This window comes from Mytilus trossulus, chromosome 9 (assembly GCF_036588685.1).
Source record: "Mytilus trossulus isolate FHL-02 chromosome 9, PNRI_Mtr1.1.1.hap1, whole genome shotgun sequence".
Lineage (NCBI taxonomy): Eukaryota > Metazoa > Mollusca > Bivalvia > Mytilida > Mytilidae > Mytilus > Mytilus trossulus.
The window spans coordinates 18,524,584-18,668,762 of NC_086381.1; the positions used below are offsets into that span (position 1 = coordinate 18,524,584).

The 144,179-nt window shown below is 32.2% G+C and overlaps 8 protein-coding genes across 11 annotated transcripts; 4 read left to right on the forward strand and 4 right to left on the reverse strand.

The window, feature by feature from the left end:
* Positions 1-8,281: 8,281 nt before the first annotated feature.
* On the forward strand, positions 8,282-15,456 carry LOC134685239 (uncharacterized). Its single transcript, XM_063544764.1, has 6 exons — positions 8,282-8,448; positions 10,289-10,413; positions 12,101-12,215; positions 12,899-13,032; positions 13,540-13,616; positions 14,999-15,456. The coding sequence occupies exons 1-6, from the start codon at positions 8,389-8,391 to the stop codon at positions 15,112-15,114; spliced, it is 627 nt and encodes a 208-aa protein (XP_063400834.1). The 5' UTR covers positions 8,282-8,388; the 3' UTR covers positions 15,115-15,456.
* Positions 15,457-20,987: 5,531 nt separating this feature from the next.
* On the reverse strand, positions 20,988-37,193 carry LOC134685240 (transcriptional activator protein Pur-beta-like). 3 transcript variants are annotated; one of them, XM_063544767.1, is made up of 7 exons: positions 37,070-37,193; positions 30,811-30,917; positions 29,739-29,841; positions 29,164-29,267; positions 27,876-28,008; positions 26,252-26,358; positions 20,988-25,863 (listed from the first exon to the last, which is right to left on the reverse strand). In XM_063544767.1, exons 1-7 carry the CDS (start codon positions 37,116-37,118, stop codon positions 25,720-25,722), a joined length of 747 nt encoding a protein of 248 aa, XP_063400837.1. In that variant the 5' UTR covers positions 37,119-37,193; the 3' UTR covers positions 20,988-25,719. The 3 variants fall into 3 exon arrangements, with proteins under 3 accessions (XP_063400837.1, XP_063400836.1, XP_063400835.1); XM_063544766.1 differs by having other exon boundaries at positions 27,888-28,008; positions 29,164-29,282; XM_063544765.1 differs by having other exon boundaries at positions 29,164-29,282.
* Positions 37,194-40,485: 3,292 nt separating this feature from the next.
* Positions 40,486-45,655, forward strand: LOC134683660 (uncharacterized). Its single transcript, XM_063542972.1, has 4 exons — positions 40,486-40,792; positions 42,929-43,332; positions 44,341-44,587; positions 45,293-45,655. Exons 1-4 carry the CDS (start codon positions 40,517-40,519, stop codon positions 45,545-45,547), a joined length of 1,182 nt encoding a protein of 393 aa, XP_063399042.1. The 5' UTR covers positions 40,486-40,516; the 3' UTR covers positions 45,548-45,655.
* Positions 45,656-50,931: 5,276 nt separating this feature from the next.
* Positions 50,932-54,907, forward strand: LOC134685243 (uncharacterized). Its single transcript, XM_063544768.1, has 2 exons — positions 50,932-51,361; positions 53,966-54,907. Exons 1-2 carry the CDS (start codon positions 51,194-51,196, stop codon positions 54,752-54,754), a joined length of 957 nt encoding a protein of 318 aa, XP_063400838.1. The 5' UTR covers positions 50,932-51,193; the 3' UTR covers positions 54,755-54,907.
* A 4,099-nt stretch (positions 54,908-59,006) lies between these two features.
* On the reverse strand, positions 59,007-61,080 carry LOC134683661 (NEDD8-conjugating enzyme Ubc12-like). Its single transcript, XM_063542973.1, has 2 exons — positions 60,853-61,080; positions 59,007-59,508 (listed from the first exon to the last, which is right to left on the reverse strand). The coding sequence occupies exons 1-2, from the start codon at positions 61,018-61,020 to the stop codon at positions 59,092-59,094; spliced, it is 585 nt and encodes a 194-aa protein (XP_063399043.1). The 5' UTR covers positions 61,021-61,080; the 3' UTR covers positions 59,007-59,091.
* Positions 61,081-67,092: 6,012 nt separating this feature from the next.
* On the reverse strand, positions 67,093-79,773 carry LOC134685244 (U1 small nuclear ribonucleoprotein A-like). The gene is made up of 7 exons (XM_063544769.1): positions 79,666-79,773; positions 78,536-78,605; positions 73,455-73,627; positions 72,884-73,014; positions 69,754-69,815; positions 69,086-69,224; positions 67,093-68,283 (listed from the first exon to the last, which is right to left on the reverse strand). The coding sequence occupies exons 2-7, from the start codon at positions 78,597-78,599 to the stop codon at positions 68,124-68,126; spliced, it is 729 nt and encodes a 242-aa protein (XP_063400839.1). The 5' UTR covers positions 78,600-78,605; positions 79,666-79,773; the 3' UTR covers positions 67,093-68,123.
* A 17,147-nt stretch (positions 79,774-96,920) lies between these two features.
* On the forward strand, positions 96,921-121,758 carry LOC134685246 (vacuolar protein sorting-associated protein 26B-like). 2 transcript variants are annotated; one of them, XM_063544771.1, is made up of 9 exons: positions 96,921-97,027; positions 104,407-104,550; positions 104,961-105,036; positions 105,786-105,942; positions 106,971-107,135; positions 107,778-107,884; positions 114,821-114,889; positions 116,473-116,615; positions 116,882-121,758. In XM_063544771.1, exons 1-9 carry the CDS (start codon positions 97,025-97,027, stop codon positions 117,116-117,118), a joined length of 1,101 nt encoding a protein of 366 aa, XP_063400841.1. In that variant the 5' UTR covers positions 96,921-97,024; the 3' UTR covers positions 117,119-121,758. The 2 variants fall into 2 exon arrangements, with proteins under 2 accessions (XP_063400841.1, XP_063400840.1); XM_063544770.1 differs by lacking the exon at positions 107,778-107,884 and adding an exon at positions 109,174-109,280.
* Positions 121,759-128,161: 6,403 nt separating this feature from the next.
* On the reverse strand, positions 128,162-144,090 carry LOC134684356 (uncharacterized). The gene is made up of 6 exons (XM_063543643.1): positions 144,007-144,090; positions 138,123-138,261; positions 135,391-136,514; positions 133,903-134,131; positions 131,761-131,985; positions 128,162-129,268 (listed from the first exon to the last, which is right to left on the reverse strand). Exons 1-6 carry the CDS (start codon positions 144,088-144,090, stop codon positions 129,039-129,041), a joined length of 2,031 nt encoding a protein of 676 aa, XP_063399713.1. The 3' UTR covers positions 128,162-129,038.
* Between the last annotated feature and the right edge of the window lie 89 nt (positions 144,091-144,179).

Sequence of the window (144,179 nt, forward strand, 5' to 3'; positions counted from 1 at the left end):
ATTTAAGACCCTACTTACATCACTCATGGACGAGCATATACCACAGAAAACATGCACCAGTAGATGGAACATCCCCTGGCTCACGAGAGATATTAAGAGAGCAATACGTAGGAAACAACGACTATATAACAGAGCTAAAAAGACCAAGAAAGATAAAGACTGGGCAAAATTCAAAAATATTAGAAGAAACATAAAAAACCTACTAGAAGTTGAACACAAAAATTACTTGTCCAACTTATTAGAAATTAAGGATGAAACCAATACTGAATCGCCTAAGCAGGGAATCACCAAGCAGTTTTGGAGATATGTAAAGTCAAGAAAACAGGAGAGTAGTGGTGTATCAACACTCAATGTAGATGGACAAATTAAGGAGGACAATACATCTAAAGCAGAAGCACTTAACAACCAATTCCAGTCTGTTTTTACAGAGGAAGACATGGCTTCTTTTCCAAACATGGGACCTAGTACCATCAACAAGATTAACGACATCAAAATTGAAGAAAAGGGAATAGCAAAGCTACTAAAACAACTAAATATCAATAAAACTAGTGGTCCAGATAAAATATCTTGCCGAATATTAAAGGAAACAGCTGATGAAATATCACCTTATCTGAAACATATATTTGAAAGACCATTATGTCTAAAACAAGTCCCTCACGATTGGACTACTGCAAACATAACCGCACTTTTCAAAAAAGGAGATAGATCAAAACCAGTAAATTATAGACCGGTATCGCTTACATCAGTACCGTGTAAAGTAATGGAGCACATAATCTTTAAACACATCATGGAACACTTAGAATGTCATAATATCCTTGCAGACTTCCAACATGGATTTCGGCAAAAGAGATCATGTGAAACACAGCTTATAATAACAGTTGAAGAAATAAGCAGGTATCTCGATTCCAAACAACAAACTGACTTATTGATACTCGACTTCAGTAAAGCCTTTGACACCGTACCCCACATCAGACTCCTCCATAAACTAGACCACTATGGAGTCAGAGGAGACATCCATGGGTGGCTGAAGTCTTGGTTAACAACTAGACAGCAGAAAGTACTAGTAGACGGCGATGAATCATCATCTGTAAATGTAAAATCTGGTGTACCACAGGGCACAGTGCTTGGGCCGTTGATGTTCCTCTTGTATATCAACGACATAGGTATTGACATAAAATCATCAATTAGATTATTTGCAGATGACAGCCTAATCTACGTAGCTGTACAATCAATGAACCATTGTCTTCAACTCCAGCAGGACCTGACCACTGTGGTTAACTGGACTAAAAAATGGCAAATGATATTTAATCCAACGAAATGTTTTGTATTGCGTATAACAACAGGACGACAACCGATAATCTACCCATATGAAATGGAGGGACATATCCTTGGAACAGTCAACCACAATCCATACCTAGGAGTGGAACTATCTAGCACTTTATCATGGAATGACCACATCGGAAATATCACTACAAAGGCAAATAAAACTTTAGGTTTTATAAGACGGAATCTTAGTAAATGCCCAATGAATATAAAGCGTCAGGCATACATAACCCTTGTACGCCCAACACTGGAATATGCTAGCAGTGTCTGGGACCCGCATCTCCAAAAACACATACAACAGCTAGAAATGGTCCAAAGGAGAGCAGCCAGATTCATCAGGCATGAGTATTCCCGAGACCCGGGCATAGTCACATCTTTATTAGAGGACCTAAAACTTCCACAATTACAGGAGAGACGAAAAACATCACGTTTACTCCTGTTTCACAAAGTAATACACCAACTTATTGCTATTCCTATTCCAGAATACTTGATGACACCAGCAAGAATGACGCGTCAGTTCCATCAACGACGATTTGTCAGATTAGGATCAAGTTCTGAACAAAGAAAACATAGCTTCTTCGTAAGAACCATCACAAACTGGAATGAACTACCGCCTAGCTTATTGGACATTGATGACTATGAGGCATTCAAAACCAACCTCATAGCACACAGATATCCGTAAATCAGCACACAAATGTTTTTTATCTGCACTGGCACCTGTACATATGATTTTAAAAGAGCACATTTTGGATGACACAACTTTAATTTTAATACATTCGTGTGATGAGTCAACCGACTCTTTACGGATTACCCATGTAGATGTAGATGTAGATGCTGTGCACTGGTCATAAGGAGAACTACTATGATGAGATACTATTCCCGGTTCTATTTTTTACTTTTTTTTAGTTTCCGTATTAATAAACTTAATATCATCATGATCCTTTAATATTAAATCGGCCTCATTACACTCAATGTCTCTTACCATAATTATATCCTACATTGCTCATATTATCAATTTCTTATTGTGTATTACTTATTGTGTTTATATAATCATTCACGGTATTAAAACCGTATTATGATGTTTTTGCATCTTGCCCGACAAGGACCCATGATTGGTTTAATAAAATAATGTCTAATTTCTAATGTCTAATAATGGTCGAGGAAGTATGTAATGGCCCGAGGCAACGCCGAGGGCCATTACAAACATCCAAGGCCATTATTGGCCATTATTACTGATCGAGGACATATAACAGATATAGGAAGATGTGGTGTGAGTGCCAATGAGACAACTCTCCATCCAAATAACAATTTAAAAAGTAAACCATTATAGGTTAAAGTACGGCCTTCAACACGGAGCCTTGGCTCACACCGAACAACAAGCTATAAAGGGCCCCAAAATTACTGGTGTAAAACCATTCAAACGGGAAAAAAACAACGGTCTAATCTATATAAACAAAACGAAATACGAGAAACACGTGTATATTACATAAACAAACGACATCTACTGTACATTAGATTCCTGACTTAGGACAGGTGCAAAAAAACAGGGCCATTATAAACTGAAAACCTATTTCTTAATACATTTATTAAACAACTGAACAAAAGTGTATGTGTTGCTGCCAACTTACCCTCTTACTCTTTTAATGACAGTTTAGTTTGAAGAAAAACAATATTTGAACTTCACCATGACAAAGCTTTTAAATATACCAAATATCCAAGATATTAAGTTGAAAGAAGTTATGTGTTGAAAAAAGAGGATGAACAGTGATCCCTTTATTTGGTTCTTTAATGTTGGTTGCTGGTTACTAAATAAAATAAAACACAAAAAGGTATTATACTCTTTACATCTTAAGGGCATACGATACAGTTTTGATCCTGTATTTACAAGTTCATGAAAATTTGCATATAGGCTATTTTTTACCTGATAAAATCAAATATGTTATAAAAAATATATCTTCATGTGCTACTTTTTGAGTAAAATGAGGTCGAAAATTTGTATATTTGCTAAAAATTCAGATGTGTGGCCGTAATTTCTTTTTCGAAAGAAAGACATAACTTTTTTGTTATAAAAGATAAACACAAATTGTTTTTTGTTGAATAATCGGTAATTTCTGTATTTTATAATATCTTAAAAAATATGCAATTTTTTATTCAGAAATAACTCATATTTATCAAATGTTCATGAATAGAGGAAAACACGTCATTTTTTACTGCATGTTTATCAAAATAAAAAAAAATCCTCTATTTACAGTTTTATAAAATTTGAGTCACATAATCTCCCTGCAAAATGAAACAAAATGCCGTTTTGAAAAATAGGGGTCCATGAACTCGTTTTCAAATTAGATTAGTTTGAATGATAAAAATCAGTCGAAAAATGCATCTTTTCCCGATATGTCACAGTTTCACTGTGCTTAAACGGCCGTGGGTAACTTACCCACAGCCCAAGATGTAGCCGCCTGGCTTCGGTTAGGAAGTTTGCTCCTATATAATTACAATACCATGAATACAAAAGAAATGTTCAGTAATTATAGTTATATAAATCTTTTAGAGAAACTCTGCAATGTAAAACGTGGTTAGTTACTACAAAATAAACAATTACAGCACGATTTGCCAAAACACTTAAGATGTCCGTAACTTCAAAACAACTTGTCCGTAACTTTTTTCTGTATACAAATAGGGATGTCCGTAACTTTAGCATGATGTCAGTAACTTTCAAATAGGTCAATCCTTAGCAGAAATACAGATGAATCAGTCCAACCATCTAAAGAAGATATGTATGATTTGATACCCGATCTTATTGAACCCCTGAGGCCAATGAAACTGTAAGAAGATTTTAAATCTACCTTTATTGCTATAATAAACTGACACATGTTCAACAATATAGCCTACCATCTACTCCTAGATTTTGGCATTTTTTCTCTCACAATCAACAACACATCACACTAGATATAGTAGAGACCATACCTTTTTGGCTAGCAATTCAGAAATTATTTAATGGAAAGAATACCCTTTTTTTCCGCCAAGGACTCATCAGTGAACAAACTATAAAGCTAGAAGAATGTTAATAAATTTCGCCGTACCGTCAGAACCCGTTTTATCCCGGGAATATTTTTTTCAAATTTAACGGAAAATCTGTGACACTCTGGTTTACTTTTTTCTTGTTCAGTTTGAAGCATATCGCTATTGTATAAATCTATGTAATAAGTAAGGGGTTTGATAGTGTTTATTGTCCTTTAACTGTTAAAATGGTTAATCTTACAATTTTGAAAAAAAAAGTTACCCACATCCGAAAATAAAGTTACGGACAGTCTGATTACTTTTAACTTATAAGTTACGGACATCTTATCATTTTTTAAAAGTTGGCCTTGCGCTAAAGTGAAGTCAAAATTAACGAATTTGAAGTGATGGTAGGTGATTTCTTTATTCAAAAATCCTATCAATATTTACATAGATCATTTAAAACGTTGCAAAAAGTATATTTCGTATCAACTGTCATCTCAACGAGTTTAGAGTCCGCCATCTTGGGCTGTGGGTAACTTAAGTTACCCACGGCCGTTTAAGCACAGTGAGTTTGACGTCGTGAAAATAACAAATTACGTTAGCAACGTCATTACCTTCCCTGTAACTGTATCGTATGCCCTTAATTTTATTAACTTTATTAAAAACCCTTACTGGGCTTAATACAGACAAACTAGGCATTAATACAGGGTCATTACAGAAAAAAACAGGGCCATTACACTGAAAAACACACAGGGTCATTTCGGAAAAACAGGGCCATTACAGAAAAACAGGGCTATTACAGAAAATATGTATTTTTTAATAAACAGTAATTTTTGGCTATAATGTACTTAGTTGGTTAATAAATAATAATTAATAGAAATAAACATTGCATAAAATAACTTGTATGTTGTTAATAAACACGCTATAATTAGTCGGAATAATCAATTTGTATAAAAGCTGTTAACGTTAGTTATGATCAGTTAACCGACCGTGCAAGGGCTGTATAGCCAGTCAAGGTCGTTAAAAACTTCCATTTGTATGATCAGTTATAGTAGTCCGACTTGGTACGAAGATATGATAGTCTGACTGGGCTTGGTACATAAAATATTAAGATAATAATGAGAAGTCTGACTTGGTACAAGATATATTAGTAGTTTGAATTGGTAAAACAGGTATTACTAGTCTGACTTAATTCGTACAGAAGATATTTAAACGATAGTCTGACTTGCCTTGAAGATATATCATAGTACATACTTCATAGTCTGACTTGCTACAAAAGATATAAGTAGTGTTTGGTACAATAGATATCAGTAGTGTTTGGTACAATAGATATCAGTAGTGTTTGGTACAATAGATATCAGTAGTGTTTGGTACAATAGATATCAGTAGTGTTTGGTGCAATAGATATCAGTAGTGTTTGGTACAATAGATATCAGTAGTGTTTGGTACAATAGATATCAGTAGTGTTTGGTACAATAGATATCAGTAGTGTTTGGTGCAATAGATATCAGTAGTGTTAGGTGCAATAGATATCAGTAGTGTTTGGTACAATAGATATCAGTAGTGTTTGGTACCAATAGATATCAGTAGTGTTTGGTACAATAGATATTAGTAGTCTGACTTGTCGGTACAGAAAATATTAAAATAATTAGACTCTGACTCCTAACAGTAAACATCAGTAGGTTGACTTGGTACAATATAATTATAGCCTGACTCTGCATTAAAGAAATTCGTCTGACCTGCAGCTGGTACAAGATATATATTTTGGTATATAATTCGGGCCGTTAGTTTTCTCGCTTGATTTCAGTTGTATACATTTGTCATTTCCTTTTTTATATTATTATTATTGCTGACTATTCCGTTTTTTGCTGGCAATATAGTGGCTGATTAGGGGGATGCCCTGTACCCTTTGTTGGGGAAATGTAGTTTGTTACATAGGGAATCACTGAAGCATGAATGGATCGGACCCCTAATAGGCAGCCAGTGCCCCCTAATAAAATGACTAGATTCGCCACTGTATGTAACTTGGTCTCGAAAGGAGAGTTGTCTCATTTGCAATCATACCACATCTTCATATGTTTAGTATATTTGTATTGGGTTTAACTTGGAGGTTGATTGTGAAATTAGAAAATAAGACATTGCTTATCAAATCAATGAAATAATACGTATTTGATGTGTTCATTAGATAGTTGCCTACATACAGATGATCTGCCCAATTCGTACACTTTCATTGTAAGCTTACATATAGGCTACTCTTATGGTTTATAATATTCTAGTTAGTATACTGGTCAAGCATCATGAATCAACATGCCCTTCGGGCATCTTTTATACTACATATTATACTATATTAACAATACAGCTAGAGCCAAAAGTAAAAGGGAACTTTAAAATGATACAATAAAAACATATGGGCCAAACGATTGAAAAGGGCATTTCTTCGTGTCTGTTTATACACATTATCGACCTGATTTGTCAAAAGAGATAAAAAAAAAAACCATAACGTTAATGGAAGAAATTTCAGAGTATTAAAAAAAAATCAGAATCTACAGATTGTTGGGCCATACAACATTTCAAGTTTCTCCATTGCGAGAAAAAGATATGCTGAAATTTTGGCGAGTTGACACAAGCCGCCGACAATATAGAAAATGTGCCATTTAGCCAGCTTTATGATTATAATATCTTAAAGCCGACGTCCCAAAAAAAAAGTATATTTGCGCTTCCGTGAGCCGACAATATGGTTAATTTATTGTCAGTTTGCCGTTTTATATCAACTTTTATATTTACTTTTGAAAGTACTACTATGATGTGCACTGCAATCAACGAATAATCAAACAAGTTAAATTACTCATTTAGTTAAATGAGATTTTAGTAGCAGTATTCAAGACAAACTAAGGTATTCTGAAACTAGTATATATGTAATGCGGGTACCAATTATAATAGTTTAAAAAAACATTAACAAGTCCAATAGAAAACACTATAATGTGTAAATATTGACATGAATTTTTTTTTATATAGAGCAACCATTTCAATTCGTTTGATGTGTTTGAGCTTTTGCATTGTCATTAGATAAAGGACTTTCATAACTTTTAAGTTTTATTTTGGAGTTCGGTATTTTTGTTACATTTTACTTATTTGTAGAGCCGTGGTGTAGTGGTTAGTGCATCGGACTACTAACACAAAGGTTCCTGGTTCGATTCCCGTTTGGGATGAAAATTTTAGGAACTCAATTTTTCGGCTCTCCCTTGACACCATTTGCGAGTATGGTCTTGAAGAAACGATGATAGTCCGTCGGAAGGGGACGATAAATGGCTGACCCGTGTTAAGAGAGAGCCATCCATATCTCTTGCACGTTAAAGACACCCTTGTAGATTTCGAAAAAGAGTAGGCTAATGCCGCTACAAGGCAGCACTCGCACCCGCAAAGTGGAAAGGGATTAATATAAGTTGAAAAACTTGTTTCCCAATCCACTATAAATAAATATGTTTAAACTAACTAATGAAAATTCAAATCATATTCAAACTTAAAAAAATCTTGTTCCGATTTCTTATCTCCATATATTAGTATTGAATATGATATTATATATATCTATTTGTATTTTTTTTTGGTTAAGTTATTTATTATTTGTATGTATGTGTCTGATCCTATTGTCATGGGTTTTGGACATCTACATCGATAGCTTGTTTTCTATATTGGTCTCGGCTTTTATTTCGCCATCGGAAAAATCCAAATGGATATAAAATGTAAAAAAGATATTGTTCAAATATTTATATTTTATTTTAAAAATCTGAAATCGTACAACTGTTATCCCATTTTTTCTTTCACAATCTGAGATTAATATGAGGACTCAGGTATATTTCAAAAATGACCTAAAATTTAACATTTCGACTAGCAAAGAAAAGGGACGAGATGTCTACAGGGACGACGTATATTATTTTTCGTGTCCGTTCCTCAAAATCTTTTAAATTTAGTTCTACTTTCAATTTCGGAACAAGTTAGTGCTTGTCAAAAATGTGTTTCATATAACGTTCCTAAGATCTTGATTATAGATTGTTTATATTACAGAAAATGGCGACAACAAGTTCTAGAGCTGAGGAAATTTTGAATGATGAGGCTTTAGCAGAAGAGGTTTGATTCCTTATAACATGAAAAAGAATTTAGGCCTTATTATTATTATGATAAGTCTGCTCCTTTAATTTCATTTACATTTGTTTGTATAGAATATTCGAGAAGATCTGTGTTTCTAGGGGAAGACCATCATTGTTATGGTCACAGAGATAATAATTATGATTTAACAAATAATTCTTTTATGTTTTCTCTGAACTCATTTTGAAATATCTGTAAAAAAAAAATTAAACTGATTTGATTAGACATTGTAACGGTCAATTTGACAACACAAGCTGTAAATAATTGACAAATATACATGTAAGAGGTTATGAATTCCCTTTTTATGCTTTTATACCGTCAGACATCGAATCCAGGTCTGTTCCGTCAATTCACGTTCTTGCCCACTAATGATCGCCCCTTTTAACTTTCACATCCTACATCTTCGCACCCAAAGTCTGTTAATTGGTTTTGTGTTTAATAACTTTGTAATCAAATTTTGGCAAGTGTTTTCTTAAAGGTATATTTGTTGTCTTTGTCTCAAAATATTTTTTTGTGTTGAATAAATTTTAATCATGTTTTGGATAGTGTATTGTTAAAAAACAAATCTTTCTAAATAAAGTGGGATTCAGTCAAAGTTTTATTTTGTGCAATTCGAGATTACTCTGACGGCTGTTTTGCCAGACAAGCTGGGGCCGTAGGACGTCAGAGCTTGTCTCATATCAAAAAGTGGATATTTGCCCACCCAAAATAGATGCGCTGCTTTGTCGCTTCTGGAGCCAACTGAGACCCATGGAATTATATAAATCGGGCTTTAATCTCTTCATTTTTCGTTTATCTCTTCATTTATGTAAGGTTCACCTACCTGCCAACCTTTATTTTTCTACATTTTAACAGTTTTTACAGAGGCGAGAACGGACCTGATACCTCAGACGCCTGATATTGTTAGCATCAAATTGGGTTAATTTCATCAGGATTTGTCAGAGGTCTCAAACAATTATCCTTGCTGTTAATTTTGGAAATTGTTTGATTTGTCAAAGTCAGTTGATTTTTTATTGTAAAAAGAAAAGTCTACTTTTATCATTATGCACCAAAATAGTCCATTTGCCAATTACCGATTTGATTCTGTTATTGCACACTTTTAAAACAAATTACTTCCCTTTGTCAATCGTAGACTGGTTCCATATCGGACAAAATTGGCTTTTGCCAATGCAAAGTATGATGAATTGATGTACCAGCGGTTTAACTAATTTTTATTAAAAAATAATTTCTGATGTCAAAAGTATTTAGATTAACAACCATGACAACAAATTAATGTAATTAAAAGTTTTGAAAACCTTAAAGATTACTCACATTAGGCACAGGTAAATTTGCTTGTTCTGCTAGCTCTCCATTATAAATGAAAATTAATGTCCCCTATAAGAAAGACAACAGAAAGAGGGATCTCTAAATACAGGGTCAATTACGGGAATTGGCAAATAGCCTACATTGTATTAGGAAACTATAAAATTTTGTATATAATATATGTTATTCTACAGAATATTTTTTTTAAATTATTTATATCAATTTAAACGAAGTTCATATGTACATAGCACACAAGTTCCCAGGAGTCTACTCCATGTTAAAGGTCTGATTTTTCATTAAGGCAATCCTAATGAATAAATTTGATATGTTAAAATTTCATGAGAATTTGTTAAAACAAATTTTGAATTTTGCACTAAGTCTTGAGATTGGCAACATGGGTAATATAGACGGACAGACTATGATATATATACCATAATGTGTACTATTTAATTGGCTTCTACAATTTCTTTGCATGTCCAATTATCGTATGCAGTGAAATAAAGTCTATTGTTTTTTTCAGGAACTGCTGGATGAACTAGAAAATGCAGAAATTCCTGCCTATATAAGAGAAGCACGTCTTGATATGTTGAAAAAACATGCTGTTAATCTTAATGAAATGAAAGAAAAACAACATGGGCAATATACGTAAGGATAATATAACATACAAACCTAAAGGAGTGGGGGTGGGGTGGAGGGTTCCTGATCCCAAAATCCTGGGCTTGAAAACATGAAATCCAGAGGTCCTGGATTGAAAAAAAATATAGTCTGACTTCAAAATTTGAAGAAGAAAAAATCATGAATCCCGAGCTTAAAGCAACTGATTCTGACGTCCCAAAAGAGGTCCTGCCCCCTCTGAAATGAATATGCCTTCAATTAAATTTTATGCGTCAAAAATATTGAACATTTGAATATATATTAAGATATGTTCAGGGTTTTCACTAATTAAAAATCTAATCTGCTTACACAATTTCCACTCATGAAAATAATAAGGATTTTCAATTTTTAACCGGATTTTTGTGACAAAAATGTCGGTGATTGATTTGGGGATGCTCGGCAGGCGGCCGGTCTTACTGACAACTAAATGAAGGTCAAGTTCAATAATGGTGATTTTGACTTTTACCGTTCAGGAGTTATGGTTCTTGAAAGATTGAAAAATGGCGTTTCCAGTCGTGTCCGTGCATTTATGCATGAACTGTTCCACCAAAGCTTCCCAAATTTTAATATGTTGTTACTGGTGACAAAATGGAGGTCAAGTTCAATAATGACAATTTTGACTTTTACCGTTCAAGAGTTATGGTTATTGAAAGATTGAAAAATGGTGTTTCCAGTCATGTCCGTGCAATTTCTCATGAACCATTCAACCAAAGCTTTTTAAATTCTAATATGTTGTTACTGATGACAAAATAGAGGTCAAGTTCAATAATGATAATTTTGACTTTTACCGTTCAGTAGTTATGGTTCTTGAAAGATCGTAAAATGGCGTTTCCAGTCGTGTCCGTGCATTTACGCATAAACTGTTCTACCAAAGCTGGCCAAATTTTAATATGTTGTTACTGATATAGGTCAAGTTCAATAAAGACGATTTTGACTTTTACCGTTCAGGAGTTATGGTTCTTGAAAGATTGAAAAATGGTGTTTCCAGTCGTGTCCGTGCATTTTCTAATGAACCATTCAACCAAAGTTTTTCAAATTTTAATATGTTGTTACTGATGACAAAATAGAGGTCAACTTCAATAATGACGATTTTGACTTTTACCGTTCAGGAGTTATGGTTCTTGAAAGATTGTAAAATGGTGTTTCCATTCATGTTGTTGCAATTACTCACGAACCATTCAATCTAAGCTTTTCAAATTTTAATATGTTGATACTGATGACAAAATAGAGGTCAAATTTGATATTGACGATTTTCACTTTCACCAATCAATGGTTCTTGTGATATTGCCAGGACACAAATAAATGTTAATAAATCTGGTTTGCTGTCGTTGTGACAGCCTCTTGTTTCGGATTTATTCTTGAAAACATCCAATTTCTGACAGTCAGTGTTTCCTTGCAAAGATTGCAAAAGTTATAAGAGTAATACATGTAAAAGTTGATAGATGAGATTTTTAAGTTTAAAAAATATCATTTCAAGTGAAAAGAAATATCAATTTCTAAGTTAGATTGTGAAATACATATATACAGAGTGCAGGCATTTTTAGATTCAGGTATATATATATATATACTTTGTTCCATTGTATACAAATTGTAACAGAATTGTCCTTTTTGCATAAACACATGTATCATGCATATCTGTATTTAAGAAGACCTTGTACCAATATATCTTTTTTTCCAGAGAAATAACAGAAGAGAAGAAGTTTTTAGACCTCACCACAACAGAAAAGAAATGTATCGTTCATTTTTATCATTCAGATTTTAGAAGATGTAACATAATGGATACACACTTAGAAGTATGTTGTAACTTGTAGTTGCTTTAAGTGTGCAAAAACACGACTTCATCTGTGATTAGTAAATTTTCAATTTATTTTTAAAGCCAAGATTGGTAAAAAAAGTAGTACATGTATATCAATAATTATTGCAATGATTTCGTACAAATTATTTTATTTTTTTATTACAATATGACAATGGTACTCATGTCTGAGATCAGTTAAAGTACATGTACATGTGTATGTGTATAGGTTGATTTTATTAAAAAAAAATTATCCTGGATCCAAAACTTTTTAATTGTCCTGTTGACAAGATAGAATCTCTGCTTTTTTTCACAATGATTTTTTTCCCTTTATTCAGGGTGAGAGGTTTGTTCACTAATGAAATTTCAATGTTTTGAGCTGGTAAACACACAATTTTTTTTCATATGTTTGATAAAAAAATATACATAAAAACATATATTGTGAAGTCATTTAACTCATTTTTTAAAACCTTTGATGTGAAAAATATTAATGATATACCTAAATATGAGATGGCATCATAGGTAAACTTTTTCAGAGATGAGTGCCTGTGGATTCTGTCTATTTCTGTTTCTGGAAAAAACCAAAGGGAGGCCACACTCAGTGCTTTCAATAGATGTTACCTTAGTGGGTATATGACAACACTATTGGAATAAACTGTAATATATAACTATCTTCTTTTTCAGGCACTTGCTATCAAACATTTTGAGACAAAGTTTGCCAAGATCAATGTTGATATTTGCAAGTTTTTCGTTGAAAAACTAAAGATTAGAACATTGCCAGCTGTCTTCTGCTTTATAAATGGACAGGTTGTTGACAAGTATGTATAATAATGTTTAAACAGATTTTTTTGTCAATGAAACAAAGACTTTAATATATTTAAGACTTTAATATATTTAAGATTTTCAAATGTGAATAACACATACTGGTATTTTTTGTTTCAAGATATATGCATAAAAGTCAGATAAACTTTTTTGATCTCCTCACTAGAGGAAGAAATCTATTGATATTAAGGTCAATGAGTCAAAGACAAAAGGTCACGTACTAAAAACACAGAAAAATTGTTAAAATTTATTGAACTTTTCTTTGCTTTTTTATTGTTTCAGGATGATTACCACTGAATTGTAACATATTTGTAAAGGGGAAAAATAGTACATGTTTTTTTATTGTACAAGCATTCGCCATTTACAGCAATCACTCAATTAAAATGCATAATATTCACTTAAGAATTAGGCATGATGCATGTATTTTATCAAATTGCATTTGCTTATAATGTTTTTCTAGAATACATTTAGTAAGATAACTTTCAACACATATTTTCCTACAGGATTACAGGTTTTGAAGAGTTGGGCAACACAGATGATTTCCAAACAAGTACACTAGAAGGCCTATTAGGCATATCAGGTAAAATTTCTAATGCAGATTTGAGTCTTCCACTTATTTAGTCTTCCATAAGATATGAATAAAAGGTGGTGACATGTATTATATACATTAATATTAAACAAATGATAAAAATAAAAATCTTAAGGCGATTAACACACAGTAATCCAAGCATCAAAGGTTTGAAAGAGCATTTTTTGGTATGCATAGAAGTATGCACTAATTTTAACTTGTTGTTAGAGGGTAACCCAATTCATTATTACTTTTGCTCATATCTCAATTATTGTATTAGTTTTGTTAATTTTTTTGGAAAAAAACTACCATATTAAAATTGTTTTACATCGCAATAATTATTTGAATGTAGATGAATATTGAAAATGTTAGATTTTTATGTCAGCATATTTAAGTCCCTTTTTTTTCTTTTGAATGTAGTACTTTAAGAGCTAGTTTAAATATGATAGTAAAAGCATGTTTGAAAATTCATTCAGAATTAAAAGAGCATAAAGTTGTTAACATTATAGTGATATGTCTTGCCTATGTAACATGTAAAACATGCTATGATGGTATGATACTAAACCCCTAACGGGAAGGATTGTGCCTGATGTTCATATGATGAAATCATAATCTTTCAGTCAGTTTAATTGAAGTCTGGAGCTGGCATGTCAGTTAACTGCTAGTAGTCTGTTGTTATTTATGTATTATTGTCATTTTGTTTATTTTCTTTGGTTACATCTTTTGACATCAGACTCGGACTTCTCTTGAACTGAATTTTAATGTGCGTATTGTTATGCGTTTATTTTTCTACATTGGTTAGAGGTATAGGGGGAGGGTTGAGATCTCACAAACATGTTTAACCCCGCCGCATTTTTGCGCCTGTTCCAAGTCAGGAGCCTCTGGCCTTTGTTAGAATTGTAATAAATTTTTATTAGTTTCTTGTGTACAATTTGGAAATTAGTATGGCGTTCATTATCACTGAACTAGTATATATTTGTTTAGGGGCCAGCTGAAGGACGCCTCCGGGTGTGGGAATTTCTCGCTACATTGAAGACCTGTTGGTGACCTTCTGCTGTTGTTTTTTATTTGGTCGGGTTGTTGTCTCTTTGACACATTCCCTATTTCCATTCTCAATTTTAAATGCCATTCATTGACCATGGTTTGGGCCTAATATCTCAATGGATTGGTATGCCACAACTGCTTGCTAAATATCTCAATGGATTGGTTTGACTCAACTGCTTGCCAAATATCTCAATGGATTGGTATGACCCAACTGCTTGCCAAATATCAGAGACTTACCATTTGTTTGTCACCTTTAGTTGATCTAAACATTAACTTGAATAATCCTTGTTTTGCAGTGGTGTAGCTTGCATATATGCTCAGATATCATGCATTTATATCTTTATTTTCAGGTGTAATACAGTGTACACAGGAAGATAAAACTAAAAAGACAGTCTTTGGTTTTAAGAAATCCAGTAAAAATGACGACAGTGACAGTTGTGAATCTGATGAAAATGATTGGAATTAAATTATTGTGTTCAAATAGAAATTGTTTTGAAAACTCATTGTTCACCTACTTTATGAAACTGCTTGAACATTGTTTCCTCAATAACTTGAGAATTGATCTGCAAAATTAACAAAAGACAGATTCTGTGAAATCAACATGATCAACATTCAACTACAGTATTCAACCTGAAAAGTTATGCACGTTGAGATTATGCACCTCCCATTGAAATATGGAAGTGTTTTAATTTATTTTCCAATTTTTACATTTTATGTTTTCATCTATTTACATGTTCATTATAGATCATTCAACATTGTTTAAGAAAAATTCTGTGTAACTCAGCCATTTAAAAATTTGATTCATTTATTAGATTTATATTTTCACATATTTTAAATTTAAAGAGAAATGTAATATGATTGCTATAAGACTACCAAATGATGTTGATGTAACTAAAGGTCACTTTATGATCTTCAACAATGATCAAAATGTCATACCATATTATATAAGGCGATTCTGATTTGTTTAAAAGTAACATTCTGTGCCACTTTTCCATAAGAACTAATTATAGTCCACTAACATCCACTTCCTTATACATGCAGCATACACCTGAAGGCTCATCCCGGCTGACCTCAGCATTGATCCCGTTTAAACCATTGACGTCATACAACAATCACTTTTTCATTGTGCTGTCAGATATTTTGTATAATGACATGAAATTTGTACAGAAACTTGTGTGACGTCCAGTAATGGCGAACAAATAGCAATAAGGTGTATTAGTTATGCTCAAAACAGGTGAGCCTTGTCTTGATGCCTAGTTTTAAGTGGTTAGAAACCTGTGTGACGTCCAGTAATTGTGGACAAATAGCAATAAGGTGTATTAGTTATGCTCAAAACAGGTGAGCCTTGTCTTGATGCCAAGTTTTAAGTGGTTAGAAACCTGTGTGATGTCCAGTAATTGTGGACAAATAGCAATAAGGTGTATTAGTTATGCTCAAAACAGGTGAGCGATGTCTTGATGCCTAGTTTTAAGTGGTTAGAAACCTGTGTGACGTCCAGTAATTGTGGACAAATAGCAATAAGGTGTATTAGTTATGCTCAAAACAGGTGAGCCTTGTCTTGATGCCTAGTTTTAAGTTGTTAGAAACCTGTGTGACGTCCAGTAATTGTGGACAAATAGCAATAAGATGTATTAGTTATGCTCAAAACAGGTGAGCCTTGTCTTGATGCCTAGTTTTAAGTGGTTAGAAACTTGTGTGACGTCCAGTAATTGTGGACAAATAGCAATAAGATGTATTAGTTATGCTCAAAACAGGTGAGCCTTGTCTTGATGTCTAGTTTTAAGTAGTTAAAAATGTTGCCATATCTATTATTGAAGAAAAACTTTACGACAAAAGAGATGATTTCAGCTTTCCAATTGTGAATTTTCCATTTCTAAGTAGCAACATTCCAGCAGCACCTGCATATGGGGTATATATCTCCCAATTGATACGATATTCCCGTGCTTGCATTTCCTATCATGATTTTCTTGATAGAGGGTTACTGCTCACAAGGAAGCTATTAAACCAAGAGTTCCTAATGGTAAAGTTAAAATCATCCCTTCGTAACTTTTACGGACGCCATCATGAGTTGGTTGACTGTTATGGAATAACCGTTTCACAAATGATATCAGATATGTTCCTTACGTCGTAACTACAATTAATCCCCTTCCCTTTCATGAAATTGAAATGTGCCGCATGTGGAGCAGGATCTGCTTACCCTTCCAGAGCACCTGAGATCACCCCTAGTTTTTGGTGGGGTTTGTGTTGTTTATTCTTTAGTTTTCTATGTTGTGTCATGTGTACTAGTCTTTTTTCATTTTTAGCCATGGCGTTGTCAGTTTGTTTTAGATTTATGAGTTTGACTGTCCCTTTGGTATCTTTCGTCCCTCTTTTAATGTGTGTTTGTCCTTCAGCTCACTTGAAGCACAGGAATCGGAAGTTCTATCAATAAAATTCTGTAAATAATAAAGTCGGCTATCAATAGAGCTTCGATAGTCAACATGATTATTTACAGAATTTTATTGATAGAACTTCCGATTCCTGTGCTTGAAGATCAATTTGACACTTAAATACACATGTTCCCTATGGACAGTTAACGCATTATTTGATATGTCTGAAAAGATGTGCATGGATAGTTATACTTTGATGTGAGAGCAATTAAAACTTGAATGTGTCCATAGTACACAGATGCTCCTCTCTAATTATTTTCTATGTTCAGTGGACTGTATGGTTTAGCTATAAAACCAAGTTCAATCCACCAGTTTTGAAACAAGAGAAAATTCCTGTTCCAAACCAGGAATATGACAGTTACTATCAATTCGTTTGAGATTTTGATTTTGCCTTTTACTTCATGACTTTCTGTTTAGAATTTTCCGCATAGATCAGTATTTTCGTTATTTTACATTATCAGATGAGTACATCTTTTATTGAAAGTTACCTGTATGGAACTTATTTAGTTGACCTACTTCTCATTGAACTTACCCAACTGGAAACACACAATGTTCATCACTAAGAAAGAGACCAATGCCACGAGTCGTCAAGTTATACAAGAAAACTGTAGTGGACCTATAACCTATCTTCAAATTCAAAGAGAAACATGTTTTAACTCCCAACACAATCTGTACTTGCCAGTCCAAAGTCGTGAGTCAGTAATTCAGTGGTTGTCGTTTGATTCTGTATTGTGTATATATTTATTTTTTGCTTTAATATTAGCCCACTACCGACTTTAGATTTCCACTCAGTTCATCTGTATGTCAAACCATCGGTCTGGTAAATCTGTTTTCAACATATTATCTTTATGTTTGAAGATAGTGATTTGATAATTGGTATAGTTTGATCATGACGAGTTACAGTTCAAAGTTGAATTTTGGTATGGTCTTATGATTTTTGTGCAGTTATGGTCCTTTGACCTTGAAATTTTTTCTCAAATAATCAGTTTTCTGCACTTTTTTTGGTCATGCTTGAAGATATTGATTTGAAAATTGGTGTATAGTTTAATTGTTGACAAGGTACAGATCATTTTGGAATTGTGTTCCCATCTGATGATTTTGTGCAGAGTTATGGTCCTTGGACATAGATAATTCACTTAAATAATCCGTTTTTAACAAATGTTTTTTGTCATGGTTGAAGATATTTACCTGAATATTTGTTATATAGTATACTTCATGACAATTTTTAAATAGATCAAATAAGAATTTTGTTATAATACATTGCATAAACTTTTAATTGGAAGGGGACTATGTACTGCAATGCTCTACTCACAGAATGATTGATTTTTACATAGATCAGGCCTTTAGTTTTCTCCTTTGAATTGTTCTACATTAGTATTAATTTTGTGGTCTTTTATAGCTTGCTATTTGGTATAGTTTTGCTCATTGTTGAAGACAATACAGTTGCTTACTTCTCATTTTTTCTTTGATTGAGAGTTGTTTCATTGGCAATCAAAACAGATCTTATTTTATGAGGTCATGTAACTCGATCGGGTCACTTGTAAGTGGAAATGTTGATGTTGGCTGTTGTGGCCACCAATATTTTTTCAGTATGTTTGTACTCTTTTATTCTATTATGTACATATTATATCAGACTTCAGTGAAACCATACATCCAGAAAAGAATGCCATGATTTGAATTACTGTGGATTCAATAATTTTTCATGGATTGAAGAAATCTGATATTTTCTGATTTTCAAACATCAGCCAACCAGATGAAGATTATCTTATAAACATGTGTTCTCTGTTGATCAATTAAGAAATTATTAAGAAACCAAGGTCCCAACTCCCACAGACATAGTTGACCTTACCATTTAATACATAAATTTGACATTTTATATTTGGTTCAATTTGTTCGTAAAGCTTTTCAAGTGTTTTTCTCTTGTCCATTCTTGGATTTCATTTGTTTGGTTTCAGAAAATTCCTGATGAAAGTAAATCCAGAATGGGTAAATAAAGTGTTATTTTCACTGTGTGAAATGGAATCATTTTTCTTAACTATTTTTTCTCTTACACATTTATACTGTCCCTTTATAAAATTATAAATTAAGGTTTCAACTCCCTTTGGCAGGTTTTTTTTAGGTTCATTTTGGTCCTATAGCTCTTTAATTTCTTTGTTTCTTATACATCGTTGGCTTTTAAACAAGAGTGCACACGCTGAAATGTCTCGCCTTCTTTACTAATCTAGATATTATGTTGATAGACCAAATATTGTAAGTTATATGGTTCGCTACTGACCCCATACGGACCCATAGAGGGTTAGTAAAATCCTTAGGGGGTGAGGGCGGGTCCCCTATTAATTTTATTCACCCTCTATGGATCCGTAGGGGGTCAGTAGTTAACTGTATAACCAATTTATCGGACGCTGGACCTTTTCTGCGGCATTTTGTTGAAAAATAAACAATGAAACACAACATTAATAGATGACGTCATGATCCAATATGAAACTTTCTTACCCCATACAGTCTCATAGGGGGTCACCACGTGACGGCGTTTAACCAATCACTACGTGATAATTCATCTATGGTCCAATAAAAAGCTTTATTACAACTGTCACATAATCTCAACATTAACCAAGAAAAAAATATTCAATGAACCATGAAAATGAGGTCAAGGTCAGATGAACCATGCCAGGCTGACATGTACAGCTAACAATTCTTCAATACAACAAATATAGTTGACTTATTGCGTATAAATTCAGAAAAACAAACCAAAATACAAGAACTTAACACTGAGCAATAAGCCTTGAAAATGAGGTCAAGGTCAAATAAAACCTGCGTAACAGACATATAGATCTTAAAATATTTCCATACTCCAAATATAGTTGACCTAATGCATGAAGTATTAGAAAAATAGACCAAAACTCAAAAACTTAACTTTGACCACTGAACCATGAAAATGAGTCAAGGTCAGATGACACCTGTCAGCTAGACATGTACACCTTACAATCATTCCATACACCAAATTATAGTAGACCTATTGCATATAGTATCCGAGATATGGACTTGACCACCAAAACTTAACCTTGTTCACTGATCCATGAATTGAGGTTGAGGTCAAGTGAAAACTGTCCGACAGGCATGACGACCTTGCAAGGTACGCACATACCAAATATAGTTATCCAATTACTTATAATAAGAGAGAATTTAACATTACAAAAAATCTTAACTTTTTTTTCAAGTAGTCACTGAACCATGAAAATGAGGTCAAGGACATTGGACATGTGACTGACGGAAAGTTCGTAACATGAGGCATATATATACAAAGTATGAAGCATCCAGGTCTTCTACCTTCTAAAATATAAAGCTTTTAAGAAGTAAGCTAACGCCGCCGCATCACTATCCCTATGTTGAGCTTTCAAAAGTTGCAGGCTAGACAAAAATCAGTTTTGAACATTCATGATGGAAGTTAAACCAAGAAATGTGCTTCAGTCGCAAGAAATTTATGAAGTGCTTTTTTCAATGTATTTTCTCTTTAATTGTTTAGTTCTTGAACATTCTTGGCTTACAAAAAATTAATTTGGAGTGATCGGTAAAGCAAGAAATTTCCATAGATAGAAAGTTATGAGGTGTTTTTTTCAATGTATATCAGTGAGCCAAGGCTCCATGTTGAAGACCTTACATTGTCCTATAATGGTTCACTTTTACATTCTGTGACTTGACTTGGATGGAGAGTTGTCTCATTGGTACTCATACCACATCTTCTTATATCTATATCTTTTCAATTATTTGGTTCCTGTACATTGTTAGCTTAAAAAAAATCGATTTGAAGTTATCCTCATCAAAGGTTAACCTAGAAATTCAGTAGATACAAATTTATGAAGTGTTGTTTTTCATTTTTTATCTAACATGGCTTAAACACAATGAGTAAAACTAAAGATTGAATCTATATTTCATAATATGCCGTTGTTTTACATAACAAAGTAACAATTCCTTGAGACAATAAAACAAGTGAAGTTTAACAACAAAGTACTGGTAAACATAAAAACTGATTAGGGCTTCCTCAACAAAATAAAACAGTAAAATGACTTAACAATCAATTAGTAGATTATAATTCACAAACAAGTACAATTAATTCTGTTTTTATATGAAATTCTGAATCTGTGCACATGTTAAAAATAATTTTGTGCATGAATTCTATATCATTATTGCACATTTATCTTTAATACTATGCACGGCAAGTATAGGTGCCAATATTAGTTGCCAATATTTTCTTAGTGCGCATACATATTTTAACAGTATCAACAGGTTTTTCAATACATCATAACCATTTCAAATCAAAACTTTTATTTTAAATGTTGATGTCAAAACAATTTTTTTTTATACTTGATTTTATAACAACCTTGAACTTTATATCTAATTATTTTTTTACCATATTAGATTTAACATAAGCTACATTACCTAAAGTTAATAACTGATCTCATTTCAAACAAAAGTATAATTATAACTATATTATATAACCCTGTGATACAGTGATCAGGCAAACCAGTACTTCATAAAAAGCATGCACATCCAATTTCTCTCTTGATATGAAAAAATTAAATATAAATATACCTTTTTACAGTGATGAAGGGTGGCTTGAATATAACAGCATTGTGAAAATCTAAAGCAAATTTTGACATCTTGTAAACTACCAAGCTCTTTAGACAAACATCAACACTACACCGTATCTAGATCAATGTTAAAATTTGCTTTATAATTTTCAAGGTTTGATAAAATTGCAGTTGCCCAAAATTATTATAACCGTTATTAAATATAAATATATCTTTTCAATAACAAAAATTTAACAAAAGGCTGTAAAACATCATAATAATAAAATAATAATATCATCAGTTTGACCTTTCAATCTGGTGATATACCTCTCAAATTGACTAATCCTGTCAATTAGAGTTAATTTTCATTAGAGTCCTCCTTGCTCGTTCTATACCAAGCCTCCCTGTGCATATAAAACTAAAATATCCAGTTATCCAAGAAATACTTACCCTTTCTTCAAGTTTAATTTTTTCATTCACAATATGAATTTTCAATTTAACAAGTAGCAAGCCAATCAACATATTCCAAAGGATCAAAATTAAAAAAAAAAAATTAAAAATTATTTCTGTGTCAATGCTTTTAAAATATGAACAATTTATTTAAGGAAAAAATATCAGTCTTGTATTAAGCAGGGTAAAAAATCCTTGAATATCTAGAAATCTTAGTAATATAAAAAAATAAACATAGCACTTCTATCGTTTACATAGCAACCAAATAGCCAATAAAATTAAACCATAATATATATATATGTATATTGTTAAAACAAGGTACCCCGGCCTAACAACAATAAGAATGAAAAATTACAAGTGAAATGTACAATTTTAACATTATCAACAAACTAATCTTGAACAATGATATCATTAAATCAGTTAAGATAAGGTCAAGGTTTAAATAAAAGTTTCGCTCATGATCTTCAGTTTCAAAAAATTTCTAAACACATATTTAAAAAATTTCATGTTTTAACAACATTCAATTTCAGAAAAAGTCATCTCCATGTATAAAACAATAAGTTATTACTCAATGCACGAATATTTTGATTTATCTCCATACACTAAAATTCTGTTGTTACTTTTTCAATTATTCCTACCGTTGAACTGAAACTTATAGTTAAATGTCTTCACCTTATCTTGTTTCAATATGTGAATATAGCTGGGGTACAAAAATTTCCATCACATTTTATATAACAAATAACATGTTTTATTTTTCTGAAGGCATACTTTAGATATACAATTTCAATATTTTTTTTCAAATCCATTTTCTTTGTTCTTGATAAACTAACTAAATGGTTAAAAATAAAACTATGCAAACACTTTACAATCTATATGAGTGTGGTCTGTTTTGAATTTTCGAAAAATACATTATTAATTTGTATGTAAAAACTGAACATGAAGAAAAAACAAAATGATAAAATATAGACAGACAACTTAAACATGGTTTTTGCAAGAACATACAGCACTTGGTTACAGAGCCACAGTACTGAAAACTACACTACTGTTGAAAAGTCAATTTCAGATTAATGGCCGATTTTCAATAAACTTAAAAACATGAGGTAAGAGTTCAACTATAAACAGAAAAAACAAACAGAATAACAAGAAATTAACTGAAACCAAAACTATTGACTCAACAAGTGTACTGCAAATGTGTGCAAGACTACTTTTTGGTGTGCTATACAAATTTCCATTGAATAACAAGTAGTTTAACAAAACCAACAGAAAAACTTCCAAAAAGAACAGAAATGTTTCTGGTAAATAAAATACAATTTCTCACTTGAACTACAAAAATGTTTTAGGTTTCAAATTCTAAAAGTGAGCTATAGTTGAAGGTAAATGGTGCCTCAATACAGAAAAAAACACTTTGCAATCAGGTACGGATAATCAATATTTATCCTATACATATTAAATTTCTCATTCCAATTTCTTAAGTTAATGTTAAGACGAAAGCATGATATAAAATAATTTTACCAAAATATTAAAGGTCATGATTGCAAAGCTTTATCTGTTATGAAACAAACTTCAGGCCAAAGTTCAACAGAAATGTTTAAAAAACAAAACAAAATATGAGTATAGCTAACAAGGTTTTAAGCAGTTTGAGTAATTTTAAATAAGGAAGGGATACTATTATACTTTTGATCTTTATATATTATGAAAAGGTAGAAGAGACTCTCTAAAACATAAAATTTCACTTTTATATCTTCTTTTTAGAGAAGTTTAGTTTGTTCCAATTCTCTACTCCTTTATTGGAGTAAAGGAACAGTTTTTGTTATTCCACATTCATCAACTTTTTTCCATCAGAAAATGCAGTATTACTTTAAAAAAATAAGTAATGAAGTATCACATTAAGTTGTGTATTATGTAAAATAAACTTTTTTAAATACCAATAATTTGAGATATATAACAAAAAAACTTTAACAAGATATTAGGTCAAGAATTGACTCATTTATGATAACTTTGAAAGCATACGAAGAAAGAACTTCCATCACAAAAATGCCAATAGATTTTCCTCAAGATTTTAAACTAGACAGGAAAATGAAGCATTTATTTCACAATGTCCTTTATACCAAGCATGCTCCAAGGTCAACATAAACAAGATTAAATAAAGAATCTCATCACCGACAACAATTTGTACAATTTTATCACAGTTGAAGGTATATAAATTATAACACTTTTCCTTATACTGATTGGCCTTATAATAATAACATAATGTACACTTTTTTTTAACACTTTGTCAACCACAACAAAAAGGTTGTTTGACCCTGTGCCTCTATTTTCTATGGATTTGTTTTCCTTTTGACATTGGAATCCCTTTAGTTTCAAAGAGGCATTAATTTACAGATCTGAAGTAAATGCAAGCATGGTCATGATGGTCAGATATCTAAAAATAATGTTTTAATACCTTTCAATCAAATTGATATTAGAATAAACTTTTTTTTTTGTTCTTATGGTGACAAAGTGAAAAAAAGGTAACATTATATGAAACAAAATTTGTACATTTTCCTGAAACCACAGCATTGTACATAGAACTATTTTGGCATTAATCACCTTCAAAATATCACCTGCCTTATCATTTTACCATACACAAGATGTCTGTTAGTCTTGCAAAACTTTATTTAGTTATGAATTGTTTGATTGTTATTTTGTTTTTAATGTTTGATGAAATGCAACTAAATAAACAATGTTTAACGAAATTACTCCCTAACACCACAAAAGGCAAATATAAATGGAGGCTATGTATGTACAGTAATGCTGTAATTAAGATATTTCAACACTCAGAAAAAAATTATTCAACATTAATTAAACAGTATGAAATATAATTTGTTGAGAATAAATTTTTTCAATGATATATTGTTAATGTCAGATATAAATTATCACAGTTTATTTCAGTCGTAAATTCCAATCTCGGTGCGTAACGGTCACTAACGGCAAGGATGATGTAAATGTGTGAACGATAACGGAACCAGCTGCATGTCCAACTTTGTATAACACGGAGACAAATGAACCATATCCAGTCAGTCCTGGACAGCTCGTCATTTTATGCAACTGTTCGTTTTCTTTTATCTATTATAAATTCATCTAACAATACAAGTACATTAACACACAATCATATCATATTTGCCTTTATCCAGAGTAGCTTAAAACCTTGAACCTACACCATTATACAAACTACAGTACATTCAGTAAGAAACTTTCCACAAATATACGATCTTTCCCTATGCCATTAGACATCAGCGTTGTCAAATGTCTTTTGCTGTCAATATGGCAAAGGAAATGTGCCTCGTAAAAATACTGTGCTAGGGAATTTTAATTTTCATAGATAATTTAAAATCCCACAAAAAATGTCAATAAGGGTAATAGAATGAATAGAGACAACATTTCTTGTGATTCTGACCATAAATGAAAAAACACACCATTAATCCTTACAACTATAATCAATCAAAAAACAGCTAAAAATTCTCCTCAAGGACAATCAATTACTGATAAAATTTCACATAACGCAACACCAAGTGCACTTTTTACAAAACATATGGACCAGACCCCCGACGTTGCACATTCCCTCTGTCAGATAGGTAGCCATCTTTATTTCGTCTCTTTCACCTCTTTTGGAGCCTCAGCTACAGTTCCTGTCTGAGTGGAACCTTCAACGAATTCTGACAACATGTCACGAAACCTGCCCCAAGACCTCTCTGGAATGGTGACGGCAGTGCGATAGTTAGATCGTACCTGAAAAAGATGTTTTTTTTAAAATCATATTTACTTTTCATTTATACTTTCAAGTTATTTTAACAAATATAAAGTATTGTTCCATATTGGAAAAATACTAAAATGAAAAGATATTTTTGGCACTAATTGATATAATAATTTTGAGTGTTTACTTGCTAATCAGAAAGTACACTTCAGCTTTTACTTGAACGATGATGATTTTCACTTATAAGGGCAATTAGACAACCATAAGCTTGTATAAGACTGAATGCAATCATGCAAGAATGTTGGTGGTCTGTGATGCCTGCTTCCAAGTGTGTTTATTACAGATAGATAGTTGTGTTACTATATCCTATGCCAAACTTCATTACAAAGTTTTATCAAGGCCTTACAACGTTATAATACAAACCTCCGATACTCTCAGGTAAACCCCACGTCTGTTAGAGCCGACATCAAAATAGAAGACTTTGTTTTCAACCCTTAGGTACTTGCTTTCTGGTAATTCACTCTGTCCTTCTACAAAGATAATATTTACAAGTGATAAGATCTGTCAACATGATTTATCTAATGCGAAAGTATAAATATTTGTCTCGAAACAAAGGCCTGCACATTTTTTACTGAATTTTTATAATGTGTTGAAGACTTGAAATTTGGGGTATTTTTTTTAATTGTCCAACTTGTTCAAGTATTATACAACATATGGCTCTAACAGGAGTTGAAAGTTGTAAGTGTAACTTCATGTCAAGCTAAATAAAAGTAACTTTGTCTTATACTTGTATGTATCTATGTACTTATTCTGACACTTTTAAAAGATTTAGTTCCTTATTCAACAGTTCAGTATTTAGATAGGAAAACAATACCAATAGAATAGGATGTTCATTGATGGCAGAGCTCCAGATAAATTTGCTACAACATGTTGTTTATGAGTTACCCTAGTACAATTTTTTGGACAGGTTATGAAATTATGATGAAATCTAAGAGGAACATTATGAATACGAGAGAATTGAAGCTGAAATACATTGACTACCAATGACTTGTATCTCCAGATAAATATTAGAGAATATAGGCGTCTCATAGAAATTTAACAGACCTGGAAATATAGTTTTACTTTGTAAACTGGGTAATTGAACCAACGTTCTATTTCAGAATCAAATGACTAAATCAATTAAAATAATAAAACTGACATATATATATCTATTGAATAATGTTGCTTCATGGAGTAAGGTTTCAGTAATGAGAACTAAAGAATAGTGAAACTCAATAAGACTAAGTGAAACGATCTTCAGTTATATGCCTGTACTTTTATCATGTATAACATTATCATAGGCTATTAGAATCAGCAAATATTTACCGGGAGCTCTACCAAAATTTACAAACAAATTCTCGCTTTGAAGCTATTGCATTGCAAACTAATATACATTAAAGCAATAACCATACAAAGCTTCAGTCCTATCTTATACCCTGTATCTTTTAGAAAATTTCCATTTGAAATGACATTTTTTATTCATTTAAACCAATGATTTCTTTTGTTGGGCATTTAGGTAAAATTCTGAAGTAAAAGAATCTTAGAATACAGCAAAAGAAGAAAATGTGGGTCATATAATAGGAAAGTAGGGAATGATCATTTCAAGCAAGATTTTGAGCAAGAAGCAGTGTCTAATACCATTTGCATTCACATTTCATAACCACTTTTACAAAATATATTTTTTTATATTAATTACTGATGAATTCAGTGGATTCATTATTATTCATAGGGTACTAATTTTTGAAAATATAGGTGAACAACAAATTAAAATATTTAACAACATACAAATTTCCTATCCAGTTTAATGCAGTTAAGCCATATTTACAAAATTAAATATCCACATAGACGTTTCCCCAATAAAAAAAACCATTGGTACCCATGAAAATAAATAAATCCAAAGCAAGGTATATATTTTTTGGCCCACCCTTACAATAAAGATATAAAATACAAATGATAACTGATGAGCAGGTAATAAAGCGTATAAAACAACAAATAAAACAATATGTACCATCTGACTCACCGTGGTCGTCCGTACCAAACTCATCTAACAAATCTGTTAAAGCATCTCGAAACTCAATCATTCCTTGTGCAGGAATGGCTATTTGTGAGCGAGGTCCACCTCGTGGACGAGTCTGTGCTACCTATTCATGGCAAACAAATCTCATAATAACAAATTAACATTTCATTTGCAAAAATTATTTGCAAGATAAATAATTATTTATATTACATGTAGTTTTTATACTCACAATTAACTGCTACTTTTGATCTTCCTTACAAATAAACATTCATGATTATGATGTAATATACCACCTAATGCATTGTCAAAATATTATCTGCCCAGAGGAATTTTCATTAATCACTGAAATGGGTTAGGAGAAGCTGATTCAAATGTGTATTGCAATATGCTGAGATGAGAAAATTCATCAATATCCTGTCACAGTTAGCTCATAACAATCAGTTGGGTTAAAAATGAAAAGAAAGGTGCTAAAGTACATTCATGTGTGGCGAAACTGTGAAAGTTTAGCAATATATATTATACTATAGCTATATCTCAATGTCATGAGCAGTAGAGGGTCTAAAATTAGAAAGAAGGATAAACACCCACATCACTTTATACCAATCGGGGTCGCTTAATAAAGCAGGGGTATATTCATTTTCATTCCCTGCACCCGAGCTGTAACCTCCTTAACGTCTGTCATTCAAAAAGAGAAAACCACCCTTAGAAATTGCCATTTTTCAACAATATAAATTTTCGAAAGCAACATTAACTCTAAGAGAACATAACAATAAATTGAATTCAATGAGGGAACATGTGTAAATTTTGAATCATTTTCAAACTGCTAACCTCTGAAAGAAAGGCAAGCCATTTTTAACAAAATTCTAGATTTCTGGAAGATACAGTAATAATACATTCTCTGCATGGTCATGTAGTAAGTGCTACTAAAATTCATAAATAATGTTATCCTTTGATTACATTTGCTGAAAATTGAATATTTGTGGATTATTTTTTGCAGCATAAAACTTTTCAGAACACAACCAGATTCTGTAATGACAGCAATGTGATAAACAAACAAACGTTATGAAGAAAGTCTCAATTCTGATTTACTGTAAAATCTGAAATAAAAAATAACATGAAAATGTCCTCACATGTTAAAAACCTGCTTTTCAGCAATACTAAAAAGATAAAAATGAATTTCACTGGCTTGCATGTGGCATGGTTCTTTTATTTTTTCATTTATTAACCACATGAAAATTTTAAGTACTATTACCCCTATGCTGGTAGCCTAGCCACTTACCCTCAAGAATCTCCCTCGCTGATTTTCCTTGAGGTCAAGATAGTAACGTCTATTGTCTTTAATCATGGTTTCACTTTTCAGTTTACCGTCTTCAGGTAAATTATCTGGGTTAGGAGGACCTACAATGTAGTAATTTCAGTGTTCCCAAACAACCGGGCGTAAAGAAGACTATGATATATATACAAGAGCTGTAGGTAATATGTATTTGTATTAAATAAAGAATTACAATTTTTTTTCATCATCATTACCTGATAATTTCTAGGCCGAATAAAATTTAGTTATCAAAGATCACATGCAAAAAAATCGTATCTATTATGCCAGAACCAAAACTTTAATTGAAAGTAATGGTCATTTTGTTTTTCAACATTTGTTATAAGATGCAAACATTTTTTCAGATAGTACTTTCATTTCATAAAAATGGGGGCAAATAAAATACAAAAAATTAAGGGGAATAACTCTTAATGAGTAGTTTAAAAACATTTAAAAATTAATAATTTTTTGAAGTCTACACATAGTGTAAACCAATGAAATCAAAAAAATAATTCAGAGGTGGGAAAAAATATATTTCAAGTTACCAAGTGATGCGTAATGTTCACTAAAATCTGTAAGATAATCCCTGAATTCTGCGGCAGTAGACATTGCCAACAGGAGGCGACTTTTCTTCCCTCCTGCGCCCACCTGTAACAAATCATTTCTATTGTTATTATCTTTAGATTATTCATATTTATATCATTGATATTTTTACGTACTGACAATTATAATTTTTCATTGTAATATTATGTGTGGAGCAATTTACGTATGACTGATTATGATTCCAGTGTGTATATTCTTTTGATAATGCAGGGCCATCTTGTGTACTGATCCCTAGGCATCAACTTTGCCATTTCTTTTTATCCCTGGTAAAAAAATGTGTGAGAAACCTAACAAAATTATTTGTTTACACATGACATGTACAGAAACCTGACTTTAAAAAGCATTTTACCAGACCTTTATGATCAGAATATTAACTGATTTTCTGTAAGAGTGTCATACATTATTGCAATGTCAATCCAAATGTAATAAGATTCGGTTCCGTCTTTTTACAATTTCCATCAGGTCTTGTACTAGTATGATGTCTAGACCTCTAGATTTTTGTATTGTATCAGTAAACTGCTGTTTCATTTGCATATACTATAGGTCTTCACAAGTTTAATATTGAAGACCTTACATGTATGTTGTCTTGACCTTTAGATTTAAAGTGTGTATTGCTCTCTATTGACACACACACACGTTACAAACATCTGTTCTTAGTGAAAATAATGTAACAAATGTTGAATGACTAGTTGTAATTAGTTACCTGTACACATGTTTTAGGAAATTATTCAGTTGAATGTCAACAAAAAAAAAAGATTCCAGGGGGGCAAGTTCATTTTGCCAATCAATAAGTATATATATATTTTTTTTTAAAAACAAAATCATATTAGTCACTGTCCTACGGATAAATATGTATACACTGTATAGTAGGCATGTACAATAGCCAGTGCTGCTTTGAATTCTATTAAAGCAAAAGGCAATTATAAGAACAAAAGTTTACAATTTCAATTGCAAATGTTTTATTGTTATAAATCTGGAGGTCAAGACCTGATAAAAAATAAAATAAATACAAACTTCTGCTATTTTGATAAATCTTCCACGTCTGTTTTGTTTGACATCTAAATAGAATCTTTTTGACTGAATCTGCAAAGTTTTTGTTGCCAACTCCTGCTCACCAGAGCCTGAAATAAACGAGTGATTCAATAAGACATAAAATAAACTACTTAACTAGATATCATTGAGATGGGAACCACCTCTGTGATGAGATTCTTTATTTAATCTTGTTTATGTTAACCTTGGAGCATGCTGTGATTCCCGCTATGAATAACGTGTGGTAAAATATTTGTATTTATACCGTTGAATATGGGGTTGTCAACTGAAACCAAAGATTTTGACCTAGGAAGTTGTACATTCATTGTGACACACCCTCCAATGGTTAATATACATGTCAAGTATAAACTTTGAAATCAACAATTCGCTAGATATAGAGTGAACACATTTTGTTATGAACAGACAGACTGATCATGTCCAAGGCTATTATGGCCAATAATGAAATCTTTCACCAACATTAATCAACATTGCATTTAACAAGAATATGTCCTTAGAACATGGATGCCATACTCCCACTATCTGACATTTTCCATGTCCAGTGGACCATGAAATTGGGGTCATAACTTTACTTTGGAATTAAAATTAGAAAGATCATATTGTAGGGAACATGTGTACTAAGTTTCAAGTTGATGTGGCGTCAACTTCATCAAAAACTACCCACCAAAAACTTTAACCTGAAGCAGGACACACTGACAGACAGACAAACGCATAGACCAGAAAACATAATGCCCACAAATGGGCCATAAAAATAATTTTTCATTAATATATTATACAGTTACTTCAGAGAAGTTCTGGGGCATCAGTTTGCCTCAATGGTTATTCAACTCATTCATTGTTATTGTATCTACTACACTCTGTAACACTTCTAGGATTCCTATTTCCTGTCTCCCAGTTTTGGGGACTTACCTTGAGGCTTCATAAACTAACAAGGGTAACACTTAATGCCCCCTCCAGTGCAGCAGGGGCATACAAATGTAAAATAGTTTATCAATTTATCCAATAAATTACTATTTATATTGAATTCCAAGTGCAACCGTAGTTGTTTTTTTGGAACTGGCCACCCCATGAAAGGTTACAATAAAGATTTTGCATTCCAAGTATTTTCAATTAAATCTGGGAAAGTGATTAAGTGTTCCTTAAGTAAGAAATTTTTCTTCCATTAAGTTTGAATAAATAAAACATCCAAGAGAATTATAAAGTAGAAGATTTTTAATATCTGACAACACTCCTATACACATTTCAAGCAAGAGATTCATGTGGGTGGTTGGAAAAAAATGTACCAAATATAATAAGTGTACAATGTTTAACAGAATTTATCTATGTAATAATTATTGATTTTCATAAGTTTAATGGCTCTAATACAAAATAAATTACATAATATAACCCAAAAAAATGCATTAAATATGAGCATGATGAGTAAATAATCAATCAAATAAAATATTCTATTGTCGCATAAACTTTTTATAAAAATTTGTGACCAACATGTATTAACACAATCAATGAAGAGTGGTCAAAGTGTCTAAAAATAGAAAAGGTGTAGAATGATTGACCCTACAAGGTTACATGTTACATTCCACTTGTCATGCTTGTTATACTTACTCCTAGAAAAAAGTTAATTTCATTGTAGGTTTGAAGTGAAAAGCAGGCATAGATTTTAAAATTGTACATGACCATAAATTAGATAATCAATGCACCTTAGTTAGTTTCTTTTATTTTGATCATCAAGAAATGAAATACATGTATTAAGTGTACTCATAACTTGTCTGGATAAATTCTTTAATTTAAATGTTTTTTTAAATTAATGTCGTCTTACTATAACTTAAATATTATATCCCACTCATCATACTTGGCCACAGGCCAACCAGCCTAGGATTGAAATATAATTGTCTTGCCAGACTATACATGTAAGAGTTTCTGCTACTTTAACAGACTGTTACAGTAAATGGCCTATTGAATCAATATGATCAATATGCATGTACATTTCCCCCCCTCCCCCCAAAAAAAAAGGGTTGGCAGTTTTCATGATAAACTAAACTTCACAAGCCCGAAGCTCAATCCTAGGAAAATTTTAGTTGGATTATGTTGGCTTGTAGAGAAGGAAAGCAATTTTACAAGCCATGGATGTAGGACTTGTGGTTACGTGTGAAGACTGGGTAAGGCCTGTGGCTGTAAAAAATAATCATCAAGAGGATGAAGACTAAATTATCTGGTTTCCCGTTTATAATGTACAGATCAGGGTTTTAGTCATTTTCTACAAAATCATTTATAAATGCATTTTGTAAGCAACACCACAAGGCAAATAAAAAAAAATAATGAAAATTTAGAAAAAATGAACTATTTCAATATTCTATTATACATTTTTGTACTTTGAACCTAACATACATTTTTACATGAACATGTACATTTGTTAGCTTAATATAATGGCAGGGTTTACCCGGTTACTGATCCATTCGATTTACATTTATCATGTTTATTCGGTTCTTATTCGATCTATGTTTTCTTGACTCTCAAAGGGAAAAGTGCTGTTAATTTGAAGAATGTGTGCACATAACATCATAATTTACATTGGCGGATCCACCCCCCTTTTTTTTGACGATCAATGCATTTAAATGGGAGCATATAGTTGGAACCCCCCGCTTTACTCTGGGTTGGGAACCCCCCCTTTTTAAAATGGCTGGATCCGCCACCGATTTGTAATGTAATAGAAAAATTACTTTTATAAGGCTGAAAATTAATTAAGTGATACAAATCTAACAGTCAATGCCAAACTGTCTGACAGTCATGCCATAAACATCCTAAAAATAACATTGAAGTCAGACCAAACTGGAAAACTTATTGTAATACCTTACATTTTGTTCACTTTTGGAAATTAAGCTGATTTTTTTCCCAACTGCCCTACATCTGTTTTTGAATAACCTTCTGGCATTGTTAGACAGTAACTTTTAAAAAGGATGTCAAATATTTTTAATTGAGACATAAAATTTTGCAGAACTTATTTGACTTTAAGTATTAGTCAAATTTGCATACAAGTGTAAATACATTTACAATGATTTAGTATGACCACAATTAGTCTGAGTCATTGTAAACTAATGTACAATTGTCAAATCTTTTTAAGGAATTTTAGATGAATCAGAACAAATTCAGATGATTGAATGAAATAATGAACTGTTACATGTAGCTTTTTGACAACTCACATTTTTCTATGCTTATTTGATTTTGAGTATAAAACCATCGTATAGATTACTTTCAATTTGAAAATTGAGCTTTTTCCCAAACAAATGCTTAAATACTATTACATCAAAGTTTAACCTGATTGTTCAATGACTTTTGAACTGAATTACTGATTGACCTTAAATATAAGTCAACTAGTATATTTTATTTATAAATAAATGGAGAATATTAATGCATCCATGGGACACAGATGATGCAACTGGTTGCACATTACATTTTAAAGGGACATGTACATAACCCTAGAACCATAGAAGAGTGAAAGATACCCGAGGGGAAGCCAAACACATAGATCCCCAAAAAACTGAAAACACCATGGCTTATAAACTGCTTCGCTTAGCAAAGCTTTAAACGCCAACAGTGGTCCAACTATGAACAGTTGGGGCAAAAATGGACCATTCAAGCTTGATACAGGTCTGAATTTGGATTGTAATTAAATAGTTAACAAATTGAATCTATATTCGATTAAAGATTTCTTCTTGTTGTGCAATAAACTGTGCTGTTGGGCAATACTGTTGTTCAGACTATAAACATATAAGAAATTCATGAAAATCAAAAGGGAGCTTACATCAATATATATAATTTAAACAATTCACCGAAGTTTCATGAGAATTGCTGACATCATTTTTGAGTTATTTTCAGAAAACTGGAAAATCTGACCCCCCCACTTTTTATGAATAAAACCTAAATAACTCTGAAATGAAAAATTTACAATAAACGAAAGGGAGCTTATGTCAATAGATATAAGAATTCACCAAAGTTTTATGCAAATTGGTTATAGCGTTTTTGAGTAATTGACTGACATGTTAACAACGGACAACAGTGACATTATACCATAATACATTCTGTAAAAGGGTGTAAATAGACAAACAACATTGCGCAAAACACAACATAGAAAACTTATAATTAAGACTAAGCAACACAAACCCCACCAAAAACTGAGGGTGATCTCAGGTAGGGTAAGCAGATCCTGCTCCACATGTGTCACCTGTCGTGTTGTTCATGTTATTCAAGGAATATCATATCCATTGGGAGATTTAAACTCTGTATGTAGGCGCTATTAGAGGTTACAACATAGAAAAGGAAAGTTCACAATAAAAGTGACGCAACCCAAATTAAAACCGTGTTTTGTAACATTTGTTTGATGTAAAGAAAATTAGAGACTATATCAATAATGTCATCACAACCTTATGACTGTTTCATTTGGGAACTCATTGTAGAAAAATAATACACTAAATAATCTTAGGTCTTTTATTTGAAAGAGGTACAGCAATGATTAGAAGCATGTTTAAATTAAAACAAGACAAATGTGTCCCTTAGACACAACAGGTGTGGACAAATCCAGCAGCAAGAGGGTTAAAGCTCCACAGAGCTCCAGATAAGAATTCACAAACTGGGGTTTTTACTCCTCCATTTTTATTTAATTGAGTGAAATAGTTTTTCAATTGCATTATTAATACCAAGTCAGTTATTTTCGTTTGAATTCATTGCTGATTGGTATGCTAAGTCCTGAGAAGTACGAAAAGAATTATGATGCCGTGGCTAACACTAATTAGATAAAGACAGAGATGATCGAAATGTTTTCCTCATCACATGTACCAAACCTTTAAGCTAAAACATTTCAGCAGGGATCCTTTCAACAATCTATTTTTAAAACGAAAGGACATTTCGATTTTTTAATATTACAAAAATAGATTTACGCAACGACTATGTAATAGATAAGGGTAAATTACCCACATGATAGCGACTAAAAGCGTTAACAACTCATGGTTTTGTCAAATTATTGGGTTTTAGAACTCTGCAATGGGCAATTTTGCATTGGGTTTTGAATTAAGTTTTATTGCTTCGTCATGCAAACACGCAGCTTATCTGGAGCTTTGGCTCCATCTGCTGTGGCTGAGGCATAAAAACAACTGTTAAAAGATTGGTGAACATGTATTATAATTAGGATCATCCTTACTAATGTTGTCATTTAGAGCCGTGGTGTAGTGGTTAGTGAATTAGACTACTATCACAAACGTTCCTGGTTCGATTCCCATTTGAGATGAAAATTTCAGGAACTCAATTTTCTGCTCTCCCTTGACACCATTTGCGAGTATGGTCTTAAGGAAACGATGATAGTCTGTCGGAAGGGGACGATAAATGGCTGACCCGTGTTAAGAGAGAATCATATCTTTTGCACATTAAAGACACCCTTGTAGATTTAGAAAAAGAGTAGGCTAATGCCGCAACAAGGCAGCACTCGCACCCGCAAAGTGGAAAGGGATTAATATAAATTGCAAAACTTGTTTCCCAATCCACTCTAAATAAATATGTGTAAAATAATGTTGTCATTTTATCAGTTTAATAGAAATATTACTACTTAAATTATTTTTTGTTCAAAGATTTTGGAAGATGGATCATTTATTAGTCAATGTCATATAGCAATGTAGAGTATTATTTTGGAAATTGTCACTCCTCAAGTCATGTGAATTAATAAAAATCATAGTTTCAAGTTTGATCTTTTGCCAACATCTTTATACACCTACAACTTCAACTTATTTTCAATTACAAATGAAGGTATTCAAGTTGGGCTTTAATTCACATTTTTCATGAAACAATATTTTAACCTGTTTCTAAGGTTCGTGGCTCCGATTGATGCTAAATAGTTCGCAAGTGTTCTAAATAAGATCCAAAATCAGGTCATTTTCTCGCCATTTTGATTTTACCAGCTGACAAACAACCACCTTGCAATGAAATAAACGATATTCCATCTGCATACCACCAATAACAAACCAATGCATATTCTAGCTAATGACAATTAGAAAGGACCCTTAATCAAAGACACACACTTGAAATGCAATCCCGCTTTATGTCAAAATATTTTGGACTGACCGGGTCATGAAGTCAAACACGTTTTTTTAACTTTGTCAGCATATTTGGGAAATAAAGCAGGTATGAAGAACCAAAATAGATGCAGTAGTATTCATGTACGACAGTTTCAAGCAATATGTACCCTGTCCTTGCTGTTCTTGTTGTTCATCACCACTCTCCCGGTCCGACATGGTGCAACCCTTCCTGTTCTGCCTCAAAGCCTCCTTCTAAACCCTCATGAATAATTCATGACCTAATTAGTTTCTTGATAATAAATTATTTAATTCGAAAATTACGATACTCTTTTTATTCCTTGGTAAACAATCAAAATGTGATGCAAACTGAACCAATGTCTGATTTTTATAGATGTTAAAAAACAATATTTGTGTCGTGAACATCAAACAAATATGACCCTTCACCGTCCTTGACGTCACGAAAAATGTTTGAAACCCGCGAAGATTTGAAGATGGGGAACAAAGTTTAAGAATAATACAAACAAGAGTGATTTAAGTTAATATATAACATGAAACGTTATTCAAAACAGTTTCTCCAAAAATAACCAAGTGATAAAAGATCAGAAGTTGATTCTTAACCCCTTTTCAGAGGCGGATTTAGCCGCGGAGTCATAGAGGCATCATGATAGGGGCCCGCCCCCTTATTAACGTCACATGTCATTATGACCTACCTGTATGGATGATGCATATAATCCCCCCCCCCCCCCCCACATTTTTCACTCCTGACGTGGCCTAATTTGGAGCATATCTTTTAAATCCTGGATCCGAACCTTCTTTTGTTATTTTTAGCTGCCCACACCTTTGTCTTAGATGATAATATAATGTCGTCTACAGCGGAGGTAACCATTTGTTGTGTTTCTTTTGCTAAATAGTTTTGATTTCTTATATTATTTCTGCATTGTTTTATTCTGTGTTTTGGCAGTCATATTTCTATAGTGATCTATAGTTTTAACGTAATTACTTGTCATCATAGGCGGACCCAGGGTTAATTATATAGGGGATCACTGAATCATGACTGGAGAGGGCCCCCTTAAGTCAGTCAGAGCCTCCCCCCCTTTTATGAAAAGTTCTGGATCCGCCACTGGTCATATACTATTCTAGATTCTTCTTGTAGTTTTATCTATCAAAGATCATCTAAGAGTTTTGTGTGTCATCTTGGATAGATGTATATTCAGTTCGTCTATTTTCTTTTGGATATCGATAGTGTTCTGGTTCTATTTTCTATCTATCTTTGTCTATTTTCTTTTCGATATCGATAGTGTTCTGGTTCTATTTTCTATCTATCTTTATGACATATTTGTGTGTTTTTTTTATTGTAAAATTATTTATAATATGTAGATAACCAGTGGTGGAAATACAATTTTATATTTATCGAAGTGTTGTTTGTTTTTCTATAAATTATCCATGATTTTTGTTGCCACCTATACCTGCTTTTTCTTTTCTTATGTGCGACTGTCATACATAAGATGGACACACGAATTTGTATTGCTGTAAGATTCCTAAACGTGGTCAAGTAGGAGTTTTGAAACTATAAAGGCCTATATTTTTTGCCGTTTTTACAAAACGTTGATGAGTTTTATAAATAAATGAAGAACATCAAATGACAATAGATCTGATCACATGCACACAATGCATAGAAAGACATAAAACACAGACTTTTAAAAGCTAAAAGAAAACTGATTCTTTATTTTTATGTCCCATTTATGGACATTATGTTTTCTGGTCTGTGCGGCCGGGCGTCCGTTCGTTCGTCCGTCTCAGTGTCCCGCTTCAGGTTTAAAGTTTTAGATCGAGGTAGTTTTTAGTGAAGTCAGTGAAGTCCAATCAGCTTGAAACTTGATACACATGTTCCCTAAGTATGATCTATCTTATTTTAATGCCAAATTATTATTTTTATCCCATTTGCACGGTCCACTGAACATAGAAAATTATAGTGCTGATGGGGCATCCGAGTACTATGGACATATTCTTGTTATAAATATCATAAGATGAAATCGAAGAGGTCAATAGTTTCGACTGTTTTTACCCAAGACATGTTTACGGCTTCAATGCATGGTCAACGGTAGTGTTTAGTCATGGACATGTCCTTTTTTGTTACGAGAAAACTTTCCGAAATTCAATTTGACTAGAAGAATATGATCAAATATTAAAATACTTTATAACTATTCAAACAAAATGTGTTGTTAATGATCCGAACTAAGTTTAAAAATATAGAAATGGACAGAGTCCTACAATATATAATTATATCCGTAGAAAAATAAATTACAACTGCATGCAATTATGCCGACATGACTGTCAACATTATTTTCATATTTACTGTTGTTGTTATTGTTGTTATACTAGTCTATCTTAATTTTGTTTGTAAATAACATATTGTGACCCATTTTACGGTTAAAGTGCATAAACATGTATAATCAAAAATTTGTATAGCTTATATTATGCTATACAAATCCTTGGTATAATTTTCAATATAATTTGCTCGAGAGAAAAAAAACACCCTTTCATACCGGCATAAAGTTATATCGTAAACAAGGAACGAATTGTCACCAAAGCAAAGGGAAAGCGGCCCTTTCATTTTAGCTGGAATATACGCCCACCATTTTCCATCTTAACATCTACCGTTTATTATCGTCAATTACAAGTTCACATAAACACGTCGGATAACTAGTAAGTTTCCTTCAACTTGTAAAACATGATATATCGTTACAAAAACATGTTAAAGACAGGTGTAGCATTGTACAAGTAACGAGATTGACAATTATTTTGTATGCATTATATATCAAGGCTCCTTTTTAAATAAAGACTTTCTCGTTTCTCGTTTTTTTTTATATAGATTAGACCGGTTTTTTTTCTGTTTGAATAGTTTTACACTAGTAATTTTGGGGCCCTTTATAGCTTAATTGTTGTTCGGTGTGAGCCAAGGCTCCGTGTTGAAGGCCGTACATTGACCTATAATGGTTAACTTTTTTAAATTGTTATTTGGATGGAGAGTTGTCTCATTGCATGGCACTCACACCACATCTTCCTATATCTATTAAGATTTATAAAAAGATATTAAAAGAGAAAATAAAAAATACGGAAATTCAGAAAATAATGAAAATCCAGACGATGTCCAAAAACATAAGCACGTTAAAGATACATTATACCGTCTATATATCGTTTTAGGATTGTGTATGCCAATAAATAATAAAGTTGACCTTCAACTCTTTGAGTACGGAAATGTCAAGGAGATTGTTTCTTTTTACTTTACTGTTGTTTGTGCAAAACTATAGACTCGATGTTGTTGGAAGGTTTCGTATTGTTCGTATAAACTATATGTTTACCCTTGTTCGTGGTCCTGGGCTCCCGTCCATCTGAAATGTAATGCATCGGCTGATTTAGCCATTTTTAAAAGTAGGTTCTAATCGAGGTTTAAGGATAGTTGGGTTTCCAATCATATGTCCCCATTCAAACTTAACAATAAAACTTTATTCCAAAAGCAATACAGCATATAGGATACATACCCATAATTTTACATGCACCGATATAACATTTTAATAAAAAAAAATATATGGGACTATTTTTACAGTTGGAATATGTCTGTCTGGGTAGGAAGTCATGGTGTCCGCTACAGTGCAGAATTTAGGAACATCATCTATGAAATTAACCCTGTGTACTTGCCTTGTGTTTACAAAGAGATGTTTGAAAACAATGCCACAAACACAATGAGGGAAAACGAAGATATAAATGAAGACGCGAAAACATTAATAAAAGACGGTACGAATGTCAAGACGACTGAGAAAGAAACTGTACAAAGGAACAGATGTTCAAGCGCTGTTCTGTATCAAGAGCCGAGTGAAAACAGTAAACAGGTACTATAGAATAATAGTTTAAAGGAATTTATACATATATATAGACTACATCCTATAGTTTGAAGGTAGTAAAAATAGTAAGCATACCACATCTTATTTTTAAAAAACAGGAGGCATGCCATATACTTTGAATGTAGAAAGCCGAATACAGGGACCACAGACTATAGCATAAAGGTACACGTACTACGCTTTTTGTTTTGAATAAAAAGAAGTACTGTACATACTATAGTTTGCCAATACAGTTACTACATTTATACAGACTAACAATATGATTTAAATTCAGACCAATTTCAGCTCGCGTATTCATAAAGGATATTTATATTTTGTAACAGATTGATAGACTATAGTGTAAAGTTTCATGTACTACACACTTTACTTTGAATTCCTCAGGCAAAATTGACATTAAATGGATTTTGGCTATTTTTATGTACCTTTTTGGTCATGTAGTTCTTCAAATGTTTTAATTCTTATACATTATTGGCTTTAAAATATTTGGCTTTGAGCATTCCTCATAATTTTTATAGGTAGATCCATAAAAGCGCTTTGGGCACACGAATTATTGAAGTGTTTTTTTAGATCACCTGGCCCGAAGGGCCAAGCCAGTGAGCTTTTCTCATCACTTGGCGTCCGTCGTCTGTCGTCGTCCGTCGTCTGTCGTCGTCCGTCGTCCATCGTCGTTACCTTTTACAATTATCTTCTCATCTGAAACTACTGGGCCAAATTGAACCAAACTTGGCCACAATCACCATTGGGGTATCTAGTTTTAAATTTGTCCGGTGATCCGGCCAACCAATTAAGATGACCGCCACGGCTAAACAAAGAACATAGTGCTAACATGTAGATTTTGGCTTATATCTTTGAAACCAAAGCATTTAAAGCAATCTGAGATGGTTTAAAGTGGTTCATCAGGTCAATTTCTATCTGCCCTGAAATTTTCAAATGAATCAGAGAACCCGTTGTTTGGTTGCTGCCCCTAAATTGGTAATTTTAAGGAAATTTTGCCGTTTTTGGTTATTTTCTTGAATGTTATTATAGATAGATATTAACTGTAGATAGCAATAATGTACAGCAAAGTAAGACCTACAAATAAGTTAGCATGACCAGAATGGTCAATTGACTCCCTAAGGAGTTATTTCCCTTTATATTCAATTTTTAACAATTTTCAACATAATTTTTGGTAAATTTTAGTACATTTTTACAAAATATTTCCCACTGTCACTACTGGGCCAAGTTCATTTTAGATAGAGATACTTGTAAGCAGAAAGAATGTCCAGTAAAGAAAGATCTACAAACACATAACCATATCTTAAGCACAATTTTGTCATGAATCCATCTGTGTCCTTTGTTCAATGTGCACATAGACCAAGGTGAGCGACACAGGCCTTTTAGAGCCTCTTGTTTTGGGACGATACAGCTCCCAGTAGACTAACAGTCCCGAGGGTGTCATTAGCTTAGTAGTCCGTACTTTTGTACTTACATGATTTATAATTAAATTTCCTTGAAATTTCCGTTTTTAAATTGAGAAAATAACCAAGAAACTTAAGGTTTTATCATTCTCGGGGAAAGTTGACATTATATGGATTTGTCCATTACTGGTCAAGTAGTTCTTCAACTGTTTTTGGTTCTTCCTTGACTTTCAAACATTCGGCTTTTTGCGTTTTAGATGGGAGGAAAATGTCGAAAGCGAAAAGTATGAAGTTTACGATGTCTTAGTTGTTTTACAAGTACTTTACTGTTACTGCAGATTGAAGGTAAAGACACTTCCTAATGTATTGTCAAGGTACAGATTTTTCCATTAGTGTCAAAATAATTGATTGTTAGCAACTATATACACAACCTATGGCCTTCGATAACTAGCACCACCCGGATACCATATATAGGCAGCTGTATTAAAAAGTTCGGACAATATGTGATTTATAAGTATAACATGTTCATCGAAAATAATTATGGCGGACATGAGTCGGCCAACAACAACTATACCGAAAAAAAGACTCCTGAATTAGGAAAGGCACATAAAGAATAAGGAGTTTGACTTATATATATTATAGGACTTCAAGCAGGATAGATATATAGAATAAAGAAATATTGTAAAGGAATCTCCATTAAAATAGTTCGCACTGTTTTTTCTTCTTCCAGGATGAGTTCAGCGGATGGAAAACTTGCTCCAGGGAACACTCTGCCACATCGGTTCATTGCAATACAACACAATTAGAGGATAGTGTGAAACTTCGGAGCCACTCTGCTTCAGCAAAACTAAATACATCGAAGTCTGATTCTCCGTCACAAACTACACAAAAAACGGGAAAGACAAAACAAATGAAAGATCGCTTTAGTTTTACAAGACCTGGCACAAATGGAGGAACTGGTACCATATACCAAGATAGAAAGGGTACTATATACCAAGATAGAAAGTCAACTGATCAACAGAAGACCACACAGTCTAATTACACTACCCCTGGATATACAAGTAGACCAACCAGTCCAATTCAGTATAAATTTGTCCATTTTGAGTTTTCGGAAAACTATATAGAACAGTACAGGTATATCACTTAAAACACATATTAATTTACAGGGCAGGATCCATTTAATTTCAAAAGGGGGGTTTCAACATTTTGTCTCCATTCAAAAGCATTGATCGTCAAAAAGGGGGATTGCAACCCCATAACCACCTATTTGTTTTACTTGAGTTGTCCATTATTATTGCATCACAGTTAGAATGTTATGAATTTGAAATTATTATTCAAAATTATTAAAAGTACATAGGGCAGGACGTTTTATGTGCATGTCTAAGAATAGATGACGTAATTAACCTGATGCAAAAAACAACATATAATGTCATGAACTTTATATGAAATGCATTTGGTGAACCATCCCTTCAATATTACCGATCCAAACACTGTAATTTTTTTTCTGAAAACAAACATCTCGTGTTACATGCTTGAACAAATTTTCTATGGACATTTGATTGCAAACGGTAACTTCTTTATTTAAAATTCTATATAGAAAGATATTTCTATTCACGACAGAGTCTATTCCCGTCTTTATAAATCCTGAATGGTATACATATATGTAGTTGCTACTTATAGCTTGTTTCTGATTATTCTCTTTTTGGAAATTTGTTTATTTCATTATTTATATCTCCACCATAAATAACCGACTTTTTGGGTCCTTGCACTCGTGTAGTGTTGGGTTGGTGATTTGTCCTCGTAAGGGAGTGTTCATGGAGATCAATTTTCCTTACAGCTTTCGAGTGGCACTCCGAATAACGGACCTAGGTATCAGCACGAACAAACATTAGCTAAACATTATAATAGTAAAAATACATATAATCCTGATGATGTTTTGCAGTTGTAAACACACATAAAAGTGCAATGTATCATAATTCATACCGACAATTTGTATTACTAAGACATAATATTAAGAACATATGAAAATAGATTATGTATGACAACAAAAATAAAGAAAAAAACAATTCAATTCTTTCATATATATATTATGTGTGTGTAGTTTTTGTGTGTAATTGGCCACTATAGACTAGAATTTTGTAGACAAGAATATACTATGGGAAAAATTGAGGACCTAACGATGAAGACTACCAGTACATGTGTTTGTAGGCGACTACCCAGTACCATAGTACCCAGTGTTCCTATGATGCCAATGTTCTGTACAACAGAGCCGTATTCTCAAGACAGCATCAAACTGAGAGTGGCTAGCTCATATCACTTGGATACACAGACATCAAAAACCAGACATGATGCACAAAAAAAGAAACAAACAACACCTAAATTCACTCAGGTACAAAAATGTAAAACACAATAAGAAAAATTGCAGAGAATACAGAAGTTATGATTGAGCCTTTTTGGCTTTTCTCTTTACTTTTTGTTGTTACGAGTGTGTTAATGTTGTAACATGAAATTACACACTGCCTTGCCCAATTTCTGTTTCAATTACGTTTACAATTATATATACATTTTTACATGAATAAACGTATAAATTAACCTGATACTATAATCTCAGGGTATTGCCTTCTATGAGACATCATAGCAACAAGAAAGAAAAAAAAAGAAAAAAAATGATATATTGGTGTGTCTATGTAAGACAAATCCGTCTGGCCCATGCGTTGGAAAGAATTTAGTTTCAGTCTATATAAGTTTCAGTTTCATAACCTGAACTGTTGCATGCATCCATATTGAGTTACGCTACAGACACATTGTATTGTTCATCTTCACATAGAGAAATTTTTATCTCAAGTTGAAAAAATGAGGAAGCACATATTTGTAAGCCTCAAGTCCTATTTATCTAGTTATACTGTATAAATCGCTGTGATAAAAAAATCAATTTGACAAAATCTTTTGTTTTAAATCTACATGTAAAGGAAATTAACATATATCTATAATGTTCATATCTTTCTGTTTCACACCTGTTTCACGCCACAAACCATTTTTTTCCAATAATGCGGTTTTTAAGTAATAATTTCAAAATATCAATGAATTATTTCAGTTCTCAGAAAGACAAAAGATACACCAGAAGCAAGTTTGTGAAAACAAATCACCGCATTTTCTGCTCGGTCACAATGGTGTTCTTAAGATGGAGTATTATAACAATCCTTTGGATATAGACAATACGAGCACATCTTCAACGAGTAAATCCTCAGGTTCATGTCGCAGCAGACCATCTATACATAACAACGCACATGGACACACTCATCCAAACTCTGCTAGTTCTCAATATCCGCGCGTTTATCACAAGAAATGATTTGTATTTAATATTATTGTGTATTTTTCATGTTTCTTTTAATTGCATAATTCATGTTTTCACTTTTCAAAATGTAAATAGATTTATAAATAGAGTTAACATCTTCGATTTCGTGTGAAGGACTATCTTTTTACTTTGCTATAAAAACTTTGTATGCGGTATGAGCGTTGCACATTGCTGAAGGCCATACGGTGACCTATAGTTGTTAATGTCTGTGTCATTTTGGTCTTTTGTGGATAGTTGTCTCATTTGCAATCATACCACATCTTCTTTTTTATATTGTCATTTGCCTTTTAAGGGTTAATTTAGCTTCTTTGATTTCTACCATGTCACTTGCGGCAAAGATCAGTCATAGTTCCTTAGGAAAATATCATTATCATCTATATAATATGCTTCAATAGTGATCAAATTTTGGTTTGAGATCAAAAGTACATCTAATGGTTGATTCGTAGAGTGCACATGCTATTATTTCAATAATGCTTTTGTCCATAGACATATTACGACGCTAGATTAAAACTGACGTGGAAAGGTAACACATACCCACCGAAAGCTTCATTTTTATGAAGCCCAGGTGGTCGTGTTTTCTAGCAGGACAGGTACAGTGCAGGCGATTTGGTGTCACGATATCTCAGTAGCATGGGTTCGAATCCCGGCGAGGGAAGAACCATAAATTTGCGAAAGCAAATTTTCAATTATAACATTGTTGGGTTGATGTTTAGACGAGTTATATATATGTCGTGTACAAGTTGCGATTTTGTACAGGTTATAACATGTACAAAAATATTGTACATGTCATAACTTGTATAATGCAAAAATACAAGTTATATCATGTACAAAAGTACCTCATACATGTTATAACCTGTACAAATTATTGCTTTACAAAAATGGTTTTAACTTGTACAAAGTTTAAGATAATTCTTAATGAGGAAAAATATACATTTAAATTCACCAATGCATAAAGAACAACAATAGATAGGCCAGCATGTGTCTTTTTCTGTAGAGGACAATGATCACAAAGTTTCGGAAATATATGTTTCATGACTTATGTTGGCAAAATGTGTTTTCATGTAATTATATGTTTCATGCAGTCCTACATGGCTTAAATAAGTGTGAATCTTTTTCCTAAAAGCTTGCATTCCTCAATGACAATTAATTAGATACTAGTAACTAAATTCTTCCAAGAATTTTAAGAACGATTCCTAAAAAATTTGGGTAATACTCCTCCCTTTCGTTTTTTGGCCTTCAGCATGACTTATGTAAATTTATAACTCAATTTTTGTTTATAAACTATAAGATCATTGCATGAGGCGAATGTCATTTTGGTGTTTTAAATATATATTCTGTACTTTGAAATAATGTATTTGTGGCCTTTGGATGTTGCCTGCTTCATGGGCGGGTTGTTGTCTTTTAGACACATACCCAATTTCAAATCCCAATTTTATTTGTAGACACATCTATCCTGGCTATCCTTTTATGTCTATTAGTGTCAACAAGAATGAAAGTATTTTGTTATTGCCTTCAAAGTGGACTCTCACTATTATAATTCATCAAATAAAGATATATCCATAGATAGTCAGAAGAGGATCTTAAGACATGTCATAAGATATATTTCATGACAGGCCTTAAGAATGCTTCGTAATACCGACCCCTTGACATTAACTGTATCAAAAATGGACAAAACACACTAATATGAAGGAATACTAAAAAAGCTATGAAAATATTATTGAGGTCAATATCATCTGTTGCGATAATAGAAAAATATCCTTTTTTTTCGATTTTGTACAAGTTAAAACCTTTTTTAAGCAATATTTTGTACATGTTATAACATGTATGAGGTACTGTTGTACATGTTATAACTTGTTTTTTTGCATTATACAAGTTATAACATGTTGTACATGTTATAACCTGTACAAAATCGCAACTTGTACATGACATATATAAACGAGTCTAAATTGAAAACTACGTTCAAACCTATGATTGCGTTGGATAAAAACCGCAATTTTTATACGTGTGCATGTGAAACAAATTTCGTTGTAGAAGGGTCTAAAAACAGCACAAACAACATTTTCCAAAAGACCAAAAAAGTGAAAAAGTATATTTAAACAAAACGCATTTGACTAACAGGTCGAACAACTGATGTTCTTTAACCCTGCTGACTGCCATTGACGATTGCCAAATAAAATTGATCACAAGATGTAACAAAATGGATCTGAATATAAATTTAATACGTCACAGAAAAAAAAAATTGTTAACTTGTGGCTACGATGTTGTGCCACAAACATTCGGTGTCAATATTTCTTTCGTACACCAGATCTAGATTTCGACAATATATGTCTCTTCAGTGATGTTAGGGATCGAAACGGTATTTGGAAGGCCATATAATTTACTCTCAATTTAAGATTGACTCTTGAATTTTAAGAGACAATATAGGATGAACGGATCATATAAACCGGAGGGAAAATATGATACATGCCCAAACAAAAAATATAAACGAGTCTAAATTGAAAACTACGTTCAAACCTATGATTGCGTTGGATAAAAACCGCAATTTTTATACGTGTGCATGTCAAACAAATTTCGTTGTAGAAGGGTCTAAAAACAGCACAAACAACATTTTCCAAAAGACCAAAAAAGTGAAAAAGTATATTTGAACAAAACGCATTTGACTAACAGGTCGAACAACTGATGTTCTTTAACCCTGCTGACTGCCATTGACGATTGTCAAATAAAATTGATCACAAGATGTAACAAAATGGATCTGAATATAAATTTAATACGTCACAGAAAAAAAAAATTGTTAACTTGTGGCTACGATGTTGTGCCACAAACATTCGGTGTCAATATTTCTTTCGTACACCAGATCTAGATTTCGACAATATATGTCTCTTCAGTGATGTTAGGGATCGAAACGGTATTTGGAAGGCCATATAATTTACTCTCAATTTAAGATTGACTCTTGAATTTTAAGAGACAATATAGGATGAACGGATCATATAAACCGGAGGGAAAATATGATACATGCCCAAACAAAAAATATAAACGAGTCTAAATTGAAAACTACGTTCAAACCTATGATTGCGTTGGATAAAAACCGCAATTTTTATACGTGTGCATGTCAAACAAATTTCGTTGTAGAAGGGTCTAAAAACAGCACAAACAACATTTTCCAAAAGACCAAAAAAGTGAAAAAGTATATTTAAACAAAACGCATTTGACTAACAGGTCGAACAACTGATGTTCTTTAACCCTGCTGACTGCCATTGACGATTGCCAAATAAAATTGATCACAAGATGTAACAAAATGGATCTGAATATAAATTTAATACGTCACAGAAAAAAAAATTGTTAACTTGTGGCTACGATGTTGTGCCACAAACATTCGGTGTCAATATTTCTTTCGTACACCAGATCTAGATTTCGACAATATATGTCTCTTCAGTGATGTTAGGGATCGAAACGGTATTTGGAAGGCCATATAATTTACTCTCAATTTAAGATTGACTCTTGAATTTTAAGAGACAATATAGGATGAACGGATCATATAAACCGGAGGGAAAATATGATACATGCCCAAACAAAAAATATAAACGAGTCTAAATTGAAAACTACGTTCAAACCTATGATTGCGTTGGATAAAAACCGCAATTTTTATACGTGTGCATGTCAAACAAATTTCGTTGTAGAAGGGTCTAAAAACAGCACAAACAACATTTTCCAAAAGACCAAAAAAGTGAAAAAGTATATTTAAACAAAACGCATTTGACTAACAGGTCGAACAACTGATGTTCTTAAACCCTGCTGACTGCCATTGACGATTGTCAAATAAAATTGATCACAAGATGTAACAAAATGGATCTGAATATAAATTTAATACGTCACAGAAAAAAAAAATTGTTAACTTGTGGCTACGATGTTGTGCCACAAACATTCGGTGTCAATATTTCTTTCGTACACCAGATCTAGATTTCGACAATATATGTCTCTTCAGTGATGTTAGGGATCGAAACGGTATTTGGAAGGCTATATAATTTACTCTCAATTTAAGATTGACTCTTGAATTTTAAGAGACAATATAGGATGAACGGATCATATAAACCGGAGGGAAAATATGATACATGCCCAAACAAAAAATATAAACGAGTCTAAATTGAAAACTACGTTCAAACCTATGATTGCGTTGGATAAAAACCGCAATTTTTATACGTGTGCATGTCAAACAAATTTCGTTGTAGAAGGGTCTAAAAACAGCACAAACAACATTTTCCAAAAGACCAAAAAAGTGAAAAAGTATATTTAAACAAAACGCATTTGACTAACAGGTCGAACAACTGATGTTCTTTAACCCTGCTGACTGCCATTGACGATTGCCAAATAAAATTGATCACAAGATGTAACAAAATGGATCTGAATATAAATTTAATACGTCACAGAAAAAAAAATTGTTAACTTGTGGCTACGATGTTGTGCCACAAACATTCGGTGTCAATATTTCTTTCGTACACCAGATCTAGATTTCGACAATATATGTCTCTTCAGTGATGTTAGGGATCGAAACGGTATTTGGAAGGCTATATAATTTACTCTCAATTTAAGATTGACTCTTGAATTTTAAGAGACAATATATATATATATATATACATAAGTACGTCTGAGTCAGTGACAACTCTACAATAGATGTATCCATCGGATCGCCATCAATGATGGTGATACATGGCTGTGTACATAATGTATATACAACTCGTCTAAACATCAATCCAACAATGTTAGATCTGTAAATTTGCTTTCGCAAATTTTTGGTTCTTCCCTCGCCGGGATTCGAACCCATGCTACTGTGATATCGTGACACCAAATCGCCTGCACTGCATATATATAAATATACACGTCTCAGTTTTGTCTGAAGGTTTCATATGGTACACATGCTAAAGAATGCAAAATTGTAACATAATAGTTTATGGATTTTTTTAAATGAGAAAACAAAATTTTGTAGAATATTTCAAGAACTCCATCATTTCGTTTTACGCGTCACATTAGTTTAGTTATTTCTTTTCTGCGCTCTTTATTTGAAAAAAAACCGGGTATGTACTTCAATTTCTTTTTTAATGATTCTTTTAATATTTTATCTATTTCTGATATCAATGATTTACGTAAGACTATACAAACATTATTGTTGAAATAAAATCTATAAATTACCAGTCAATGCTTTTAATTGGATCACACAAAGAGATCTGAGTGGAAGAGATTGAAACGCTTCACTAAAACCTAGACATTTACGAATAAATGTAGTTTCCCGTTTCCATAAATATACTCTAAATATAGAAATGATATAGTGGAGTCCTGTATTTTGATTGGTTAGTAAAATTAGAAGCGAGACTTTACCACCGCTAAAACATTTCATCGTGATTTCATCATAATATTCTTTGGTAGTAACCGATATAAAAAGCCAACAACGCATGAAATATTCATTACACCACAATATGAAATAGATGAATCAGTAGAAATGAGAGAAAACGTGGAAGTCCTATACTAATTATGTGACCAAGAAAATCCAGACAAACGACCTCTCCGTCGTTTAGACATGCTGAATTGTTCGATGTTGAAGTGGGCACAGGGAATATTCGCTGAACAGAACCGAGAAAAAAATTAACCATGGCGAGGACTTGCGCAAAAGATTTACACAACCTTTTGAGGCATCTAGGCAAACTATCAGGAGGACAGGCCAATATATGTGACTGGGACCCAGATGATTGTTCCACATTTGAGCTGGAAATAGCCCCTTCTGGGGGTCTATATGCAAGTGGCAAGTTTAAATTCACGGTAGGTACATACATTCGTATTTTTTTAATCTGAAATTATCCTTAGCTGTCGATCTAATTTAGATTCTTTTTTGTAAAACAGTAGTTATAAAAACCAACTGTCAGGTTACTTCAATAGGGAAAAAATGGGCCGGAAAAAATGACTCAGATGTCCTAGCATATAAATATATATCCGTACTCCTTCTATAATTTCGATAATTGTATATATGCAGTGGCGGATCCAGGGGAATGCACAATATTGGAAAATAGCTGGGGGGGGGGGGGGAGTTCCGGGGTACTAGTATCCAATTAAATATCGGTACTTATACCCCCTGAGCAATATATGCTTGTTCTATATTATTTTTATTGTGCCTAGTGTAAATTTCCTCGGGATTTTTTTTGCTTTATCTTCCATAAATTTCCATATTAAGATGTTTTAGCCTACTGTTTTTATACGACCGCAAAATTTGAAAAAAATTTCGTCGTATATTGCTATCACGTTGGCGTCGTCGTCGTCCGAATATTTTTAGTTTTCGCACTCTAACTTCAGTAAAAGTGAATAGAAATCTATGAAATTTTAACACAAGGTTTATGACCACAAAAGGAAGGTTGGTATTGAATTTGGGAGTTTTGGTCCCAACATTTTAGGAATAAGGGGCCAAAAAGGGCCCAGATAATCATTTTCTTGGTTTTCGCACTATAACTTTAGTTTTAGTAAATAGAAATCAATGAAACTTAAACACAATGTTTATGACCACAAAAGGAAGGTTGGTATTTATTTTGGGAGTTTAGGTCCCAACAGTTTAGGAATTAGGGGCCAAAAAGGGACCCAAATAAGCATTTTTCTTGGTTTTCGCACCATAACGTTAGTATAAGTAAAAAGAAATCTATGAAATTTAAACCCAAGGTTTATGACCATAAAAGGAAGGTTGGTATTGATTTTGGGAGTTTTGGTCCCTACAGTTTAGGAAAAAGGGGCCCAAAGGGTCCAAAATTAAACTTTGTTTGATTTCATCAAAAATTGAATAATTGTTATCACCTGATTATTGGTCCAGTTTTCAAGTGGGTCCAAATCGGGGTCCAAAATAAACTTTGTTTGATTTCATCAAAAATTGTATAAATGGGGTTCTTTGATATGCCAAATCTAACTGTGTATGTAGATTCTTCATTTTTGGTCCTGTTTTCAAATTGGTCTACATTAAAGTCCGAAGGGTCCAAAATTAAACTTAGTTTGATTTTAACAAAAATTGAATCCTTGGGGTTCTTTGATATGCCGAGTCCAAACATGTACTTATATTTTTGATTATGGGCCCAGTTTTCAAGTTGATCCAAATCAGGATCTAAAATTATTATATTAAGTATTGTGCAATAACAAGTCTTTTCAATTTTACAGTATTGTGCAATGGCAAGAAATATCTAATTGCACAATATTGTGACAAAGCAATTTTTTTTTTAATTAGAGTTATCTTTCTTTGTCCAGAATAGTAAGCAAGAAATATCTAATTGCACAATATTGTGCAATAGCAAGAATTTTTTTTTAATTGGAGTTATCTTTCTTTGTCCAGAATCAACTTAAATCTTTGTTATATACAATATACAATGTATATTCACTTTTTACTACCAACTGATAAATATAAATAATATTTACCATTCAGTGATAACAAGCATTTTTTTTACATCTTAATATTTTATGATGTATTTAAATGGGTAGTTATTGTTGCAAACTCCATTAGAAATTTTAATTGAGATTAGTTTTGGAATAAGGGAAAGGGGGATGTTCTTCAAACTTTTTTTGAGAGGATTAATATTCAACAGCATAGTGAATTGCTCTAAGAGAAAACAAAAATTTTAAGTTCATTAGAACACATTCGTTCTGTGTCAGAAACCTATGCTGTGTCAACTATTTAATCACAATCCAAATTTAGAGCTGAATCCAGCTTGAATGTTGTGTCCATACTTGCCCCAACCGTTCAGGGTTCCTCTGCGGTCGTATAAAGCTACGCCCTGCGGAGCAACTGGTTTAGTCTTGATTTCATTTCATTCACCTAAGGATTTCGCATGGTCAAACGAATTTTGATATAAATTTCAAGTCAGTTTTGCTATCATGTGTCGTCAAAGGGACCATGCATCCAAAATACTATCGTCCTATTAGCATACTGTTCTTTCTCAATTTTCATGAGATTATCAGTCATTTGGTGCCGTGTTTGTGTGGAACTGATAGGAATAAAAAAGGACAGATCGATGTTGGTAAACCAGGAGAAACGGTGTATAATTTTGATTGCCACGAAATAATAAATAATGGCCCTGCTGCTAAATAGGAACACAGAAAACACGACACTGAAATAGTATCAAATATGCAATACCCCTGGCAACGTAGAGGATAGAGAGCTAAAAATAATCATTAAGGTTACAACTAAGTATTTACGAAGCCTTCTTCTGTCACAAGGTGTACAAATAAAATTCAGTGGTTGACTAATGCCAATATTGTTTGCTTCATATGAGCAGAGACATATAATACATTATTATATGTCTCTGATATGAGATATCCGAGTTTTAACAATAATTTCAATATGTTAGACACAACATAACCATGCACTTAATAAGCTTCCTTTTTTTCTATTTTCAGTTTAAGATTTGCACAGAAAATTATCCAGATGTAGTACCTGAAATCATCTGTACAACTCCAATATACCATCCAAATATTGATACCATTGAAAATAGCTTTGAAGATACCAACATTTGTGTAAGTTTACTAGACGATTGGACCGAGGATAATGATCTTGACGACTGCGTCCAAGCCTTGCTGTTTTTGTTCTATAATCCCAACACCGAAGACCCACTTTGCCCTATTATATGTCCAGCTATAACTGAGGATGAGTTTGAGGACAATGTCAGAAGATCTTTGGAAGGTGGAGATGTTGAGGGACAACAATTTGAAACAAATTATGGTTACATCGATAACAAAATAGTGAAGTCTACCGATAATAATGAAGAAGAGGTCCAGATTGATGATGAAAAAGTTGCCGAAACAGCAGAGAAATCCGAAGAATTGGTTGTAAAACGTGAAATAGAAGTTAGTGTTGAAAACAACAATGAAGTCAAACAGGCAATTGATTTGGAAACAGCTGATAAAACAACAAACGAAAATGCTTACGATGACAGGGAGATATTAACAGCATTAAACTCGGACAGACAAGAAAAGGAAACAAAAATTTCAGATCAAAATGACTACAAAATAAAAGCTACAACAGAATTACATCCACGTGACCAAGTAACTACGTTTTACACAAGATACTCAAAACATTCAAATAATATTACACAACTATACCAAACATTTGACAATCTAGTCCCTTATCATATTCTTATTTCAGTTATGTGCACATATTTTATAAGAAGGGTATATAAATGGAGATGATATCAAGGTGCTATTATATTACATGGTGCATAAAATAGAGATTGTGTGCAATAGTCAATTTTAACTTATCTACATGTGTCTTTCATTTTCCATATATATTTGTTTTATTATGACAGAATTGATTTATACGAATAAAAGTGTTTGCCATTAAATGAACAAGTCTTGTTGATATTTTTATATGGAATATTCTCCATCAAAACTGAAGTAGCAACCGAACCTCAAGAATGCAACTATGTTAACCATATACTAGTAATATAAAATGCATTTTCCGTCATATGTCTTTTATCATTGACCTCATTTGCATGGTCCAGCGACTGCTTAAAAAGATATTGTTATCTTTGTTATGTGAAAAAGGAACTTATTATAATTCATCGGATAACTATGTTTTGGTATATGGCGGAACCCTTGCAAGATATACCTATCCGCCAGACAGCACCTGTCCTTGACCTCATTTCCTAGTTCGGTGAACAAAGCTAAAGTTTTCATGGTCAGAACAATATAAGCAAAATTACATCTGTATATTTGGTGAATGAAAGATTGTAAGGTGAACATGTCCGACTGGGATGATTTTTCAGACCATGACCTCATTCCATGGGTCATTGGTCGATGTTAAGTTTTTAGTGTAGTTTATATATATAAATGTATATATAAAAAGGATGTGGTATAATTGCCAATGAGACAACTCTCCACAAGAGAACAAAATGATACAGTTTAGTCTGTTTCTCAGATAACCCGAATAATCTAGTCCCTTCCCGTAAGCAATCTCTACTTGCAAGGTTAATGCAAAAATCGTAGATCAGCGGAATATAAAGACTGGATTATTTGGGTAAGCAATGTCGCCGCTCTGTATGTTATGATTGTAAAGTGTACATGAGTGTCTGGCGGGTTTCATTTGACTGACATCATTTGTCAATATTTAGTCATCTTGTTTTACAGATATAGTTAGCTTTTTGCTAATACAATCTCAGAAACCCACCTAAAGTAAAAAAAGCTAACTATATCTGGTGTATGATATAACTGTAAGGTGTACATGTCTGTCTGGCATGGTTCATCTGACCTTGGCCTCATTTACAAAGTAAAAGTAAACAGTTCACTTGTACGTTGTCATTTTTAGCTCACCTGGTCCAAAGGGCCAAGTGAGCCTTTCTCATCACTTGGCGTCCGTCGTCCGTCGTCTGTAAACTTTTACAAAAGTCAACATAACCGAAATGGTCAGTTGACCCCTTAAGAAGTTATTGTCCTTTATAGTAAATTTTTAACCATTTTTATACGACCGCAAAAATTTTAATTTTTCTTCGTATATTGCTATCACGTTGGCGTCGTCGTCGTCGTCGTCGTCGTCCGAATACTTTTAGTTTTCGCACTCTAACTTTAGTTAAAGTAAATAGAAATCAATGAAATTTAAACACTATGTTTATGACCACAAAAGGAATGTTGGGATTGATTTTTGGAGTTTAGGTCCCAACAGTTTAGGAATAAGGGGCCCAAAGGGTCCAAAATTAAACTTTGTTTGATTTCATCAAAAATTGAATAATTGGGGTTCTTTGATATGCCGAATCTAACTGTGTATGTAGATTCTTAATTTTTAGTCCCGTTTTCAAATTGGTCTACATTAAGGTCCAAAGGGTTAGTTTGATTTTGACAAAAATTGAATCGGTTGAGTTCTTTGATATGCTGAATCTAAAAATGTACTTAGATTTTTGATAATTGGCCCAGTTTTCAAGTTGGTCCAAATCGGGGTCCAAAATTCAGCTTTGTTAGATTTCATCAAAAATTGAATAAATGGGGTTCTTTGATATGCCAAATCTAACTGTGTATGTAGATTCTTCATTTTTGGTCATGTTTTCAAATTGGTCTACATCAAAGTCCAAAGGGTCCAAAATAAAACTTAGTTTGATTTTAACAAAAATTGAATTCTTGGGGTTCTTTGATATGCTGAATCCAAATATGTACTTAGATTTTTGATTATAGGCACAGTTTTTCAAGTTGGTCCAAAATCAGGATCTTAAATTATTATATTAAGTATTGTGCAATAGCAAGTAATTTCAATTGCACAGTAATCAGCAATAACAAGAAATCTTCAATTGCACAGTATTGATTATTGTTGCAAACTCCATTAGAATTGTGAATTGAGATCGGTTTTGGAATAAAGGATAAGGGGATGTGAGAAAAAAAATTGTGGAGGGGGGGGGTCAATTTTTCTCATTTGAAATTTCATAAATAAAAAGAAAATTTTTCAAACATTTTTTTGAGAGGATTAATATTTAACAGCATAGTGAATTGCTCAAAGGCAAAACAAAAATTTTAAGTTCATTAGACCACATTCGTTATGTGTCAGAAACCTATGCTGTGTCAACTATTTAAATTTAGAGCTGAATCCAGCTTGAATGTTGTGTCCATACTTGCCCCAACCGTTCAGGGTTCAACCTCTGCGGTCGTCTACAGCTGCGCCCTGCGGAGCATCTGGTTGCACAATAACTTTAGTTTTTAAAGTTAATAGAAATCTATGAAATTTAAACACAAGGTTAATGACCACAAAAGGAAGGTTGGTATTAATTTGGGGAGTTGAGATCCCAAAAGTTAAGGAATTTAGGACCAAAGAGGGCCCAAATAAGCAGTTTTCTTGGTTTTCACATTATAACTTTAGTATAAGTGAATTGAAATCTATGAAATTTAAACAAAAGGTTTATGACCATAAAAGGAAGGTTGGTATTGATTTTTGGAGTTTTGGTCCCAAAGGTTTAGGAATTTGGGGCCCAAAGGGTCCAAAATTAAACTTTGTTTGATTTCATCAAAAATTGAATAATTGGGGTTCTTTGATATGCCGAATCTAACTGTGTATGTAGATTTTTTATTTTTGGTCCCGTTTTCAAATTGGTTTACATTAAGGTCCAAAAGGGTCCAAACTTAAACTTTTTGTTTGATTTTGACAAAAATTGAATCCTTGGGGTTCTTTGATATGCTGAATCTAAAAATGTACTTAGCTTTTTAATTATTGGCCCAGTTTTCAAGTTGGTCCAAATCGGGGTCCAATATTAAACTTGGTTAGATTTCATCAAAAATTGAATAAATGGGGTTCTTTGGTAAAATTAATTTTTAGAATTCTATAATATCCTGAATGTAATCATGTATCTACATTTTGGATATTGAACCATAATAGTTTAATATCCAATTTAAAAATTTTAAATTCTAATTTTCATTTCTTAAACCAAATTCATAATGTGACATAAACCTATATTGTGTCAACTATTTAATCACAATCCACATTTATAGCTGTATCAAACTTAAAAGTTGTGTATACTTGTCCCATCTGTTCAGGGTTCTACATCTGCGGTCGTATAATGCTGCGCCCTGCGAAGCAACTGGTTCGTAAATCTTATTTATCATTTACAAAAAACTTCTCCTTTGAAACTACTGGGCCAAATTGAACCAAACTTGGCCACAATCATCATTGTGGTATCTAGTTTAAAAATTGTGTCCGGTGATCCGGCCAACCAACCAAGATGGCTGACATGGCTAAAAATAGAACATAGGGGTAAAATGCAGTTTTTGGCTTATAACTCAAATACCAAAGCATTTAGAGCAAATCTGACATGGGTTAAATTAATTATCAGGTCAAGATCTATCTGTCCTTAAACTTTCAAATGAATCGGACAACCCGTTGTTATGTTGCTGCCCCTGAATTGGTAATTTTAAGGAAATTTTGCTGTTTTTGGTTATTATCATGAATATTGTCATAGATAGAGATAAACTATAAACAGCAAAAATGTTCAGCAAAGCAAGATTTAAAAATAAGTCAACATGACCGAAATGGTCAGTTGATCCCTTTAGGAGTTATTGTCCTTTATAGTAAATTTTTAACCATTTTTCGTAAATCTTATTTATCTTTTACAAAAATCTTCTCCTCTGAAACTACTGGGCCAAATTGAAACAAACTTGGCCACAATCATCATAAAATTTGTAAATTTTTACTAACATTTTCCACTGAAACTACTGGGCCAAGTTCATTATAGATAGAGATAATTGTACGCAGCAAGAATGTTCAGTAAAGTAAGATGTACAAACACATCTCACAATCACCAAAACACAATTTTGCCATGAATTTATCTGCGTCCTTTGTTTGATATTCACGTAGACCAAGGTGAGCGACACAGGCTTTTTAGAGCCTCTAGTTTAATAAATGTCAAAACCTATACTTGAAGTCCAAGTAGGTTTCATACTTTAAACTGTCAAAGTAAACACTGAATTTCATGTAATGAACGCAGTTCAATGTTATTTTTTATTATTATTTTGAAGATTTGTATCAAATACATAGTCGAAATGGTCACTAACTCAGTTTATACTCGTTTGCATAATTTCTTTTTCGGTGGTTCAGGCTTACATTCATATTGGGTTAGATCGTCAGTAAGTTTAGAATTCTCTACCCAACCATAATTTGGGTGGAAAAAACAACCCTCGACTGTTCCTCCTTTCAGAGATTTCTGAACATTTTCTAAAAACTGGTTCTCTGTAATATCGCCATCTGCTAGTCTCAGTGAGTCTGTTGTATTTGGTTGATAGAATAGGTACAACAAGGCTTGGATACAATCATCAAGTCCATTTACTGGTTTCCAGTCATCTAAGATGCTGACACAAACATTTGATATGAGATCATTGTCATCTGGTTCCAGTGTGTCGATATTTGGATGGTAAATCGGTGTAATACACTTAATATCTGGTTGGAGAATAGGGTAGAATAATTCAACCACGTCAAACTGAAAGAAAAGTTAAACAACTGAATTATTTATTTATCAATGAACTTATTATGTTTTAAGGGATGTGACAGCACACGTATCTCTATTCGTTTTCAATACGGAATTGATTGAAATTGGTATAATAATAAGGCTTAATATGGATTATTACAATCTCTTTCTCTTTTAGTGATAAGTAGTAAAGAAATTTTTCGCTGCTTTGAAGACCCAGTGGTGGTCTTTGGTTGTTATCTGCTCTTTGGTCGGTTTGTTGTCTCTGTGACACATTCCCCATTTCCATTCTCAATATTATCTTATATCAAAAAAGAAAGATGAACACTCAAGGTTTCAATTTCATGTTTCAAAGGTGTATAAAATATGCCCAACGAATTTCATGTATGAAGGCTAAGTTGTTTTTAATTTATATTACTTATAGTCATCACCAGGAACCTTTAATCCAGAATGTTTGAAACCATATAATGTATAAGAATCGACACAGTCATAGAACTATATCACTAAAAAGGCCATAAAATAGTAATGGGCAAATCCATCTAAGGTTTATTTTGCCTAAGAAAAATCGAGTTGAAACCTTAGTTTCTTAATATCTGAATTTACAAAAGCTCAATTGAACTGATTTGTATAAATCTAAAACGGTTTAATTGCCGCTTAATACTGTGGGTGAAACTAATTTTAAATGTATTAAAATTAAAAACAACAAACATAATGACTTGAAAATTTGTTTATATTTATTCATATTTCATGTTGTAGTAATCAGTTATTTTGAATTTATAGTTTTGTTTTTGTTAGTTTTTTTTTTTTTTGTCAGATAAATATAAAATGTATTTCCTTCTAAAATAATTTGGTCTTTATATCTTTTTTTGTTTGTTTGATAAATCTATCATGTATACACACATATCCGTCTAGTTCTAAGTAAAAGTGAATCTAAACAATGCCCAATGCGTTATTTGGTTTATCGAGACTCCTGTCAGTTGACACTATTTTTGCAGGTCATGTTAAGAGAATCAAGAATGAAGAAAATATTTTGTTTGGTTGATGCAGAGACATATTTTACATACATGTCTCTTGTTGAATAATACATGTATATTATGTAATGTTGGACCCCCCCCCCCCCCCCCCACCCTGTAAAAATGACCGGATCTGCGCCCGATTGCAAAACTTCGGGAGACTAAAACGAGGAAATTACCGCCAAATATAATTTTAGTTCTATATTTCACAGTCTCTTCACAATTTCATCAATTTTTTTTCATTTAATTGTTTTCTTAAATATGCAGGGTCTGGTATTTGACGCTAGGTCTAATAACGGCATGCAATTTCCCAAAGGGTTTATCATAACAATATTAATATTACCTTAAATTTGAATTTTCCGCCTTTATATGGTCCCTCCGATGGGCTCACTTCTATGACAAATTTCGATACATTACAAGAATCCCATTCACAAATTCTCGCCTGTCCATCAGAAAGTTTGTCTATATTGTTCATTAAATGATAGAAGTCTTTAGTTAAACATCTATTCATTATCAATACAATATTCAATCAATGTTGGCATGCTCTACAATGTGTTAATGGTAGATATGATCAATAAATGTGTAAAACCCATGTGATTATGATATACAGATTTGTTGTGATTCTATATTTAGACTTGACAAAAAAACCCGGGTATTTTTTAATTTAAATTTCACTAAAAGTAATACTATGTATAATATATGGGAGTCAAAGAATCTAATTTGTTTGTTATACAAATCCTTGTGGGAGCTAAACTAAGAAATGCACTAACTTGAGACAAGGAAAATTTTCTCTTAATATGAAGGGTTTTCTTGACAAGAAATTGTAAAGAATCACGTAAGGAAGACAGGACTGACTTGCATAAAATGTGAGACTGCGGTGAGAAACTAAAAATAACCGAAATTTAGAGTTATTAAGATTGAGAAAAATCAAAGAAAAAGACTTGATCAACTTCGATTCTGTATCCTGCTTAACGTCCAGTGGCAAATATATCATGCAAATTTAGACAGGACGAGAACAAATTTACAAACTTGAATTAACTTAAAAGTTAAACTGCCACTGAGAAATGTAGGTTTGATGGAAAGGGACATCTATTTTGACTTGTAACTGGCCACCTAGGAACCCCTGAGATATTTGTTCTTTAACGTGCAGATAGCTTCAACCTTGGCATTCAATCTGATCAAAATGCAGATCTATAGAGACTCGCGTGTTCGTCTTATAATAACTTAATTCAGAGATCATCATCTATATCTTATTAGATTGGATGGCAGTCATCTTAAACAAATTATTGGATTTAAACGGTCGCTTTTCCGATCAGGAATCAAGCAGGCAAGTTAATTATGCAGGATTGCAACAATAAATTAAAACCAGTATGCAACATGCTTCTATGTCCTTTATCGTCCATGATCATTTAAAATTTCCGCTTGATAAAACGAATAAAACATTCTTTAAGGGCAATAACTTATATGGAGTAGATTGAGAATTTCAAGAGAAAATGACATTTTATAGACCTTTTTGTAGATCATTTTGTCTGTTACGGTTTCTGTCAATTCAATATTTAAGATAAATTCAAACACCTTCGTTCGTCCGACGGTATGTTCCGTTTCAGGTGAAGTTGAAATCTAATCAACTTGACACTTATTACAAATTTTGCCTATGATGTGATCTATCTAATTTCAGTGCAGAATTAGAGTTTTGAGCCCAATTTAAGTCCACTGGGCATACAAAATGATAGGGCGAGTGAGGCATTCAGGGACTTTTAAGTCAACAAGTATGTAACAGACATTGGGAAAAAAAATAAAAAAAATAAATGAATTATTTTATCAGGCCTGTAGCACTTGGAGTTGATAGATGTGAGAGTTATCTTTAATTAAAATAACTTATTTCTTATTTTTTGGTTGAATTTGTGAAGATATGGTGAAATAAACCAGATGTTCCGCAGGGCGACCACAGAGGTCAAATCCTGAACAGTTTGGGCAAGTGTGGACACAACATTCAAGCTTGATACAGCTCTGATTTTGGATTGTGATGAAATAGTTAACACAGCATAGGTTTCCGACACAGAATGAATGGGTCTTATGAACTTAACAAAAAAAAATTGCTTTTGAGCAATACACTATGCTGATGAATATTAATCCCCTTGAGAAAAAAAATATTTGGCAATATTTATTTTAATTTCTGAAATCTGAAATGACAAAAATTGTATCCCCCCAATTTTTTTTCACCTCCCCCTTTCCCTTATTCCAAAAATAATCTCAATTCAAATAAATTTCTAAAGGAGTTTGCACCCGCAACTACTCATTTAAATACATAAAAAAATATTAAAATATAAAACAAGTGAAACTGCGAGCTACTGCTCACTGATGATACCCACGCCGCAAGTGGATAATATTAATAGTGTAAAAATATGCAAGTGTTCGGTAAACAGGAAGTTGTCGAGTGATGAATCTGAAAACGCATCACACGGTATAGCTGACTTATATAAATCCTGAAACCAAATTTCAGAAATCCTTGTTTTGTAGTACCTGAGAAAAATGTGACGAAAATTTTCAACTTGGCTATCATGTGTAAAATCATACAAGTGTTCGGTAAACAGGAAGTTGTCAAGTGATCAATCTGATCTGAAAACGCATCACACGGTATAGCTGACTTAGATAAACCCTGAAACCAAAATTTCAGAAATCCTTGAATTGCAGTTCCTGAAAAAAATGCGACGAAATAATTTTCAACTTGGCTATCATGTGTAAAATCATACAAGTGTTCGGTAAACAGGAAGTTGTCAAGTGATCAATCTGAAAACGCATCACACGGTATAGCTGACTTAGATAAAACCTGAAACCAAATTTCAGAAATCCTTGTATTGTAGTTCCTGAGAAAAATGCGACGAAAAAAATTCATGGGACGGAGACGGACTGACGGACAGACAGAGGTAAAACAGTATACCCCCATTTTTTTTTTAAAGCGGGGGTATAATTACATACAGTCATGGTTACAATTAATATTAATAAAAAGTAACTTCTTTTTTCCCCACAGCTAATCATATCAAGACAATCATCATTTCTTAATACATAATGTTCATACAGTGTAATGGAGGTAATCAAACATATATATAACAGTGTTCTTTAAATTCGAATTTCGGAGAGATTTATACACTTAAACACAAGTTCTTGACTAAACTACAAAAATGCTTAACTGGGCCCCTTTTGACCCCTAATTTCTCAACCTTTGGGACCATAACCCCCGAACCCTGAACAGTTGGGACAAGTATGGACACAACTTTCAAGCTTGAAACAGCTCTGAATTTGGATTGCAATCTTTGACAAAAGATGAGTTTCTGACACAAAACAAATGTCAAGATCTTTAACTTACATATCTATTGCACAATGACAGATTTTTTATTCAAACTTTTCAGAAATATAGAATTGGAGAAATTTGCGGAAAGAAAATTAAAACTACAACCCCCCAGTAGTTAAATGTTTGAATTACCTCCCTTACACTGCTTTTAAATTGTCTAAATTGTCCATTGGCCAGAAAAACGTAGTCCCCCCCCCCCCCCCCCCCCCCCCTAATTCCTATTCCTAAACAGTTTTAGCCATAACCCCCAAAAGACAATAATAATCATCCATTCATGGTATGGAAACTTGTTATAATTTCATAGAGATTCATACACTTAAACAAAAGTTATTGTTTGACAACTGCAAAAATGCTTATTTTGGGCCCCTAATTCCGAAACTATTGGGACCATAGTCCCCAACCTTCCTTAAGTGGTATTGAACAGTCTGGTAAAAATTTATAGAGATCCATTTACTAAAACTAGTTATTGTCTGGAAACTAAATGCTCTTTGGACGATAGCATTATACAATGCAAATTTTTTTTGGTGGTTGTATTAGTAGATGTGGTATTATTGCTAATGAGACAACTTTCAAACAAATCTCAAATTAAGGGGATGGAAGCAATTATAGGAAACGTACAGCCTTCAATCATGAGAAAAAAACATACCATGTTGAAGTATTGCTTTTTGAATTTTGGTCATTCATGTGTTTCAGAGTTTGTGTGGCATCCATTTTTCGCTCAACTAGCAATTATTTTTGGGCAGAATTAAAAAAACACAACTTTTAATTTATACTAGATACTCTAAAGATCATTATAGTTAAGGTTGGTTATTAGTCCAGTGGTAAAATTGTTTTTTTAACAATATTGTGTGCTCATACTGTCAAATTGCCATGCTGAGTGAACAACAAACCAGTGACAAAATCCTAATTTGGAACTTTTAAAAAAGTTCATTGTGAACCAAAAACTGCAATTTACCATATGTACTAATTTTAGCAATGTCGGCCAACTTGGTTTGCAGGCTGGGTCATCGGACATATTTTTTTAACAAGATTACTGAATGATGATTGTGGACAAGTTTGGTTAAATTTGTCTCATTAGTTTCAAGGAGAAGATTTTAGTAAAAGATTACAACCAGTTGCTTCGCAGGGCGCAGCATTATATGACCGCAGATGTAGAACCCTGAACAGATGGGACAAGTATGGACACAACTTTTAAGTTTGATACAGCTTTAAATGTGGATTGTGATTAAATAGTTGACACAACATGGGTTTATGTCACATTATGATTTGGACCCTTTGGACCTTAATGTAGACCAATTTGAAAACTGGACCAAAAATTAAGAATCTACATACACAGTTAGATTTGGAATATCAAAGAACCCCATTTAATTTTTGATGAAATCAAACAAAGTTTAATTTTGGACCAACTTGAAAACTGGGCCAATAATTAAAAATCTAAGTACATTTTTAGATTCAGCCTATTAAAGAACCCCAAGGATTCAATTTTTGTCAAAATCAAACAAAGTTTAAGTTTGGACCCTTTGGACCTTAATGTAGACCAATTTGAAAACTGGACCAAAAATTAAGAATCTACATACACAGTTAGATTTGGAATATCAAAGAACCCCATTTATTCAATTTTTGATGAAATCAAACAAAGTTTAATTTTGGACCCCAATTTTGACCAACTTGAAAACTGGGCCAATGATTAAAAATCTAAGTACATTTTTAGATTCAGCATATCAACGAATCCCAAGGATTCAATTTTTGTCAAAATCAAACAAAAAGTTTAAGTTTGGACCCTTTGGACCTTAATGTAAACCAATTTGAAAACGGGACCAAAAATTAAGAATCTACATACACAGATTCGGCATATCAAAGAACCCCAATAATTCAATTTTTGTTGAAATCAAACAAAGTTTAATTTTGTACCCTTTGGGCCACAAATTCCTAAACTGTTAGGACCAAAACTCCCAAAATCAATACCAACCAGACTCCAACCTTCTTTTTATGGTCATAAACCTTGTGTTTAAATTTCATAGATTTCTATTCACTTATACCAAAGTTATAATGTGAAGACCAAGAAAAATGTTTATTTGGGCCCCTTTTTGGCCCCAAATTCCTAAACTGTTGGGATCTCAACTCCCCAAATCAATACTAACCTTCCTTTTGTGGTCATAAACCTTGTGTTTAAATTTCATAGATTTCTATTTACTTAAACTAAAGTAATTGTGCAAAAACCAAGAATAATGCTTATTTTGGCCCTTTTTTGGCCCCTAATTCCTAAACTGTTAGAACCAAAACTCCCAAAATCAATCCCAACCTTCCTTTTGTGATCATAAACCTTGTGTCAAAATTTCATAGATTTCTATTTACTTAAACTAAAGTTACTGTGCGAAAACCAAGAAAAATGCTTATTTGGGCCCTTTTTGGACCCTAATTCCTAAAATGTTGGGATCAAAATTCCCAAAATCAAGCCCAACCTTCCTTTTGTGGTCATAAACTTTGTATTAAAATTTCATAGATTTCCATTCACTTTTACTAAAGTTAGAGTGCGAAAACTAAAAGTATTTGGACGACGACGACGACGCAGCCAACGTGATAGCAATATAGCAATATACGACGAAATTTTTTTCAAATTTTGCGGTCGTATAAAAATTGTTATAAATTGACTATAAAGTCAATAACATGTCGACTTATTTGTAGATTTTGTTTGCTGAACATTTTTGCTGTATACATTTCATCTCTATCTATATTAATATTCAAGATAATAACCCAAAATGGCAAAATTTCCTTAAATTACCAATGTAGGGTCAGCAACCCAACAACAGGTTGTCCAATTAATATGAAAATTTCATGGCAGATAAATTTTGACCTGATCAACAATTCAAGATCTGTCAGATTTGCTCTAAATACTTTGGTTTCAGAAATATAAGTTAAAATCTATGTTTCCCGCCCTATGTTCTTTTCTTTTTTAGCCCTGGTGGCTTTCTTGGTTGGTCTGCCAGGTTACCAGACACTTTTATAAACTAGACACCCCAATGATGATTGTGGCAAAATTTAACCAGTAGTTTCAGATAAGAAGATTTTTGTAAAAAGTTAACAACAACTATGGACGCTTAGTGATGAGAAAAGCTGAATTGGCCCGAGCTAAAAAAGAATGTCATGCTAACTTTCATTTACAACTGAGTTAGAACCAGTAGGTTATTGGTGTAAAAATATCTGTCTACAATAAAAAGCCAAACAATCAAATAAATGAATCAGATTTATTGACAAATCAATATTACAAAGATGATAGCCCTTTGTGCAATGCCAGCTATACAGAATGTTTGATGATTATGATGACTATCTGTATAAAGCTGACAGAGGGTGCAATGCTGTATATAACAACAGTTGGCTCAGTGCAATGCCAATAACAATATCTATCTACCTACCGGAAGTGTTACCTACCAGTATTCACCAACACTGTGAGCCTTCAATATCTGTTATCCCAAAGAAAGCCTAAGCCTTTAAAATCAATTATTCCAAAGAAAGCTTAAACCTTTAAAATCTATTATTCCAAAGAAAGATAAGTCTTTAAAATCTATTATTCCGAAGAAAGCTTAAGCCTTTAAAATCTATTTTTCCAAAGAAAGCATAAGCCTGTAAAATCTATTATTCCAAAGAAAGAAATTAAGCCTCAATATCAATTATTTCAAAGAAGAATATGAAACTACATCAGTAGTTTCATGTGAAAATACCTACCAAACTTATTCAAAAGGATTAAATTGACATTTTATGATTGAGTTTGCTCATTTACAGTATTCTTACACTTCACCATCCCCCCTTTTCTTCTCTACATTGAAAAGTATAAATAGCTACCAACTTGACCAACAATAGTACATTAAAATTTATAAAATATTTAGATACATGTACAATTCAGTAATATTCACAGCTGTTCAAGACCAGTTCTCCTTTGTCACCACCCCTTAAACAAAAATTGATAAAATATTCCTTAGTATAAGTAATTTGGCGAGTTACTTCAATAACCTAAGGGCAATCAATTTGAAATTTGAAAAAAAAAAATCATTGTATTTTACTATACTCAGAGTCAAAAGATTTGCCTACAAATTAAAAATAAAAACTTTTTTAAATTGAATAGCAAGTCTATTTGTAGTTACACAATTTCTTTCAAATGTCAAAACCCTCTAAACACACTCCATATTTTTAAACTGAATTTCAGCATGATTCAAGATAAAAAAAAATAATAACAACAACAATACTAGGTCCTCATCAGAATTGGTCTATTTTTTGGCAAATGATATCTTCATTGCATTTGTTGGTGTGATCTTGAATCCTTGTAACGCCTCTTTAGCAGCGGCAGACTGAACCTCATTTTCAAATTCAACAAAAGCAATGTCATGTCTACCTGGTACCAAACGTACTTCCTTGAAACCAGGGAATCTGCAATAAGCAAAAAAGAGATTTTATCTTCATGGCATCAGAAAAATTATAATCAAAGGATCAAAATCACATTGATGATACTTCTCCACATAATACATAATAGTTTGAATAGCAGAAATTGCATGTGCCATATTTCAGCATTAAGAAACATAGTTTTTGAGCCACTCATCCTGGCTTGTGTGATAATTAATACAGCATATTCAACAATACAAGAAAGCCGTGGGTGTAGTGGTTAGTGCATCGGACTACTAACACAAAGGTTCCTGGTTCGATTCCCGTTTGGGATGAATATTTCAGGAACTCAATTTTCGGCTCTCCCTTGACACCATTTGCGAGTATGGTCTTGAGGAAACGATGATAGTCCGTCGGACGGGAACGATAAATGGCTGGCCCGTGTTATGAGAGAGCCACATCTCTTGCACGTTAAAGACACCCTTGTAGATTTCGAAAAAGAGTAGGCTAATGCCGCTACAAGGCAGCACTCGCACCCGCAAAGTGGAAAGGGATTAATATAAGTTGCAAAACTTGTTTCCCAATCCACTATAAATAAATATGTTTAAACTAATACAAGAAAGCACTTTTCTGTTCATCCATCCTAACAATTATTTTTAAACTTTTTTTCTGAAGTTGGGTAATGATTTTGAAAATGTGCATTTGGTCTTCATAATCATATTGCAGACACAATAATAAAGATGAACTTAATTAAGGTATACATTTGAATGAACCGAATTTCATCAATGAAGTAATTTGTTTGCTAGACAGACAGATTTTTTTGAAATATGATAGAATATGAGATACATACTGATTGAACAACATGGACAACATCATCTCATTTGTTTCTTCAGGTAGATTTGTTAAGAATAAGATCTGGTTAGGTGGTTGTTCAGGTATCGTTGTAGGCCCAGCTGGTGCTGCAGGAGGCTGTGATGGAGCTGTTGTGGCTATAAAAAAAAAAGAAAATTATACCTTTTGATTTTCAAGCTCAAATTTGTTCATGTATAAGGACTAGAAAAATTTAAAAGTCCCAATGACTTACAAAATAGAAGTGCATTAGAATCTGTCTTGGGCTGTAAGAAAATTTGCTCATAATTTAGGGAAATGAATATAATCTATCAAAAACATACATAGAACCTAGGGAAAGTCCTTTCAAATCTCAACTTAGTGGGGTCAAGATACAAGAACAGTTGAAAGTAAGTGAAATTTGCCACTAAAGGCAGTTAATATAATTTTAAAGTGCTTTGCCTGAATGCATTTTTAAACATTATTGAATCACTTGTAATCATAAGTATATAACTAATATTGATTGTTCTGCTCCTTGTGGGTGCTGTGATTAGCAATAAAATATTTGTTTGTTTGTTTGAACAGGATAGCCCTTAATACATATGAATATATTAAACAGAAATCATGAAAGACCTGTCATCAACATATAATTCTAATACACTGGCTTATGCCATTCCTTAAGAGTCTTACCTGGATTGATCTGTGGTACTTGTGCCATGGCAGGTGTTTGTGGTGCTGGAGCAGCATTTTGTCTAAAATATACAAAAATAATGTTCAAACTGTTAGATTAATTCATTTGCATAATCTATATTTTACAAAATATGTTCCAATGAACGCATTGAATATTGTTTTCAAATATTGTAAATCCAGAAATTATTGGCATGACTTTATCTTCATTTTCAAAGGACATGACATATCTTCAACATTGGCCAGTATAAACTACCAAATACTGGTATATGATTTTCCCAATTGTTATGTTTAAATTGAAGTTTAGTAGATCCCTTTTCTCTTTACTCCATTCCTATTTTCAAATGGGCCTCGTACAAGGGTCCAGAAACAGTCATATATGCCAGACATGACCGATTCGGAAATCCTTACAGGGGCGGATCCAGGATTTTCAGTTAGGGGGGGCGCAAATTTTGTAATTTCGCCGAGCGGACCGAGGCGAAAAATTTTTGGAGGTTGTTTTAGGTAGAACTATTAAAATATTCTTCTTCAGGGGTGAAATGTACATATCTCGAACTATTGTGTGGTAAAATTAGCGATAAATTAAAGTTTCAAGCTGATACCGCCTTAATCCACACCTGACAACAATCTACAGATAGACGGGCGGACAGACGGACGCAAAGTTAGACGAGACAGATCAAAATTGCTCACCTGACCAATATATTTTTCAAATGAAAATTTCTACTTTTACCAGCGATTTTTAATTGTCTTTTCATATGATACTATCTGTTTTTTTTACTTTTTTGATTTTCGGAGGTCGTGACAGACTTCACTGTGGTCGCCATAAACTAAAGTAAGTAAAGAATGAGATGCATTTACGCAGTTATATTTATTTTCTTGGGATCACAAGCATACAGTCATACGATACAGAATTCGGCTAAATATTTATGTTGCAAGTGAGAAATAAATATAGACAGAGATACAAATTAATAAACTAACCTTTCGCTTAAAACAGTATTTCTATCTTTCATTACAGTACCGATATTATAAAAAAAATCTCGCTGCTTTCTTGATAAAATTGTGAAAGTGAGTAAGGGGTTTTGGAACTTCGATATTTAAACAAATTGATTATGAAAACCGCAAATACAATGTAATTTTTTTCTTTTAACTGTTAAAAACCTATTATAATTGTCAGCAAACGCAGCTCCGCGTTTGACACCTTCCTTTGAAATTATTTATAGAACTTTAATAAAGCGTAGGTCAGTTGATTAGTATAAATCACGTTGATTCTGTTAAACTGACTGTTTTATATACTAGTATATATTTGTTTAGGGGCCAGCTGAAGGACGCCTCCGGGTGCGGGAATTTCTCGCTACATTGAAGGCCTGTTGGTGACCTTCTGCTGTTGTTTTTTATTTGGTCGGGTTGTTGTCTCTTTGACACATTCCCCATTTCCATTCTCAATTTTATTTGTATGTTAAAAAAGATTGAATGGTCTCTTCTGATACTTAAATATGTTGAAGTCAACCTATGCTTTGCAAATTTTAGGGGTGGCGCACGCCCGCCACGCCCCCGCCTAAATCCGCCCCTGCCTTATGTCCTAAACAACAGATTGGGATTTGGGTCAAATTTTATATTTTTGCAGAAATAATTTCAGTCATTTCGTTGAGATCGGTTTTCTTAATCACAATTTTGAACTTGTTTTTGTTTTGATATCCCTTTCCTGTAATAAAACGCCACTCCAGAATAGTTTTATAATCCTAAGGGCCCTCCTAATAACTTTTGTAATGCCTCAGGGGAATATTGACTAATGATAGATGATCTCTTTATCTGTATTTTTAATTCACACCCGACCTATATTGATTACAAACTAAATTATAAATAAATAAAAATTCCATAACTGTCTTTATTATTTAATTACTTTTCAGCTAAGACAATGTCAATTCTTATTTAAAATTAAATAAAAATTCAATTAACGTAGAAAAAAGTGGGTTTTTTCACTTGACACTTCTTACACACATCCTTTGTTTAGTATGTTATTCGCATGTGTGCAATTTTTTTCCGCAGTTAGACACAAAATCATAAATTCCAAATGAATTCATGCTAAATAAAACTAATGCATCTATTCATGCTATTATTATTTATATTCAAACACAATCAAAGGTAAAAATTTAAAAAGCCGATGATTTCCTGACAATTTGATAAACAAAACTTATCCCAGAAATGGTTTCCCAATTACTCGTTTTAGTAGTGTCTCAAAACATTCAGTTATTAGTTTGTCTTCAAAATGGAAAGAAACGTTTGCAATGCCTGAGAAATTGATAATTTTGATTCATTAAAAACATTTTATTTTCATACTGTTGCCTTCGCTTAACTGCTCTTGAACGATTTTTAGGAAAAATGGTAAGAGAATTTCACAAAGTTTAAGTAAATGCGATTCAACAGTTAAAACAAGTACGTTGATGCTATGAGTATGAGCAATAATCAGCTGGTAATGTGATTTTTATAATCTTTTTTGGAAAAAGGGCACCTACCACCAACTATAAAGTTACAAAATGACCGGAACTTGGTGAAAAAAAATTCTGGATCCTTGGTCTTGTATGTGTGATAATGCTGTAATCTTTACAAACCCTTTAAGGAATTTGTTTTGAATTTTCCTCAGTTTTGTATTTTTGCTTTTTTCTCTTGTTCTAATAACCAGTGAATAAGGGCAATGAAACAGATATTCTTACTTCATTGCATCTAATTGGCAAATTTTAATTTAATTTAGGCGGAAAAGACTATGCCATGCCTTTTTAAGTAATTCCAAGGATTGTCGTGATAAACATACTCTACCCATTATTCAAATTATCAGGAAGTAGTTACATGATAGAAATGGAATATATTTACAACTTGACATTCTTTTTCTTACTTAAGAAAAGAGTGTGAAGAAAAAAGTTTAAGATCTGAAAAGCGCTAAAAAATTACAAATTATCTGTATGATGCTGACATTTATTAAGTCAACAAGCCAAGTAGTACTCTGACACGAAATGTGTGACAGAAACAAGAAAATGCAATCTAGTCTCTATTCTAAAGTGGGGTATAATTTAGATACCATTGTGAGTCATGATACTATTACCTTAAGGTATGTATCACTTCATTCATAGTATCTTACCTTTGTGATGCTGGTGTTTTCTTCTTTTTCTTCACTTCTGGTTCTTCTTCCTTCTTTCTCTTTGGTCTCTCTACAAATGTTCCTTTCATTTTGGCTACTAAATCAGAATCCTTTCTAGAATACTGAATTCTCTACAAGTACAAACTTATTTGTTTAGATTCATGTATAAATAAAATAAAAAAAATACACTAACAATGTTATTTTTTATGAACTATAGGGATTTAAGTTTTTATCTATCAGTTAAAGGTATGAAATCTTTTCTGTGCCCACAATAAATTCAAACCCACTAGCAAGTTCCAGTCTCCGCATTTACAAAATTTTGATTTAAACTAAGATAAACATAATTCTGGTCTATTTGAAAAGGTACAAACTATTGACACAACACTCTTAATCCATGCCCTACCATTTTTTTACCATAAAATCACTATATTGTATGAAGAAACATTCACAGAAAACAAAAAGATGTTTTGAGCTATTTTTGAAAGTCATGATTCAAAATGTTTTTGAAACATTTCTTTTGGAGATTCTTAATTATCTCACCTATAAATAAGAATATATTAATGAATTTTACCATGGGTTTGTCATAGAAAGGAAAACCTTGCATTGATCGTAATGCACTATTTGCACTGTTGATATCTTTAAATATAACAAATGCTTGTCCCCTCATCTTCAATGTCTTCAAAGCAACAATGTCTAAAATCTGTCCAAACTGTGAAAATATGGCATACAAGGATTTCTTCAATTCTGAAATGTAAAATAAACTAATTTAAGATTATATTTCATTTACTCGATTATTAGATTATAGGGACAACTGCAGAAAAGATTGAAGAACGTGTGGGGGAATATCTCCAAAAGTATCTTATATTTCTCAGTTAACACCAGTTTTCTATCTTTGTAATGCACTAAGCAGATTTTATTGAAATTGTACACTTTTAAAATCTTAAAGCTATGTTTTCTGATTTCAGCAGTAATCATTTGATATCCTCATAGCAGAATAATTGTGTGATACTTAAACTGCAAAACATTCATATTTTTTCCATTACTGGTTAATGTTGGTGAAGTTTTTTTTCTCCATACTCTCTATCTCTTGAATTCCCCTTCCTGTTCATTCAATATTTGTTTTTACCTGCTCTTACAACTTTCTCTGACATGAGCAATCAGAAATTTTCTAATTAACAAAAATAAAATGTTTGCCTTGTTAAAAATGTCTTTCTATTTATTAAAGAGAGAAATGCTGATCTTAAAACATGTGTAACTTAGGGTACCATCTTGTCAACCAATAAGCATTTTTTTGCTTATGAGAGACATTTTAAAATAAATAAATTTGGTGTATTTACTGTCTTCTGATTGGTTAAAAGAATTAGCTTTATTTTCAATGTTATCAATTTTTATGGAGACACGCCCACTCCAACGTTATGTATTCATACGCAAACATCTGTGTACGTTGTTATTCGTATTTTAATATATCTTTGAGCCTTATTTTTGATAGAAATTTATTTATAATGAATGGCAATAATTTATTTTGAATTTATTGAACCATAAAATTAATTTTTGACTCTTCACATTTAACATATCAATGTGAAGAGTCAAAAATTAATTTTATGGTTCAATAAATTCAAAATAAATAACAGCCATTCATTAAATGATTTGTTTATCGAATTATTAGTATTTCAAATTATGCAGTAAATTTAATTCCTACATACATTGTAGGTATTAATCACTGGAATAGCTTAAATTAGCCTTATCGTTCAAGACCTCAGGTGCATTATATTTTAAGATTGGTCAGTCTAGTACCAGTGTGTGTGATGTACATTATATGTTTCTACAGAAAACAAATGGGATGAATTTGAATGTACATGTACAGTACTCTTCAAAAATATCGATTCGATAACTTTTTTCTCCGATTTCCGTGTTTCTCGGAATCACACCTAGTACCGCGGATTTCACTCCTAAAATCCTCCAAAGATTCTCTCCCAACACCGCTTGGCTGTTAATTGGTTTATTGCCCATCGGATGTACTTCAAATTAACGACGCGTGACAACATAATTGGATTACCCAGATAATTTACCTTTGAACATTTAATCGATCTTGGTTGCACAGGTGTGCTTTAAAATCACGGTATTATAAATTTAACAAATGTTTTCCTTTCTTTGACAGATAAAGATGTGACAATATCATTTAGAATAAGATAATTATTATCTTTTATATTTGTGTCTTATGCCGTTATCTTTAAAATAGAACGTACATACGAAAAAGTATGAAGAAAATTGTTATTTTGTGTTTCTATTACAGTCCGGTCAGGTCATACATTGTGTTCTTTCAGCAAGGACGATTTTGCCACAATTAGTTTCTTTTATAACTTAGTCAATAAGCAATATCAGCGCATTAATTGTTCATTATTAAAAAATCAACTGGCTAATAAAATCATGTTGTTTTTTCGGTAACCAAATTCATCGGATCATCAAGTAAACTTAATTTATTGAGCAATGTAAAATATGATGTTTCACCACCTCGGTACATTTATACAGACTTGAATAATTCAAATTACGAACAGAAACTGTTAAATGACAACTCTGTTGACAAAGGAAATAATTTCAAGTGATATTGATAGTGCTCGTCATTTTCGCATTTTACGGAACGGTTTTCAAATTGACGAAAGTATTTATATCAATTTCGTCATTTCAATTTGGAAAGTGAAAATTATTTTCACATAAATTATATAATAAATGTACTATAATTCAACCGGTGTTTGCCAAGTTTATGACGCTCAATCATGTTAAAAGTTGTGATGATAAGTAATCCGCTTATCGCTATCCGATAGGTCACTAATCCTTTATATATTAATAAAATTTATCAAACCTCATAATTGCCCATCATAATATTCTATTCCAGTTAAATCAGTCATCATTTTATTTTCAAAATTTCCCAACCGCCTACAATTGGCATTTCTTCATCGTATTATAATGATTATTGTCATTTGAATACAATCAATCACCCCGGACAATTTCCATCATAATTTCAATTAATACATCACCAACTGTAAATCTATATTATTGACCATGGACATATAACTAATGTACTTTCTTTTTTGAAAGATAAAACATTAAAATTCAAATAGTTAAAAATGTGTTCACGTTTATTCGGATAAGAATTATATTTTCCCGATAAATCAATTGTAAAAGGACCTTCTGGAGCCTCAATACGATTGCACAAAAATGTCGTTCTGCAACTTTAGAAACCTTGAATGGACTTTCCCACGGTCTGCCAGAAAGGTCACTTGAGTTTACTAGTACGCAATATTTTTCCCCGCCCTTTAAAAAACTCGTGCTGTGCAGTGATCTGGAAGGTTTATTTCACCATGGGCCCAGGGCCCCTCAAAAATAAATTCAATGGGCCATTTAAAAAATAATGGGCCATTTGAATTGACTTCTGTAAAAAAATAAAAAGTATCATTATTTTTTCATGTTTTGGAAAAGATGTGTTGGTACTTACCTTAATGATTTTAAATAATATCATGGATATTGTTCCTGTGATTCTGTAATTTCAATGAATATACAATAACTTCTTCCAAAACGGACAATATTAAAGATAACCTTTATTTACAAATTACAATGTTTAAACTGTTACTGTTACCTTGGCTTGTTCATGTTCATGTTTTTTTTAACATTAAATTTGGGTCTTCGTCGATACCATACCCATTCCAGACGTTGCGTATTAGAGGATATTTCAGCAACGTCCTCTGCACTTCTTGTATTATTGTTATTACTTCATCACGATAACAAGAATAACAGTAGAGAGTACCATTAATTGATAGAACAAAACAATAATTCGCTGAAGTCATGTTTACAAAATGTCAAAATGAGCCAAAGACCAAAAAATGACAAGGACAGTTAAGCGCCGTTGATGGAGACAAAAACTATTTTCATAAAAAGGCTTCAGGGGTTTTCAATCGAAATAATAGCAAGCTAAACTAATTAAAAGATTATTATTAGAGTTAAATCTCGTCTGTAATAGCCAAATTTCACAAATGTAAAGTTGTTTATAAAAAAATTATATCATGAATGATGGTTAATTACGTTTTTTGGGTTATCAGTTTAACCGCATGGTTCTATAAATACCATAGGAAAACACCCGACACGTTAAACCGCATGGTTCTATTACCATAAGGAAACACCCGAGACGTCCTAAAATATATAGGTGCTCCTATGATTGGAGGAACATCATACAGTTGTGTACACACACATGGCGACACGGAACACGATCGGAAATCTATTTGACGATATCTAAACGTTTCGAAACGATGTGAAAAAATATCGTGCGCCACTTGGGCGCTTACATTTGTCACTCTATGCGCCATTTCTGGTGAATATGCGCTATAGGCGCAGGGCGCACGTCCTTCCCGATCACTGGCTGTGGATAACATTGATGTTAACTATTTTTAGCATTTAACATTGTTAAGTAAGTCAAGTTCAACCCAAACTGTTGATAACTGAGATGTGTATCGTGGAATTGTCTTCGCACGGCAAATAATTGTTTTTAAAATCTTTTGTTGAAAATACACAAATTTACATTCATTGTGCGAAAGTTAATATTAAACAAAGACGAATTAATGCAGCTGGAAGTATTCCTGTTGTAACGGAAATGTATTATTATTCTACTGTACTGCCAACAAATCGTGAAACGAAAATGCCGTAATTGTTAAGCATAACGAATGGTGAATAATATTTTCCTTTTTACTTGAATAAACAAAACTTTCAAACATGTAATTTTATTTAACTGCTCAGATTAATTTAGCGAAAGTTTCCGGTTATTTTTACACAAGTATGCTCATTTCGTAAATAAAATATTAATTTACTGGTGAAGACATCGAGGTCAAAATTAAGTAGTTTTCATTTATTATAAAACTAAAATACAATTGAAAGAATTAACAACAACATTTTGCTTTTAAATCTTTTATTCATTCCAGCAATTAGATAATCGTAAAAAGAAAATGCTGTAGATTTACACAATTATTACGCGGCAATTATTTTGTCTAGTGAATGGTGAATAAATTTTCCTTTTCACTTGCATATATAAAACTTTTAGACTTATAATTTTTAAATAAAGACTAACTTTGAAGTAGAATATTTTGTTTTTCACATATTCCGCTACATTTTATAATCGGTTTTTTTTTAAAGCAAGTACATTAAGGTTAAGATATTTTTAGATGGGCTAACAAAAAATACGAAAATATTTTGACTTTAGTTTTTATTACCACAAATGAAATTTAATTAGTATAAAAGACATTTAAAATTATACACCTGTTTGACACTTAAACTGGTACAGTAGACCGGAAATGTAATTCTTTATTACTTCAACCTTTACCTGTCAGGTAATCCAATTACCCATTCAGTCTTGTGCCGGTATAGATCAAAGTAGGATAAGGGCAATTAATTCCTCGGTGTAGAGAGTGAGCTCGTTATCACAATAAACATTTACCTGATTTTGGGAGAGATTACTCCCAATTTTGACAGGAATATCGGAGTTTTTCGGAGTGGCTCCGACATTTTCCTCGGTGTAGGGTGTGGGAGAGTTGGTACTCTTAAAGGGTACTGTAGCATGTAGCATGTACATGACACAAAATATGTTTTTTTCCTATTGCCATTACTCACCATCTTTTTTAATTTTTTCATTCAGGTTATTGATGTATATCGACTGATTAGGTCTAATATCCATTTTTATCTGAAAAACAAAATAATTATAAGTATATAGCAATAATAACAAATGAAATTGTGAGCAAGTGAATAATCTTATTATGAAAAAATGTTAGTGTTCGGTAAACAGGAAGTTGATAAGAATCTGAAAACACATCACATGGTATAGCCGACTTAAATAAACTCTAAAACCAAATTTCAGAAATCCTTGAAGTGTTGTTCATGTCAGAAATATGTGATGAATTTTTAACTTGGCGGTCATGTGTAAACAATGATACAAGTTTTTCGGTTAACAGGAAGTTGTTTAGTAACAAATCTGAAAACGCATCACAGGATATAGTGGATTTACATTAACTTTGAAACCAAATTTCAGAAATCCTTGTTACGCTTGTAGTGTAGTTCTGAAGGCAAATGTGACAAATTTTTTTTAACTCAGCAGTTCAATGACTATCATATATATATATAAATAATACAAATCATTGTCAAATGTTCGGTAAACAGGAAGTTGTTGAGTTATGAATCTGAAAACACCTCACATGTATAGCTGACTTATATAATAGTTATAGGAAGATGTGGTGGTTTGAGTGCCAATATCAGAGACAACTTTCGATTCAATTTATAAAAGTACAGTAAGCCATTATAGGTCAAGGTACAGCCTTTAACACAGAGCCTTGGCCCACACTAAACAACAAGCTATAAACCCATTCTATTTTGCTCAGTGTAGACAGTACATGTAAATATTTTCTATATAAGCATGTTATGACAATGATCTTTCAGCATAAAATCGTGTATTTTGGTGCCACACTATTATATAGTATTCACTATCGTCTATACCACACACACTCCAATAGACACCTACTCATAAAGGAAAACTGAAATAAAACACACAATAAAATGATAAAAGATAAAAATATTTTTTACATGCACCATTTTGTTGTCATATTTGAAATTGAAGTGAAAGAATCGATGACGATATTGTAAACATACAGAACTATAAGTATGTTATAACAATCAATCAAATTAAAGTTAACGGTTCAAGCGTTCATCTTTACTATAAATAACAAAAAGCATTCCTTAATTTACCAAACCTTTTGATCTTTCTTCAGCCGGCTCCAAACAAACGCGTGCTCAAAACGTACAGATGTGTAAGTAACAAAACACCTTCCGGGTCCGACTACGGATAATTCCGAAGTTAATGAATTGTAGTCTTAATGAATGATGAATTGTAGACTTACGCGGGGTAGCGTAATTTGAACATCCACTGATTAAAAAAAGAAGAGAAAAACAATGGAATCAAAACAATTAGACAATACAAATAATTATTATCACACACTTGGAACATAATATTAGCTACACAGTGATAGTCTCAGCAAACACACAATTAGCAAGGCCAAATAAAAAAGGTGTATGTTTCCTATTACCCTACCCTCCCTAATTTTTAAGCAAAAAAAAACCCCTATTTTTTTTCCCTTTTCAATAAGCACTGTTTTAAAAGTCAGAATGTCGCTCCCATAAACTCGGCAATGTAAAAAAAAAATCCCTAACTACCGGCCTACCTAAAATTATCAACTTCAAGATGTAATAGAAAACACACATATATATTATTTTTTTCGGCACAATCGGTAAGTGCCCAATCATGACAAAGAACAGTAGGTTCAGGTATATATGTACAAGTAAACTAAATGTAATGTGATTAATATTTTTTTGTAAAACATCAATTCCGCTATAACTGTTTTCAATTTGAAATATAAGAATATAAATAGAATTTTAAACTGACTGTAAGAACCACTGTTACGTTGTTGATAGTTTTGAAATTTAAACAAATTTTAGATGTTTTTGTCTTTACAATTCAGTTGTCCTTTCCATTATAAGATATTTACAATGCCACATTAAGTGATTTTCGTTTTCAATCCTGAGTTTGTTTGGCATAGCTTAGAAAATTACCATTTGCAGGAAAATTTTATATATAGACATTATTTAACAAAATTCCGTATCAGTGCTCACGATTTAGAGATTGAGAGGGGGAGGTACAAAAATCTGACAGTGTCAGAACGTATCTGTTAATTGTGTGGTACTGAGGTTGAGGATGAAATTCATTTTCTTCTTCAGTGCCACAAACTTTCAAATAAGTTCGTTTCAAATTTTTAAATGAAATAAAACAACGGTTTAAATATTTTAGTGGTTAAATATTAAATCACAATTTATTTGGCTAATGTCCTCTGAAGATACTTTCATACTCCAGAAACTCGGAAAATTATTGGAAAATTTATCCTCATATAGGAAAGTTTCCTTAAATAATATATCGATATAGAAATGCCCAGGGACCCCCTTATATTATTAAACACTGTGCGTGTTGTATTCTTGTACTTTTAATATAATTTGGTTTGGTTTTTTTTTATAACATTGTGTCTTAATCATATTGAATCACTTGTAATCATTTTTATGTAATTTTTTTTTTTTTTTTTTTTTTAATTACATATAGTTTATTTCAAACCAAAAGCAATACAGCTTATAGGTATATCATAAATATGTACATAAATATCATAACAGAACATTTTAAATACAATCGGAGGCAAGACTACATAGTATAATTCGTTCAGAAGGATGTCATGAAAATTTTATATCTGTGGCGTATTTCAGATATTTTCCTAAATTTGATAACTCTGATACATTCTTTGTTGACAATAATTGAACTAATTTAAAAACAGATGCATTTGTATAATAATACCTTTTTATATACATTTTTCTAATAATGTCATATTTTGGACATTTTAAAATAAAATGAAACTCATCCTCGATGTCACCCTGGTTACATAAGATACATAATCTTTCATTTCTTGCTTTTTTAATGAATCTACCATATTCAATATTTAATTTGTGTGAACACATTCTATACTTAGTTAAAAATCTAATACATTGTGGACTTAAATTTTTTGTCAAGTAAAACTGCAATTGAACATTATCCACAAGGTGTTTATAGATAGTACATTTTGATGATGAATCGAAAAACATATTTCTTTCTTGAATAAAATGGTCAATAAGTCTTTGTTTGAATAAAATAATGAATGCTTCTTCGCATACAACATTCTGTGCATACCACACATGTCCAAAACCTAGGCTAAGTAACATACATTTAACATTATTAACCCATGATGACTTATTGCCTGATTCACACTCGTCATACATATCATTATATATAGCACTAAGAATACAATTTCTCGTCCGTAATAGACGAACCCAATATTTTAATATTTTCACTTTCCGAGATATCAATAAAGAAAATCTTCCCAACTCAGAATAAACCATTGCGGTAGCAGTGGATTTTTTAACAGTCAAAATGATTTTACAAAATTCTATATGAAGTTTTTCTATATCAGATGCATTATGAAAACCCCATATTTCACTTCCATATAATAAAACAGGTGATACATAGACATCAAATAAATACAATTTTGTTTGTACATTTAAACACATATGTTTTATTTTACCATACAACATTGATAAACATTTTCTGCCTTTGGCAGCAATATTTAACTGAGTTTGATTAAACTTTGCATTGTAATATAACATAACACCCAGATACAAATAATGATCAGCAACTTCAATAATTTCACCATTATAAAACCATTTTTCCTCGCTTCTTAATTTACCCCCGTTTCTGAAAACAACCACCTTAGTTTTGCTTGTGTTTACAATAAGTTTCCACTTTTTACAATAATTATGTAATGAATTCAACATATTTTGCAACCCATCAATAGTTTCAGAAAATATAACAGTGTCATCTGCATACATCAATAAAAACAATGAAAGTTCTTTTATGTCTACTGGTAAACATAAGCTATTGATAAACTCATTTTCAAAATCATTTAAAAACATTGAGAATAGAATAGGTGATAATGGTTCCCCTTGCAATACTCCTTTTTCTACCGAAAAAATGTCAGAAAATTCACCTTTAAATTTTACACAGCTCATAGAATTGTCATATAAAGATTTAATAATTGAAAAAAGCTTACCACTAATACCACATTTGGCAAGCTTATAATATAAAAAATTTCTATTCAAGTTATCAAAAGCACTTTTATAATCTATAAAACAGCAATAAAGTTTTTTCTTCAGTCCCAAATATTTAGTAATAATTGATTGTAAGGCAAAAATAGCATCAGTTGTGCCATGACCGGGTCGAAACCCAAACTGAGCATCAGTTAAAATGTCATTTTCATTAGCCCACAATGTAAGCCTTTCATTAATAATAGTAGTAAAAAGTTTGCAGAAACAACTGCTTAGTGTTATACCTCTATAATTATCAGTAACATTTACATTATTTTTTTTATGCACAGGAATAAGTATTCCTTTACACCACTGTTTCGGCATATATCCAGTTTCAAAAATCACATTAAACAATTGCACAATTAAAGGTACGAGAATGTCTTTAAAATGTATAAAATACTCATTTAACAAATTGTCAGTACCAGGCGATTTGTTACATTTTAACTTCAACAAAACTTTACATACTTCTTCTTGAGTAATAGACGCATCAAGTTCATTATACACACATTCTTGGTTATCTGCTTCAACATCATCAGTTTTATTAGGACTGGTTTCAGTAGTTAGGTTTTTGAAATGATTATAAAAATCTGACGACTTTAAATTACAATTAGTGTTCTTTTTTCCTTTTTTAAATACATCAAAAAACTGTTTCGGATTATGTTTTCGCCAATAGTCAATTTGGTTTCCTTCATATCTCAAGTAATTTCGTTTAACGCGATTTTCATACGATTTGTAGTTCTTCTTTGACTCGATCAGAATTTGGCGATTAAAATTATTTCTGTTCCTATTGAAACGCCTAATATTACGTTGATATATATAATACAGTTCTTTGCATCTATCGTCGAACCATGGTTTATCTGGTAGTGAGTTTTTATTGCTTTTACTGTTCGTATTGTTCCTTTTAATACAATAACGTTTTTCACAAAATGGTTCGAAGACAGTATTCAATGTTTCAGTAAGTTTTATAACAGTATTCTCAATACTTTGTTCTGTACACACCATTTGTTCAACATCACTGTTCATTGTGTCCATATGACTAATCAAACTAGTTTGCATTTCCGTAATTTTGTCCGGATCCCATCTGTATGTGCTGTGAAAAATATTATCATCACTTGAATTGAATGTTTTTATACCAGAATCGGCTATTTCAAGCGTCAAACGAACCGGTGCATGATCAGACCACATATTAAAGTCCATAACAACAAATTCATTTACAAGATTTAAATAGTTTTTATGTATCAATGCATAATCAATAACACTAGATCCCAAATGGTTATAAAATGTTAATTTTCCTATTTTGTCACTAATTGATCGACCATTACATACCCGGAGTCCAGTAGATTGGCAAAGACGTAATAATTTCCTTCCGAAATTGTTTACTGTTTTATCCTCAGAAAATCGAACCTGTTCTTCGTCATCACTGTCATAGCTGATAAAATTATCAATGGTATTTTTAACCGTGATGTTAAGTTCATCGTCTTTTATAAAATCTGGTTTAACACCTATTCTACTGTTCCAATCACCAATAGCAGCAACAGGGCCTAAACTACTGTAACTTGCTATGTCTTCAGTAAGACAGTCATAAATATCAACATCATATTTGTCATAAAAAATGTTATTTTCATGGGGTACATATACAAAACATATATAAACATCATTGCTTTTATCAAAAAATAAAGTTTTGTCCACCTTTACCCATATAACAGTATCATGAGAAACTTTCAATATTTCTATATGCTTTTGCAATGATTTGTTGTACAAGAGTACCATTCCACCACCTTTACCTTTTTTTCTTGGATAACAATTGATTAAAAATTTATCACCAAATATTTCATCATTTATATCAGTATTTTCATCAATTCAACATTCAGATAAGAAAACAATATCATTCTTTACAAAATTTTGAACAAAGTCTGCATTTTCAAGCTTGTTTTTCAATGATCTATTTACATTCCATGAGACAATATTAAGCTTATGCCCAACCTCCTTTGAATCCTATGATTCAACAATCCCTTTTGGTTTGTACAAAACATTGTTTATGTAGAGTTTATTATAAACCATTCTAACAGTTTGTCCCTCATCTCTATTTTTCTTGAAAATAGGATACAGTTTTTTCCTTTCTGCAATAATTTCCGGTGGGTATTGTACATTTATATAGAAATTTGTACCCTTTAAATTTGGAGCCATAAACCTCACTTTTTCTCTTTGCTTATAATCGGAAAATTTTGCAATTATAGGTCGCGGTTTTTTGTTTAATGAGCCTGTGCGGTGAACACGGTCAAATTTGATTACATCCGCATCCTCTTGAGACATCTTTAAATCATTCACCAAAAATTCTCGAAGAGTCGCTTCCGTTTTGTCTGTAGTCTCATTTTGAAATTCATTTATACCCACAAATACCAAATTATCCCTCATGGCTCTGGCCTGTATGTCAACGATGTCATTTTTAAGCTTATGATTTTCTTGTCTTATTAAATTGCAGTTATCTTCAACTTCAGATACAACGAATTTTATTCCATCTACATCTTCCGAGACTTGCTGAACCTCTTGTTTAACCGTGTCCATAAAAGTTTTCATACCGAGCATGTTACTCTCCATATTTGACATTTTTGTTTCAAGAGTTAAAACTGATTTTTCTATGGTTTCTAACTTGTTCATTTTCAATTCCATTCGGTCCAAACGGTTGCACATATCTTGAAGAAGAAATTCAATATTACTATTCATTGCAATAGGTTGTGTATATGCAGCTCCGGGTGTACTTGAACAAGAAGGAGGGGGGAAGCTCCCTAGTGGTGAACATGGAATAAAGCTGTTATTACCACCACCTTGTGGCATTTGCTGTGGCATTTGCTGAAACATTTGCTGTGGCATTTGCTGTGACATTTGCTGTGGCATTTGCTGTGACATTTGCTGTGGCATTTGCTGTACGGATGGTGGTGGATGCTGCATGGAATACATAGTTTTTTTGTTAGCAGGTGTGGACTTTTTGGGTTTGGGTGGTTTCGGTGGTTTTACTGCTTTAGTTGCTGACTGTGATTCGTCTGAAGTTATTGTGGAATCGACCTCTTCTAATTTACGTTTGGCTGCCTTCTTTTCTGCTTTATTTTTCTTTTTCATGGTTCATTCTAGAGTTTCCGTATAGATCCTCAGTTTTGTCCTTAGAGTAGGTAAACAGTTAATTACGGCTAGTTCACAACAGGTAAGTAAATACAGGTGAGTTTGTTTATGTTTATGTATGACGTATGAGCTGATTTGATTTATGCACACAAATGTTTGATTATGATAATAGTCGACAACAAACATATATTTACTTTCTTCCAGTACTAGTAGACTGCACGTTTCCTTTCAAAGTCTTTACCGTCTACAATTGTCCATATAGTATTGTTTTACCGTATTACATTTGGCGAAAGCTCACCTCCAATTTTAACACGTCTTGCTAGTCCAGCGGCCATTTTTTTTTTTCTGACAGTGTCAGAACGTATCTGTTAATTGTGTGGTACTGAGGTTGAGGATGAAATTCATTTTCTTCTTCAGTGCCACAAACTTTCAAATAAGTTCGTTTCAAATTTTTAAATGAAATAAAACAACGGTTTAAATATTTTAGTGGTTAAATATTAAATCACAATTTATTTGGCTAATGTCCTCTGAAGATACTTTCATACTCCAGAAACTCGGAAAATTATTGGAAAATTTATCCTCATATAGGAAAGTTTCCTTAAATAATATATCGATATAGAAATGCCCAGGGACCCCCTTATATTATTAAACACTGTGCGTGTTGTATTCTTGTACTTTTAATATAATTTGGTTTGGTTTTTTTTTATAACATTGTGTCTTAATCATATTGAATCACTTGTAATCATTTTTATGTAATTTTTTTTTTTTTTTTTTTTTTAATTACATATAGTTTATTTCAAACCAAAAGCAATACAGCTTATAGGTATATCATAAATATGTACATAAATATCATAACAGAACATTTTAAATACAATCGGAGGCAAGACTACATAGTATAATTCGTTCAGAAGGATGTCATGAAAATTTTATATCTGTGGCGTATTTCAGATATTTTCCTAAATTTGATAACTCTGATACATTCTTTGTTGACAATAATTGAACTAATTTAAAAACAGATGCATTTGTATAATAATACCTTTTTATATACATTTTTCTAATAATGTCATATTTTGGACATTTTAAAATAAAATGAAACTCATCCTCGATGTCACCCTGGTTACATAAGATACATAATCTTTCATTTCTTGCTTTTTTAATGAATCTACCATATTCAATATTTAATTTGTGTGAACACATTCTATACTTAGTTAAAAATCTAATACATTGTGGACTTAAATTTTTTGTCAAGTAAAACTGCAATTGAACATTATCCACAAGGTGTTTATAGATAGTACATTTTGATGATGAATCGAAAAACATATTTCTTTCTTGAATAAAATGGTCAATAAGTCTTTGTTTGAATAAAATAATGAATGCTTCTTCGCATACAACATTCTGTGCATACCACACATGTCCAAAACCTAGGCTAAGTAACATACATTTAACATTATTAACCCATGATGACTTATTGCCTGATTCACACTCGTCATACATATCATTATATATAGCACTAAGAATACAATTTCTCGTCCGTAATAGACGAACCCAATATTTTAATATTTTCACTTTCCGAGATATCAATAAAGAAAATCTTCCCAACTCAGAATAAACCATTGCGGTAGCAGTGGATTTTTTAACAGTCAAAATGATTTTACAAAATTCTATATGAAGTTTTTCTATATCAGATGCATTATGAAAACCCCATATTTCACTTCCATATAATAAAACAGGTGATACATAGACATCAAATAAATACAATTTTGTTTGTACATTTAAACACATATGTTTTATTTTACCATACAACATTGATAAACATTTTCTGCCTTTGGCAGCAATATTTAACTGAGTTTGATTAAACTTTGCATTGTAATATAACATAACACCCAGATACAAATAATGATCAGCAACTTCAATAATTTCACCATTATAAAACCATTTTTCCTCGCTTCTTAATTTACCCCCGTTTCTGAAAACAACCACCTTAGTTTTGCTTGTGTTTACAATAAGTTTCCACTTTTTACAATAATTATGTAATGAATTCAACATATTTTGCAACCCATCAATAGTTTCAGAAAATATAACAGTGTCATCTGCATACATCAATAAAAACAATGAAAGTTCTTTTATGTCTACTGGTAAACATAAGCTATTGATAAACTCATTTTCAAAATCATTTAAAAACATTGAGAATAGAATAGGTGATAATGGTTCCCCTTGCAATACTCCTTTTTCTACCGAAAAAATGTCAGAAAATTCACCTTTAAATTTTACACAGCTCATAGAATTGTCATATAAAGATTTAATAATTGAAAAAAGCTTACCACTAATACCACATTTGGCAAGCTTATAATATAAAAAATTTCTATTCAAGTTATCAAAAGCACTTTTATAATCTATAAAACAGCAATAAAGTTTTTTCTTCAGTCCCAAATATTTAGTAATAATTGATTGTAAGGCAAAAATAGCATCAGTTGTGCCATGACCGGGTCGAAACCCAAACTGAGCATCAGTTAAAATGTCATTTTCATTAGCCCACAATGTAAGCCTTTCATTAATAATAGTAGTAAAAAGTTTGCAGAAACAACTGCTTAGTGTTATACCTCTATAATTATCAGTAACATTTACATTATTTTTTTTATGCACAGGAATAAGTATTCCTTTACACCACTGTTTCGGCATATATCCAGTTTCAAAAATCACATTAAACAATTGCACAATTAAAGGTACGAGAATGTCTTTAAAATGTATAAAATACTCATTTAACAAATTGTCAGTACCAGGCGATTTGTTACATTTTAACTTCAACAAAACTTTACATACTTCTTCTTGAGTAATAGACGCATCAAGTTCATTATACACACATTCTTGGTTATCTGCTTCAACATCATCAGTTTTATTAGGACTGGTTTCAGTAGTTAGGTTTTTGAAATGATTATAAAAATCTGACGACTTTAAATTACAATTAGTGTTCTTTTTTCCTTTTTTAAATACATCAAAAAACTGTTTCGGATTATGTTTTCGCCAATAGTCAATTTGGTTTCCTTCATATCTCAAGTAATTTCGTTTAACGCGATTTTCATACGATTTGTAGTTCTTCTTTGACTCGATCAGAATTTGGCGATTAAAATTATTTCTGTTCCTATTGAAACGCCTAATATTACGTTGATATATATAATACAGTTCTTTGCATCTATCGTCGAACCATGGTTTATCTGGTAGTGAGTTTTTATTGCTTTTACTGTTCGTATTGTTCCTTTTAATACAATAACGTTTTTCACAAAATGGTTCGAAGACAGTATTCAATGTTTCAGTAAGTTTTATAACAGTATTCTCAATACTTTGTTCTGTACACACCATTTGTTCAACATCACTGTTCATTGTGTCCATATGACTAATCAAACTAGTTTGCATTTCCGTAATTTTGTCCGGATCCCATCTGTATGTGCTGTGAAAAATATTATCATCACTTGAATTGAATGTTTTTATACCAGAATCGGCTATTTCAAGCGTCAAACGAACCGGTGCATGATCAGACCACATATTAAAGTCCATAACAACAAATTCATTTACAAGATTTAAATAGTTTTTATGTATCAATGCATAATCAATAACACTAGATCCCAAATGGTTATAAAATGTTAATTTTCCTATTTTGTCACTAATTGATCGACCATTACATACCCGGAGTCCAGTAGATTGGCAAAGACGTAATAATTTCCTTCCGAAATTGTTTACTGTTTTATCCTCAGAAAATCGAACCTGTTCTTCGTCATCACTGTCATAGCTGATAAAATTATCAATGGTATTTTTAACCGTGATGTTAAGTTCATCGTCTTTTATAAAATCTGGTTTAACACCTATTCTACTGTTCCAATCACCAATAGCAGCAACAGGGCCTAAACTACTGTAACTTGCTATGTCTTCAGTAAGACAGTCATAAATATCAACATCATATTTGTCATAAAAAATGTTATTTTCATGGGGTACATATACAAAACATATATAAACATCATTGCTTTTATCAAAAAATAAAGTTTTGTCCACCTTTACCCATATAACAGTATCATGAGAAACTTTCAATATTTCTATATGCTTTTGCAATGATTTGTTGTACAAGAGTACCATTCCACCACCTTTACCTTTTTTTCTTGGATAACAATTGATTAAAAATTTATCACCAAATATTTCATCATTTATATCAGTATTTTCATCAATCCAACATTCAGATAAGAAAACAATATCATTCTTTACAAAATTTTGAACAAAGTCTGCATTTTCAAGCTTGTTTTTCAATGATCTATTTACATTCCATGAGACAATATTAAGCTTATGCCCAACCTCCTTTGAATCCTATGATTCAACAATCCCTTTTGGTTTGTACAAAACATTGTTTATGTAGAGTTTATTATAAACCATTCTAACAGTTTGTCCCTCATCTCTATTTTTCTTGAAAATAGGATACAGTTTTTTCCTTTCTGCAATAATTTCCGGTGGGTATTGTACATTTATATAGAAATTTGTACCCTTTAAATTTGGAGCCATAAACCTCACTTTTTCTCTTTGCTTATAATCGGAAAATTTTGCAATTATAGGTCGCGGTTTTTTGTTTAATGAGCCTGTGCGGTGAACACGGTCAAATTTGATTACATCCGCATCCTCTTGAGACATCTTTAAATCATTCACCAAAAATTCTCGAAGAGTCGCTTCCGTTTTGTCTGTAGTCTCATTTTGAAATTCATTTATACCCACAAATACCAAATTATCCCTCATGGCTCTGGCCTGTATGTCAACGATGTCATTTTTAAGCTTATGATTTTCTTGTCTTATTAAATTGCAGTTATCTTCAACTTCAGATACAACGAATTTTATTCCATCTACATCTTCCGAGACTTGCTGAACCTCTTGTTTAACCGTGTCCATAAAAGTTTTCATACCGAGCATGTTACTCTCCATATTTGACATTTTTGTTTCAAGAGTTAAAACTGATTTTTCTATGGTTTCTAACTTGTTCATTTTCAATTCCATTCGGTCCAAACGGTTGCACATATCTTGAAGAAGAAATTCAATATTACTATTCATTGCAATAGGTTGTGTATATGCAGCTCCGGGTGTACTTGAACAAGAAGGAGGGGGGAAGCTCCCTAGTGGTGAACATGGAATAAAGCTGTTATTACCACCACCTTGTGGCATTTGCTGTGGCATTTGCTGAAACATTTGCTGTGGCATTTGCTGTGACATTTGCTGTGGCATTTGCTGTGACATTTGCTGTGGCATTTGCTGTACGGATGGTGGTGGATGCTGCATGGAATACATAGTTTTTTTGTTAGCAGGTGTGGACTTTTTGGGTTTGGGTGGTTTCGGTGGTTTTACTGCTTTAGTTGCTGACTGTGATTCGTCTGAAGTTATTGTGGAATCGACCTCTTCTAATTTACGTTTGGCTGCCTTCTTTTCTGCTTTATTTTTCTTTTTCATGGTTCATTCTAGAGTTTCCGTATAGATCCTCAGTTTTGTCCTTAGAGTAGGTAAACAGTTAATTACGGCTAGTTCACAACAGGTAAGTAAATACAGGTGAGTTTGTTTATGTTTATGTATGACGTATGAGCTGATTTGATTTATGCACACAAATGTTTGATTATGATAATAGTCGACAACAAACATATATTTACTTTCTTCCAGTACTAGTAGACTGCACGTTTCCTTTCAAAGTCTTTACCGTCTACAATTGTCCATATAGTATTGTTTTACCGTATTACATTTGGCGAAAGCTCACCTCCAATTTTAACACGTCTTGCTAGTCCAGCGGCCATTTTTTTTTTTCTGACAGTGTCAGAACGTATCTGTTAATTGTGTGGTACTGAGGTTGAGGATGAAATTCATTTTCTTCTTCAGTGCCACAAACTTTCAAATAAGTTCGTTTCAAATTTTTAAATGAAATAAAACAACGGTTTAAATATTTTAGTGGTTAAATATTAAATCACAATTTATTTGGCTAATGTCCTCTGAAGATACTTTCATACTCCAGAAACTCGGAAAATTATTGGAAAATTTATCCTCATATAGGAAAGTTTCCTTAAATAATATATCGATATAGAAATGCCCAGGGACCCCCTTATATTATTAAACACTGTGCGTGTTGTATTCTTGTACTTTTAATATAATTTGGTTTGGTTTTTTTTTATAACATTGTGTCTTAATCATATTGAATCACTTGTAATCATTTTTATGTAATTAATGTTGATTGTTCTGCTCCTTGTGGGCGCTTTGATTAGCAATAAAATATATTTGAATTTGAATTTGAATTTGATATATATAAACTCTTGATTTCTAGCAACTTTGTTATACCTCCCTCTTTCGATTTCGAGGATATGAGTGAGATAATTCAAACAGAAAAGATCTGTTTTCATGGATCATGATTAATGAAGATAGCAGATTTTTATCTATGTTATGTGCATACCTCGATAAAGGCCTGCAACTTAGAAAATCAGAAAATTAGTTAACATAAATACTCTAAAGGATATCAAAATTATGTCCCCTTGAGCACTGATTCTTTCCTCATGTATTTGAATTATTATTTTATGTTTCTTTAATCACTCTGTATAATGTTTATGTCATGTTGTAATTAATTTTATGCTCTTAATGGGCCCTTTAATTTGGAAAATAAAAATATTGTATTGTATTTTATTGTATGATTCAATCAAATGAAACCATTTTATCAAAAGATTAGTTTTCACTTGCCATACCAAGATTTAAAATGTTTATAATGTTTTTCAATACACGCATTATACATGTTATGTTATATCAAGCATAGCTTAATAACATGTATGTACCTGTTTCAAACTAGTTGATGATGTCAGAAACGATTAAGTTAAACAAAAAACATACATGAAATAGTTACCACTGGACATAAATCAATCCGCAACAATCATTGATACACACAATTATCTTATAAAACAGGTTATCTTTTACAATAAGTATATGTATGTGTTTTCATGATAAGATTAGGTGTCGATGGCAGATTATAGATTGTCTCTGTTTTATATTATTTACCGAATGTTCAAAGGCTACCATGACGGCTTAGAGCTTTGATTATCTGCACAGACACCTTCACAGTATATATACTTATGTGCGTATTTTTATGCGTTTACTTTTCTACATTGGCTAGAGGTATAGGGGGAGGGTTGATATCTCATAAACATATTTAACCCCGCCACATTTTTGCGCCTGTCCCAAGTCAGGAGCCTCTGGCCTTTGTTAGTCTTGTATTATTTCAATTTTAGTTTCTTGTGTACAATTTGAAAATTAGTATGGCGTTCATTATCACTTAACTAGTATATATTTGTTTAGGAGGCCAGCCGTGGAGGACGCCTCTGATGTGGGAATTTCTCGCTACATTGAAGACCTAGCTGTTTGTGACCTTCTGTTGTTGTTTTTTCGTTTGGTCGGGTTGTTGTCTCTTTGACACTTTCCCCATTTCCATAATCAATTTTATCTACCAGCTCAAAGATTTATATCGTGTTATCCTTGTCTAGCTTATAATAGATATTTATCAAAATGAAATTGATGGCTACACGAGTGTATTTTCTACCATAGAGTATATGCTATTTAGAAATAGAAGCTGAGGCTAGCAGACTGATACAATATTGTATTCTGGTGACTATGCTCGGTTGAGAAGGGGGATATACTGATTATAAATGCCGGTTATATATATAACATCTTCATGCCTTATATATCATGTACTGTAGTACGCCGCTAGATTAAAACTGACGTGGAAAGGTAACACATGGCCAGCGAAAGCTCTTTTTTTGAGAGCCCAGGTGGTCGTGTGGTCTAGTGGGACGGCTGCAGTGCAGGCGATTTGGTGTCACGATATCACAGTAGCCTGGGTTCGAATCCCGGCGAGGGAAGAACCAAAAATTTGCGAAAGCAAATTTACAGATCTAACATTGTTGGGTTGATGTTTAGACTGCGTGTTGTATATATATATATATATATAACCGGCATATAACCGGCATTATATATATATATATTCAATCGTCGAACTTTCGAGGCAAATTTTCTACGATTTTTATGTTTAAAACGATATTTACTATCAGTTTTTGGAAGAGAAAAATATCTTTCCATTATTGGGAATTTTGAACAGAGACGAAGCTTAACAAAGCTCAGAATTTCATCACACCACTTAAGCATTGAGTCTGGAAGGTATCAGGGTACTCTCCTAAATGACAGAACTTGTACTCGTTGTAACTCCGGAGATGTGGAGGATGAATATCATTTTTTATTCCAATGTGTTAAATTTAATGATGACCGCAATCATCTATTTCAAGAGATAACTAAAAGTTGCCCCCAACTTTTTAACTCTTAAGGCAAGAGATAAACTGATATGGCTTATGAACACAGAAGATAAGTCTATTCTCACTGCTGCATGTAAATTTATTTCGAAAAATTTCATTTGTGTTTGTTTTTCTGCATCAGATACGAGGAGGATTGTTAGAGCTTTTAAGATCACAATCCTAGAGCATCGTCCCTTGGTGTCTGTTGCAGCTAAACAATCATTTATTTTATATTTTATATTCATACATTTTCAGCAAAATATTATAAAATCAAGTGAGAAAAAAAATTAAAATATATAAATAAATAAATGGGGTTTGCCACATCTCTGGAGTAGCAACTCTCAAATACTTTTTTATTTAACAAATAATACCTGTATGACTATTTCAATAGTTTATTTTACAATGTTATGTAAAATACTGTATGTTGTATCAATCATATATGTTATGTGTATATGCCCCCCTGGGACCTAATTTGGAAAATAAAACTTATCTTATCTTATATATAAGAGGGTGTCACGATAAATACGTCCCGCTATAGCCCGTCACTGGCATAAAGTTATTGTGCTTTATCTTTACCAGGAAGTGTCGAAATTCGAGAACTTGGGCAGTGTTCAAAACTTTCTCCGAGCACAGCAGCTGTACCCTAGAGATTTCCCCGTATTTTCGGAGGGTGGGGTGGGGGTGGTCTCTAGCTCTTTAATCCACCATTTTCTACATTTTAACTTGAATGCCTGTACCAATTAAGTCAGGAATATGACAGTTCTTGTCCATTCGTTTTTGATGTGTTTTGTTATTTGATTTTGCCATGTGATTATGGACTTTCCGATTAGATTTTCCTCTAAGTTCAGTATGCTTGTGATTGTACTTTACTTGTTCAGTCTGTAATAAGTTTGCATATCTTAAATTAATATGGCCGTTATCTTTTTTTTAAACTTAAATTGTATATCTGTATAAGCCGTACATGCTGAGCTGTTCAGAATTTTCCAGTGCCAAAAAAACCAACCCTGTCTCATATGTGAGCTGGCTTTATTTGCTTCATACCTATTTAATACAAGGAGTTTGTACAGCGATTAAGACTCACTATATAAATATTTGCATAAGATAATCATAACAGTTACACATATAACGCAATCTTAGGAACAGAGGTTTGAAAATTATATGACGGCAATTTCCTGAAACTTTTAGATGTTCGTCAGAATACAGTGAAACTAATTAAAAAAAAGCGTTACTGCATATCTTTGTGTGAGAGAGAAATTTGACCGCGGTTAATGAAACAATAGATCATGTTGTCATTAACTATATTGAGAATATTTCCTCTTTCAATTTAATTGAAAGTATCAGTCAGAGACTGTCTCTGTTACCATTACTCATTAAAAAGCAGAGATGCATAATTATGTTGAAGACATTATCTTTCAATCAGTTTAATTGAGGTCTTGAGCTTGCTGCATGATGTCAGTAACTGCTAGTAGTCCTTTGTTAGTTTATGTATCATTGTCATTTTACTTATAGGTTGTTTTGTTACCGGACTAGGAATTATTTTAAACTGAGTCCAGTTACTGTGCGTATTGCTATTTGTTTATTTATTCTATACTAGAGGTATAGGGGTGTTGAGATCTCACAAAACATGTTTAACCTCGCTGCATTTTTTGCGCTTGTTCCAAGTCAGGAACCTTTGGCCTTTGGTAGTCTTGTATTTTTTAAGTTTTATTTTAGTTCATTTATATGATGTTTAGAGTTAAGTGAGATGTCCATTTTTACTGAACTAGTACACAATTTTTTTAAGGGGTCAGCTGATCGAGTACCACCTCCGGGCGGCGGGATTTTCCCCGCTGAAATGGGTGACCTAAGCTTCGGTTGTTGTCTGATCTTTGGTCGGTTTGTTGTCTCTTTGACATATTTACCATTTCCATTCTCACTTTTAAATTTAGCAGGCTACGATTCACTGACGATAATATAAATCTCTGAGGATTTATTACTCCGAATGTATCAACAGCCCAGTAGTCAGCACTTCTGTGTTGACTTGAGTTATCATTGATATGTTCATAATTATAGATTAACTGTTAAACAAAACTTTGAATTTTTGAAAAACCAAGGCTTTTTTTCCTCTGGAATACCCTAGCTGTATTTGGCAAAACTTTTACGGGAATTTTAGTCCTCATGCAACGCTCTTCAACTTTGTACTCTATTTGGCCTTTTAAACATTTTTTGATTCGAGCGTCACTAATGAGTCTTTTTCAGACGAAAGGTGCGTTTGGCGTAAATATTAAATTTGTATGCTGCTATCTATGTCTCAAGTTCTGTATGTAAATATTCGGTATAAGAGATGAGGTGGAATGGTGATTATTCATAAGTTTCTCAAGTTCAACTTATTTTAGAAAATTTGGAAGAAATAGGTATAAATGTTCTGTTATAAAATATACCAGCTGTCAGTTGAACCGGAGACATATACATGTAATACATTGTATGATATGTCGTATATTGTAGTTCAACCAGAGACATACTACAATAAACAAGATCAATATAAGTCAAAGGTTCGGGACAATTTTAAATCCTACAGACTAGGAACAAACAAAATATAAGTCGAAGAAAGTCGATATACCAGTGCAATATAAAATAAGATAATATCGGCAGTATTCACGACAAAAAAACATATTAAGTCAACAAAATCATTTACAGACATAGGGGTACTGCAAAAAGAAATTACGGAAATATAACATGTCTTTCTCCAAGAATGGTTTTTAAAGTTAGTTTTTCTCTCAATTTTTACATTTTTTAAACTAAAAATTATTGAAATCATTGCCAGGAAACGCAATTTTATTTATTTCTCAAACGAAATCATATGACTGTTCAAATTTATTTGTCCAAAAGCGAAAAACCAAAAAAATCCACTTCCGCGAGATTATAACGAGGCCATATTTTATGTGTTGATTTTGGGAGGAGGACCTCATTTAAAATGGTAAACAAATGCTAAAATAAGTCACAATGACAACAAACATTACCAAGTTATGAAGACAGAATGACAAATTGAGAAAAACACTCCGATATACAAACACACATGAATTAAAAACATACAGCATCCGCAACTAATTTGCATCTTGAGTCCGACTTCAACGACGAGTCATGTGACGAGGTGGATTTTACCATCTCTCTCTATGGTTTCTAGATTTTCTTGACACCTAGAATAAGACACACACAATTTAATCAAACGTCTTAATATGTATTAGCCCATCTAGCTACAAAACTAATGATTTAAGCATATCACAAATCCAAGAATCCACTTCAGTGACAGTGGTGGGATCGACTGGTTATAAATCATATTTCTATGTGGAAATCTGCTACATTTGACCAACGAATTAATGGTACAAGCACTATTGACCAAACATCTTACAACATTCATTTTACCTTAGTGGCACACAATGTGAAGGGGGTCTCATTAGGGGGTTCTGATCACGGATCCGGATTACTGTTACATGTATGTCAGATTATCATATCCTGCTTACACTATGTATGCAAGCAATACGGCTCTTCACGGTTAGTTCGGCCATGTTGGATAGGGGGCAGATTTTTTAGAAAGAGGTGGAAATAGTATGAAAGTATGGGAAATCCTATGTGTGTTTCCAAGCACATACCTGCCAACTTTTGAAAATGCCTGTTGGGGTTTTAGCGCGCGACAACAATTTCAAAGGTTACAATTCTTTGTGACGACTATTTGCGCGTGCTGTTTTGTAGTCTAGAAAAAGTGTCATATTTGTAAGAAGAGCTTACATGCCTTTTTCTTAAGTTTATTTGCATGATTCTAGTTTTTATATCAGCAGAAAATATGAACATGTAGCTGTAAGACCAGGAATTATTTTCATATGTAAGGATACTAAATAGTTGTTGATTTTTCGAATTTAAAATTATACACTAAGAAGGACTTTTATCAGGTTGGGAACAACACCTAGAAATCCCCCCTCAATGTTAGGACATTAAAAACCACTTTTTAAGTACAAATGAGCACACATTCATATTATTTGAAGAAACTTTTCCAAAAGAACTATACATCTTATGATTTATCTGGTATTATATGGTCCAAGAATTTTGATATGTTCTTGGCCTTATATCTTCCTTAGTATTCAAAATAAAAGGACTCTTTATTTAGAAAATCTGTTCCAAATATAATGTCAGAATTTACCATTTTTAAGTTAATAAAACTATTTTATTTTTTACAAGAGTGACCCCTTGACTAAGGGTAGTCCCTCATTTAAGGGATTCCTCATGTTGATGTGGGGGGGGGGGGGGGGGTGGGTGTCCATGTGATAAATAATGAATAGTACATTATACTTTAAATGATTGAATACATAAATAAAATATGTTACAGCAAGTGTACATGTAATGTCAATAAATTAGTGAATAAACTACTATTTATTATCTTCATGGTAGTACTGAATCATTGAAGTTTGTCAATCAGCCATGCTTTTATTCTTATTCTGTGTAAGAACCTCCTTGCAGTTGAAAAATCATTTTCCCTGTTCACGTTTTTACAATCTGACAACAAACAGAGGAATACAACACAAGTTCAATATCTAGCATGTTAAAATAATCTTGAGAGAAAACATTTTTGATTGGCTGATTAATTTGATCATGAGAAACACACAATTTGATTGGCTGAACACGATTTTCCTCCATTGAACACAGTTCAAAATCGGGAACAACAATATTTTTCGTGTAGATTTTCACCAAATCGTGTTTTAGAGGGTTTTTCAGGAACACGATCGTGCAATCGTGACAAAGGGTCAAAATCGTGTAGTACACGCCTAAATCGTGAAAGTTGGCAGGTATGCAAGCAACTGCTCTGTTTCTATGATGTTTTCCCGTATTTTTGCCCCCTATCCAATATGGCTGAACTAACCGTGAAGAGCCCTATTCTCATTTATTTGTAATTTCCTGTGTCCTGCAAGACTTCATTTCCCGTTTTCACGCACAATAATTTGACTTTCACATGTCACACTTACAAAAAATCTGCAATCCTGCGTCATGCTGAGACCCCAATAAGATTCACTGTGACGTCACTCAAATTATACTTGGAACAGTGATGTATTGTGTTGGTGAGGATAGTTAAAGATATCGGGTTTGTTCACCCCAATAACATGTTCGCCCTGGGTCTGTTCGCACCCAGTCAGTTCACCCTACTTTTTAAAAATATACATTATAAATGTTCAGGGCATTGAAGTTGAATGAACCTATTCAGATATTTACATGGAATATATGGACTATAATTTGGTATTCGGCCTTTGGTTTCTTTTTGTATCCTTTTTTATAAGTTCTAAAATTTTAACTTTTATTTTGTGGGTTGTGTTGGTGTTAGAATAGTATGAATGGAACAATTGATTTTTTCGAGAAAAAATTAATACATTTTGATTCACCGTTTACGTGACAGGAAACCAAACAGGAAACCAATCTTTATTTTCTTTATTTTGCACAATATAATTCAAAAGGCATAAATAAACACCATTACTAGTGTTACTTGCTTCATGTTAATATTTAAAGTTTTTTTTAAACGCGACAGGAAACCATAAGAAACCGAATGCATTTTTTTAGTTTTATTTTATTGCAAAATCTGCTTAAAATAATCTGAACAGTATACTTTTTCTTAAAATCCATCTTTAATGTAACAGTATTATAAAACTCCGAAATATGTGCTTGTTTTGAAAACAATTAGTACAATTTATTCAGAATTTTCCATTTTTTCTTCATTGATACAGGATACCATAATCGTTGTATCTTGATGTTTAAGCCAAAAAAATGTATTTATATTTGGTTTTGAAATTCCAGTTATATACAATTTATTTCAAATCATTGATAATGTAACATTCTTTAAATCCAGTAAAGAAAAAAACTTTTAACTTGGAATTAAAATCTTTAAAATAGGCACAATGTGATACTTGTGACCTGTACACCATCTACATGGTTTCCACATTTTAACCTACTTTAGTGGGCTAAAATCAATAAAGTACTTCCTTTCAAGTCATGCCTGGTAAAAGTTTACTTTTCCTTTGACAAGTTTATTGCGTTTCTGAAAAGTGTTTGCAGAACATGAATAAAAAAAAAGAATTAAAAATTGTGACAAAGTTACCAACTTTGTACATTCCAAGTGTAACGGTATATTAACATGCATTTTTCATTTAATTATCTTTATTCACCTAAAATATCCAGTAATATTTACTGCTGAAGCAAAATCAATCCAATGAACATCAGCACCATGATAAGAGACCTAATTTCGATTGAATTTTCCAAGGACCCTTTACATCGTTATTGGGAAACGTAGTGTGTTTAAACGTCGGTCAAATATGAAATCGATTTTGTCAAGTCATTGGGTATTTATTTTCACACAAGATCGTATGTACATGTAACATTATGCACATGGGAAAAATAATAGACCCCCGGCGCAATCTCTTTGAAAATTGTATTTTCCTTTTTTAAACAAGTCGAAACAAGTCTACAGATTATGTTTGCTAACATCCCGTTGGAAACAAAAACAATGTTTAGAACTAGTATATCGTATGTCCGGCTGTAAGGGCGTGATCACATGTTAGTCACATGTTTCACGTATGACCGGAAATGATTAGAACTTAAGGACAAAAACAATTTTAATAAATAACTGGACTTCTGTTTCGTGTGAAATGTAACGCATAACGATAACGTCATTTTCTTACTTAATTATTACGAAGATCAAAACAAGAATGTAAATCATCTCTGATTTACCTGTTTGAACATCTCGCGAGAGTTCATATTTGCATATTGTTTTTAAGAATTCTATTACAACAAAGCAGATTACATCATCTAAAATTTGCGTTACGAAATCGGACACAAAAGTCACGCTACTGTTCTTACATCTGCTACATAAATACTTATAGTTCTCTGCATTTTCTTCTCACTATTCTTATTGGTCGATGTTCTTTGTTATTTGAAAGCAAAAGTTACGAATTTGCCGGTGACGATTATCTATAAATCAGTCAGCGTTATGCTCTTAGGAAGCAAAAAGTAACGCGAGAAACGACACAAAAATACGGTTGTAGAATCTTTGAAATTCGTATATTTCAATTTTTGTTCTAGGGAAGAGTAGCATACACTTGTATGTTGATAAAAATAATGGCATCTTTAGATGTAGTTACAACTTTTCTTACAGTAATTCACATTTTATCACTTTTCTATAGTTATAGAAAACGGAGCCCAATAGCAAATTATGGTCCATATATTCTTGAAAATTATGAAAACATTGAAATATTTAGAACTTGTTACAGATCATAAATTGTTCTATGACATAATTGTTGTAATACTTGTCTTTTGATGGTTTAATATAATAAAAAAAAGTTTTGTTTTGATGAACTAATCATCTTTGTGGTCAGCTTGGAATTAGACAACAATGATGTGCGAACTATAAATCATTGAAAGGATTTAAAAGTTCATTAATTATCCTAATCTGAGACTAGTCTCAGTTATACTGCATAAATTGACTGAATACAATTATTTTGTTTACAAATATTAAAAAATATAAATTTTAATATATTCTTTACCCTGGGCCAACAGGTACTAGAGCGAATGTGAATCAGGGTGAACAGCCCCGGATTCATGGTTAAAGTGGTACATACATGGAAGCTACGGTGATATAAGATGTAATTTCTTGTTGAACAAGAAGAAATTTATGTCATGAAGTTGCACACTTTTTTTTTTACATGATCATTTTTCAACTGATTCACTGTCATCCTAATCCTAGATACTCATAAACTCTATTTTGATTTGATACATTGTATTCCTGATTTAGAACATATATTTTTATAAATAACTGTTCCAGCTTTTAAAAAAAGCATAAACAGATTTTCTCACTTTTTGAAATGCAAATACAAATGTATACTGCAGACAAGAGACTGTATTCTTTATCTATTTCATTTTCAATGTCTACAGGTTAAAGTTTTTGGTCAAGCCCAAGGTAGTTTGGATGAAGTTGAAGTCCAATCAACTTGAAACTTACTATACATGTATATGTTGCCTTAGATCATTCTAATTTTAATGCCAAATTAGAGAATTTATTCCAATTTCACAGTCCACTAAACATAGAAAATGATGGTGCGAGTGGAGCATCTGTGTACTGTGGACACATTCTTGTTTTTTTAATTTTTTAGAAGGGGTTCAATAGTTTTTTAAATTACAAATTTTTGAAAAGTTCTGGAAAACATCTTCAGTTGCACAGTATTGCGCAATAGATTTGTAAGATTTTTGACCACATTATTTTGTGTCAGAAACCTATATTATGTCAAAATTTGATCACAATCCAAATTCAGACAGTTTAAAGGTTGAATATTGTGTCCAAATTTGTTCCAACTGTTCAGGGTTCATCCTCTGCGGTTGTATCAGGCTGTGCGTGCGCAAAATTAGTTTGAAGTTGTTCTCAGTCAGAATAGATTTTAGAATTAAAAGATGCACTTTAATTTGGTAGTACATGTATTTTATACAATGTAATTTGTATCTGACCTTTAGATGTAGATTTTGACATCATTAATTTATATTCATAGTGATACAATGATTTCATAAAGTACAACCGTCCAGGATGTCTGTATTGAATCCAGAGTTCGTGAATAAATAATTATGTTGAGGTTCTGTCTTAAAGCTTGTCTCTACATAATTATTACATACATGTTAGAATGTCATGAATGTAGAGGATTTTGTTTTTTATTTGTGGATATTGTGTTTGTGGTATTTACACCTGTATCATGTGTTTACACCCGATTCCTGGCTCAATCCTAAGTTTTAGTTATTCAAGGTGACAGAAAAATCAATACAGATGTAGAGTAATTATAGACTTAAGTATCTCAATTATAATAGGATAAGAAATGTTATCAGAGTAGAGGATGCACGTTTACATGTAATTGGCTAATGATAGATAAAAATGGTAATTCCTCAAATTATGATTATAATTATGTTCTATTACAAGATGAATTAGTGATATTAAAATGAAGTTAGACTTAACAATGTTTGTAAGGTTATTTGAAACTGCAGACTTTATAAGAGCGTGAAAAAAAATTAAAAAAATCTTCAACTGCCATTGATGATGCTTGATGCTAGTACATTTGTAATGATGAAAGAGCTTACAGCAATTACTTGAAAATATTTGAATCTTTAAAAGGTCATTGCAGAAAAGGTGCTGTGATTTTGTAATAACACAACTTTGCCTCTCACATAGTTATATTGTTCATGTGAATGTTCATGTGAAATTTCATGTAACCAAGAGGCATTTCAATTAAAAGTTTTATAAACCAGTTTAAACTACATGAACTAAACATTTGGATTGTTGTTCATGACATTGTCTGACAATTTAATTATAAAGTATCAAATAATTGTTATGGGTTGATCGAACACTATCTTAACGTACTTGACGATAAAGATGTAATAACAATGTCTCGGTTTAGGACCATGAACCATAAACTGCCGATTGAAAATGGCAGATGGCAAAACATTCCCCGTGAACAGAGAAAGTGTCCGTTATGCAGAATTGCTATAGGTGATGAATACCACTATGTAATGGAATGCAGCAGTCTCCTGACAGATAGAACACTACTTATTGACAATAAATACCTAACGAACTGTAATGTTATAACATTTAATGCTATTATGAACCAAAAACAGATATCTAAACTCCAAAAATTGTGCCAATTTATCAGAATTATAAATAAAAAACTGGATTCTCTCTGATGTTAACCTGTCGACTATACTGATCATACCGTTGTAAAAAAAAACTCATATTCAATGCTTCCTCAACAAATGTACTTATTTGTAATGTAATGTAAACTAATGTGTTTTTCTGTATACCTTTGTCCAACTTAGGTGATACCAGAATAAAATGATATATATTAACGTATTAATAGGAACCCAACATGATTGATGTGAATAAACTCTAAGGAATGAAAATAAATAAAAGGATTTAAACACCAAAAATTCAAACATCAAAACATCCATAAACAAAATGCAAGGAACTTTTGAATCTGGAATACTTTTGTATTATGTAAAATTGATAAGAAATGTATGACATGTATGATGTAAACGAACCCAGCAAAATAGGGAATACATGTAACAAAGGTATGGCTCCAACAGCAAATTCCATTAGATAAAATACCATGATCATGATGATTAGATATAAAAGCAGTGGCAGATCCATAACTTTTCATAAGGGGGGGTGCTGACTGACTAAAGGGGGCCACTCCAGTCATGCTTCAGTGATTCCCAAGATAATCCACCAAATTTTGCCTATGAAAAGACATCGTTGGTTTGAAAAAAAGTAAACTTGCTTTTTGATTTTAGAGTTTCTTTGGATTCGGCCAGGGTGCTGAAATAGACATTGTTCTAGACGGGCAAGAAGCAAGAAAAACTGCAGAAATAAAAACAGAAGATGGTAAAAAGGAAAGACATTATTTGTATTATGATGGAGAAACTGTTGCTGGAAAGGTATTTATTGGTTCTTTATCTTGATACAAAAACTGATCATTCATATTATTTTTATTTCAAGAAATTTTAAAATAAAAAAATCCCAATAATAAACAAACCAGGACACAAAAAAAGTTCAATCTGGACATTTAAAAACACATTTTTTTTTCATTTGACTAAATTGAATATCTACAACTTTCCTACTCAAAGCAAAAATGCATGTGTAATAAATTTTAAAACATTCCATCAAACTCTGAAAATTTTGATATAAGTCTAGTAGGTAGATGATTTACCCAAATAAAACACAAACCTGTGACTTATAGCATAAAGATTTTTTGTTACAATGAAGTTAGATGTATGGAAACTATTTATTTTTTTTATTTTGAAAAAAGCCAAGCAGAACCTCTGTGAAACATGTGTTTTTGTTTCAGGTTAATGTGTCCATGAAGAAAGCAGGAAGTAAAATGGAACATCAGGGGATAAAAATAGAATTTATAGGTCAAATAGGTTAGTATGGTAACTTATGGTATATGTCATTACGACATGTACAATCACAGCTATAACCTTATACAACATTTTAAGAATTTTTTTCAGTGAGTTATAATTTGACAATGTTTGAGGGCTACTACACTTTATCTGTTCAAGAAGTGTTTTCTTTGTGAAGTGGATACAAAGGTTAAGTGTTATGATGTGCATTTTGAAAGAATGTTTTAAGTGAGAAAATTGAATGTAACTGAAAGTCTTTCACTCAAAATGTCTTAAAGCTTTAGTGTTTACACTAATAGTATTGCCAGGGACTTTTTGCTCAAGAAAGAAATATTTTGAAATACTTTTGTTTAATATTTGACTTAGGCAGAAACCAGAAACACATTGCTCCAAATTTCTGTAGTGGAGAATATACCACCAATTACACTGACAAAGTTGAAAGTTGATAGTGTCAGATCATACTGTATCAGAAATTTTTAAAGTGCTTTTGAAAAGTCTTTTGCATTTATGGACAATATATCAGTCACATATACAAATTAATAGAAGTTAACACTCTAATAAAAAGTAAAAGATACCAATTAAAAGAGGTACATTCATTTTTGGCCACGTTGGACTAAGTTCAAAACCTGCTTCTAGTTTGGAAGTCTAGGGAATGAGCAGGGGGAAAGTTGGTACCAGTTTGTGCACACCCAGCCATTTGAGTCTTTGATCTATGTTTAGAAATGTACTTTTGATCTATTTTTAAAAACGTACTTTTGATCTATTTTTAGAAATGTACTACGATCGAGGCAATCATCATGAGTTTACATCATTAGTTAAAGAATTAGCCAGACCTGGAGAACTAACATCCAACACAAGTTATGGTTTTGAATTTTTACAAGTAGAAAAACCTTATGAATCTTACACTGGCGCTAATGTCCGGTTAAGGTTGGTATTTTATTTACATATCTTTTCAGATAAATATGAAATCATTATCTTTTTAAACACCTCTAATATAAAAATAAAAAGATGTGTTATGATAATCAGTGAGACAACTATCCATCCAACAGAGATAAAATAAGTGGATACATGTATAATCAATTAAAGGTCAATGTAAGGGATTCAACAATAAGAAGAACCAATTCTGTATTGTTGGCTATAAAAAAGGCTTCACATAAGAAAATTAGAACAATTCAAACAATTATATAACAATTAACGATTTAATTAAGCTTAACTTCTGTCCATATATCAGTCTACAGTGGATTCTTTTATTTTTGTTGGTACCTAACTTCTTGGATGGAAGAAAACTAGCATTTTCATGAATATTTAATCAGTCTTTATTTAGATAGTGAGGGCTAAAAAAACACAAATAAAATGCCTACCCATGTTAAAACCACAATAAAGGATAGCAATGCATCAATTATTTCGATTCTGACTAGGACACTTAAAGTAATTCCTATGTCTGATGTGTATAAGTATAGAACAATTGTGTAGGCTCTTCCATGAACCTCCCTATTTTGCTTGGAAAAAAGAAAACGACTTGCAATGTGATTTTTCAAAGGGAGGAGTTTTGAACAGCCAACATGAATGGTTGTATCTAGGTCAAATATGTCAATTACGAAACTGCAACACATGACAGCCATAATGAATGAATTAATAACAACATGTGCATCATTTAAGAGCTTGGAAGTGTTTTAAGTTAATAGAATATATATATATTAAATGCATATCAATTTGATATAATTCATTGTTCTGCTGTAGTCAATAAACACATGTGCAAATAGATTTTATTGGATTTAGAGCATGGGTTATTCACAAAACGAAAAAAGCGCGTCATATTAGAATAAAAAATATGGACCTTATGACCTTTATTTTAGCAGATTAAAATAAAAATACTTGCACATCTGCCTGAATAAACACCAATCTACAAAAATAACATATTGCTCTGCTAAAATAGTTTTATGTTTTATTTTCAGATATTTTTTACGAGTGACAGTTGTAAAAAGAATCAGTGACACAGTAAAAGAACAGGACATTATAGTACATACTTTATCACATTATCCAGAATTAAATAACAGCATAAAAATGGAAGTCGGTATTGAAGATTGTTTACATATAGAATTTGAATATAACAAATCAAAGTAAGTAGTAAACGGAGGAATGAGATAATTCGTGATGAGAGGAATTCAAAGAATTTATGATAATGAGAATTTTTAAGATGCTTGGGCTTATGTATGTAACTTGTTAATGAAAGAAAAAATAATTGTATAAAGGTATTTAATAGAAGAAATAATTTAATATTTGACATTCTGGACCCAAGTTTTGTATTACAGAAATATAACTATAACACTGTTGTACAACTCTGTCATGTGTAACCTATGAAATATACCTTATTCCTTTCACTAAAAAATGTCACCATTTTCAATGCATAATCTTGATTACTGTAAACAGAAATTTTTCAGGATTTTGATGCATTTTTTTTGCATATATATTTAATGCTAGCACTGAAAAGAAGTGTTTTGTCACATCATTACAAGAATAGTTGATTTGTATTAATTTTTCAAGTGGGATGCTATCCACATTCTACATAATAAAACATAGCCCTAGCACATTCTACATAATAAAACATAGCCCTAGCACATTCTACATAATAAAACATAGCCCTAGCATAAAAGATTCCATGTTTACAGTATACATCAAAAGCATAAGGCTAATAAGGTTTATCTTATCAAATAATCCAGTTATAGAAACTATTGTTTTTCTTATTTCTTGCTCTCATGGAGATATCACCTTAAGGATGTTATTGTTGGGAAAATTTATTTCCTCTTGGTCCGTATAAAAATAAGATATATGGAACTTGCAATAGTCCGTCGAGAAACTACAGGTGCAGGTAAAGGCATTGTCAAACAACGTATGCATAATTATTTTATTTACTTAGAATCCTCCATTTGTTTAATGAAAGATCACAAACAAGTACAAAGCATATTTATAATTGATAATGCAATAGGAAGAGTTGTCTCCCCTTGATAAGTTTCTTTTAAATTGAGAAAGGGAGATGTTTTGTTTGTGATCTTTCAGTAAGTTTTATTTTTCAAACATTTCACTGTAGTCTTATACTTGCTTTAAGTGTTCGTGTAAATTTTAATGTTGATTTCTGAAAGTAAAATTTGCTGTTTTTTACTTTTTGAAATCTGGTGTATAGATGTTTATAAAATGAAATATGAGTGTATAAGGAATCATTTATAATTAGATATTGGAAATAAATTATATCTCTTCCAATCTTCTGCATTTATGTTCAGTTATTTTTCTTTGTGTGTAGAAAAGATTTGTCACACTAATTTTGATATCAGATCTGTTATTTGAAAAAAAATATGCCAAATTAAAGCCTTAAAGATGTACAAATATATATAATGAAAGTTGTTTCATTTATGATTTGTTTATAATTGATTTCTTTTTCATTCAAGACACTCTGGCGCTTATATAAAACAAAAGTGTGTTTCTTCTATTGATTGGCAAACATCTCTTGTTTCATTTACAACAGTTATACACAAAAATGATACTGTAATGTGTTGTGTATGAGTAATTGATATAAGTAGCTAGAAATTTTACTATGTTTAATTTTTATCTTTGATTTTACTGCACACTCACAGCCGAAACTTTGTTGTAGCTTATTTGTAAATTTTATATGTACAATATGATGTTGAAAAAAAAGTGTTGAGATCAAAATGACTGCATTAATATAATTCCACACTAATTAAAAATTAAGCTGTTTGGATTATCTGTTTACAAAATTTTGGAGTTAAAAAAATGCATAAAATTCTTACCCCAAGCTTCCTGCATCTAGAATTCTGGTATTCAATCTCTTTTTTGATTTAAACTCTTTTTTGATTTAAAAAAAATGAGATATATAAAAAAAATTAGCTTCTTTCACCTTTTATATTTATATAAATACTCAAAATAGCTAGTGAAAAATATGAGTCTCATATTAAAACTACTACTCCCTTCCAAATTTAAGTCTTTGCCAACCCAAAATGTTTTCCAAAATTTCAAAGAATAAAATTATGCTGACGTCATATTATTCAACATGTGCATTTTACAATCTTCACAACAAAGTTAGCTGTGGGTATTCTGTGCAATTTTATTTTCATCTCTCTATGTTGTTCCATTTTATTTCCATAGGTATCATTTAAAAGATGTAATAGTTGGAAAGATTTACTTCTTATTAGTACGAATAAAAATTAAACATATGGAGTTACAAGTCATCAAAAGAGAAACAACAGGAACAGGTAGATTGTGCAACAAGGAAGCTTAATTTAAATGAAAATAAGGGACAGGATAGGGGTAAAGAAAAATAGGATATGGGATAGAGATTTAAAGGTGAAGGTTTAAGGATTTTGAGTTTTGAAGTAGGATATTTTACAATGAAAAACTGAGGGTTTCAAAAAAATGATTGAAATTTTTTGCATTTTATGAATAAAAAGAAAATTAGACTGAGGTCAATCTCTACAATCTTCATGTGTCATGACATTGAATCTAATTAAAGTCTTTTTTTGTTTTTGAAATGTGTTCAAAAGTTCCATCTTTATTGCTTTCTTTAATAAATCATGCTTTTGGATCAATTAAAAGGTTTAATCCCAATGCAAATGTTTGCACCTGTCCTAAGTCAGGAATCTGATGTACAGTAGTTGTCGTTTGTTTATGTAATTTATGGTTTATACTTGTTTCTCGTTTCTCTTTTTTTTAAAATAGATTAGACCATTGGTTTTCCTGTTTGAATGGTTTTACACTAGTAATTTTGGGGCCCTTTATAGCTTGTTGTTCGGTGTGAGCCAAGGCTCCTTGTTGAAAGCCGTACCTTGACCTATAATGGTTTACTTTTTTTTAAATTGTTATTTGGCACTCACATCACATCTTCCTATATCTATTAGTTTGACATAGTTGTGTGTTATTGTCATAGCGGTCTCATATTTGAGATCATTTTCAAAGATTAGTATTCAATTACAAACATGTCTACTAAAAATTGTACCTTTGTATCATAGGAAATAGAGTGATCTAGAAAACAAGCATAGACATTTTCTGATACATATATATACATCATGACAAAGAAGAACACTACACAAATATTTGTATGCCCCACCTACGATAGTAGAGGGGCATTATGTTTTCTGGTCTGTACGTCCGTCCGTTCGTCCGTCTGTTCAGCCTCAGGTTAAAGTTTTTGGTCAAGGTAGTTTTTAAAGGCAGTGCTTTAAGGCCTGACTTTTAAGTCATGATGTACATCTTTTCATACGCGACATCCAAAAAATCTATCCAGGGGGTCTTTTGGCCAGAAATAGATCCGTAAATGTTCAATTTTCTCCTCTCCTTTTCATGGTATGATATGGTTTTTGTTTATTTCATTTACATTGGGAAATAAAGAAACGATCGGTGTGTATTGTTCGTTTTAAAAAACTTGTTATAAATGTGTATTTTGCATTATAAGCAGTCAACCTGATTACAAACTATCATTTATATTTGTATTCCGTGTAGAAAGAGGTCGGGTCAATTTCGAGTGTTAACTGGCATCTAAAGATTTTTTAATCAGTTCAGACGTTGATATAACAATAAAAGGTCGATTGAACATGATTAATATTGCATTTTCTATAATTCAAAGCGGAATTGGGGTTATGAACGAGATACATTTTGTACTGTAAGCGTTTTCAATTTCGTTAGTTATGTATGTTGTGTACGTATTATCCTGGTTACCGCTACTACGTTCCGGGAATTAGCTATTTGATATATGTGTAACATTCCGATCTGGTACCAGTCAATCTACGCGTGTATGTGTGTATGACACAGTACGTTCTAGTTGCTGTTGGGAGAATTTTGATTAAATTCCAAATGCTCATAAAATAAGAAATATAATCTAAACCGAATTATGTACCTCCTTCTGAGTAATTTATTGCAATATAAATATAAATCCCTTTTGACAAGAGAAATCTCACTTTTGTCAGAAATATTGTTTTTCACATGTGCAACTTAGGTAATCACGTGTGTCGGCCATATTGGTTTATTTACAAATTTGTGAAGAAGCCACTAGAACTATGACCTAAACATTGATAGTCTTCCAAAAACGTTAACTTTATGCAATATTATTTTATCAATCATGATTATTTTCATAAATTTAAATTTGATTATTAAAGGAAATAAAATTATAACAATTACGACTTTAGATTAGAGATTCTACATAGACATGCTTTGATCTATTTATAGCCAAATTAGTTTACCTGTGTGAAAATGTAAATAATGGATATTAATTTGTTTACTAAACAAGTAAAGACAAACTATGGATGGAAGATGATAATTCACATAAATATTTCAGGACATTTGATTTATTTTATAGAATATAGGATTTAAAAACTGCAAGTGCAAACAAATTTAATCATTACATAATCAGCTGATAATTTTTTACGCAAACATCGCAAACATCTTGGTGATGTAACTGATAAAAATCACTCCATCAATCCTCCAGCCCTTTCACATATTAAGCAATAGATGTAGTTATTATTGTAGAATATTCAATGAATATAGATTCATCCGGTAATCGGATATTTTTAGCTGAGTATTTTTGGGTACAACTCAAATCGGCACCCATAGAAAAATCAATGCGGCACTCGGTTAAATCGGCATCTAGTCAATCCGGCATCCACTAATATTTGATATAATATATGGGACTTAGACTATTATGCTAATTTATTTACATAATACTTGTTGTAACATATAATATTTTTGTATGCAATTAAATCATTTAAAGGACTATGTACTATTCTTACACAAATAAATAAACCCTGGTCAGCTAGCTATACGTGTTCATCTTTTCTACCGATTTAATAACTAGAATCATGCAAACAGACTTAAGAAAAAGGCATGTAAGTTCATTATACAAATATGACACTTTTTCTAGACAATCCAGGTCGTGCAAAATACTTTGCTAAAAATTGTTATGATTAGAATTGTTGTTGCGCACCAAAAAAAAACACTTGGGAACTTTCAAAAGTTGTTGGGTATCTATGTAACAAGTCTTACCATCTTTATGTCCCATTTATGGGCATTATGTTTTCTGGTCTCTCTGTTCCTTCCTGCTTCAGGTTGAAGTTCATGGTCGAGGTAATTTTTTATGAAGTTGAAATCCAATCAACTCGAAACTCAGTACACATGTGTTCCTTATGATATTATCTTTCTAATTTTACTGCCAAATTAAAGATTTTACATAATTTTCACAGTCCACTGAACATAGAAAATGATTGTACGGATGGGAAATCCATGTCTTATGACACATTCTTGTTTGAAGAAAAAAAAACCATCATAACGATAATGGAACAAAGCAGCCTGTGTTAGTGGGGCTGTTTTTATGGTAATTCTGTCACAGAATAGAAGTTCCTTCATAATATAAGTTCCAAATGGTAAAACTATTCTGAAATATTTATTTGTATTGTAGTCCTGTAATATTATGTTGTCATTTCAATGTTATATTTAACTTTGCCATTAAAGTGCGAGGTTTCGCATGCCATAAAACCAGGTTCAACCCACCACTTTTATTCCCCTTTAAAAGTGTCCTGTACCAAGTCAGGAAGATGGTCATTGTTATATTATTGTTCGTTTCTCTGTGTGTTGCATTTTAACGTTGAGTTGTTTGTGTTTTCTCTTATTTTTGAGATACTGAGATAAGATGTGGCAAGGTACTTGTCTATCCCAAATTCATGTATTTGGTTTTCATGTTATATTTGTTATTCTCGTGGTGTTTTGTCTGATGCTTGGTCCGTTTCTGTGTGTGTTGCGTTTCGGTGTTATGTCGTTGTTCTCCTCTTATATTTAATGCGTTTCGCTCGGTTTTGGTTTGTTACCCCGATTTTGTTTTTTGTCCATGGATTTATGAGTTTTGAACAGCGGTATACTACTGTTGCCTTTATTTCCACAGGAAGAAATAATACAATAAATGTTCCTAACGGAATAAATAGAATAGAATATTTGTTCCAACAGGTGCAGGTATTATGACATTGTTTATAATAAAGTTTCCACTGGAACTTCTGTTAGGTGGAACAAATGCACGTTGACACCTCCTCAGAGCAATCAGCTCTTTGATTTGTATATGTTGAGAGTCGTATACTATATTTTATTTTTATATAAAAAAATATATATTGTGTAATTTAAGAATTTGTATTTTGCCAAAGGATGCATAAATGAAAGTGGTGCAATTCATTGTGCTTTGATATATAGATTTGAATTACAATTGTAAATGATATTGTAATGCATATGAAAATAAGGAGATATATTCATGATAGTTAGTAAGTTTATCAAACTTAAGTGCATAAGAAATGTTTTTTTTACTTAAATGAGGCCGTTAGTTTTCTCGTTTGAATTGTTTTACATTGTCTTATCGGGGCCTTTTTTAGCTGACTATGCGGTATGGGCTTTGCTCATTGTTGAAGGCAGTACGGTGACCTATAGTTGTTAATGTTTGTGTCATTTTGGTCTTTTGTGGATAGTTGTCTCATTGGCAATCATACCACAGCTTCTTTTTTTTTTATATATATATAAGCAATTACATATACACACGTACTACTGTACAATCTCCAACAATGAGAAAAACTTATACCGTAAAGAGAATTTCATAGATTTACAAGTAAGTTTTTTTTGCGTTGCATCATTTTCTTCTTGTCTTCATTGTTCATTTGATTTGAGTTAAAAAGTATGGTCATAAAAAAAGTTGACATGTTACTATGCATATCTACCATTATGTTACTAGATGATCTTGCAATACACATTACGCCGGGGACTAGTCAGTCTTTGTGAACTACTTTTCATAGGATGGGAGTCATTGAATATGCGTATATAATCAATAATTAAAAGACGTCTATTTATGTTAATAAGAAAAAGGTTCTCCTAGGCCTTAAAAATGCATTTCGTGGCGAGGTACAGAAAATATTCTGAAACAGTAGACTATCAATATAGGTGAACTCTTAAATACTTTTAAAAATACTTTTAAATACTTCAAACCACTTCTGTACTATGGAAGATAATGATATAACTGGACTAGAAATACACACAACCTGTAATTAACTGCCTTTACAGCGCTTTCGCGCTTTGATTGATGAAGTTGAAGTCCAATCGACTTCAAACTTAGTACACATGTTGCCTATGATATGATCTTTCTAATTTTAATGCCAAATTAGATATTTTACCCCAATTTCACGGTCCACTAAACATAGAAAATGATTATGCGATAGGGGCATTTGGTTACTGAGGACACATTCTTGTTTATTTTCTGTGTAAAATTGTAGATTGTATACAAGATTGTTTTGTACTCTATTAAATGTTGTCAGTATGCAAACATAATAGAGGATAAGTTGATGTCGTAACTCCTCTACTTGAACGATTCATTAATTTTTAAGCAATATATCATCACCTGTTTTTAAGCAATATACTTTATGTTTTGAAATTAGTAAAGAAAATGTAACTCTTCATGAATTAAATATTCAAAATATGTACTAAAATCAGATTTACTGGTGAATGATTATAACCTAAAGTACTTTATTATTTTAATAGAATTGTCAGTAATATCAGTGTGAATAATGATTAAATGAAGTTTTGCTTGTAATTTGTAAATTGTATGACTCAATTTTAAAGTTTAAAAAAAATTATGGAAAAGAATGTAACTGGTGTATCAATTCATAAAAGTAAATCTTGAACACACTTATTAAGAAACCTGAAAAAGAGGTCCTTTATTGCTATTATTCATCTCAAAAGACTCAGTTATAGCAAAATGATTTTAATTTGTACATTTTAGGACCTAACACATACAATGAAAATGAAACTATAGCCAAATACGAGATAATGGATGGGGCACCTGTCAGAGGTGAGTTTAATTAATTAACTTAATTTAACTTGTATCAAGAAATAATATATTCCAATTAGAAATATTGAAAAGTTTGCATTGATTTATAAAGTATGTGCATACTCATTGCAGAGTAAAACTATTAATGAAATAACTTGTCTTTTAGTCCAGTATCTGTCTTTTTATCATATTCATAATTCTATGTTTATGATTATGAACTCATCACAGTTTCAATGTTATGAAAAAAATCAATACAGATATATACATTACTTCTTGTTGATTGTCACATAGTTCAGCAATTAGAGTATTTGGAAAACAAACAAATATTTTAAATGGTTTTGACATGAAATTCTCAGAGTTGAGTTCAATTCACATAGACTGAACCGCTATGAGATACAAGTCTCATTAAATATAATTAAGAATAGGAGAATAATTAGGGCCCCGACTAAAAGTCGGGTCGCCCTATAGTGATCAGTCTGTCCGTCTGTCCATCCGTCTGTCCGTCCGTCCCTCCGTCCGTAACACTTTAACTTTGTGTCCGCTCCATATCTAGTAAACCATTATGATTTCATACTTTATACTTTACATTTTTATTAACCACCACCAGAGGGCGTGTCATGATGTATGTACAACTTTCTAGGTCAAAGGTCAAGGTAAAAAAAAACTTTGGTTTCAGTTGCCAACCTTGTGTCCTGTGGTGATGATCGTGTCCGCTCTATATCTTGAGAACCCTTATGATTTCAAAGTTTATACTTGACATCCATTTTAACCAACACCAGAGGGTGTGTCATGATGTATGTACAACTTCCCAGGTCAAAGGTCAAGGTCAAAAACTTTGATTTCAGTTGACAACCCTGTGTCCTGTGATGAAGATTGTGTCCGCTACATATCTAGATAACCGTTATGATTTTATACTTAATACTTAACATGTTTATTAACCTACACCAGAGGGTGTGTCATGATGTATGTACAACTGCCTAGGTCAAAGGTCAAGGTCAAAAACTTTGGTTTCAGTTGACAATTATGTGTCCTGTGGTGAAGATCGTGTCCGCTCCATATCTGGATAACATTTATGATTTCAAAGTTTTTACTTGCCATCCATTTTAACCACAATTAGACGGCGTGTCATGATGTATGTACAACTTCCTAGGTCAAAGGTCAAGGTAAAAAAACCTTTAGTTTTAGTTGACAACCTTGTGTCCTGAGTTGAAGATTGTGTCCGCTCTATATCTTGGGAACCGTTATGATTTCAAATATTATACTTGACATCCATTTTAACCAACACCAGAGGGTGTGTCATGATGTATGTACAACTTCCTAGGTCAAAGGTCTGTCTGTCTGTTGGTCTGTCCATCGCTTACAATTTTGATTCACACTATATTTATTTACCCAACGTTATTGACAGCGGGGCCCACAGAGATGGAAGCCACAGAGATGGCTTCCATCTCAATGATATCTAGTTACCTTTAACATAATTCTGAATGGCTATGAGCTAACTTTCTCCTGGCTCAGTGTATTCTATTTTGTAATGAATTATTACCTATAAGATTATTTTTGAATGCTATGAGCTGGTCTTCTCATGGTTAAGTGTTTTCTGTTTTTAGGAGAATCAATACCTATACGATTATTTTTGAGTGGCTATGAGCTGACACCTACAATGAGGGATATAAATAAGAAGTTTTCTGTCCGATATTACCTCAATCTGGTCTTGGTTGATGAAGAAGAAAGAAGATATTTTAAACAACAGGTATATTGACTTACAAGATGGCCCCCCCCCTGAATATGTAGCTTAGATTATACTCTGTTTGTATCCTTATTTTACTGTGTCTACTAGTCCTGTTTGTATCCTTATTTTACTGTGTCTACTAGTCCAGCTTTTAGTATAAAAAAATGTGAGTGTAAGTATTTTATGATGTAAACCTACTTTCACAGTTATAAAGCATCATGCAACGATGCATGTATCAGATTTTTCATAAAATTGAAATCTTAAATCAATTATATTATTTTTTTCAGGAAATTACTGTGTTCAGAAAAGCAGAGAAAGTAAGAAAACCTGGTGAAAAGTCAGTTTACCAACAAAACCGAGGTCTTCAATCACATATATCAGATCGGGAACATCAAGCTATCCAAGAACAGAAACAAAGAGAGGCACAACAACAACAAGAACAGCAAGAGAAAGAAGAACAGCAAGAACATACAAACGAACACACAGAAAATGAAGAAGTAGAAAATGAAAATGAGGATGAATGATATATTGTCATTTTATTTAACAATTATGCATACATTGTTTTAACATCATTTCACAGTCATCATCAGAGAAGTTGTGAGCTGTGTTTATACATTGTTACTCAAAGGACTTGTGGTGTGTGAAGAGAAATGAATTCTAATTGTGATATAAATTGATAGTTTGTGAAAGTTGCATGGTTATCAATTAGTTGAATTTGTCCATATATTGGAAATAATGAAGTTGGCTATACTTATTTCAAAGTATCCCAAATACTCATTGGTTATATATGTTTCTGACCATATATATAACTATGGTGCCATAATATAAACATTATATGTTTATATAGCGTAAAGTCACCCACGTACAGCACATAATCATGCATATTGTAAAGTAACCAATAAAAAGTCTGTTTCAAATAGGATTTTAGTTATGTGATAGTTATTATTTGCTGATTTTTAGATACAATTCAAAGGCAAATAAATCTTAATTCAGTCATACAAGGATGTAAACATGATCACTGATATATGTTAAACGAATATGAAGATTTTATATGATAAGATTATTCTAGATAAAATAAATGTACGTGAACTGAAATAAGTTTTTGGCAAGAAATTGAAACTTTTAAAAAAATCAGTAGGTGTTTATCTGGCTATATAAATTTTAAAATGTTTTGTAAATTTGAAAAAGGAAAATAGGGACTTAACTTAACTAATAAGAATGAGTCTAAAGTTAGAAAACTTATTGAATCTAAATTTTAACTAATTTTAGACACAATTAAAAACCAATTTCGGGGATATTAATAAGATGGTTGTCAAAAAGTATGCCCTTTTCACCAAACCATTGTAAGAAAACAAAAAAGGGGATTTTTTAAATCATCTTCAAAATAGGGAGGGATTTTTTGAATACATAGTAATTTCCATTATATGGATGCTAATGAGTGCTGGTATTAGTGCTGTTTGGATAACATTACAGGACAAAAGTTGTATGGATGATTTGAATGAATGTGTGTGTGAAAGGTCTTTTAGATATATGTTTAAGCTTCCAAAGTGTATTGCAAATTTATGTTTTGTTGTTGTTTGGAATACACAAACACTCTTTATCCACAATTTACATTTTAATTTTTGTTGAAATAACTTGTGAAATGTAATACTTCTATATCACTTTTATACAAGCTTCTATTTCAATGCTATTTTTATGTTTAAAGTATTATGATACCCAGGTATGCTAGTCTTCTTAAGTTTTTCTTTTTTTAAAGCAGCTAAATAGTATTGAGACAAAACATTTTGACAAGGCTTCAATTGTCACACATAATCTTTTCAATAGTATTCATCTGAATTTTACTCTTTATACATAAAATGTTATTAGACATCCATTTTGACATACTGGGGAAAGTAATGTGTGGAATAAATTATATCTTGAGTTTAGAGTGAAGGTGTGTTAGATTTTGAACAAGGAATTTGTAATGTAGCATATTTGTTAAATTGTTTATAGATTAGAGAGAATGGTTGACATAGACCAAGTTTATTTTAGTACCATTGTATTTTGTGTGATATGTTTCACTTTTATGTTTGAAAATATTAAGTCAGTAATTTCGTCTCACAAAGTCAGTATATGTAGTTATAAAGTTAAATAGTAACTCACGCCCGCTTTTAACATTATGGTACAGCTATTTACTAATAAACTTCTGAAAAAATCAACTAGATTTATATTTCAATTTTTCATTTTATTCATGAATAGATATTACTTATAAATTCTGCTCAAGCTTAAGTGAATAGTTGAATGATGTTTAATGAATCTAATCATTGTGGATCAAACAACACTTTTAAACTTTTCAGTCAACTTGTAACTTGTCGAGTTGTAAAACATAACTTTGATGGTAAAAAATAAAATTATAAAAAGATGAATGAAAAGTAAAGAAATAAAGTTGGTATATTATTGTAATAAAATACCTATATTGAGATTTGAAATGATAGTTATAAGAAATTAATTGTTTAAATGAAAAATATAATCGTCTCAACCATTATTTCAGTTAAAAATCTTAAACCATCAACTTTAATGTTTTTGAACAATTGTCAAATTGTTTAAAATTTAATTAATTGTGAAATTTGTGTAGAGTACAATAAAGATACAGATTATGTAGACCTTATCTTTAAATTTGTTCTGTGTTAAATCTGTCCCAAAAGTTAGATATATAAAAATCTGCCATTTAAATTGATTTTGTTGTCGATTGTTATTTTATAAAAAGTGCAATGTTTTTTTGTAAATATTAATTAACGTTATGTAAATATTGTAATTAGACAGGTAGATTTTAACACTGAATGGTTACCATGGTTTCCTGTTTAATTTGATTGTGTGTTTATTTATAAGTAAGTGGTTCTGTGTCTTTCTTGACAATGTATTTGTTACAAAAAAATGATGCAAATCTTACTCACAATATTGACATGACTGGGAAATGTTCCTTTATTGCATTGTCCAGCAACACTTTTATCTTCCAAAAGTAATTTAAAAAATAGCAAAAATCTGAAATAAGCTTCTGACAAACGATTTTATTTTTTTGTTATTTCAGAATTCAGTTTTTGCACAAAAACATTGACACCTAACTTATAAATACAGTAAGATAAGGTACAAAAAACATCTGCCTTATTAAAACATAAAGACAAGGTACAAAAAACGCATTTCAAAAATATAATGCTGCCTAAATTTTATGGTCACAGGGTCACATGTCAACATTAAATTATAGTTAAGTACAACGTTATTGTTGCATCAACTGCCCTCAGAATGTGACATAATGTAATATATAAGAAAAAAATTCTGAAATCAAGATTTAAAATTTAAACATCATAACTATTCTATTCATTCCTTTATATTATGTTTGAGATAAGCTATAACATAACTCAAATTGTGAAATATTTGATTTTATTTTCAAACTAAGTTTATGCTGCTAGAGTCTAACAAAACTTGAAATTTTCCTCTTTTTTCAAAGAATTGATGTAGTAAGATGTCTATGAAGGAAGCCTTACCTTTTCATGCCAGTATGTGTGAAGAAGAATAAAACCATTGATAGGACAATTGTGAAAAAAGTAATCTTATTTATCCAAAGATTCGTGTTTTGTTGCTGTTTTCCTGTGATGTGTATATTATCAATGTCAGGAATTAATCATGCAATTTAATCAGGGAATGTACAAATATTTTTGGGCTTTAATGGTAAAAAAATTTACTACACAAAAAAATCCTCAGTATTTTTGAAAGTTGCAGACAAATCCTGTTCAAATATGAAGTTAAACATGGTATTGTGTTTTCATTATTATTTGTTGGATACCAATGTTCCTGGGTGAAGTTAATCCAGGAATTGAATATCAACACAATTTAAATAGGATTTAATGATACTTTGGCAAAACCACAGAGTACTGTAAAATATTCAGGAAAATTCCTTTTTTCCACAATCCATGAAAATTGATATCCACACAAATAAATTGAATCTACAGTATTGCCAAAAAAAATTGTTAGTAGAACAAGCCATAGATTTAAGAATCATGAAAGGAATATCAATTGTATATCAAAGGGCATTATGAGAAAATATCACTTCATATACAAGGGAAAATCATTAGATAGCTGCTGAAGTGTTCATTTTGTGTAGATGTTGATTCTGTTTTTATAGAAAAATAAGCAAGAGTTACATACATTTCTCTAACAATATTTTACATTGTAAATATAGCATTTACTCAGTTAGAGTAATTCACTTTACAGAAAAGTCAGTATAAAATAGAATGTGCTAACTTGGTTTAAATGTATCAATAGAACAATGTTTCTATTCAAGAATACCTAACTCTACAGTTTGTCAATGGTTGTACATGTATCTAATTTTTTTTTAAAGGACATGAATTGAATTTTGTTAATAAAACCTTGTAAGAATTAAAAAAAAACACTTTTAATTCAAAATTGATATACATATTTGTAATTGAAGTATATGGAATCTTTCTGGACTTCTCAATAATTTTAACTTGTCAATATGTTTGGCATCCCATATTTTATTGACAGAATATTTGTACTTAAACTGTGAACTGATTATGGACTAAACTGCCCTAATCATTATTTGGAACCATAAAAAACTCAACTGATAAAAATATGAAATTTACAATGCTCATGTATGTTTAAAATAATGAACCATACATACTAGAATTAAAATGACATTAGTGTATTGGAATTACACAAAATACTACCTTAATAATAAGATAATTATTATGTACTCGAGAAAAACAATCTTTTTAGTCCATATTTAAAAAATGATTAGTGGTTTAAAGTTTTTGTTGATACTTTGTGATTAAATTCTGGCCCATTTTGATGTATAATCCATTGTCCATTTCAAAACTGATTATGTAGACATAAGGAGGAGCTATTGCCCTTTACTCCCTCTCAATCAACCCCCATATAAAACTGATTATGATGACAACATGAGGAGTTATTTCCCTTTACTCCCTCTGAATCAAGCCCCAGATATAATACAGAAATATTGAATTATTTGTGCATAATGATAAATGTGATGTTAACCATTCCATGTGTTGTTACAGAATGTGTGTTGAAGGTAACTCATGCTTGTTTTAAAATGAATGTTAATTTAATACACTTGTATAAGAATATGTGTTATTAAATGTGGAAATATCCATTGAAAGAGTTATCTTTGTGCAAAAATCAAGAAAAACTCATACAGGACATGATCTCTTTGACACTAATTAACTGGCTTACTTGGTATGGGAACAAATTTTTATGCTCTTCATAGTTGTAAATGAAAGTTTTGTTTTGTTTTGTGATTCTTATGATATTGGGCTAAGAGGGGAGGGGGTTAACACAATTAAGTAGGGTAAGGGTAAGGGAGAAGAGCAATCCACAGAAAACATGGCAGCCCAAAAAAAAGGGCCTCCAGTTAATAGCTGGCTCTGCAAAGCCTAGATGGGATATTTTGGCAAAAAACATAGACACAAATCAAATTGGAAAGGTCAAAAGATGTTGAACTTGCATTTAATTTCTTAATTGTAGAAGGTTAAGTCATGTTAGCTTCACAGACATCTAATTCCATGTTCATTGTATATACATCAAAATGATAACTTAGTAGTATAAGACATAGTTGAAGACTGCCTTATAAGTGAAAGGTTTAGCTGGCTATACAACCAAGTTAAATCCACCATTTTCTTCATACAAAAATATCTGTACCAAGTCCTGAATGTAACAGTTGCTATCAATTCCTTTGATACGTTTGAGCTTTAGAATTGCCATATGATAAGGGACATTCCGTTTTGAATTTTCCTTGGAATTCAGTATTTTTTGTATATTTACTATTTGGGTATACTATCTACGTCAATGTGAAACTTATCAAAACAGAAAGCAAGTATACATGTAAAAAAAATCTTTTATTGGTATGTCCTTTATTGAACAATGAATAATGATACATGTATGTTGAAACTAGGGAAGATATGAAATTTTTAATGGCAAGGGCTACATGGGCGATCTTATTCAGTAGTAGAAAGAGTGCAAACATTGAAATGTCTCGCCTACTTTACTGATTATGATTGAATTAATGTTGAAATTCTTAGAGCAAAAAGGTTATACAAGAAGTATTAGATAAAGTTAACACTATACTTATCCACCTTAATGAGGAAGAGATCAACTGAACCCTTGTCAAACGTACATATACACCTTACAATTATTCTATTAAAGTTAATCTATTGCTTATAGAAAATCAGACCTAACCAGGAAAACTAAACACCATATTGAAGTCATCCTATAAACAATATATAGTTAAAAGTAAAATCACTAAAAAAACTGAACTCCGAGGATAATTGAAAACGGAAAGTCCGCAAGTTAACCTATTGCTAATTATATCAGAGGCATATCTGATAAATAATTTCTTTGTATGAAAAAAATAAAATCACAAAAATACGGAACATAGAGGAAAATCAATTCGGAAAGTCCATAATCACATGTCAAAATCAAATAACTTAACGCATAAAAACGAATGGACAAGGACTGTCATATTCCTGACTTGATACAGGCATTTTCAAATGTAGAAAATGGTGGATTAAACCTGGTTGTATAGCGCTTTCCCTCTCACTTGATGACACTCTCATCAGTTTCATTTTGAAAAGATGATACCACTAAATCTAACTTTTGAACCATGAAAATAGTGTTTGAGGCCGAGATCTGACCGACATGTACATGCATCCATTTCATCCGACAAATATTGTTGACTTTATGCTTCTAGTACATCAAATATAGACCATTTAACATTGACCAATGCACCATCACAAAGCAGTTAAAGGTCAAACTAACCCTGCAAGAAAGACATGTACACCTTGCAATCAATCCATACACAAAATTATAAATCATCTATTGCTTATAAGATCTGAGAAATGCTATAACTAATGTTTCAACTCCCTCAGGCAAAGTTGGCTTTAGATGAATTGGGCTATTTAATTTAGGTATTTTTTAAATATAGCTCTTCAACAATTTTCGGTTCTTATGGATCTTTGGATTTCAATGTTTAGCTTTGAGCATTCCTGATGAAGGTAAATCCAGAAAAGCGCTTCGGACGCAATAAATTATTTAATGTGTTGTTTTCCATTTTTTTTCATCACTGGGTCGATACCTCTGCTGGTGGACTATCAGTCCCCGAGGGTATCATCAGATCAGTTTTAACAAATTTTACTAAAATTGTCCGAATATAAATTTATAAATTTATAAATTATTATAAAACTAAGCAACAACTGCCTCAGGCAAAGTTGGCTTTAGATGAACTTGGCTATTTATTTTAGGTATTTTTGAAATATAGCTCTTCAACAATTTTTCGGAACTTATCCATCTTTGGATTTCAAATGTTTGGCTTTGAGCGTTCCAGATGAAGGTAAATCGCTTCGGACGCAATAAATTATTAAACGTGTTCGTTTTCCATTATTTAACCATAAACACATTACAGTAACCATTTCACCGTTAAAATGAGGTTAATCTAAGTGAACCCTACAAACAGACTTATACACCTTATAATCATTCCATACATGAAATCCAATTGTCTTATTGCTTATAGTTTCTGGGAAATGGCCTACAAATAGTTATCAAAGGTACCAGGATTATAGTTAAATACGCCAGACGCGCATTTCGTCTACATAAAACTCATCAGTGACGCTCATATCAAAATATTTATAAAGCCAAACAAGTACGAAGTTGAAGAGAAATGAGAATTCAAAATTCCAAAAAGTTGTGCCAAATACGGCTAAGGTAATCTATTCCTGGGATAAAACATCCTTAGTTTTTCGAAAAATTCAAAGTTTTGTAATCAGAAAATTTATTAAAAAAATACCACATAATTGATATTCATGTCAACACCGAAGTGCTGACTACTGGGCTTGTGATACCCTTGGGGACGAAACGTCCACCAACAGTGGCATCGACTCAGTGTATCAAATAGTTATCAAAGGTATCAGGATTATAGTTTAGTACGCCACACATTTTACATTGACCAATGAACGATGCAAATCAAAGATAGATGAAACCTGCCAGACAGAAAAGATTACATTACATTCCATACATCCAATATGTTTGCCATTCTGATTATGGTATCTGAGATATGAACTTGACCACAAAAACTGAACTTTGATTACTGATCCATGAAATAAGTTTAGGTCAACCCTGTCTGATTGACTAGTAAACTTTTCAAGGATTGTATGTAACAAATAAAGTTATCATATTTCTCATACTACTTGGGACAGGCACACATTAATAATGTGGCGGGTTAAACATGTTAGCGGGATCTCAACCCTCCCCCTAAGCTGGGACAGTGGTATAACAGTACAACATAAGAACGAACTATAAAAATCAGTAGAAAAAGGCTTAACTCATCAGATAGACAAAAATACAAGTAGACGTGGCAAGGTACTTATATATCCCGACACAAAAAGACACAATGAACAGATCTGAGAGTACTCTAAGTTATCTGACAGCTAGTTCAAAGCCACTAACTACTAATAAAAAAAGCATGCATCTAAGACTATAATTCAGATTTAAAAATCTATTCCAAACATTCAAAATGTAGCTGAATTGAGAAGACCTGTTTTAAATTTCTTAGAGTTACAAATACTAGGACTGAAAGGACAAGTGAGTTATTGCCATCACTCAGCATGCAACATTTCCCCAAAATTTCATATTTTGATATCTCTTTGAAACCACTCGCCTAGTATGAAATAAATTTCGAAGAAATGCTGTATGCAAGATCCTCTATGATTTCTAATTTCGTTTCTGATTCAAATATAAAGCACAGATCAATAGGTCATTTTCGTTTTACCGACTTTTGTCTCTGTTCTAAGTAACTTTGTCAAAGGTAACATACTGTGTGGTAGGACATTGTAGAACAGAGTCAATTAAGAGCAACCAAAATAAGTTTAATCGAACATATAATCGGTGGAATTTGCTGGGAAAGTTTACTATTTTCCGATGATTTTGTTTTGTATAGAAAATATAAAAACTTAAATTTCTCACTGAATGATTTGATTTGATTTTGGTTTTTGGTGTTTTAACACCACTTTTAGGCACCGCATTTAAGCTATTTCATGGCGGTCAGTTTTTATTGGTGAAGGAAGCCGGAGTGCCTTGAGAAAACCACCGAAAACCTTCGATAGGAAAACCAACAATCCTAGTCAATAAAGATTGGAGTCGAGTGCACTAGCACGAACGGGGTTCCAACTCACATCCTCAGTGTTGACTGGCTAGTGATAACAGTAGTAACTACTTACACCACTCGGCCACCGAGGCCCCTCTCACTGAATAAAACAGTTGGGTAATAATAACATCATGTATTTCTTTTCGACAAAAACAAATTACATGTACAAATATTTGTGTATGGCACAAAAAATATATATCACTTTATGAATATAATATAAATGGCAACAATAATATGAATCATATGTAAATTTAGTTACTCGTAAAAGTAAAATATAAATGTATAAATTGATAATTTGTTTATTATATCAAACTTTAGGTATTTAAAAAAAGATAGCAAAATTGTTTATTTGTAATAAAAAAACAAAACTAAATGTACACATAGTTCTATGTTTATGATTAACAAAAATGTAGCACTTTAGGTACCCAACATTTTCACTAAAATTAATTTGGCTCGTTTAATTTTCATAAAATTTTGACAAAGTATTTAGCTTGACTCTTTGACAAAAATATAAAAATTTCAAAAATTTGAACCAACCAATTTAACAGAAATTTTTTACTGGTTATATAGAAGTAATTTATCAGAAAAATTACACTGGTTATATAGCAGTTTGACAAACACTAATTTTTATAATTGAGAAGCTTAATATTCCCTTGACAACACAACATAATAAAAACGGTAAGACGATTTTACAGAGTTATCTCCCTGTAGTGTTAGGTACCACCTTAAGATAACAAACCAGCATTCTAAAAATGATAATAGTATTTACTAGTAAAAGAAGAATTTAAATAAATGGATGGATCACTTTTAATGTATAACATTATAGTTATTCTAATTCAAATAACCTTGTTAATGAGTTGGCAAAATAAGTAACAATATAAAATAAACTTGCATTGAACTTTTTTAATTGACATACAAAACAATCAATCATATTTCTTTACATAATTCACATGTAAGTACAGAAGTTTTATAAAGTGTTACCACACAAAATGCTTCCCCTACATAATTAAATCAAATACTTTGATAATTGTTGATGCTGCTGACACAAATGCCATAAATAATACGCCTAGGTCTGACTTCAGTAACTTTCATCACAGGTTAGACACATTTATTGAGGCCTAAATATCTGAGAATTCTTGTTCTGAGTAGATTCAAAGGTTTAATGCCCTTATTAATCTCTGTTGGATATCACATGGTTGGAGTACAAAATGCGTAAACAAATACACAAAAAAGATGGATATCTAAGTTCATGTATAAGCAATCAAATAAACATTTTACAGTACAACTGTATTTAGATAGAAGCAAACATGAGCAAATTGTATAAAACTAAGAATGGTCTGTGTTGTAAAACCTCACTGGGACCATTTAATGAAGTACTGCAATATAAAAAAGGAGACCCTTTGCATTGGGTGTTATTAAGTGCATATAGGGCTTTTGTGTCATGAATTAATTAACTAGATCTCATATTTTCCATTTTACAATATAAACAGTTCAAACCAGCCCTGTATTTTGTTATCCAAACTATCTTTTTATCTTTTAGTATCGCCTACTTTTGCTTAATTTGCTGTGAAGTCAAGTGAATACCCACCCAAAGATATTGAATCATATTCAATGCTTTTCAAAACATCTTTTTTTCTGGAACTACAGATAAATTAAGAGCGTTTCTTAGGCTGATTGTATGATACTTGCATGATATCCTCAGCAATGTGTACAGTTTCAAGAAAGTTCTATATAACGTACGGATTTTAACAAGCATATATTTCACATTTTTTATAATTTTTGCTTACTAAAAACAAACGATAAAAGGAATACAATATATAAATGCGTTATGATAAAAAGCAGTTAACATTAACAATTTAACAAAATATCTTTTTGAGTGTATACAAACACTATGAATTTTTACATTATTATAAATTAAGGAATGTATCTCCCTCGTGCAAAGCTCTGATTCCTTTCACGGATTTGGCTATACTTTTTGGACCTTTTGGATTATAGCTCTTCATCTTTTATATAAGCTTTGGATTTCAAATATTTTGGCCACGAGCATCACTGAAGAGACATGTATTGTCGAAATGCGCATCTGGTGCAAGAAAATTGGTACCGTTAATTTTATTACACCATACACGTATTATAGGACTCTCAATAAAATGATTTTTTGATTAAAACAAAAGATATTAAAAACTACAGGTAGTGAGATCAAAACTAACAAAACCATTATGCATAAAGTGTGAGGAATCTAACATTAGAAATAGTGCAAACATTCAACGAGGTACACAATGGAATAACAAAATGTAAGTGGTTAATATTCTGAAAAAATTTCAATAAACTATAACAAGGGACTGAAGGAGGAGAACTGATATAAATTCATGTCATGTATAATGAAACCAAAAAATTGTTCACGAAGAAATGAAAGAGGGGCTACATATAAGAAAGAATATGTGGTATGCTTACCAATATGACAATTCTCAACAAGAGGTCAAATACCAAAGAAATATAGTACATCATGTTAGTTAATTTCAAAGAAGTGGCATGCTAGTTTGTTAAGTAAATTCAGAAAAGCGCTTCGGACGTATTGGATTTATTAAACGTGTTGTTTTCAATTTTTTACATCACTGTGTCGATACCTCTGCTGGTGGACTATCAGTGCCCGAGGGTATCATCAGCCCTGTAGTCAGAACTTCGGTACGGACATGATTTAACAAACTTCTCTAAAATTGTCCGTTTATGAATTTTGAAATTATTCAGAAACTAAGGTTTCAACTCCCTAAGGCAAAGTTGACTTTGATGAATTTGGCTATTAAGGTATTTTTATCATATAGCTATTCAACGGTTTTGGTACTGATACATCCTCGGATTTCAAATATTTGGCTTTGAGCGTTCCTGATGAAGGTAAATCTAGAAAACCGTTTCGAATGCATTGAAATTATCAAACGTTTTGTTTTCAATTTGTTGAGCAGTTGAAGAGCAGAGGTGAATACAAAAGTTTGAAAGAAGGGGAAACATAGGACAGATAATTTGTTGGACATACCCATCTATACAATGTTCATTTAAAAAAAACCATGGGAAAGGGAAAACAAATCTAGCATATTTTGAAACTGATCATGACTAACCCAGAGTATTTAAAAAAATTTCCTTGTTTCAAAGGGAAATAATTATCTCCTATTGCTTATTCATACTGAATAAATATCATAAAACGAGTAATTTTCACATGAACCAGAAAATCTTCTAAACTAATGTGATCATTCGTTTAGTAAAAAGTTCACAATACTTGGCATCTGGCAGACTGAATTATGCTCTTTTTCTTCGATGTCCTTCATACTTTGTATTGATGAAATCAAGTTTCTTGTCATCTGAATCCATAAGGCAGCGGAATTTTTCTCTGTGCCTTGAACCACATGGTCAATGCCTAGTTCTAATTTTTTACGAATCTCCTGAACCTTTTCTGGTTCCTTTAAAGAGTATTTGTCACCTGAAATTATAAAATTCAAAAATAAATGGGGAATGTGTCCATGGACACAGATGATACCAACGCTTGCATATAATATAAAGTTATAAATGGATATAAATGAAAACGGAAAAAAGTGACGCTACCCAAATTTGTACTTGATCTGAGTTTTTTGGTATTATGTACTGTGTATAACGTTCATAACATTTGGTTGATGCAAGCATAAGTTAGAGAACGGAAACGAAAAATTCAGCAATTTTTCCATTTGTAAAGGGGCATAATTTTAGAACAGTAAAAATGACACCACCAAAATTCAAACTTGATCAGTATTTTGTGGTAACAATCATTGTGTATAAGTTTCATAACATTTGGGTGAGGCTAACTTAAGTTAGAAAATTGAAACGAAAAATTCACCACCTTTTCTTTTGTAAAGGGACATAACTATAGAACGGTTAAAGTGATGGCACCATAATTCAAACTCTTAAAATTATAATGGTCATTGATTTATGAGGTTTATTAATTTACAGAATATAGTGACCCATCCAAAGCGATAGGCAGATTACCTGTAATCGCAACTTATTACACCTTTTTGTTTACATTTTGCAAATCTAAGTGACGAAATTGATTTGAAAAAACTTTCGTCATTTCGAAAAGCTTGACGAAAATTACGAGCGATAGCAAAATCACTGCCGGGGAAAGTTGATCTCATTTTCATGGTTCATTGATCAATATTAAGTTTTTGTGTTTTAGTCTGTTTTACTAATACTAATAGCAATAAGTCTACTATATTTGGCGTATATAATAGTTGTAAGGTGGACATGTTTTTCCTACAGGATTTATCTGACCTTGACCTCATTGTCATGGATCTTCAAAAATGTAAAGATATGTGATTTATTTGGTAAAACCTTTATTTTCAAGACTTTTTACATAAAATCAATGGCCAGTAAAGCATTCGGGACACTTCCGCGTGTGCACTCTTATAAGTGCTTGGAAAATGCGAGTTTTAAAAAAAATCTATAATCAAATAATGTATTATATCATTATATGTCTGTAAAACGGAACAGCAAAACGGCATCGTGTGTAAAGGGCTTTCATAATTACCATATTTGTCCTTTTTAGAATCGAAATAAAACATAGCAGCAGTAGATTTATTTTCCTTTATCCATGGATTGGGCCTTTATATTTGTATTTACTATTCGCTATTGCTCGGAATGAAATAATAAAAAAAGATGCACAACCCATGATTAAACGGAAACAAATCTACAGCTGTCGTATCATGCATTCGAATAAGAATAAACAGTATGCAGTCTTTTTTTCAATTGCAACTTTTAAAACAAATAAAATCGGCATAGCGTTTGCAAATAGGTTCCGATGGATGTGGAATTACGTAGGAGGTATATTGTAACATACATTATTGTGTATATCTCTGAGTCTGCGCCAAGTATAGATCCATCGAGCAGTTTATCACGGTGTTTTCAAAGCGAAAGAAGCGTGTCATATTAGATTTCTTTATTACTCGTTTCACACCATTCAATATATACTGAGTGCCAATGAAAACGCAACACTTTTGTTTTTCAAAAAAATCTTATAATTTTTATTTTATTTATATTAGAACTTTGTATAGTTGGTTTAAAATGACTTTTAAGACAATTGACGACAACTTTACGGTTGAGTGTTTTTTGGAACAAATGCGAAGTAAGGGTTATTTTGAACGGACATAAACCGAGTTCACCGCTTTTCAACATACGCACGATTTTCACGATTTTGTCATTTAAAGCTTGGCTAATGTCATGAATTTTCCCGCCCTTATTGTAAGGAAACTGCAATAAACATCTGAGTAAATGCCAGGACTTTCTGACAACCAGCGACATGCAGTTTTGGGCATGATCCAATGAAGCCTTTCACTGCATACAATTACGAGAAGTTGCGCAGAAAATGTTAAAGAGCACCAAAGTCTTGCCTTAGTGACATCTAAACGGCCGTAAGGCGTAAATATCGAATTCTGTAGACCAAAAATCATTCATTGTGTACCAAAAACCGTCAGTGGTGGTTACATAGACATTTGGCACCCATCTTGGCCAAAAGTCATGTGTTTCGCCCGATTTTGGTCCGATCGAGCACATTTTGCATCAGATTGGACATGGTTTAGACGATGAAAACCACCACCAATATCATAAAGTCAGCTTGAGTTTGATATGCGGGACAAGTGGAACAACATTCCTCGAGATCACATTAAACGTCCTGGATAATTAGTTCCACGGCGCTGTCGAGATTGCGCTGCACAACGGGGTTGTAACATGTTTTGTTAGAACTGGGAGTTGATGATTCGACATTGTATGTTTCGTTTACCTATAGCGTCTGAAAGATGACAATGAAACATTTTTGTTTGATATCGATCTATTGTTAGAATTGTTAATTTTCAAAAACAATTTATTTTGAAAGATTATCATTTCTAATATAAATTTTATTTTTGAAAAGCCAATAGTTGCGTTTTCATTGGCACTCAGTATACTTACTTGGAGTTGTAATCAACAGAGCCAAAATCAGAGCTTGTTCTTTCTTTGTAAGATTTAGATTCTGTATTCCTTTACAAAACTCTGTCCAGACTTTGAGCAATTCTTCAGGCATCCATCCAACAATTTCTTTGATGTTATATGTCTGACCAGAAAACAGCATAACTGTTTCTGTTTCTGGATCACAAGCTTCGTGTATGACAAAGAAGAAGCATTCTGACCTTGAAGCTGCAAATGGAAGTTATTTAAGAAAGAACTCGAATGTCATGGATTTATTGATTTTCGGTTCGTAATGCGTGTTAAAGTATTAAATTTCGTGCAACAAGTTTGCAAATTTTGTTCACACTAAGTGCTTGAAGCTCATTACTAGACTGGTTCCGTGTCCTTTATCTGTTTGACCCTTGAGAACAAAGGTATCTGAGATACCCGTATGTTGCAAGGGAGACGACCAGTCTAGTTCATTACTTTCTATTTTCACTGCAAATTGGTAAATAAATAATGTGTAATCTATTTTCTTTATTTATTTGTTAACTGTGAACTTGTCTTTTTATTTCACGTTTGCCTTGGCACATACCCCCCTAATTCACAAGTAACTGTTGTTTGAGAAATGTTTCCCTAAGAGCACCAATTCTGTTGGTTTTTTTTATCTGTGAAGCACCGAATAGAATATTAATCATGCATTCTACATGAAATGGTCAAATGTAGGAAAAGCCGTTTTACTGCAAAACCATGTGTAAAGATCGGATACCTTTTAACCAGTCATTGTACGGGATCTGTAAAGCTCTCAGAAGTTATACGTTTTATGAGGAGGTAATCTAACAATAACTGAAAATAGGCACAATACCTGTGCATTTTTCATTGCTAGTTCTGAATAAAATATTGAGATTTAAATTTTCAGAAAATTCTATACAAATTTAAAACAGTTTAAAATGCCAGTTTTAATCAATAGTTCACTGACACAGTCTCATTTATGGAAAACACAGATAAAAGGGAAAACAAATCTGAATTGCAGTTGCTAAAACACGGTTATTCTATTACCAGATTACATTCACATTTAACAGAGGCTTTCGTTTCTTTTAACAATGTTGACATATAACATTCACATTTAACACAGGCTTTCATTCCTTTCAACAAGGTTGAACTATTGAACTATTATTAAACAGAGGCTTTCATTCCTTTTAACAAGGTTGAACTTTTAGATTTATATTCAACAGTGGTTGTATTCTTTTTAACCAGATTGACTGGATACATTAACATTTAACAGAGGCTTTCATTCCTTTCAACAAGGTTGAACTATCGAATTATTATTACACAGAGGCTTTAGTAATTTCCTTTTAACAAGGTTAACCTTTTACATTCATATTCAACAATGGCTGTTTTCTTTTTAACCAGATTGACTGAATACATTCACATTTAACAGAGGCTATTATTCCTTTCAACAAGGTTGAACTATCGAATTATTATTACACAGAGGCTTTAGTAAATTCCTTTTAACAAGGTTGACCTTTTACATTCATATTCAAAAATGGCTGTATTCTTTTTAACAAGGTTGCCTGAATACATTCACATTTAACAGAGGCTATTATTCCTTTCACCAAGGTTGAACTATCGAATTATTATTACACAGAGGATTTAGTAAATTCCTTTTAACAAGGTTGACCTTTTACATTCAATTCAACAATGGCTGTTTTCTTTTTAACCAGATTGACTGAATACATTCACATTTAACAGAGGCTATTATTCCTTTCAACAAGGTTGAACTATCGAATTATTATTACACAGAGGCTTTAGTAAATTCCTTTTAACAAGGTTGACCTTTTACATTCATATTCAACAATGGGTGTTTTTTTTTAACAAGGTTGACTGAATACATTCACATTAAACAGAGGCTTTTATTCCTTTTATCAAGGTAGACATATTAAATTCACATTTAACAGAGATTTTCATTACTTTTAAAAAGGTTGACTAATATGCATATTCAGCAGATTCTTTATTCCTTTAAACAAGGTTGAACTATTACATGTGGTTTTATTCTTTTTTACAAGGTTGACCTTTTACATTCACATTTAACAGATACTTTTATTCCTTTTAAAAAGGTTGACCAATCACAATCACATTTACCAAGTACTATAGTAAATGCAATACCTTTTAACAAGGCTGCTTGATCACAAGTTAATAATGTACAGAATCCTGGAATTCTTTTAGCAAAGTCAATGTATTGGTGCACTATGACTGCATACCAGCTAAAAAGGTCATCTATTTGTTTCATTCTCCCATCAGCATCAATTTTTGTTGTTTTGTATAAGTTATAATATTCTCTGTCTGGTAAACTCTTCAGGTCACCAAATACTTCCTGTTTCGCTATGAACTCTTCCTGTATATCATAATGTTTAAACCTGACATTAATAACCATATTATTAAACATATATATGTAGTAAATAAAGGTTATGATAATGTTGGTATTAGATCAACTCTCTATCCATAAAGATGACAGCAAGGTTTTGGAAAGTGCAAAATCGCTAATGTAAAACAATCTATATCATAAAGCTTAGATATGGAACACACATAGGTTCTTGTCGAGGGAGAATGGAGCATACATGTTTTATTATCAAGGAGGGATGGAACATACATGTTTTATTGTCGTCGCGGGTGAATGGAACATGTATATTTTCCTGTTCAGGGTAAATGGATCATACATGTTTTCCTGTCAATGGTGAATAAAAAAACAAGCATGTTTTCCTCCCTAGGGGTAATGGAGCATACATGATTTCCTGTCAATGGGAAATGGAACATACATGTTTTCCTGACAAGGTAGAATGGCACATACATGTTTTCCTGTTAAGAGTGAATGGAATATACTAGTACATATTTACCTGTCAAGAGTGAATGGAACATACATGTTTGCCTATCAAGAATGAATCGAACATACATGTTTTTCTGTTAAGATTGAATGGAGTATACCGGTACATGTTTTTCTTTCAAGGATGAATGCAACGTACATGTTTTCCTGTTCTTGTCATTGTATTTTGATTTCTCAGCTTATTATTCACAAAAAAAAATCACCATGTTGAATATCTTAAACTCAGTAAAAGTTTCTCCGGTCAAAAAGGGATCTACATGACGAGTCTGTTTAAATATAAATGACAAACATTTAAAGAGTAAAGGATATAAAATGTAGCGAAGTAATTATTATGATGCACTTACTATTTAATGAGTGGTACGAATGAACTTCTGAAATATATACCTATTTAAAGCTTGATAAAATATGAAGATATTGAAAAATTTATGATAAAGTTGCCAATTAAATCATAAGTATCAAAAACTTTTCAAATTGCAGTATATTTTTTAAAGATGCGATTAAAACCAATCATCATTTACTTGTCAAAATTATTTATTACTTCATGAAATAGCTTGATCATGGTAGCTGAACGTAGCTTTATGTGTACTTTTTTGTCAAACAATTTAAATATTTCATAAAGTATGTATTTCATCATTTGAATTATATGAAAATGTCTAACTTAACCTATCTACATCCAAACTCCGAAACAGCGGTTACGTCCTCTTTACTATCCTGATAGTTTAGCGAAACAACGTCCCCATTGTTTCGGAATTTAATCTACGTCATCTACTTACTGATCCTTCTTTCAATTTCTGTTTCACCTCATCTGCTGAGTATTTAACATTGAAGACCTGGATACAGTTCATAGCATGAGTCAATGATGATACAATCCCATCGATGTCAGTACATGTACCATTACCTAATTCTACTTCCTGTGACAGACGAAGTTCAAGATTTTTAAATATACAATCATCCCCACAGTCTTCTCCACCAACATCCAACCATTCCTTGTTCATAGACTCAACATCACCATTATGATTATGTATATAATTTTTAACATGCTGTATTGTTTTACTTTCATCACATTCAGAAGAAAATATTGAGTTCTTACACAAATGACTTAGATTTGTCGTTGCAGGAAAATGATCTTCAACCCTCTCTCCAGGCAATGAAGATTCATGACCATGGAAACACAAATGATTTGAACAGCTAGAAGAATGAACTTGATCCCCTTCACCAGGCAATGCAGATTCATGACCCTGTAAACATGAATGATGTGAACTGATAGAAGAATGAACTTGACCCCTCTCACAAGGCAATGAAGATTCGTGACCTTGGAAACATGAATGATGTAAACTACTAGAAGAATGAACTTCAACCCTCTCACAAGGCAATGAAGATTCGTAACCCTGGAAACATGAATGATTTGAACTGCTATAAGAATGAACTTTAACTCTCTCACAAGGCAATGAAGATTTGTGACCCTGGAAAGATGATAGATTTGAAATGCTATCTAGAAATGATGAATTATTGGCACCAAACACAAGATTTGTATCTGCCACTGGATGTTTTATCTTTTGAAGTGTTGTTCCACATTCCATCTCGTTGAGTTGTGTTGGTATGGTATTTATGTTCTGAGCTACATCAAGTCCAAGTGTGAGTAGTGTTTCCTGATTTTCAAAAATGAGATTTGGAGATTGAGTCTGATCATGTGATTTTGGCTTCATAATGATAGGATCTCTGGTTGTTTCATCTGGCGGTTTATCCTCAGTAAAACCATGTTGTAGCAGTTCATCGCTTACTACAACTATTTTGTTTGTTGTATGGTTTGTTTGTTTTCCTTTTTCTTCTTGCCTATCTTTGTATTCAATCAGTCTGTCTGCTTTCTCATTTATTGTGACTCTCCCCATCTGAATAGCTGAAATCAGATTTTTCTTTTGAAACAGAATTTAAATCGACAGGTCATGTTCAATCCAATCCGGGATACACACTTAAACTGAGGGAACCACATCAAATATAAGAGGAGAACAACGACACAACAGAAACGCAACACTAAAATGCAACACACACAGAAAAAAACTTTAATATAACAATGGTCATTTTCCTGGCTTGGTACAGGTTATTTTAAGACAAAAATGGTGGGTTGAACCTGGTTAAGTGGCTGCCAAACCTCCCGCTTTTATAGCAACGTTAAATATAACATTAAAATGACAAAATAACATGACAGGACTACAATACAAAAAATAGGAGAGCATACAGGACAGAGAAACACACAAATAATAGCTATCAAAAGGTACCAGGCTTATAATTTAATACGCCAGACGCGCGTTTCGTCTACATAAGACTCATCAGTGACGCTCAGATAAAAAAAAATCGATCGCCAAAACAAGTACAAAGTTAAAGTGCATTGAGGACCAAAAGTTCCACAAGGTAGACAATAAAAAATATACAAAACTCTATATAATAACATTGAAAAAGGAAATGGGGAATGTGTCAAAGCGACTACAACCCGACCATAGAGCAGGCAACAGCCGAAGGCCACCAATTGGTCTTCAAGGTAGCCAGAAACTTCCGCTATACGCTTAGTTGAGTTAACTACTAACAGTAACCACAAAAAATTGTTCAGAACTGAAATAGGAAATGTGCAGAACTATACATTATGACAGACAGAAATAATTGAACGATTTAACTACTGTTATTATGTGAGTTGGAGATTTACCATAGAACCTGCTGTTTTCTATGATATTTATTTTTTTGAATGTTTACCAAGTGTAAAATAAGGAGATTAATGTTCGAAACAGCCTTACTATCAACATCATGATTTATGAATTAGTTACATGAAATAATATTTTTGACAATCGAGCAATTGATATTATGAACACAAACCATTAGGATCTGATAAGAATTTTTAAGGACAAACAAATAAATATGATCATATTTAGTTAAATAATATTAAAAGTACAAAAATGTAATCCAAACCTTCAATTGATATCTTTTAAATAAACTCATCATAGATACCAGGATTGAAATTTTATATGTCCGTAAGACGCGCGTTTCGTCTACAAAAGACTAGTCACTCAGTGACGCTCGTTAAATGTTAAAAAAGCCAAATAACATACGAAGTTGAAGAGCATTGACGACTAAATATTCCTAAAAGTTTAGCCAAATAAAGCTAAGGTAATCTGCTAAAAGAATTCAAAGTTGATTGTTGGAAATGAATGCGCTTTCTCCATGCAGTATACAAGATTTTAATGTTGTGTCGTTGTTCTTTTCTTATATTTAATGCGTTTCCCTCAATTTTAGTTTTTAACATGTTTAAACCTGATTTTTTTTTTTCTTCTATCGATTAATGAGTTTCGAACTGCGGTATTTGTTATTTGATTTTGCCATGTGATTATGGACTTTCCGAATTGATTTTTCTCTAAGTTCAGTATTTTTGTGATTTTATTTTATACTACTGTTACCCCTATTAAGCACCATCAGAATCATACTATGTATACATAACAAAGAAGTAAATAAGTTTTACCATCAACAGACATTCCAACCTCTAAACATTTCCTCTGTCTACATCCAGAACATTTTCCTCTCTTTTCTGTAATATGACAGTCTTGGTGTAATTTACATTCATATGGAGATTTTCTAATAAATGCTCTCCTAAAAAATCTCTAAAAAAATATTAAGGAATAATTAAATCATTCTTGTACATTTGAAAACAAGATTTATGAAAATCAATATAACAATTTTAAGTAAATTAGTTTGCTGTAATTAAGTTACTTTTTTATTTGAAATGATCTAATCCACAAATAGCATAATGTTCTACTTTATTTGATAACATTATGTGTTGTATCATGCACTGCTATCACATATTTATATTGTCAAATCTATAATGAGGTGCTTCTGAGGTCTAAGTAGTTCATCAAGCTGTATCCTTAGCCTCACAATACTGAGGTTGTGATTTTCGAAACTTTCAGTGACAGGTGCTTTGACTTAAATGTTTTAAAATTGACTAGTTTTGTCATTTTTCTTGCTGAAGTTCCGTGGTTTCATTCCTGAACTTCGTCGTTCTTTACCATTCACAAGAGTGCAACCGCTCAAATGGCTCGTATGTTTTACTTATCTTTGAATTAATGTTAACAGTCTGTAATATGTAGGTTTAATAACAAGTAATACACAAACGAAATTTCCATGAAAAAATTTCAGACATAAACTGCCAGACAGTCATATACACCTTACAATCATTCTATACACCAAATAAAATGGTGCTATTGCTAATAGTACTTGAGAAACAGATCAAACCACAAAATATTACCATTGATAAATGGACCATGAAAGTGAAAATGAAGTCAAGGACATATAAACCCTGCAGGACAGACAGGTACACCTTACACCAAATATAGACATATTGCTTATAGTATCTAATAAACTGACAAATTAAGAAAACTTTTCGTTGATCCATGTGACAAGAAAATAAGGCCAATGTAATATGTACCCTGCCAGACAGATATTTACCCTCACAATTGGTCCATACATTAAATATAGTTGACCTATTGCTTAAAGTCTCTGAGAAATAAACCAAACCATAAAAACTAAAAATTGGCCAACGAACCATTAAGTTGACGTTAAGGTCAGATGAAACCTATCAGTCTAACATGTAAAACTTACAATCATTCCATACATCAAATATAGTTGACCTATTATGTATAGTGTCGGAGATACGGACTTGACCACGTAACTTTAAGATTAATCACTGATCCATGGAATAAGGTGGGGTCAGATCAACTCCACCTGACGGACATGTAGACGTTGCAAGGAACCCATATACCAAATGAAGTTATCTTAATACTCATAATAATTGAGAATTTCACTTTTTCAAGCAGTCACTAGACCATGAAACTGAGGTCAAGGACAAATGACATATGAAAGACGGAAACCTCGTAGCATAAGGTATCTGCACACAATGAATGAAGCATACAGGTACAAACCTTCTGAAATATAAAGCTTTAAACACATACTTTTGCATTGTATCCGCCTCTGCCATATTGTAATACTTATGTCTTTGAATACTGAGACTTTCTTCTAACGGGCAACAAATACTGACAACCATGATATAGCAAACCGTGATGAAAGTGGCATTAAACACCAACAATCCATCAAATTTATAATAAAATTAAGAAATAATTCATGGAAGCCATAGATTATTGGAAATTTACACATGGCCTGGGCCGTGATATTCGAATTTTATCCTGAGCGTCAGCGAGGGATAAAATTAACGAATATCACGGCCCAGGCCATGTGTAAATTTCCAATAATCTATGGCTTCCATGAATTATTTCGATTCTAATAAGACAAATACGATCATTTAAAAAAATGAAGCGAGGGTTGGTAAAGCTGTGTGTGTGGCTGTTCTTTTTCACTCCCTGCTAGATAAAGCTCAAATATTCGAATAAATCCGTAGCCTGCATGGATTATTTCGTGAACAACCGCTAAAATAAAAATCTGTTTCATTCTCAAAACCAACAATTGTCATTTTGATTTACATGTTTTTCTCGTAAGCTACCGTCAAATTCAAAGTTGACATTTAGTAACTAAGGAGCCGCCATGTTGACTTGTTGGAATCAGTAAATATGCGAATAATGCAATAGAATGGAAAATCAAACAAAACCTACCTTGATGATCAATTTTAATACAAAAGTAAACAACAATTCAATGGTTCGCGTAACATAAAAACTTTCAACTCTAGCGTTTTCATTTGTATGACGTCATGTTTTGAAATGACTTATATGCGCCAAAAACATTAATAGACTTTCGCGGAATTTTATTTTATTTTTATTTTGTTGGTTTTTCCGATGTCTTGTGCATTACTTCTTTTTATTATGCATTCGAGTAAGAATAAAAGTGATTTTGTCTTTTCTTAATTGTAATTTTTAAAACAATAAAATCGGCAAAGGGTCAGTTGCAAATAGGTTTCAATACATTTGGATTTACGTGGGAAGTATATTGTAACAGCCATTATTATGTACACCACGGAGTCTGCGCTAAGTATAGATATATCGAGAATTTTATCACAGTGTTGTTTACAAAGCGAAAGAAGCACGTCATATTAGAATTAAGAAATAATTCATGGAAGCCATAGATTATTGGAAATTTACACATGGCCTGGGCCGTGATATTCGAATTTTATCCTGAGCGTTAGCGAGGGATAAAATTAAGAAATAATTCATGGAAGCCATAGATTATTGGAAATTCACACATGGCCTGGGCCGTGATATTCGAATTTTATCCTGAGCGTTAGCGAGGGATAAAATCAACGAATATCACGGCCCAGGCCATGTGTAAATTTCCAATAATCTATGGCTTCCATGAATTATTTCGATTCTAATAGGACAAATACGATCATTAAAAAAACTGAAGCGAGGGTGGGTAAAGCTGTGTGTATGGCTGTTCTTTTTTACTCCCTGTTAGATAAAGCTCATCATTTTAATAGATCCGTAGCTTGCAAGGATTATTTCGTGAACAACCGCTGAAAAAAATATGTTTCATTCTCAAACCAACAATTGTCATGTTGATTTATATGTTTTTTCCCGTGAGCTACCGTCAAATCGAAAAGGTGACATTTCATAGCCAATGAGCCGCCATGTTGACTTGCTGAAATCAGTACATATGCGAATAATGCAATAGAATAGAAAATCAAACATAACAACAACAATAATCAATTTTAATACAATAGTAAACGACATGTCAATAGTTAACGTAACAGAAAACGTTCAACTCTAGAGTTTTCATTTCGGTATGACGTCATGTTTTGAAATGACTTAAATGCGCCAAAAACATTAATAGACTTTCGCGGAATTTTATTTTATTTTTATTTTGTTGGTTTCTCCGAGCTCTTATGCATAACTTCTTTTTATTATGCATCCGAATAAGAATACAAGTGATTTTGTCTTTTCTGAATTGCAATTTTTTAAACTATTAAATCGACAAAGGGTTTGCAAATAGGTTTCAATACATGTGGATTTACGTGGGAAGTATATTGTAACAGCCATTATTATGTACACAACGGAGTCTGCGCTAAGTATAGATATATCGAGAATTTTATCACAGTGTTGTTTACAAAGCGAAAGAAGCACGTCATATTAGAATCAACGAATATCACGGCCCAGGCCATGTGTAAATTTCAAATAATCTATGGCTTCCATGAATTATTTCGATTCTAATAGGACAAATACGATCATTAAAAAAACTGAAGCGAGGGTGGGTAAATCTGTGTGTATGGCTGTTCTTTTTTACTCCCAGTTAGATAAAGCTCATCATTTTAATAGATCCGTAGCTTGCACGGATTATTTCGTGAACAACTGCTGAAAAAAAATATGTTTCATTCTCAAAACCAACAATTGTCATGTTGATTTATATGTTTTTTCCCGTGAGCTACCGTCAAATCCAAAGTTGACATTTCGTAACCAATGAGCCGCCATGTTGACTTGCTGAAATCAGTACACGGCGAATAATGCAATAGAATAGAAAATCAAACATAACCTACCTTGATAATCAATTTTAATACAATTGTAAACGAAATATCAATAGTTAACGTAACAGAAAACGTTCAACTCGAGAGTTTTCATTTGTATGACGTCATGTTTTGAAATGACTTCAATGCGCGAAAAACATTAATAGACTTTCGCGGAATTTTATTTAATTTTTATTTTGTTGGTTTTTCCGAGCTCTTATGCATTACTTCTTTTTATTGTGCATCTGAATAAGAATAAAAGTGATTTTGTCTTTTCTGAATTGCAATTTTTAAAACAATTAAATCGACAAAGGGTTTGCAAATAGGTTTCAATACATGTGGATTTACGTGGGAAGTATATTGTAACAGCCATTATTATGTACACCACGGAGTCTGCGCTAAGTATAGATATATCGAGAATTTTATCACAGTGTTGTTTACAAAGCGAAAGCAAAGTTGTCTGTGAACCTGTATTCAATCAATTACTTAGAAACAAAATATGAATATCAGCTTGATTTTCGTTCAAATATTGAAAAGTTCACCAGCAATAACAAATTTACAGTTGTATCTCAAACTCTGTTGAAGAAATAATTAATTTTTTTTCCATATGCGACTTTTTAAAAACTTTCAATAACATTTGACATCAAGTATTATTACATAAAATGAAGTCTTATGATATTGTGGGCAATTCATTGGAATGTTTTGGTAGTCACTTGAACAACTTACAAGAACAGTTATTTTCAACCAATTCTCTTCTTAACTTTGCAATGTTTGGCTGGTGTCTCATATGCTTTAATATCAGGACCTCTTTTATTTAGTATTTATGTAAATGATATTATTAAAATCTTCTTAATGTAAAATTATTTGCAGATGACACCTCTCTCAGCCTCTCTGATTATGACATGTTACAGATAAAATCAGTAAAAGGTCACATCCTCAGTAATCTGAGCATTTGTCTAAAATTTGGTTGACAATATTTAAGGTTTCATAACATGTGAGAATTAGATATCACTTGATATAAACTTGATTTATTCAATTTCTATTGATAATTATAAGATAACGAGAGTAGATGTCCTATTCTGCTTCTGGCATCAATGGTTAACATCAGACATTTTTCAAGCTTTTGATAGATTACAGCATAGAATCAATTTGATAGGATGAGTATTTTTTCATAATAATGAAGAAATGCTATATCTACACTACCATTGAGTAAAATAAATATGTTGTGACTTTACAAAGTCATAATTGACAAAATGAATAGACAATGGATAAGTGGCAATTTCGTACCACATTGCAGGATAGGTCAACCAAATTAACCTTTCTTTTATTTATCACTTATTCATACTCAATCCTTTTGCATACAAAATCAAATAAAATGTGCTTAAAATAAAACTAAACTATCAAATCCGAACTTTGAAATTTCAAAAACTAAGGTTTTTCTACCTCAGGAATAGATTACCTTAGCTGTATTTGGCAAAACTTTTGAGAATTTTTTGTCCTCGATGCTCTTCAACTTCGTACTTTATTTGGCCATATATCTTTTGATTCGAGCGTCACTGATGAGTCTTTTGGAGTCTGGCGTAAATATAAAATTTTCATCCTGGTATCTATGATGCGTTATTTGGAATGTATGAAGTTTGTTTCCTCACATTGAATAATCTTACGTTATAAGGATCTCACTTGAAAATTTCTCTATACATGTCATGATCCACACATTTTTATAAGTTAACAAAAAGTTTATGTTTTTATAAGTAAGTTTTTTTTTATCGTTTTAGAACTTAAAAATGTCTCAGAAGTCAGCTAGGCAACATCACAACAATCTAAATTTTATTTTTGACCTCGTCATGAATCTTTTGTATGCTTCACATATTATCAATAAAAATTCAAATGTAATACACACACTTACTTTACATGATTCACAAGTCATCACCCCATAATGGAGACCTGAGCTTCTTCCATCACAAACTTTACATGGAGGTAACTTGTCCATTCCTTAAATAAATGAAAACAATAGGTTCTGAACGTGTACCACTAGTACAGTTATGAATAATAAATACCCATGAAAAAAGTTCAATAAAT

Bases quoted from the DNA above. Each gene is read 5' to 3' on its own strand.
- LOC134685239 (XM_063544764.1), top strand. From the start codon at position 8,389: ATGGCGACAACAAGTTCTAGAGCTGAGGAAATTTTGAATGATGAGGCT. The intron at 10,414-12,100 runs GTAAGGATAATA...CTTTTTTTCCAG, and splicing joins AAACAACATGGGCAATATAC to AGAAATAACAGAAGAGAAGA. The intron at 13,033-13,539 runs GTATGTATAATA...ATTTTCCTACAG, and splicing joins AATGGACAGGTTGTTGACAA to GATTACAGGTTTTGAAGAGT.
- LOC134685240 (XM_063544765.1), bottom strand. From the start codon at position 37,118: ATGTCGGACCGGGAGAGTGGTGATGAACAACAAGAACAGCAAGGACAG. The intron at 28,009-29,163 runs GTAAGTGGCTAG...TGCCATGAATAG, and splicing joins AGCGAGGGAGATTCTTGAGG to GTAGCACAGACTCGTCCACG. The intron at 26,359-27,875 runs GTACATATTGTT...TTATCTTTGTAG, and splicing joins CGACCACGGTGAGTCAGATG to AAGGACAGAGTGAATTACCA.
- LOC134683660 (XM_063542972.1), top strand. From the start codon at position 40,517: ATGTCTGTCTGGGTAGGAAGTCATGGTGTCCGCTACAGTGCAGAATTT. The intron at 40,793-42,928 runs GTACTATAGAAT...TTCTTCTTCCAG, and splicing joins CGAGTGAAAACAGTAAACAG to GATGAGTTCAGCGGATGGAA. The intron at 44,588-45,292 runs GTACAAAAATGT...GAATTATTTCAG, and splicing joins CAACACCTAAATTCACTCAG to TTCTCAGAAAGACAAAAGAT.
- LOC134685243 (XM_063544768.1), top strand. From the start codon at position 51,194: ATGGCGAGGACTTGCGCAAAAGATTTACACAACCTTTTGAGGCATCTA. The intron at 51,362-53,965 runs GTAGGTACATAC...TTCTATTTTCAG, and splicing joins GTGGCAAGTTTAAATTCACG to TTTAAGATTTGCACAGAAAA.
- LOC134683661 (XM_063542973.1), bottom strand. From the start codon at position 61,020: ATGAATAGATGTTTAACTAAAGACTTCTATCATTTAATGAACAATATA. The intron at 59,509-60,852 runs GTAATATTAATA...CTTTTCTTTCAG, and splicing joins GCGGAAAATTCAAATTTAAG to TTTGACGTGGTTGAATTATT.
- LOC134685244 (XM_063544769.1), bottom strand. From the start codon at position 78,599: ATGGATATTAGACCTAATCAGTCGATATACATCAATAACCTGAATGAA. The intron at 73,015-73,454 runs GTAAAATTCATT...TTGTACTTGTAG, and splicing joins CTTTCTATGACAAACCCATG to AGAATTCAGTATTCTAGAAA. The intron at 68,284-69,085 runs GTATGTATCTCA...TGCTTATTGCAG, and splicing joins TTGTCCATGTTGTTCAATCA to ATTCCCTGGTTTCAAGGAAG.
- LOC134685246 (XM_063544771.1), top strand. The intron at 105,037-105,785 runs GTTAGTATGGTA...ATCTATTTTTAG, and splicing joins AGAATTTATAGGTCAAATAG to AAATGTACTACGATCGAGGC. The intron at 114,890-116,472 runs GTGAGTTTAATT...TTCTGTTTTTAG, and splicing joins GGATGGGGCACCTGTCAGAG to GAGAATCAATACCTATACGA.
- LOC134684356 (XM_063543643.1), bottom strand. From the start codon at position 144,090: ATGGACAAGTTACCTCCATGTAAAGTTTGTGATGGAAGAAGCTCAGGT. The intron at 138,262-144,006 runs GTAAGTGTGTGT...ATATTTTTTTAG, and splicing joins TGACTTGTGAATCATGTAAA to AGATTTTTTAGGAGAGCATT. The intron at 136,515-138,122 runs GTAAAACTTATT...ATCTGATTTCAG, and splicing joins GGTTGGAATGTCTGTTGATG to CTATTCAGATGGGGAGAGTC.